The following is a 125,312-nucleotide window of genomic DNA, read 5'->3' on the forward strand; positions in this document are numbered from 1 at the left end:
GGAGGCACTGAGAAGATGGGTTGCAGAAAGCATTTAATTTCTGCTCTTGCCTATCTCCTGCTTTTCCTTTGGACAACCATCCTCTGCTTCCTCAGCACAGAAATCAGTACTCACACAGCCCAAGCCAGATGCCTAACGTTGACAAGGTAATAGCAGGCTACTGTGGAGCAGTACAGGGATATACCTAATAAGCATAGAGATGGATGAAAAATTAAGAAGCAATAATGTCTAGAACCCAATACCATTTATGTAAATTAAAAATTCATGAAAATAGCCCATGTGAGGCAAAAAAAAATGATCAGAGATTTTAGCTGCCACCCACTGAAAGGAGACTGAGTTTTGAATTTGAGTCCAGTCAGGTTAATTGAGAACTAAACCAACGAAAAAAACCCAAGATACTTTGGAGAATTTCACAATCCAGAGTCTCTATAACTGATCATACACAATGCATAGGACAAAATCCAAAGTTACGAGACATAGGAAGAAACAGGAAATGTAACGCACACTTGATCAATGGAGACCACTCCAGGATGACCCAGATGTTGGATTTAGCATATAAGAATTTTAAAGCAGCTCTCTTAACTATTTTCAAGAATGTACAATAAAATAAACCCATAATGAATGATTAAATAGCAATTCTCAGGGGAAAAAAAAGCATTTAAAAATTGAAATTCTAGAATTAAAAGTGACAATACATGAATTTTTTCAAAAATCAGTAGATGGACTGAAAAGGAGATTGGAAATGACAGAAGAAAAATTCAGTGTACTTAAAGATATAGCAGTAGAAATGACCCAATCTAAAGAATAAAGAGAAAATTAAAAAAAAAAAAAATGAATGGAGCCTCAGGGACCTCAGGAAAGATATCAGAAACTCTAACATACATGTACTTGGAGTCTCAAAAAGAGAGGAGGGAGCAAAGTGGGACAGAAAAATATTTGGATAAATAACAGCTGAGAATTTTCCAAATTTGGAAAAAAAATTCCAAATTTATAGATTCACAAACCCTACAGAAGATGAAAACAAAGAAAAGCACACCTAAGCATTGTAAGGCCAACTGGCCCAAGGCAGGGGAACACAATCTGATTCACAGGTTGCATCAGAACGAAATTCTCCGGACCACCCAGTTCCAGAAACTGCCCTGGAGACATTCCGGACCACCCAGTTCCAGGAACTGACCTGGGGATTTTGAAACCAGCCCAGCCTTCCCGCCTTTGGAGGGGCGGGACTAACGGTCCCCCAGGATACCCGAAAAGACCACCAAATAAGGAATACCCTGCGCCCTCCCAGATTCACCACACCCCTTTCCCTTCTTCCCCTATAAAATCTTGCCCACTCGCCCGGGCGCGACTTCTCTGGCCCCCTTTCTCTCGGACCAGTGAACCTCGCCCGGGAGCGCTCCCTAATAAAGCTCACCTGAAGCTTTCCTCTGTTTCGTGGTGCCGTTTGTTAAGATCCGACCTTACAAGCATGTCAGAGTTAACCGCAGAAAAAAATTTTAAGAAAAAAATTTTGAAATCAACCAGAAGAAAAGTAACACAACACTTAAGGGGGAACAATGATACAATGACAAGACTTAGCATCAGAAACAATGCAAGCCAAATGACATGAATAACATCCATAAAACACTGAAGGCAAAAAAAAATCTCCAATCTGAAATTCATTACAGCAAAAATATTCTGGATTGAAGGCAAAATAAAGACGTTTCAATAAACAAAAAATAAATAAAATTCTTCAGGATAACAGGAAATAACATCAAATTAAAACCTGGATCTTCAGGAAGAAGAAAGGGCAGAGGAAATGGTAAATATATGGGTTCCTACCATCTACTGACCCCAACTAGTATAAGCTAGAAGGGAAGGGAGTTGATTGATATGATCTATATACAAGTTGACCTTATACATTGCAGAGCACACAGGCAACACCTTAAGTCTTCCTGAGACTTTGACTTGAGACACAATGATGGGCCTGGGGGGCATAAAATTTAACATGACAAAAAGCGTGAAGATCCTTGTCCTTTGACTCAGATGCATTTGGATTCCCCGCCACCACCACCACCACCACCCCCCACCCCATCCCCCCCACATCCCCCCCACCCCCGGTTCCCAGCTGCATAGACAAATATTACGGAGGAAAGAGAGAGAGGATAGCCACATGCCTCCAGTCAACTACAGTGGATTGGTAACCATTAGAACTATATTGCAGGTCATAACTACATTATTATTGAGATTTTTCTTGACCTATTTTCTTAAAGGTGTTAAATTGATTGCAAAAATAGCCCCAATTAATGGCTTTCTGGCATCCATACTTTTTGCAATACTACTTCACAAGAGGTGGAGTCTATTTTTCCCCAACCCTTGAATTCGAATTAGCTTTGTGACTTGCTTTTGCCAACAGGGTGTGGCAGAATTGTATGTATGCGTTATGGGTTGAATTGTATCCCCCCCAAAGAGATATGTTGATGTTCCCAGTACTTCAGAATGTGGTCTTACTTGTGAATAAGGTCTTTACAGAGGTCATCAAGCTAAAATGAGATCATTAGGGTGGGCCCTAATGCAATCTGATCAGTGTCCTTTTAAAAAGAGGAAATTTGAAAACAGAGACATGCACCAAGAAGATGGTCTACAAGCCAAAGAACACCTCAGGCTACCAGAAGCTGCGAGAGAGGGCTGGAACAGCTGCTTCCCTAGTGTCTTCAGAGAGAGTATGACCCTACCAACACCTCGGTTTCAGTCTTCTGGCCTCCATATCTGTGAAACAATGTATTTCCCATTGTTCTAAGCCACCATTTTGTGGCAGCCCTAGGAAACCTATCATACAGATGGCGTGATAGTTCTGAGCCTAAGCCTAAAAATGCCTTCACTACTCTCTCTCTGTCTCTCTCTGACTACTCTCCCTCACCATAAGAATATGCCTCGCGGAGTCTGAGAACAAGTCCAGACTAGCTTGCTAGATGAGAGATGAGCCTATGCCAGCTGACCACAGATATAGGAGTAAACCCAGCGAAGACCAGAAGAACTGCTCTGCCAACTACAGACACATGAACAATTAGACACTCTTACGGTTTTAAGTGACCCTAATTTTGAGATGCTACGTTGAGATACTATTATTGTGATAAATAAATGATACAGAAAAATCATGTAAAACGAAACAATATCATGCAAGAAACACATAATATTAGAATGTTACCTATGGGGGCTTCCCTGGTGGCGCAGTGGTTGAGAGTCCGCCTGCCGATGCAGGGGACGCGGTTCGTGCCCTGGTCCGGGAGGATCCCATGTGCCGCGGAGCGGCTGGGCCCGTGAGCCATAGCCGCTGAGCCTGCGCGTCCGGAGCCTGTGCTCCGCAACGGGAGAGGTCACAGCAGTGAGAGGCCTGCGTACCGCAAAAAAGAAAAAAGAATTACCTGTGGAGGAAGGTGAATGGGAAATAGAGAAAAAAATGAAATAGATGAACAAAAGGGGCTTTTTGCAGAATAATGAGGGTAGTATGCAATGACTAATTAATTCAACCCTATGCAACAACTGTAATATATTTAAAAAATTAAGAATGAGGTCTAAAAGCAACTACATATTGGGAAGGTATGGGGGTGGGACAAGAGCTGTGTTATGGGCTGAATTATGTACCCCTCAAATTCGTATGTTGAAATCCTAAGCCCCAGTACCTCAGAATGTAATGGTATTTGGAAATGGGGTCACATGGTAGATGTAATTAGTTAAGATGAGGTCATTATGGTGAGTCCTAACCTAATATGACTGGTATTCTTATAAAAAGGGGAAATTTGAACATAGAGACATTAACCCAGGAAGACAACCATGTGAAGATGAACGCAGATTGTGGGGGTAGGGTGAGGGGGGCGAGGGTGGAGGGGATGCTTCTACAAGCCAAAGAAGCCCAAAGATTTCCAGAAAACTACCAGAAGCTAGGAACAGATTCTTCTTTACAGCTTTCCAAAGGAACCAACCCTAGAGACACCTTGATTTCAGACTTCCAGCCTCCAAACTGTAGGACAATACGTTTCAATTGTTATTGTTTAAGCTACCAAGTTTGTGGTGCTATTTTGTTACAGCAGCCCTAGTAACCATGTCAAGGTGTGCTGAGGAGGAAATTACTCTTTTCTGACCCATAACTGGATTATGAATTCCCAGGATTTGGACTGAATGTGAGTTGGTAGTTACCTTCCCCTTCTGTACTCAGAACTTGGTGATGTTTATTTTCCCAGAAAATATCTCTCCAAATTAAGCATTTCTCACATTTTGAATTTTCATTGAGAAATATTCAAGACTTCCTCATCAAAATGGCAATATTTGGACTGGATCAAGACAAGCTTTATTTTGGGATTTTATCCATTTATCACAAATTCCTCTCCTGTGCCCACTTCAATAGTCAGGTTCATAACCCCCATATTCCATTGGTCACAAAGGAGCTAAAATGATTAAAAAGGCTTAATCTGAGGAACAGAAGGTAACAGCTAAAATTAGTGGTTATATGTATGATGGAGGTGACTGCAGAAACCTTTAAGTTGATAGTCAATATTTACTTTAGCTTATACTGTCCGCTGTTCCTAGGTCCTGGGTTTTCCTCCCCGTCAACACTCACCTCTGAGGAAATTCCAAGTTAGAGAGGTCCAAGAAATTTTTGTGTAGCTGCTTTTCTGCTGCCATCTGGTGCCTTTCCTCAGCCCCTCTCCCCATTATGTCATGGCAACCTGAAAATAAGTTGTTGCCTAAGTAACTATACACACATCATTCCCATACCTTCCATACTTTTCTCCTCTTCCTCCTCCAATGACATGCCAGTTTCTGAATCCTCATAATTCTGTTCTTCATCAGAGAACTCCATGGTTTCAGAATACAAAGAGTCCTCTTTGCTGTCATAGATAATGCACTCTGGGTCATCATAAGCATCCTCTTCCGGGGGTGTCTGCATCTTCAGAGTACCCAACAGATTCTAGATATTCCTCTTTTCCTAAGCGTAAAGAATCATCTGGCTCCTCATATCTCTGTTCATCCTGTAAATACTCAATAGTTGCTGGAAATTCACATTCAACATTCTCAACCAATCGCAGAGATGTGAATTTTGGTGTGTCGTATTCCTTCTCATTTTCCCTTGAGGACCAAGCAGTTTCCCGATAACCAGCCTTCTTGTCCGTGAAAGACTCAGAGGTTTCCAAATCCAAGTGTTCTTTCTCTTTGAAGGACATGGTGATCTCAGGATTCTCAGGCTCTTTCTCTCCAAGAATAAAAAATACCTTCCCTGCTTACCCCCACAGGTTGTGGTGGCTCTATATACTCATGTTTTAAAAGTTCTGGAAAGAATAGGAAAGGTTGGGGGATTTTTATTTTCTTTTTTTGAAATTAACAGATGTTATATAATAACTTGACTTTCCATGACCTCAAAGCATCATCTCCTTTATTTCACTGTATAACAGGAATACCTACCACCTCCTACATAAACGGCAACGACTCAACTGTCAGAACTTCCTCCCACTGAAAAATATCAGATCACACTCCTGCCTTGCTCAAAAGTTCGAGTCTTTCACAGCAAACTCAAAGGGTAAATAAGTGAAATAGAAAACTTGAATCCTGTGTTTACTTGTGGATTTACTGTGACCCCAAACCAGCTCAGACTACATAAGGCCATTGCTAATGAAATCTGATCCTAATAATTTCTAATCAAGAAGCAAATAGCTCTGATTTGGAATAAGTCCTGGAAATAACAAGACCTATTTCTCTAAGCATACGGGTCCTGTACTACATTAGAGACCATTAACATTAATCTTTTTATCTGAGCCTCTGCCTCTCTAACATCTCTTAAAATAATCTTCACTATTTTTTAGAAAAGGAGCTACACCTGTCTCTGGTAGTAATTTACAAAACCGCTAAACAATTCATTCTGGAAGAAGTGCGCCCTCATTTGCCACTAATTATCTTTGAACGTTGAAAAATTAGAATTTGATTTGCTCCAGAAAACTTAAGTTCTGCTGGCATTCTTCTCACAGAGAAAACGAAGTTGTGGACTTTCCTGGTGGTGCAGTGGTTAAGAATCCGCCTGCTAATACAGGGGACACAGGTTTGATCCCTGGTCCGGGAAGATCCCACATGCCGCAGAGCAACTAAGTCCGTGCGCCACAACTACTGAGCCTGCGCTCTAGAGCCTGCGAGCCACAACTACTGAAGCCCGCACGTATAGAGCCTGTGCTCCTCAACAAGAGAAGCCACTGCAGTGAGAAGCCCATGCACCGCAATGAAGAATAACCCCGCTCGACGCAACTAGAGAAAACCCATGCGCAGCAACGAAGACCCAACACAGCCAAAAATAAATTAAAAAAAAAAAAAATGAAGTTGCTAATCTACTACATATGTGTGTTAAAAATTATTTTTCCTATATTTTCAAAATGGCTATACTAAGTGAAAGATGCAGCTTTTGGTCTTGAGGTTGTTAATACCCATGAATTCACTTACTTCATAAGGAAATCCTGATGTGTCACTAACAGTAGTCTCTTTCCAACTATGAGCATTTCAGAATGTCACTGCCAGAATAATAAGTTTATACTACCACTAAAACAAGTGCAGGTTTTGGGGACATTCCCTGGTGGTGCAGCATGTAAGACTCCATGCTCCCAATGCAGGGGGCCCAGATTTGATCCCTGGTCAGGGAACTAGATCCCACATTCATGCTGCACCTAAGAGTTAGCATGCCACAACTAAGGAGCCCACCTGCCACAACTAAGACCCAGTACAACCAAATAAAATAAATAAATATTTAAAAAAAACACAAAAACAATTGCAGCTTTTGGATTGAGTTTGAACAAAAAATTATAAATCCCCTAAAACAATAAGATACATCATTCCCTGCATTTTAAATCTTGGACACTTTTCCCTTTTATCATATTTCAGTGAAAATTATCTCCAGGAGAATGACAAATGAAAATAAAAGGTAAAATTTTTCTTTTTTTCAGGAAATCTGCCTCCTCCCTCTCAGCCCAAAAAAGTGTAGAAATTTAACTTACCGTGATTTAAGCCCCAAATGGTAGCTGACTCTGAAAAAGTACTAAGTAGGGCTTCCCTGGTGGTGCAGTGGTTGAGAATCTGCCTGCCAATGCAGGGGACACCGGTTCGAGCCCTGGTCTGGGAAGAGCCCGTGAGCCACAACTACTGAGCCTGCGCATCTGGAGCCTGTGCTCCGCAACAAGAGAGGCCACGATAGTGAGAGGCCCGCACACCGCAATGAAGAGTGGCCTCCACTTGCCGCAACTAGAGAAAGCCCTCACACAGAAACGAAGACCCAACACAGCCAAAAATAAATAAATATTAAAAAAAAAAAAAAGTACTAAGTAAACAGTTGACAAAAAGCTGACCGCTCGCTTCTCCCTTTTTCTGTACCAAAATTAATAGCTTCCAACTTTTCTTCATGGGATCTGTAATATTCTCCAGAATCTCATACTCTTCCTCAGAAATTAGTCTCTGAGAGGTTAATGTATCTAAGATACAATCAGGATCTTGCTGGAGGAGTTCAAGTAACTTTTTTCATTCTTTTTCTATGATTTCTGAGGGAACACTCCCAGTAGCCAAAGTTCCTGTTCTCTGCAGAGTAGGAAATGAACTATGAAATAGTTCCAATGCATAAATACAAGTTTGGGGGGAGTTTTTTTGTTTTCGTTTTGTTTTGTTTTAAGGCAAAGAGTAATTCTATTTGGCAAAGATTAATTATGTCAATGATGCCTAGTGTTGGAGAGGGTGGATAGAAACAAGCCAAAGCAGAGGGGGAACCCAGCCCTCAGCCCCCACGGACCCTGGCTCCCTGTAGGTTATTTACCGTTTTTTGACGACTTGACTCAGTTTCATATGACTTAGCCCCTGAGAACTCCTCTGAGAAGCCTCTCTTGAACTTCAGATTGGACTAGGTATTCTCTACTCTGGGCTCTATCTGAGATAATAAGAATGTGAATTGATTAACCGTTTTGGAGAGAAATCTGTCAATATGCAGCAATAAATAAATAAATGTGACAGATAAAAATCAAAATTCATACCATTCAGTGCAGCAATCCCACTGCACTGAATAGGAAATTATCTTATGGAAATAATCAGATAAATGCCCAAAGATGTATGTGCAAGAATCTGCATTACAACATTTTTATAACAGCAGAAAATTGAAAATAACTCAAATATCCACAAATTGGGGGTTTATGGAACAAATGTTGATACATCAACAATGGTGTTACCTAATCAGGTCTGGCTGTTCACCACTCAAAAAATCAATACTTGAGGGACTTCCCTGGCTGCACAGTGGTTAAGAATCTGCCTGCCAATGCAGGAGACACAGGTTCGATCCCTGGTCTGGGAAGATACCACATGCCCGTGCGCCACAACTACTGAGCCTGCGCTCTAGAGCCCATGAACCACAACTACTGAGCCCACGTGCCACAACTGCTGAAGCCTGTGCGCCTAGATCCCATGCTCCACAACAAGAGAAGCCACTGCAATGAGAAGCCCGTGCACTGCAACGAAAAGTAGCCCCTGCTCACTGCAACTAGAGAAAGCCCGTGCGCAGCAATGAAGACCCAACACAGCCATAAATAAATAAATAAATAAAGGTTAAAAAAATATATATGCGAGAGAGAGAGAGAGAGAGAGAGAGAGAGAGAGAGAGAGAGAGACAGATGTTGTTAGGAAAGTTGCTTTTAATCAGAATGCTGGCAATCTGGGGAGATGGTGGACTCAGTGTCCCCAAAATCCACCTCTGAAACTTATGCTTGGCCATGAAAGTTTTTATAGGGAAAAAGGGAAGTAATCTCAATCATTGAGATAGGGGGTGGGAGTCGCCATCCCCCACTGTGTGCAGACTTGTATGCAGGCTTGTCAACTTCCTGTGATTTTTCTTTAGATGCTATCTTGTTCACACAGTTTGTTTGCAAGATTACTGAAGGGGAAGCTAGGGAAGAGATCTGGTCATCTGTTAATTACTTATTCTTCATTTCAGTTTCTTTGATCTATAGAAAGAACCAACAGATTAGGCAACGTATTGTATGATCAAGATTTGAAAGCATGCTAGGGCTGGAGATGAGTAGAGCATGGGGGTGCCTGGTTTCAGGTTAGTGACAAGGCAAAAGGGGCCTCCTGCAGAGAGGTCTTTCCTGCAAAAAGCTTTCTCCTGCCAAAAGCTGCTTACAAATCCCCACTTGTCAGAACATCATTCCATTTCTACGAGATCATGGGCGAAGGTCTGTCTTCTGTAACTTCTTCATTCTGACAAAGGGCACCATATTCTTAGAGTAGAAGATGTCAGCACGGGTTTGCAGCATCTCTTTGCTGACAATTTTAGTTGCCCACTTACATATGCAGGCAGAACAAGCTACAATTATTTTGATGCCCACCAATATATAGATTATTATGAGCAATAGTGTTAATCCCATTCTCTTAAGGCCAGTTCTTGGAATTGTACTAGCCATAGATTCAGTACTGCTCAAGTTAGAGCAGCTTATGTCATGGCTACAATCTAGTCATCATGCAATTAGCTTTTCCCCTCTGGTGGCAGTTATAGTATCTGTAAAACAACTCAGCAATGTGCATCAGACACGGAGTCTGTGACTCTATTGTCCTAATCATTAATGGCTTAAGCTTGCTGTTTTGCGACTCAGGGAGGCCTGGGAGACTTCAGCTTTTCTATAAACAAGAGGTAGGAGACATGAAGGAGCCTTTGTGCTTGGGGTGGGGTGGGAGTGGGGTGCAGAGTTCTGCTCAGTTCCAATGCAATACCAAAATGAAGTTAAAAGTGATGAAGTAGGGACTTCCCTCGCAGTCCAGTGGTTAAGACTTTGCCTTCCGATGCAGGGGGTGCGAGTTCGATCCCTGGTCAGGGAGCTAAGACCCCACATGACTCACGGCCAAAAAACCAAAACATAAAAGAGAAGCAGTATTGTAACAAATTCAATAAAGCCTTTAAATAGATAAATAAATAAAAGTACAAAAGCTACATAACCGTCTGCCCTCAAAAAAAAGAAAAAAAAGGATGACATAAATCTACACATATTGACAAGTAGTGATACCCATGATATATTATGGAAAATGGCAAGTTATAGATCCCATTTTTATTTAAAAAGTTAATATGTGTATAGTGTATGTATACAATATGTGTATATACATATACATTATATTTAAAAGAAGACAGCCAGGAAAGAGATACTCCAATTGTAACACTGGTATCTCTGGTGATATGATTACAGTGGTATTCGTAACTTCTACTTTAAATATTTCTATTTATTTTAATAGTTTACATTTTTTGTCTTGTTAGCTGACTTTAATTTTTTTAAAACTATCTAGTTGGGGGCTTCCCTGGTGGCGCAGTGGTTGAGAGTCCGCCTGCCGATGCAGGGGACACGGGTTCGTGCCCCGGTCCGGGAGGATCCCACATGCTGCGGAGCGGCTGGGCCCGTGAGCCATGGCCGCTGAGCCTGCGCGTCCGGAGCCTGTGCTCCGCAACGGGAGAGGCCACAGCAGTGAGAGGCCCGCGTACCGCAAAACAAAAAAAAAACAAAAAAAAAAACTATCTAGTTGGTTTTTATTTTCAGTTATAGTTCACAAGAACCTGAAAACAATCTAAATAACTATCAACAGGACTGGATGAGTAAACTGTGGTATCTCATATAATGTAATATACAGCATTGAAAAAGAATGAACTTCAGTGACCCACAGTATACATAAATAAATCATAACAATATTAAGGGGAAATTTTAAGTCCCCAAATATTATATGTTGCATGACACCCTTTTCGAAAAGCTCAAAATAATGTAAATACAGACACATACACACACATTTTAGGAATACACATGGAATCGGTATAATTATATAAAATGAGAAGTACGGAAATGGGCTTCAGAAGGATGGCTACCTTGGTTAGGGGAGGCTAGGGATGGGATGGGATTGGAGGACAGGGAAATCATGGAGTTAGACATAGGATATCATCTGGGAATGAGTTTATAGGTGTTTATTAAATTATTAAAGGTAAATAGTTAAATGTGTAAGTGAAAGCAGGCCATGCGTGGACCAATGCTGAGCATAACAAAGGAAAATGATTTATTAAATTCTGGCGTCCCTAAGGTTGAAAAAGAATATGAGAATCCATATATGACATTAAAAATTAACTTTAGGTTGAGAGTTTTAAAATGTGTCACAAAGGTATGGGTTTCAAGAGATGTATCCCACCTAATACTAACAGTCTGATTGGCAATGTTAGTAGGTTTGCCAATCTTTTTTTTTAATTCAACTTGGTTGGTAAGGTATTCTAATAACCAGCTTCTCAAACCCCATCTCCTCCCCACTGCTCCCCATAAATACCCTCCTCTCCCACAAGAACCTGCTCCAGGAGATCTCAAAGCTGATGGGAAGAAAAGTGTTTATTTGAAGTTGCATATTTCACAGTAAAATGTAAATTTAGGGGAGGAAGTTTAAATTCAGTTCCTTGGTAACAGGAAATCTGCATCGCACACACTTTGAATGCAAATGGAAGTGAACAGGAAGGGGGCAGGGCAAAACCTTTAAAAGAATAACATAGCCCGAGGTCCAAGATGGTAGACTAGTCTAATTCCACTAGACCTTGAGTCTCAGTATATGCTCATTGTAACACATCTGCAAGCTAAATGACACACCCATAGGCGCCATGACAGTTCCAAGGCCAACCATAAAGGTCAAAAAGTAGGCCTGGGCTTCCCTGGTGGCACAGTGGTTAAGAATCTGCCTGCCAATGCAGAAGACACAGGTCTGAGTCCTGGTCCGGGAAGATTCACATGCCGCGGAGCAACTAACCCCGTGAGCCACAACTACTGAGCGCGTGTGCTGCAACTACTGAAGCCCGCGCACCTAGAGCCTGTGCTCCACAAGAGAAGCCACCGCAGTGAGAAGCCCGCGCACCGCAACGAAGAGTAGCCCCCGCTCGCCGCAACTAGAGAAAGCCCGCACACGGCAACGACCAAAGCAGCCAAAAATAAATACATATTTATTTTAAAAAAAGTAGGCCCAATTCCTAGAAATCCCCACCCCTTCCCCCAAATAGCTGGAATACTCCTCCAACTCATTAGCCTATGAAACTACCCACCCCTAAAAAACCTGACAACCCCATACCCTGGTGCCTTTCTCGCCTTCTGATATGGCTCACACTCTGGAGTGTGTTTCTCTCTAAATATATCAACTTCTTACCTACCACTTTGTCGCTCACTGGATTCTTTCTGTGATGAGACATCAAGAAAAGACCGTGGGTCTAAATCCTGAGACCAGGTGTGTGATCTCAGTTAAAACACCGCGGGTTCAAGTCCCAATCTGGGTTTTGGCTGGGTTCGAGTCCCAATCTGAGTTACACGGTTTCAGAAGTGAGCTGGGGGAAGGGTGGCCAGGAGATGAAGATTTGAAAATACATCCCTCTGGGCTTCCCTGGTGGCGCAGTGGTTGAGAGTCTGCCTGCCGATGCAGGGGACACGGGTTCGTGCACCGGTCTGGGAAGATCCCACATGCCGCGGAGCGGCTGGGCCCGTGAGCCATGGCCGCTGAGCCTGCGCGTCTGGAGCCTGTGCTCCGCAACGGGAGAGGCCACAACAGTGCGAGGCCCGCATACCGCAAAAAATAAAAAATAAAAATAAAAAACAAAAAAAGAAAATATATCCCTCACATCAAATACAGTGAAACAGGTGTAAAAATTTTGTTTGCAGCTAGGAGTTTAAATTATGTGATTTTTTCTTAAAGAGAAAAGTCAGCACTAATTTCACCTATTGTAGGAAAAGAAGGCAGGTCAAGTCAAGAGACCTGAGCTATATCAGAATAACAGATGCAAGATTTATAAAGTCTCTATCACTCTCTGTCAAAAGGCAAAACACCGTAAGTAACAGCAGAGATTGCAACAGGGAAGACCCAATTTTGACTCCATGTTGGATCTGTTTCTTTGACTTTAGCATTTACTTTTCGTAGCTTTTGTTATTATAATCATACATAATGGACTGCCTCAGGGAACACTACCCACCTGTGAATGGCTGCAAGAAAGAAGAAATTAACCATCCCCTCCCGGAGGGTGGTCATTCCAGAAGATGTTCATCCTTTTTACTTTACTTCCTCCCCGCATCTTCCTCTCTATTCTGCCTTTTTACTTTACTTCCCTCTCTAATTCTATGAAAGAAACTGGCATCCAGACCCCGCTAAGTTGGTTTTTTGGGGACCCTAGTCCGCCATCTTTTCAGTCCGCCAGCTTTCCAAATAAAGTCGTATTCTTGGCCTCAACACCTCGTCTCCCAGTTTATTGGCCTGTCGTGCGGCGAGCAGAGTGAGCTTGGACTCTGTAACAAAAGCATCTGTTTCAGAAGTCATTCCTGCCGACCTAAACCTGGCATTTGGATAGAAATGATCTCGGCTTGTGGGATCCTCCTGGACCGGGGCACGAACCCGTGTTCCCTGCACCGGCAGGCGGACTCTCAACCACTGCGCCACCAGGGAAGCCCAACACTACAGTGTTTTGAATGAAGTACAGATGTCCAAGCCCCATCCAAAGATGCTGAACCAGATTTCCTCACGGTAGAGTTTAGGAAACTTTAACAAGTTCCACGTCTGATTCCTTGGCATAACAAGATTGGGGATCAAATCCTTTGCCTCTAAAGTACTATAGTTAGAAAAAACATTATTTGCCTTTCTCTTCATATCCTGAGCCCAGCTCCGTCGTCCTAGCAACCTCTCAGCGATGATCAGCGTCAGCCGAAAGCTTCCGGCGGGACTGCGGAAGAACCTGGCGAAGAACCCCAGTCCTAATTCGAACCCTTCACAGACGCCCACCCAGGACCCAGAAAACTGTGAGCCCCGCCCCTCTGAACCTTCTATTGGCCCCGCTTGGCTCGGGATCCTCCTCTCGACTCCACCCACGCTGCAGCGACGGACGCTTGAGAGCGGTGCACCGCGTCCCACCGGAAGTACTTTCCTGGGCGGAAGCTTCTGAGCGCGATATAGCGGAAGTGCCTTCGAATTTGCTCTCTTTGGCCTCGGCGGCAGAAGCGAGATGGTGAGTAGTTGGCAAGGGCTGTCGGAATCGGCTTCCATCCTAGCGCCCTGCGCCGCGTTCCTTGCTATCCGTGGGGGCCCGGCAAGGTTTCCGATAAGGGGAGCCGGTGGGCAGGAAAGGGACTTGCGGTGGCCCTCGAGAGGCAGAAGAATGGCCCCTATCTGTCTGGGAGTGCTGGGCCTGCAGTCGTGGAGCTGCAGCTGCTCTAGGCACCTTGCTTCTGTCTGAACTTTGGGGAGCCTGCACAGCCCTGTCTGCCTATGGGAAAGGACAGAAGAAGCATAGTTTGAGAGTGGCTCTGTACGCCAAGGAATCGTTGGCGGTGGTCTCTGGGCGGGAGCTCTTAGATTTTGGAGTAGGAGTGGTAGGAAAACCACGTTATCTCGTCTTTTGCATTATATCTTTTTTTTTTTTAATAATGTAGCGGATTTCAAAACACAGCAGCTCTTGCAGGGGGCATTAGATGACGTGAAATTCCGATAGAGGTCTCTGATTTAGCATTTAAAGAAAGTCAGACTCTGCTATGTTTATAGCATTTGAATTGTTAATACATTGCAGTCGACTTGAAAACATGTAAATAAAATAAATACACCACATTTTAAACAAAAAGAAAAGTCAGACTCCCACAGTTTGAGACCTTGTGGTTGTCATGAAATCTTATCAATAGTTTCTTTAACTGAAAACGTAAGAACGTGTGTAGAAATTGCTAGATTGAAGAATCGTCTGTTCCCTTAACTTGTAGACGAAGGGAACGTCCTCGTTTGGAAAGCGTCGGAATAAGACGCACACGTTGTGCCGCCGCTGTGGCTCTAAGGCCTACCACCTTCAGAAGTCGACCTGTGGTAAATGTGGCTACCCTGCCAAGAGGAAGAGGAAGTGTAAGTGCATGTTTACTAAACTCTGATAGAGTGTATCATGGCGTTGAGAATTCTCCCGTGTTTGTTTTGTACCTCAGTGGGGCATGACTGAGCATTTGGTGGCCCTTAGCAGAATGGGGCATCTGTATAGCGATGAAGTGGGGTTAAAACCCAAGGCGGGCATTTTTAAGTATATTGACCGACAGAGCTTACAAGGTGTGTGGGGAAAACCGTTTACAACCTTCACCTGAATGTGTGTTTCAGATAACTGGAGTGCTAAAGCTAAAAGACGAAATACCACCGGGACTGGTCGAATGAGGCACCTAAAAATTGTATACCGCAGATTCAGGTACAGTTTTTATGTTTCAGTTGTAGTTGGTTCTGTGAGCTTGCATAATTATCCTCTCAAATGCCCTGGTTGGTGGGATGAGGTGTTAGCAAGGGACTTTTTTCTTCTGCCACCATAAGCTTCAGATCAGTTAGTTTAGATCTTGTGAATCTTTCAGTAAACAGTAGTATGAACTATACATGCTGGGGCTCAGTTGGAGCTAGACTCCAGAAAATGTGATGACATTTGTTAGCATACCTACATTTCACTTTCCTACCAAAATTTGTCAAGATAATCGTGCATAAAGGAGACTTTGGGGTTTTGTGGCTTTGGGCAAATGTGCTATAGAAAACTGTCAGTTGCTATTGCGTTTGTGTAGAAAGAAATTTTATAGTCTTGTATTACTTAAAGACAGGCCTTAGAGTTTTAATTTCAGCCCCCATCTAGACTAAACAGAAACTGCATTTTAGTGGTAGCTTTTGAGGGGTTAACCCACGTAAGGTCTCAGCTGAGGTGATATCTTTGTTGGGGAGGGCGGTTGTCCTGTGCAGTGTAGGATATTTAGCAGAATTTCTGACCTACTGCTGAATTCCAGGTTTTCAAATTTTAAAAAACCTGAAGACAGTTTGGGGGTTTGTAAACACAACACCCTTAGATGTGCTTGTGTTCATTTGCTAAAGTGACCTTTCTGTGCGCTTTGCGCTTCATAATGTGTAAGACTATTATACAGTAGTACAGGCTTAGGATTCAGTGGTCTGCTAGTTCAGTGTAAGAGTTAAGAGCATGAAGTGAAGCCAACTTTAACCTGTCTGTCCCTCAAAAGAGGGATAACGGTACACTTCAAGTAGGTGTTAATATTAAATGAGTTACCTTATAGAGTAGTTAAGCAGTTGAGAAAATGTCTACCATTAAACACATTGTTTTTCCTTGGCTAAAGGAAAGTAGGATCTCTGGCTCGTAATTTAAGAACTCGTTTTCACAAATGCCTTAGGAATCTTAAGTGGTGGGGAAATACTGGCCCAGTGATCAGTACAACCAAATATGTTGCCCTTTTTTCTTTTTTCCAATTAAAGTTATCTGTGTTCCTGAAATGGCTACCTTGAAGCAGAAGGAAGTAAATACTGCAGCTTATCAGTGATGTTGTAAAAATAAATGTCTGAACATATGAATTCAATATTGATTTCAGATTTAACTGAGATAAGCTCATAAAAATCTGTTATAGCAAAAATTAAAATGTATGCATTGGCATTGCTGAAGTAACTGTTCTTGTTTTTAACGGTGCAGGCATGGATTCCGTGAAGGAACAACACCCAAACCCAAGAGGGCAGCTGTTGCAGCATCCAGTTCATCTTAAGGATTTCAATTATTAGTCACGCAATAAATGTTCTGGCTTTGAAAAACTGTCTGGTGTGCTAAGGTATTTTTAATAGGCTTGTATCAATGATTTGTATAGGTTTGCGAATGGGACAGCTTAAAATCAGATTTACTTGTTAAGTGGCTGTTTTGGAACAGTAACTTTTGAACTGGGTTGTGATACTGCTTAAGAGGACAAGGAACAAGCAGAATTCCAGGATTCCTTCAAACAGACAACACTGGCATATGATGTGAAGAATATAGTGAATTTACATAGTACAATTCTTAGTACAACACATGGATATTTAAAATGTTAGAGTGAGTGAAAGAGCATAACTTAATTTCTTTTAGGAACATCTATGGTCTTTGGGGAGTGGTTATCAATCGTTACGATAGGCTTTGGAGTACCGGTGAGAACGTGAAGGTTAGGAGTTAAATGAACTCTATTTTAGAAAGGTGATTTTTTTCTTTTTTCTTAAAATGTTTATTGGAGTATAGTTGGTTTACAATATTGCGTTTCCGGTGTATAGCAAAGTGATGCAGCTATACATATACTTTTTCAGATTTTTGGAAAGGTGATCTTAACTGTTGCTTGGCACCTAGGTTATAGGCTGTGCATGCCGTTTAAGGTGGTCAGCTAAGTGAAAAACTAAAGCAACCTGCTTAGTGTGAGTCAACAACAAAATATGGAAGAAAGTTTGTAGGGCCACGGGCAAATACAGTGGATTGAGTAGAATGTAAAGGAAGGCCAAGTATAAACTTATATTTGTAGGCTAAAGGCAATGATAAATAGATCCCTGGAATTATTTTAACCCTTAGCTGGGTGATCATTGATTTTTGGTGCTCTGAATTTTTTTGCCTTGCTTTCCCAGTTCTAGTGTTACTGCCATTTGAAGTGAAGACAAGGCTGACTTTGTTGGACTGCTGAATGAGAGAATAGAACATTAATTAAACAGCATAAGTGTTGGAACAACTGGCATAAAATAGCCGTGTGGCCAAGCTGTGCTCTCCTAGCTTTTAACTTCCCATTGTATTAAGTATAACGTCCTTAACCTGACCTTGAAGGGGTCTTCATGATCATCACTGCCTCACCATCTTACCTTTAGAATGCATTCCCAAAATTGTAGCTAATTCCTTTCCTCCCGCTTTTTTCCTAACTCATCCTTCAGGTCTTAGCTTACATTTAACTTCTACAGAAGCCACTGCTGATCTAAATCTACATTGGGCTTCCTCCCAATATGTGAGACTCAACATAATGACTCGGAACTCTGTACTTTAGGGATGCATAATTGAGAGCATGGTTCCTGGATCCAGCTGACATGTGATTTTACTGCTGTGCCTGTGCCGCAGTTGTGAGCTGGAGGTCTTAACATTATGGGCTTCCGAGTTCAGTGAGTGAAGGTGCTTCTACAGTGGCTGCGGCCTAAAGTTGGTATAGTAGGTTCAAGTTTATGAAATTGCTTTTGACCTACAAAAATAGTGGTTTTAATATATTTTGGCTTCAGAGTACTGAAATAATCTAACTTGGTGTTAAGATCTTTCTGAAATCTTCCAGTGTTACTAATGGTTGATTCCTGAGTGATGGAGAGGCCCATTAAGATAGGTAATGCCCAGGATGGAATAAATATTAGGCCTTGAGGTGAATGGGCACTGACCTGAAGACGTGGAATTTCTAAATCCTGGGCCAGAAAACAATTGGCACAAAGGGGTTGTGAGAGAGGTGGGCAGTGATGCATTAAGAAAGGCCTGTGTATTTGAGTGTAAGGGGAGCTTATCTCTTGTTTGCCAGTGCCTATGACCGTTGACAGGTTGGGTTTCAGTGGGAAATTGTCTGATGCAATGGTAAGTATCTCCATAGATCATAGGTGGCTCACAGACCAATTGAGGCTGCTCCAATCACAGGTAAAATTAATTTTAAGACTCAGGGAGCAGCAGTGCGAGAGAGATGGAGCTGGGTTAACACATTCCGTATAGAATGCAATCAGGTGGATTCAGTTCATTGAATACTAGTTTGCAGGAAGTTCACATCTGACGTATCTCATGTCCTGAGGGTCAAAGTTGGTTTGGATAGTGGGCCTCAATCTGACAAAAGATGCCTAGGGCCAATGCCACAACTAAGGAATTTGTGTTTCTTGGGCAGAGGATACTCAGGACCAGATGGGTGTCACCAAAGGGTATCTGAAGTGAGACCCAGGAACATGTCTTAACGTTTTGTGTGTTTACTTGGCCTTTCAATCACAGATACTGTGGTTTGTCAGGTCTAGAGAAGGTGAGGGGGTTGGTAAGAATCTAGAGGGGTGAGGATCAGATGTGGAAGGTCTTGAGTATTATACTAAGGAGTTTGGACTTTAGCTTGAAGCAATGATAAATCATTGGAAGGTTTTAAGCACACACAATGGCATGATTAGTTATCATTAGCAAGATTAATATGGTGATGGGAGGTGATGGTATGGATGTGATACGTTTTGAAGCTGGAAAACCAGGCAACAGGTTCTTAAACAGTCTGAAAATCGTGAGGTTGTGGACTAAGGTAGCAGTGGGGCTGGCTGTAGGGGGGATGTCTCTACTGAGAACATGTAAAACTTGAATCAAAGGGAGTAGCTTCCAAGCCTCCTCTTCTGTATCAGGCTGTGTGAGGCTTCCATGAGATCACATGTATAAAAATATAGCGGGACTTCCCTGGTGGTCGAGTCGTTAAGACTCCATGCTCTCAATTCAGGGGGACTGGGTTCAATCCCTGGTCAGGGAACTAAGATCCCACATACTGCAACTAAGCCCGCGAGCCGCACCGGAGACCCAGAGCAGTCAAAAATGAATAAAAAAATAATAATAACTTAAAAAACAGCATTGTGTCTAGTGCGGTAGGCCTCAGAAATATTGGAGGTAGGAGTCTTGGATGTTTTGGACTAGGGGGCAAGGGGGTGGTGCATTCACTGGGAGGGAATATAGGGTGGAGGCAACAAGGGGGAAAATTAGAGTTAGGTTTTGTTGCCTGTGCGATACCAAGAGGAAGTACATTGGAAGACGTGAGTAAGCCTGGTGGCCGTTGAAGTGTAAATTTAGCCTGGGCTAGAGGTCTGCGTTTGGAAGTAATGAACAGAGAGTTGTGAAAGGGAACTGATTTTAGGGGTTAAAATGGTGAAGATAATTTAAATGGAGGTATGAGGTGATGGTGAGACCTGGTAGGCATTTAGAAATGATGAGAAAAAAAGGACTTCCTTTTTTCTTTTTCTCTCTTTTTTTTAAGGACTCAGTTTCTTGACTGATGAACTTCAGTAAACCATCCTTGACTCAGTAATGGTTGAAACCATTTGAAAATACAGATACTTAGAAAGAAAAGACAATTCGGAGAGGCTCAAGGAAAGATTTGGGGAGATGTCCATAGGAGACACGAGGAGAGAGAGTGGTTCATTAATTTGTTCAACATAATACATATGATGATGCTACGATGTGCTAGGCAATGTTAGAGATACAGTGGGAGCAACAACCGACATGGTTGAAGTTGACAGTTGACTCTAGTGGTTGCAGAAATAGCCCAGGAAGTAGGATAGGGTTGAAACCAAGTATTGTATGTGGCTGAAGCCAAGGAGAAAAAGATTTTAAAATTAAAAAAAAAAACCTTCCAGGATTTGCAAAATTTAGGTTAGTGTTTACTTCCATAAACCTTGTTTCAATAGAGCAGCAAGAACAAAGCCAACTTGCTAGAGGTTCAGGGGAGATTGGGCAATGAGAAACTAAGAGTTTAAAATTAAATATACTTCTGGAAGAACCTAGATGTTCTATGATTCCCTTTCATTTCTGTTGATACAGTGCCACTTATGAACTAGATCTAGTGACCTCTATGTGCCAGAAGCAGTTCTAGGCCAAGGAGATACAAGTGGAAAACAAGGCAGACAAGGGTCCTTGTCTGACAAAGATTTCAATAGCATGTGTGTGTGTGTTGGGGGTTGACAGACCTAGAACAGGTAAGCAATTTCGGGTAGTGATAAGTGCTGTGAAGACAAAGATATAAAGAGTGTGATAGAGTGGGAGTGGAGGAACCTTTAGAAAGGTGGTTAAGAAAGTTAAATTATGGGAATTCTGTGGCGGTCCAGTGGTTAGGACTCTTCACTGCTGAGGGCCCGGCTTCAATCCTTGGTCAGGGAACTAAGATCCCAACCCTAACTTTTACCAAGTTAAATGATAAGGAGCTTTCTCTTTCTCATTCGTACTACATATGGATTGTATTTCATTCTTTGTTGCTGTTTTTTTTCCTCAAAACAAAAGGTAGTTCAGATCATAATCTAAGAGAAGCACAGGGCAGAGGCTATCAACCTCAGGAACCAAGAATGGAATCTGAAGCAAAAGCTTCCTTGTATGGTAAGGTAGAGGGATGTCTTGTTCAAAGAAAATACCAGTGAAAAAAAAAATGGTTCTCATGTATGCAGGTGGCTTGTAGATTACCACAGGCATGGTATGTTGATTGAGGTAAAAACACAGTTCTTATTTTTGTGTCCTCATCTTTATACAGTGGAAATATGGTCCTGTGCCCCAGGATGAAGACTTGGTCTGACCCTTGTTTTTTTGGGTTATTCACAGATAACAAAAAATATCCTCCAGTCATGATTAGTTGTAAAAAGTTTTATTTCAGTAAGTTATTTTTTTATTTCAAATAAAATTTCCAGTCCTTTGTTATAGTCAAACTTCAAAATTGACTTAACCTTATCTCACATCTTCCAGCTTGGGCCTTCACTGGGTTGGAGCCAGCAGTGGAGAAGGGGGCATGGACCCTCTGATCTCAGCCGTCTCCCTGTATACATTCTCTGGGGCTTGTGAGCTGCAGTTGCACTCCTCAGTGGGGTTAAAGAGTAGACAGGAGGAGGAAGGAGAGGTGGGGGGATGGGGGCTGGTTCTTCCTTGGGTGGGTGGGTAAACAATGTCTGGACCCTGCAGATGATTAAACTTTTCCTCTCTTGGGCATTTGTATGACCTCTCCTGTAGTTCCCATCTTACTTCAGAATAGTCTTTTGTGATTCCTTCCTAGCCCCTAGGATCCAACCTCTTTCTCCTGAGGTTTTCTCTACCTCTGAGGGCCCTACGGACAGGATTCAAAATTATCCCATGCTGTCCCTCTCTCCTGAGTGGCCCACATCTTGTCCACAGGAAACATTCCCACCTCCCTGGCCTGAACAAGTTCTTAAGTGCAGGGAGATCTCAGGCAGCAGCACTTTCCTGGCCCCCCACCAAAACAGTTGCAGGAAGCAAATTTTAAAGCTCTCTGAGTGGTTCCTTTGAAGTTTCCTTCCCTAGGTTTAGAGCTACAAGGTAGTAACCCCCTTTTCCAAGAAGGTTGAGTTGAGTACTTAAAACTCTTCAAAGAAATTTCTTTACCAGTCTTTCCCTTGGACCCCTCTATATCCTTGATCTTGCTGAGGATTCTAAAGGCTGTGACCAGATGTAAACTATTGTAGAATGGATGAACAACAAGGTCCTACTGTATAGCACAGGGAACTATATTCAATATCCTCTGATAAACCATAATGGAAAAGAATATTAAAGAATGCATACATATGTATAACTGAACCACTTTGCTGTACAGCAAAAATTAGCTCAACATTGTAAACAACTATACTTTAATTAAAAAAAATGTTTCTTGTATACATTTCCAGTGTGTGTGTGTGTGTGTGTGTCTATCTGTCTGTCTAATTTGGTACTTTGGGCCCACTGCAGTGAAAGCGCCAAGTCCTAACCACTGGACCACCAGGGAATTCAGAGCCCTAATCTAATAGTGTTAAATTTATATAGCTCTGCAAATAAACATCTAACACATGTAAAAAGTGTGTGATTTGCCCTCAAAAATGTTTAAAGTGATTTGGACTCTAGAGTTATGTGGAGGAAATTAAGGCCTTTAGGGGAAAGGTCTTTTGTAAAAAAGACAGCTGATAAAACAGGGTATTGGAGAAAGGTCCAACTTCCTTAAGTTACGGCAAGTGGTAGAGGTGGCTGAGGAAGACGCAAATGGGATTAATACCAGGTGGCCAATAGTTCTGTTTCAGAAACACGACCATCTTGGGCAAATGGGAGGAAGGATGGCTTGTCAGTAAATGGCTCAGTCACCTCAAGATTGGAGAGGGCATAGTCTGAGCAGAAACTTTATGGTCCCTGTTTTGCAGGGGAGCAGCCCTCAGGAGAAGCAGCTCCCCAAGGCAGGAGAGAGACAGGAAGACTCAGAGAGAAGTACTGTTCAATTAGAATGACTGGAGAGAGAAACCTCTGGGAACATAGATCTCTGAGGTAGCACAGCATGGCGCAGTGCTTTTAAATTTGCAAGAGACTTGAGATGATGTAATAAAACTTTATTTTGGAGAGGAACAAACTAAGGCACAGAGAGATGGTGAAAGGTATATATTTTCTTTTTCTGGTAATAAGGATTCTGACAATAGTGAGTGTCATTGGAATGCATTTAATTAATACAGACATTGTACAATGTAAGATTCCTTTTGTAGAAAATGTCTTTATTAAATAGAATACTTACTCATCTATGGCCTAGGTGTGGAACCACAGTGCTAGTCATACATCATATAGTACAGACATTAACATATGTAATTTTAGCACTGGATTAACTCATTAAAGGTAATAGCAAGCTATTCTACGGTCATAGGGATCAGAGCAAATCTGCCCTTTCCTGATTCCTGCCCTCCCCCCCAAAAAAAAGTCCTATGAGAATATACTACAGAGTTTTAAATTTTTGAACAGCTCTAAATTTTGAATAAATTTCACATTCATCAGAGACAACTGTTCGAATCTAAGTAGATGAACTATAGGCAGATTTAAAGACTGTCACATGGGACTTCCCTAGTGGCGCAGTGGATAAGAATTCCAGTGCAGGGGATACGGGTTCAATCCCTGGTCTGGGAAGATCCCACATGCCGCGGAGCAACTAAGCCCGTGTGCCACAGCTACTGAGCCCTCGCGCCTAGAGCCCATTCTCTGCAACAAGAGACGCCACTGCAATGTGAAGCCCGCACACCACAACGAAGAGTATCCCCCGCTCTGCACAACTAGAGAAAGCCCACGCAGAGCAACGAATACCCAACACAGCCAAAAAGTAAAAATAAAGTATCACATGATGCCTTTTGGTATTTTTCAATTACTTGAATTTAGACCAATGCTAAAATCTGCAGATGCAAGCACAGAAAGTCATTTAGTATTTGCAAACTAAGAAAACTTCAGGGCTTCCCTGGTGGCGCAGTGGTTGAGAGTCCGCCTGCCGATGCAGGGGACACGGGTTCGTACCCCGGGAAGATCCCACATGCCGCAGAGCGGCTGGGCCCGTGAGCCATGGCCGCTGAGCCTGCGCGTCCGGAGCCTGTGCTCCGCAACTGGAGAGGCCACAACAGTGAGAGGCCCGCGAAACGCAAAAAAAAAAAAGAAAAAAGAAAACTTCAGTTATTGCTCAAAACATGGTAATTATATACATATATAAACAAATAACATGTAGAGTATAAAAATACAAACATCCAATTAAAATAGCTGGTATACCAGTGAGGGTTCAATGAGGAGACAGAAGTCACATAGTAACTTGAACAGGAAAAGATTAAGGGATTAGGGTAATAAGGGATTGGCTAGGAAAAACTGAAATGAACTCTTCAGGAAGAGCAGAAATAAGAAGCAGCCACTACTAGAGCAGAGATAGAGCACCCAGGAAGGAGGCCTCCCCACCCCTGGAGTTGAGATCCAGATGTCTGAGAAGATGCAGCATAGCTCACTGGATGTTGAAGTGTTTTGTTTCTGGGACTTGCTGGGAAGCCACCAGAAGGGTGATGGTGGGGAAGCCATTCATGGGGAGGTGCCTTGTCCAACAACGTTCTGTTCTGAAGCTGCCTGAAGGGGCTCCAGGGAAAGCTTCTGGTCATTAGGGGCACCTAGCCGGTGCACAGGGCAGGAACCTGGCACTGGAGAAGCCACCAACACTGCAGGGGCCTGACATTGGGAAAGCCCCCATACTGTGGGAGCTTGGTCCTGGAGAAACCATAGGCCTCTTTCTGAATCACCAAGAATCATTTTGATACAGCTTAGAGCTCTTTGTCAGATTCAATCTGAGTAAAATCTGTGCTGAATTGGCCAATATAAATGTCTATAAAATGTGCTAGACAAGCATCTAGTAGAAATATAACACGAGCCACAAATGCAAACCACATATGTAGTTGTAAATTTTCTAACAGCCTCATTTAAAAATGTAAAAAAGGTAAAGCTAATTTTAATAGTATTATTTTATTTAAAGTTTTGCCCAGCATAGTATTATTTATCTTGTAATCTTGTATCTTATTGTAATCTTGTATCTTATCTTGTAATCAGTATAAAAATTGAGATATATATATTTTTTCATACTGTCTTCAAAATATAATGTATATTTATACTTTCAACACATCTCAGTTCGGACTAGTTGCATTTCAAATATTCAACAGCTACGTGTGGCTGGTGGCTATCCTACTGGGTAGCCCAAACCTAAACAATAACAAGTTTAGTGTTTTGGGGTTGAGTCATCATTTGGTAAAGTTGTCTTCATCTAAAATAATGCTGGGACTTCCCTGGCGGTGCAGTGGTTAAGACTCCACGCTCACAATGCAGGGGACTCTGGGTTCGATCCCTGGTCAGGGAACTAGATCCCACATGCATGCTGCAACTAAGAGTTCACATACCACAACTAAAGGAGCCCACAGGCCGCAACTAAGGAGCCAGTGCAACAAATAATAAAAAAATAAATATTTTTTAAAAAGTAAAATAATGCTGCATTCACCATGTAAGTATATAGGTAAAATCAAAACAGTTGCTAGCTTTTAGGTCAGTTAATTAACTTAAGCCAAGATTTTTACCTGTAAAATGGTACAAAAGTTGTGAAACGGAGCAGGACCCTATGGTCCTTGCCCCCCATGTCCTCAGCCTGCCTTTTGTCTGTGAAAAACTTTAGCCAAAGAATAAGTTTCATCAGAGAAGTGAGAAAATGCAGAAACAAAGACAGTCCAACAAGACTAAATAATAATAGTTGAGTCATTAAGCAAAGTCAAGGACCTTTAGTTCCCCCTCAAGGGCTATAGATAATATTCTGAGCCATGTCCTGTGAGCTGTCTTATAGATACGGAAACCCTCACCAGGTGCAAGAAGTTAACTACATGATGGCCAGAGTGTAGCCATGACATAAGTTGCCACAATTCCGAGAATTGGCCTCAAGGAAATGGGAACAAACCAACCCTGGAACTGAAGATTAATCGTACTTAAAACAGTCAAGATGACGCTGGTCAGACCACCGATGACCAATTTCAAGATGACTGTCAGAGCTGACTGTATTGTTTCTGCATGTAGCCCCTCCCTCAGCCTATAAAAGCTCTTGCCCCCTGATTGTCAGCTGGGGGGGGAGTCGGCCTTTGGACAGGTATCCGCACCCCCCCACACCTGGGTTGCCGGCGTCCAAAATAAAGCAAAGTTTCCTTTCCACCAACCTTACCTCTTTATTGCTTTGAGTGGCGAGCAGCTGGACCCCACTTTCAGTTACAGTTGTACCTACTTCATAATGTTTGTTGTGAAGTGTTGCTATGAGAATAAAATGGGATGGTGCATATAAAGTGTTCGGGATGGTGCATATAAAGTGTTCAGCATGGTGCCTGGCACAGGGTAAGAGTCTGATAAATGTTAGTGATCATAATTATTACTATATAGGTAATATTCCTGGATAATGGGTGTCACTGATAATAGCAGGAAGACAAAACCCTATAAGACAACATGTATCTTGGTGAATTCACCGTGGTCAGTAGTGTCTGCTATATGCTAGAGACTCTACAGCACTGTAGGCTCAGAAATTTGATTTGATCAGAACAAAGAGGGTGGCTTATCTCTCAGGGGAAGCTCTTGTTAACCAAATCAAGATAAATGTATATTCAATAAACTAAATTTTAACAATATTCTATCTACAGATGTAAACTGTACACTGTCTATGTGCTAGCCACTGATCTAGGCATTGGGAATATATCAGTGAACCAAGAAGGGTAGGAAGAGGGGAAAGTGGTCATGCATAAGCCCAAGTCATGTTTAAAACAAAATTACAGTCAACTCATTATTCAGGTAGGGTGGGTTAACCACTGGGGGATTATCTTTGATTGAGGTTCAGAAGTTACTTGTTATGGATTAGGTTAAAAGGCAGAGGGAGCAGAGAAAGCATGGTCCTGAGATGCCTACCACTTGAGCTCAGTTTCAACCTCAAGGCCTTAATTTCTCCATCTACTCAACTTCTCCACCACACCATGCACTTCACCCGCCTCTATGGTTAATCAGCAAACTGATTAATCCAATCCCAGATTAAATTAATAATTGTTTGAAAATAGGCTTGCCAATTGATCAAAAGTATAACTGTCAAACAGGCAGAATGCCCCTGATGTTCTGACAAACACTAACTCTGACAGCACTCTTATTTTTGTGTTCTCGAGGAAGCATCTTTCTATAGCTCGCATGAACTGACCAAAGAGGAAAGCAGGAAATCTTTGCTTTAACACATAGGCTACAATGCATTGCTCAAGATCCGTATCTTAGAACACAGTGTCAGACAGTGTCTTAGAACACAGCCAAGCACAGTCTAGTTACTTACACTATAAGTCTTACCCAAATGGATCTATACCTGAAACTAGACCCAATTACTAGGGGAAAATGTGGGGAACACTGATCCAGCATTCCCAATTCTAAACATGTACCCTACACAAGCACTATCAGAAGGGTACAAAGTTATATGCCCATGGGCATTTGTTGCATTATCTGTAATATAAAAAATAGAAACAACTTAACCCCCTAAGTAGAGGCTGAGTTAAGCAAATTACTGTACCTCTTTACAATGGAATAGCAATACAACTGCTTAAAAACAGAACAAACCAAAAAAAAAAGGCTTTACTATAAAGCTGCAGTAGTCAAGATAGTGTAGTATTGGGACTTCCCTGGTGGCACAGTGGTTAAGAATTTGCCTGCCAATGCAGGGGACATGGGTTCGAGCCTTGGTCCGAGAAGATCCCACATGCCACAGAGCAACTAAGCCTGTGTGCCACAACTACTGAGCCCGCATGTCACAACTGCTGAAGCCCATGTGCCTGGAGCCCATGCTCTGCAACAAGAGAAGCCACCGCAATGAGAAGCCCGCGCACCACAAGGAAGAGTAGCCCCCACTCGCTGCAACTGGAGAAAGCCCATGCGTAGCAACAAAGACCCAATGTATTCAAAAATAAATAAATTTATTTTAAAAAAATAAAAACAAGACACAGTCTTGGAGAAAATATATGCAAAACATATATGATAAATGACTTGTATTCAGAACTTAATAATTAAAAAATAAATTGCCCAATTTTTAAAATGGGCAGAAGATTTGAATAGGTAGTTCACCAAAGAACAACTATGCATGGCAAATAAACACAGGAAAAGATGTTCAACATTAATATCAGGGAAATGGGGGCTTCCCTGGTGGCGCAGTGGTTGAGAGTCCACCTGCCAATGCAGGGGACACGGGTTCGTGCCCCGGTCAGGGAGGATCCCACATGCCGCGGAGCGGCTGGCCTGTGAGCCATGGCTGCTGAGCCTGCGCATCCAGAGCCTGTGCTCCACAACGGGAGAGGCCACAACAGTGAGAGGCCCGCGTACCGCAAAAAAAGAAAAAAAAAAAAAATCAGGGAAATGCAAATTAAAACCACAATGACATAGTACTACACATCTACTAGAATGGCTAAAATAAAACAAATAAATAGATAAAACTGATAATACCAAGTGCTAACGAGGAACAACTGGAATGCTCATTCTTTACTGGTGGAAATGCAAAATGGTACAGCCACTTTAAAACAAGTTGGCTGTTTCTTAAGGTTAAATATATACCTACTATAACCCCAGCACTCCTACTCTTGAGTATTTATTCAAAAGAAATGAAAATGCAAAGACTTGTATGTGAATGTTCATAACAGCTATTCCTGCTCCAAGAATTAGAAACAATAAAACATCGAAACTAGAGAATGGATAAATATATATATATATATATATATATATATATATATATATATATATATATATATATATATATATATATTTTTTTTTTTGCCCGAGCCACATGGTTTGTCAGGCCACAGCAGTGAAAGCACTGAGTCCTAACCTCTGGACCGCCAGGGAACTCCCCAAGAATGGATAAATAAATTTTGGTATATCCACACAATGGAATACTATTCAGCAATAAAAAGCAATAAGCTACTGACACATGCAACAACATGGATGAGTCTCAAAATGTTATGCTAAGTGAAAGAAGCTGGATGCAAAACACTGTATATTGTATAATTTCTTTATATGACATTCTGAAAAAGGTAAAATTATAGTTACAGAAATTAAAAGGTCACAAGGGAATTTTGGCAGGTGATGCAATTATTCTAAATCTTGATAGTGGTGATGCTTACACAATAGTATACACTTTTTCAAAACATTGAAATCTACACCTAAAAAGAGTGAGTTTTATTTTATGTCAATTATACTTCAAAAAACTTGTCTAAGAAAAAGATGGGAAGTTAGAAGATAATGGAGCAATGACTTCAAAACCCTCAAGGAAATTCTTTACAACTTAAAACCCTATGTCCGGGCTTCCCTGGTGGCGCAGTGTTTGGGAGTCTGCCTGCCGATGAGGGGGACGCGGGTTCGGGACCTGGTCTGGGAAGATCCCACATGCCACGGGGCAACTGGGCCCGTGAGCCACAACTACTGAGCCTGCGCGTCTGGAGCCTGTGCTCCCCAACAAGAGAGGCCGCGACAGTGAGAGCCCCACGCACCGCGATGAAGAGTGGCCCCTGCTCACCACAACTAGAGAAAGCCCTCGCACAGAAAGGAAGACCCAACACAGCCAAAAATAAATAAATAAAAATAAATAAATTTATAAAAAAAAAAAAAAACCCTATGTCCAACCAAACTATAAGGTGTAAGGGTAGAATAAAGACATTTTCAAACACATAAGCTCTCAGAAAATTTTACTTCCCTGAGGCTTTCTCATAAAACTACTGGTGAGATTGTTCCACCAAAACCAGGGAGAAAGGACAAAAACAAAAACAAACAAACAACAAAAACGGAAACCACGGCATTAGGAAACAATAAACCCAACATAGGAGAAAGGGAAGGGACTCTCCAGGACAATATTTAAGGGGATTCTGAGATGAGAACTCTGACACAGGTATAGAAGGCAAACAACTGAAGCAGCTACGAAAGCTCTAGGAGAGTTCAAGAACCTCAGACTGATAATACACATCACATGTTCCATGTCTTTGAGAGATTTTAGACAACTGGTGCAAGTTCGGGTTGAATCAATAAGTACTTAGAAATCTAAGCAAGTAAAAACCATGACAAAGTATTAATTCCAGGCGAAACAAAAAGCCTTTTATAAAGGTCAATTATAATGTACATAATCCAGTAAGGCGCCTAGAACATTCTCCATGTTAAAATTTCAGAGTCAAGCAATCTAGAAGCATTTCAGTAAAAATAAAATATACTAGACTTAGAAAAAATTCCTAATATATAAAAAACTCCTGAATTCCCGTATAAAACCAACTTAATTTTTGAAATTAAACACTCTACACATGTTATAATGTACTTTAATTGTGCTTTATGTAAGAGAAATAATAGATATAGAGAATATGAGAATTACATTAGTAATTTCACATGATGGTCACACAGGTAAGGAATAATATTCTTTACTAAAAAAAAATCAGGTCTTTAACTCTCTTTTCTTTCTTATATAATTTATTGGTTTTAAGGAATCCACCAGGGGCTTCCCTGGTGGTGCAGTGGTTAAGACTCCATGCTTCCGATGCAGGGGGCCTGGGTTTGATCCCAGATCAGGCAACTAGATCCCACATGCATGCCGCAACTAAGAGTTCACATGCCACAACTAAGGAGTCCATGTGCCACAACTAAGGAGCCCACCTGCCACAACTAAGAAGCCCACATGCTGCAACTAAGGAGCCAGTGAGCCACAACCAAGATCTGGCGCAACCAAATAAATAAATAAATATTTTTAAAAAAATCCACCAAAGCTATATTACAGCTCAGTTCTTCAGAGTATATCCTCAACACATTTAACAACTATTTTTCTTTTTTTTTTTATTTTGGCTGTGCTGCATGGCATGTGGGATCTTAGTTTCCTGACCAGGGATCAAACCACTGCCCCCTGCAGTGGAAGCGGTAAGTCCCTTACATAACTTTTAATAAATCTCTATCATAGTAAGATTCTTTTAGAAAGTATAAAATATTTCAAAATATTTGAAGAAAATATTTTAGAATGGAGACCAATCTTTTTAAACATTTTTAAATAGTTTACATTTTCCTTGTTTCAAAAGCCTTTAAGTGTGACAGAAAAGGTATAGATGAACCTTAAGGGAAATTGCTAAGGGAAAGAAGCCAGTCTGAAAATACTACATGCTGTATGATTCCAATTATATGATATTCTGAAAAAGACAAAATTATAGAGACAGGAAAAAGAGGAGAATGGTTGAATGTGTGAAGCAACAGGAGATTTTTTAGGGTAGTGACACTATTCTGTATGATACCATAATAGTGGATACAAAAAAAAAATAGTGGATACATGACATTGTTGAAACCCACAAAAATTTACAGCAGAGTAAAGCTTAATGTATGCAAATTTAAAAAAATCTTATGGAAAGTCGTAGTATAAGGCCTAATATAAAGTCTCAATATTATGTGTTGCCTTAACAGTCAGGTTTATTACCTGGGAAAAATGGGAGGGCCTACAATGGCCTATCTGTATGTCCCTGTTCCCACTATTGCCATAGATAAGTTCCTCTAGCTAAACCTCTAACTCTCCATACTGAAGGGACCAGGCACACTCAGTGCTGATCCCTGAGTAGTTAGTTTCAGTTCCCTGCCAGCTTGTAGAATTATTCAAACAACTAATCAAATTCTTCACAGGAACCAGAGGGCACCTCATCCTCTTGATACTACAAAACTCTCTCCCACAGCCTCTGGTTGTTCCTTCTGTTCCTGAGTGCGACTTCCGTGTGGCAGTGCCTTCTCTATGTGGTACCCTCCTGCCCGAGAGACTGTGAGTATATGTGCCCAACAGACTGCTGTTGATGTCATCTGTCCTGTGTCGGGTGTTGTGTGTTTGGCTATTCCCAAAACCCTAGGGAGGAAACTCTTCCCTCACCAGCAGGGTGACTAGGAGGCAATTAAAACAGAGGTTGGGGGACCCGAGGATGGAATGCAGATTGTGACAACATAATCTGTCTGTATTGAACATATATGAAATGACCTCACTAAAGAGGGTGGAGGAAATAGGTGATTACCTAAGGAAATGGTGGCATTCAAAATTACCACTTGGAAGTGAGTGAAGTCGGTAAAACTAAAGACAAAAGCAACTGCACAAAAGCACTGGACTCAAGTTGATAAAACTGTTATCCACAGGAGTAGGGTTAATAATTCTGATACTTCCATAAATGTACACTCATATTGAGCAATTAGGTAAATAGAAGTTAAATGATGGAAGCTAGGTTTCTCACTGTTGGAGCAGGAATTTACAGATAAGCAATGGGAATGGCTAGAATAATCTATGTGGCAATGAATTAGAGTTGGTTGTATGGATCAGTATGAAGTCATGCTTAGCTTAATATAGACAGGGGTGGTTCCACATAGAGAAATAGAGATATGGGTATATTTATTAGTTAGCATACACACATATATTTCCTTGCTCTGTCAGCTGAGAGGGTCTAGAAGCAAGTACACTCCAAATACCAAATCTTGGGTTCTAATACCACTCTCCAATAAAAGTAACAAGGACATCTTTGAGAAATGGCTGATCCTAGGACCAGGACAGGAAATATACAAGTTCAGCATCTTGTAGTGTCAGTAAGTAAGTGACAGACAAACAAAAAACAAAAACAACATTGATGGGCTTCCCTGGTGGCGCAGTGGTTGAGAGTCCGCCTGCCGATGCAGGGGACATGGGTTCGTGCCCCGGTCCGGGAAGATCCCATCATGCCACGGAGCGGCTGGGCCCGTGAGCCATGGCCACTGAGCCTGCGCATCCGGAGCCTGTGCTCCACAGTGGGAGAGGTCACAGCAGTGAGAGGCCCGCGTACTGAAAAACAAAACCAAACCAAAAACAAACAACATTGATGGAGGCATGTCAAAGGGATACAAGAGCCAACTGAAAGAGCACCCAATGACCAAAGGTGGAACAATCTGAGCAATACAATGAAGGAGTATTGGATTATAACTCAGTGTATAAAGTAAATACTCACGAGTCTATACTGCTATAAAGAAATGATCAAATAAATAAATGGGAGAGAAGAGAGAAATCTCCTGTGAAGGATTCCAAATAATTTAAATAAATATCCCACCTTAAAGGAGACAGAGCATAACTCCCCAATCCTTAAGTGTGGGCTATGCTTAGTGATTTCCTTTCAAAGAGTACAGTATGGAAAGGAGGAAAAAACAAGTGACATTACTATAGAGAAACCCAAATAGACCTTTGATGTGGTTTGATTAAGATAGACCATCGTTTGTGTTCTTCCTCCCCAAACCCCGTAACGCCAATCTAGCCATGAGAAAAACACCCAATTCCAATAGAGGGGCATTCCAGCAAATATCTGACTAATACACCTCAATACTGTCAAAGTCATAAAAAACAAAAACCAAGATAGCTGAGAAATTGTCACAGCCAAGAGGAGCCTAAGGAGACATGACAATTAAATGTAATGTGGTATCCTGAATGGGATCCTGGAACAGAAAAAGCACATTAGGTAAAAACTAAAGAAATTGGAATAAAGTATGGACTTTAGTTAATAATAATATAATATCAACACTGGTTTATTTTTCTCATTAATTGTAACAAATGTACCATATAATGTAAGGTGTTAGTAATAGGGGAAGCTGGGCATGAGTATATGAGAACTCTGTAGTATCTTTACATTTTTCTGTAAATCTAAAGCTGTTCTAAAAATAAAGTCTACTTTTAAAAAAGCACCTGGGAAGCCTAGAGAGTGCTAATATCCAGCAAAGTAAATAATAAATAAATAAGGAACTGAGGGGAAGGAAAATACGTTAATCCAGGGATGAGGTTAGAATACTAACATGCATGCCTTTAGCAACCACGTTCTTGGTTAGAGGTAGGCTGCACATTTGGGTCCGCAGAAGTAAGGAAGCTTTGCATGTCTGTTTCTCATAGCAGCCCTCAGCACCCTCCTGCACTGAGGACAGAGACAGCAGCAGAAGAGCAGACAGACCTGAGCTGGGCTGCTGCCCGGAAGCCAGTCTATAAAGGACACTGCACATCTCGGGGGCTCCAAAGCGTCACTCTAATCTTTACTTACCTGAGTTCTTCTTGGAAGGATGCGGCTAAAAAGAACTACTTTGGTAAGTCACTTGGGGTGGGATAAAACCTCCTCACCCCACAAAATGCATGCTTAGATGGCCTGTGGACTGCTGCCTAAGAAGTTAGTGTCTGGGAACAGCAGGGTCTTTGTTTCCTGGGACACCGCTCCAGACATCCTTTATCTCTGCCTTTCCACTTAAATAAACGTTGAATAAATTTTTCAAGAATACTGTTTTGAAGGGAACCAAATTACTAGTTGGAACAGAGAGCCCAATTATTAGCCTATTAAAGGCGTCCACATGTTATCAGCCCCTTGTATTACCAAGTTGAGTAAAAACGAATCTAACAGTAACCAGAGCCAGACAGTCCAACAACCTCTCTCTGATAGTCTCAGATGGTCCAAGGGCGCAATTTAGACGATCAGCCTACCCTTCAGGCAACCATCCAAGGACATTATTTCCCTTAACTGATAAGAATAGGGCAGCAAAGAGTTTGGAGTTACATTTTTTTGGTGAATGACTATTCTTCGTGCTGCTGATCACGGACAGATTCACGTGCCTGACACTTAGTAAATCAACTGAGAGGTGGGCAGGGTTGACATTTTCTTATTAAAAGCAAGGAACCCAACCAGGACTAACCAACCACATTTACCTAGAGATGGACCGAGGGAGTCCTTGTGAACAGTGCTAAGATTTTCCCTAGAAAACAGCTCTGGGCCTATTTTTACAAGGGTATTTGAAGCTTAAAATTCATCATCATGAGGGGGTTGCAAAAGTGTTAACCTAAAAATATTTCAAACCAGGAGTTGGGAATCATCAACCCTACATAAATAGGGGAAAACTATCCGCAAACTAATTTTAATCACTGTAACTTCCTAGAGAATATCTAACATAAATTGGATTTTTTTCCTGTTTCTTTCATAGGCTCACATTGCTTCTGGATCTTCTTAATTATCCATATTCTCTAAGTGAGCGTTCCGTCCTTGGGTCCCTTAACGCTACAACCTGGGGAGATCTCACCCAAATTCACTGCCCTACTCTGCCACTTGTTTGGTGAGGACACCCAATCTGTATCTCTACACTGACCTTTTCTTGGGCTAATAGACCTGTATTACCCGTACATTCCTGGATATCTTTCCTGAAGGTCTCTCAGATGCCTTAATGTCACAGATAGAATTCATTATTTCTGCTGAACCTCCATTCCCCATCCTCCTGACAATCTCTCCAGAAACCTGGGAGGTAATTAGGATTCCTTCCTTTCCCGCTCTGTCCACACCAATCTCTGTACCTCACTAATTTCATATCTAAATAGGTCTTGAGTTTTTTCCTTTTGGTTCGCGGGCCTCTCACTGTTGTGGCCTCTCCCGTTGCGGAGCACAGGCTCCGGACGCGTAGGCTCAGCGGCCATGGCTCACGGCCCAGCCGCTCTGCGGCATGTGGGATCTTCCCGGGGCACGAACCCGTGTCCCCTGCATCGGCAGGCGGACATTCAACCACTGCGCCACCAGGGAAGCCCAGTTTTTTCCTTTTTATACATGGTACCTGCCTTATCATTTCTTCACTAGGCGATTGCAAGTCTCTTGTCACACACATTGGTCTTGCTCTTCTCCAAACTATCCTCCACACTAAAGTCAGAGTTAAAAAATTTTTTTTTCTAACAGTTAATTTTTTCAACTCTGTAATATATGCATAAAGTTTAAAACCAAAACGTTACAAAAGAGTACATAGGGAAAAGTCTGCACTTTGCACTTGACTCACAGTCACCCAGTTTGCCTTCCCAAAGGCACCCATAGCTATCAATTCCCTTGGTAAAGATTGTATTTCTAAAAGGCATCTACTTCACATCTTCCCATGGCTCACCACTGTCTATAAGAAAATGGTGAAACTGAGAAGCCCGTATGAGGCCTCTCAGGGTTTTGTCCTGTTTCTCTCATTTCTTCTAGTCAGTCCCTCTATCCATCCAGATTTTGTCTGCTGTAAGCATTTTGCTCTTCCCTAAAAAGTCTAAGGCTTCCTTCCCTCTGTGATTCTGTATATGCTGTTTCTCTCACCTGGGATGCCTTCCCCAAGTTCCTTCATCCCCCATGCCACCCTTTTCTTTGAGTACAAAGTACTCTTAATACTCCTCTAAATATGTTCAATTTTAAAAGACTTTGTGGACCTCTGCAGATAAAGGTTATGCCCTTGTCTCATGAAGCCCTTTTAGGACCATATGTATATATATTTTTATTATAGCACCTATCACATTGCTTGGCCATGTCAAAGGCAGTACTATGTTCCTTTGTTCTTTGAGTCCTCAGAGTTTAGCAGTCTGCCTAATACCTACTTGTTGTTGAATAAATATTGAATATTAGTTACAATGTAACTACTACTAAGGATATATTAGGCTGCATTAATAGCAACACAGTACTTAAAATTTTTAGTTCTGGCCACCACATATACAGATAGATGTTGAGGAAGTATAGCATCTCCCTGACAATGTATGGTTTACTAACACTGTGATGACCTTAACAAGAAAGGACTAACAGGGTGCACAGCTCCCTCAGAATCTCTGAAGGGCTAAAGAGGAAGCAGCTGACAACAAACTAGTGAGTTTCCCCATGAGACCAGAGGTTCTCCACCACAGTGTTCGGTCATCTTGGTTTGTCTTCATAAGTGCTGAAAGGTATTGTAACTTATTTGTGCTAATAGAAGTTTAAGTACTGAAATTTGAAAACAATTTACTTTTCTCCCCTCCTAAACTAGACTGGATTCGAGGTTACTTCTACAAAGTCACTCCTGCCCACTTCTATTCCAATATACTTTGTTGAGATAGGGGTACAACTGATGGGTCCGGAAACTGGGCATAAGTCACAGTTTACCTTATCTTTACTTCCCCCCCGGAAGAATGCTAAACATGTGAATATTATCTATTGTGGGGTTGGGGGGATACAGAGAACTGCCCTCCTAGATTATGAGCTTCTCCAGGGTAGGGACCATGACTTTTCATTTTGTGTCTACCCATAGTGTCTGGGTGGAAGAAAATGTGACAAAAACTTTTAAAAAGGACTGAAGGAAAGAGAAAAAGCAAAGGAATAAAGGAGGTTTATCATTTACTTTCTTAGAAACTGTTAATTGAATTCCATTTTTAACTCAGCATAAGAAACAAACAAAAAAAAAAACAGCAGTAAAAGCTGCTTAGGGACTTCCCTGGTGGCGCAGTGGTTAAGAATCTGCCTGCCAATGCAGGCCACACGGGTTCGAGCCCTGATCCAGGAAGATCCCACATGCTGCAAAGCAACAAAGCCCGTCCGCCACAGCTACTGAGCCTGCGCTCTAGAGCCCGCGAGCCACAACTACTGAGCCCTCCTGCCACTACTGCTGAAGCCTGTGCGCCCAGAGCCCGTGCTCCACAGCAGGAGAAGCCACCAAAATGAGAAGCACGTGCGCCGCAGCGGGGAGTGCCCCCCCCACCCCCGCTCGCCGCAGCTGGAGAGAGCCTGCGCGCAGCAAGGAAGACCCAACACAGCCCCCAAATAAATAAATTAAAAAAAAAAAAGCTGCCGAAACTCACATTACAAACAGTAAAGGTGAAGAAACAACAGAGCAAAAATTACAACAGTAACCACTGCCTACCCCCCAAATATCTCAGTAATCAAAGATTTCTTAACTTTTTGGCTCTTCAAAATATGTGCAGTCCATAATACAGTAGGAAGTGATTATCTATCCAAGCCTAGTTGTAAATGTCCTCTGATTATCTGATGTAATTCTAAGCTCAAAGGCTTTTGCCTCTCCTGCAGTACCTTGCTTGGAACAAAGCTGTGCTGAATGCATATTACTTTTATTTCATAAATATAAAGTACATAAAAACCAGAAGAGTTGAGTAACTTTCACTGGGAAGGAAAAAGGTAACATTTTTCGTCTTTTTCTTTTTTATATTATTTTCATGAAGAGTCTAACTCTGCCCATTGACACCTGTCCAAATGCTATGACACTGCAAAACTGAGATCACATAAACTTTTTTTGGACACTTGATTTTGCCCACGTTAAAGGAATATAATTGAGTAACACACTCACTTAAAATTCTATTACAAATAAGCATACTTTCTCTACTCCCCCTGTGATATGCCATGATCCCATCTGTATAGACTTTTACTCACTGAAAGTACAATAAATATTTGTCGATTGATTTGGTTGATGCAACTGTAAGCCTTGTTTTCAGTTCAAAGTCTACATTTTACTGGTAATCTAAAAATATTAATTCCTATACATCCAAATGTCTGGGTAGCATCCTGCTTCCCGAACACACACACATTCACCCTTAACCCCAACCTGCTCCTTCCTCAGAGCTTGTTGTGGGGAGAACATTTCAGGAGGGCATCCAGCAGGAGGAAAGACCAACACCTCTCGCTTCTTGAGCTGCCGAGGTGCCCAATAGCAACGTAGTGGCTCAAAGTAAAAAAGAGCAGCGCGGGTGGCAGGTGGGGTGGAGGAAAAGGAAACTTCATCAAAGATGCAAGTGACAACTCCCAGGAGGTTATAGATTCCATCCGAACAGGAAAAATGAAAAGGTTAGAAAACAGTGGCAGGGTGGTGTCTCCAGCCATGTTTCAATTCACGCTGCACTGATAACAAGCCACATATCTGCCTTACCCAAGCAACTTCCCCAGTGCCCATCTCCCCACCTTGGAATAGGAAGGGGAGCGGGTCCCCACGACTCCGGAGTAATAATTAGGGGAGACCACTGCCTGTAGAGACTCCGCCAGAGGAAAGGAGCCGAGGGGCTGCGGCCCTTCTCTGCAATCCAGGAAGCCCCCTCCCGCGCGCAGGTGGGCGGGCGCCCCATGCCGCAAGGATGCAGGGCACGGAGCGAGGTACCGGGGCCCCTCCCAGAGACCCCCGCCAGCCCCGCCAGGGGGAGCGTCTGCGCCCGACGGCTGGCTGCGGGGACACGGCGGACGGCGCAGGGCGGTGGCTCGGCTACGCAGCTCCCCTCCCGCGTCCCCACCCTCTCCCCGCCCGCCCCCGGCGCGGCCCTGCCCGCCCCCTCCGCCCCCTCCCGCGGCGCCATGCGCAGACTCAGTTCCTGGAGAAAGATGGCGACAGCCGAGAAGCAGAAACACGACGGGCGGGTGAAGATCGGCCACTACATCCTGGGAGACACGCTGGGGGTCGGGACGTTCGGCAAAGTGAAGGGTGAGGACCTCCGGGGCAAAGCTCGGCCCCAGCCCGGGATCCGAGTGACTTCCGCCTTTCGCATCTCTTCATCCTCCCCCGCCCCTTGCGTTCCTCGTCCCCCGGGCTCGGCAGTCCCTGTCCAGGCTCCGGCCGGAGTAGAGCCGGAGGCCACGGCGGGACTGCGGAGCGGCGCCCCCTGGGAGGGCGGGGGTGGGGTGGGGACTGGTCGCCATGGCGACGGTGCGACGGCCGGAGGGGCTCGTCCGTGCGAGGGGCGGGGATGCAGAGGTGCGAACTTTCCCAGGCCTGACGGTCGGGGGCTGCACTACTCGCTCCCTTAGCTGGGTGGGGGCGCCGGGGTCTTGGCCGGGAACCCTGGAGAGGCGGCCCGCCGTTCGTCCCAGCTGTGATCCCTCGGCTCAGGGCCAGCCCATCGGTTCCCTGGCCGTCCTCGGCATTGTCCATATTTCCGTCCTCTTCAGAAGGCTGTTGACTTACCTGCCCTGGCTGATTCTCAAGTGTGAAATGTGTTCCCCCGAAGTAAGGTTGCTTTGGGGAGTAGTTTACAGAGTTAAAAAAAAAAAAAAAAAGGCCATTTTGCCGGAAAGGATCACTAATTTTTTTCGGAGCAGTTAATGAATATAAACTGGTCCTACATGTATTTGCGATCCTTGGTTTATGGTCTGAAAGCAGACGCCGTGCCTTCAGTGTTTCTGAATTACCAAACCTGGTAGGCAGTGCAGATTTTGCTTCCAGATAGTGTTTATTAATTCACTGATGCAGTTAGTTTCCGTTTATTTTCACAGGATATTTATATTTTAATTAATAGTTTTATGTACATTACTTGAAAAAAATTTTTCTTTAAAAAGTGGAATCGCTTACCCTTGTGTTTCAATACAGTATTCCGGAAATAACAAACTTGCTCTCCAGTCCACCAATGCTGGAACAAAAAGTTTAATTGCAAATTTTGTGAGGCATAAATATTTTTTCCTTCAACATATTTGACTTTATTATTAGGGATGTAGAGGAAGGAAGTATGGAACTGATAAAAATAATTCATGCATTGGCTTTGGATAAATAGCCTGTGACTTGCATATACTAAGCTCTTGGTAAATATTTGACTTGAAAGAGGAAAAAGTTTGTGAAAGTCTGTACAGTGAATTAACTAACTGAGCCTTGCTCTATCGGAGCTAAATAAACATTTTCTGATTTTATCTAGGGATGGAAGAGGAGAGCCCTTCCTTCTCTTGCTCTTTCTGAGTCATAGAACTGGAAAATTGCTGTATAGCCCACAGGGAAGCAACTGCCTAAACCTTCTTAAGAAAATCAGCAAGGCCAACAATGTAAGAAAGTAAGAAGCAAATGCCAGAATAGGGTAATAACAGCCATTAGGGTGGGTCTGTATTAGGCCAGTAAGATGTTTCTGTGCTTCTGAAGTTATTTATTTTTGGTGATGTTGTCTCTTTACTTGTTAGCAATTACAAACTTTCAGTTTATAAGTATTTGTAAGAAATACTCATTAATGCCACCCAAATAGTAATAACAGTTTTGATGCCTTCACCCCTCCCAGAGTTCTGTTTGGATTAGGATACTCATTGTTTTCCTAATATAGACCTGAGCAGAGTCAGGTCTCACTTTCTTATTGGCTAGGTGGCTTTTGGCATGGCAGATAGGAAAGCAAGAGGATATTTCTCATTTCCTGGGTTTGATCTGTGATGTGGCTGTGCCTTGAATCCCTCCAGTGACTGCTATTCCTTAACCTTCGCTCCTCCACATGTGCTTCTCTTGAAATACCACACACTGTCAAAGTCAACAATCTTTCCAAATATAGAAAGGCCAGTATTAGTCAAAGGATCATAGGTTTTATAGATATGGTTCATTTGTTCATAAATACATTAATTGATGGTGGTCAAAATCTTCAACCAGTGCATTTTTTAAAGTTGTTAAACAGTTGGGATGCTTTCTGTCCCAAATAAGAAAATCTAACTCAGCCTAGCCAAGAACATCTCTTTCTGTGGTTCTCTGTCCAGACCAAGGAAGCCCCAGCATAGCCCTCATGAGTCTCATTGGCTCAATCATTCCCTCTGGCCAGGGATACCATGTGCTAACTGGCTTAGGCTTGTGTTGCTATAAGTAGGCACTAGCAGGAGAGATGGTATTACCCTTAGAGGAATATGGCCCACTCCTGGACGTGTGTGTGTGTGGGGGGGCATCTTCTTCTGAAGTACTTGAATAGTATGGGGGGACAGAGTAGATACCTACACAGAAATGGATTTTTTTTAGAAGAGAGGAAGGGGGACATAGCTGCCCAGTGAGCAAGCAAAAATAGCCACTGTAGTGGTGACGATGGTAACTTACAGTAGCCAAGAATTTGACAAGAATTCTTATAAATTATATGATTAGCCACATATTTCAATGGAGACAATTTGGATTAGCTAGAGGTTTTAAAATTAGTCATACACATTGCTAAATTTAACATAGAAAAGGAGTCTAATAGAGGATGTTATACAGATATGCAGAAAAATTCCCGATATGGTATTCCATCTTATAGGAAACTTATGGGGGGGGTGCAGAGAGGACTTTAAATTCATATGAATTATTTTGTTTCTTGTTACAGGTTTAAAAAAGATCCTTTGGTAATTTAATGGTAACATTTTGAGGGGAAACTTTAAATAGACAGCTAGGGTTAGTTTGGGATTATGCTTGAATTATCTTATTTCCAAGATACTTTTTTCTCCCCCCCCCCCCCCCCCCCCGCTCCCCGGTTGTCAAGGTGTTAGTCTCCACTCCCTTGTGGGGTCTAGTCCCCTTTCCTCCCAGAACAATTATAAAAGCATGGATGAACAGAGTCATGTTACTACTGCAGTAAATTTAAATGACAGTTTTTGTTAGTTTTCCAAAAGAAGATGCCTCTTTAGTAGGGTGGGTAGTCTTTGGCAAATGAGTTGTTTATACATACAATCTATTTATTAATTTGGTGAGTATTTCTATATAAAACTGTAATTTAAGATAAATAGGTGACTCTTTGAATGAATCAAAGAAGTTACTTAAAAGCTTCTTGAAGTAAAAAATCGATATGTGAATTAGAGCTATATATATCGGCATGGGTGAATTTCAAGTATATAAGGTTAGGCCACAAAAACAAGAAGTTGAAGAATATATATAGTCATGTTATTCATATAAAATTTAAAAACATGCAAAAACACTCATGCATTACTGGTAGGAGTACAAATTTGTACCACCTCTATAGAGTATGACAGTATTTATTAAAGTTAACCCAGCAATTCAACTTCTAGGAATTTATCCTATAGGTGTATGAAATAATGAGTTATTCATTATCATATTGTTTATAAATACAAAAGATTGGAAGTAACCTTTCTAGTAGGACAATAGTTAAATTATGGTTTATCCATAGTGGTATACCTTGCAGATATTAGGAAAAAAGGAAAAAAAAGCAAGCGACTTCATATAATACAGGGAACAGTTTCCAATGTGGTTTTTTTTGTTTTTTGTTTTGCTGTACGCGGGCCTCTCACTGTTGTGGCCTCTCCCATTGCGGAGCACAGGCTCCGGACGCGCAGGCTCAGCGGCCATGACTCACGGGCCCAGCTGCTCCGCGGCATGTGGGATCTTCCCAGACCGGGGCACGAACCCGTGTCCCCTGCATCGGCAGGCGGACTCTCAACCACTGCACCACCAGGGACGCCCTCCAATGTGTATTTTTAAGAGGAAGAAATAAGGGGATAGTAGAACAAAATATATAGTATTCCTACCATTTGTGTATAAAGAGCAGGGACAAATTAAAGTAAGTGTAACTACTTGCATATGTATAGAGTGTCTCTTTAAAGATACACACGAAACTGTTACATTAGTTGTTCAGGGGAGGGGAACTAGGTAGCAGAGGGACATGTCACTGTATATCTTTTTATAGTTTTGAATTGTGTAGTGCAGGTATTATGTATTCAAAAGAATATATAAAATTAAATTTGTAAAATAACCATATGAAAAACATTGTTACTGTATCATTTATGGATTCATACCTGTGGGAAAGACAAACACCACATTCAAGATAGTGGTAACCTCTAGGGAGAGAGAAAGGAGAAAGGAATCTGGGAGGAGTCAGACTGGGCTTCAGTTGCATCTGTTAATGTTTTACTGCTTAAGCTACTGTTGGGTGGAACATGGGTATTTGGCTTGCCTTTTGGGATGCCTGAAATGTTTGGTTAAGGAAAGGTACCTTTCTCACATTTCCACCTATAGCTTTTAAAACTCATCTCTCTCTAGGATTAAGTTATTTCCCTGATACTTTTAGCAGTGAGATTTTTTTTTTCAATTTTAGAGTGAGAATGAAATAGTTGGGTGATTAGAATATCTTTATAAATATTTCCATCTTTGTGGCGTCTCTTTATCAGTATTTAAAATTCTCTCTTTCAAAGTATGATCTTGTTTTACTTCAGGATTACATAGCTGATTAGAAGAGCATCTGTTACACTGTTCTACAGTTAGACAAAGTTCCCTTTAGAAAGCAATAACAGGTTGTTAGCTAATATTTAGTTGACTCATCTGTTGCTTTTGTTGTGCGGGAGACATTGTGAATTCTGGTAACCTTTGCTGTGAATGACTCAAGTCTTTCATGGCAGAAATACCTGTCTTCCATTTCACTTAAAAGCAACATCTTAGCATTACTGTAAAACAGTGACAGTCTGAAGAGTAACGTTTTGAGCTTTGGAAAAGGGGAGAAATATCTTAGTAATGCATATTCCTGACAAAGTCCATTTACCGCACTGATTGACTTATGGAGCAGCAGTTAATTTGGCTGTAACTGAGTTAAGTCGCTGGAGAATCTTTAGCCTAGTTTTGAGAAAAAGTTCAGGTTTTGATATTGTGCCAAGGCTTTTTTTCCCTTCCCACTGCACTTTGATGGTGGGGTAGAGTGGAGAGGTCCAAGACTTGGAATATTTCTAATTAGAAGACCGGTTCCAACTTGATCAGTTAATAGCTTTACTTCAACAAATTAATCTCCCAGAGCCTATGTTACCTGTATCATAGGTTTATTGTGAGGATCGAATGTGATAATGTGTTTCCTAAGCTATAATAAGGTGACTATATTTTCAAAAGTATTACGCTACTGAAATTCTAATGCTGAAGTACGTTGGCAGTTGGGTTCAAGGCAGATATCTGTGTTCTTACAAGTAAGGAAAACATGACATATTATATTATGGCCTTAAATTAGTAAGATTTTGCTGGGAGGAAAAAGGGAGAAAAATAATAGGAGATACTGCCTACTCTGAAAGAGAAGATATTTAGAGAATCAATGTTGGGACATATTTTAAAACTTTTTTTTTTTTGCGGTACGCGGGCCTCTCACTGTTGTGGCCTCTCCCGTTGCGGAGCACAGGCTCTGGACGCGCAGAGCTCAGCTGCCATGGCTCACGGGCCCAGCCGCTCCGCAGCATGTGGGATCTTCCCGGATCGGGGCATGAACCCATGACCCCTGCATCGGCAGGCGGACTCTCAACCACTGCGCCACCAGGGAAGCCCAACATATTTTAAAACTTCTGAGGGAAAAACCTGTATCCAATTAAGACTGGGAAATACCAGGTTAAACGTTTGATAGGCTTCTTTATGGCAGGGCTCTTTAGAGCCATTACTATATTAATATGTATAATGAGTTTCCAAAAGGGAGAGCAGACATCCTTTCCCAGACTCCTTGATTATGAAATCTTTTTCTGTGGAGAGTCTCCAGTCCTAGTGTTTTGTAGAGCATACTTTAGAAAGTCTATTCTAATAATTTTAGTTTTATGATTTTTTCTAGCCCATAGAAACTTAGAATCCTGAAATTAGAACATTGGAGAGGAGGCTGTGAGTTGACTCCTGATAGTCTTTGAAGGATGAGACACAACTTGAAAAAGCAGAGAACCCTAGGAGCTGGAACATAATAGTCTGGGAGCAAGAAGTAACTGCCATGGATGTCACTGTGTGCGGGCATAGGGAGTAACTGATGCTCATACAAGGTGAACATTTGCTTGGTTCCCCATCATCACTGTGTTCCATTTAAGAATTCTTGGATGGGACTTCCCTGGTGGCATAGTGGTTAAGAATCCGCCTGCCGAGCAACTAAGCCCACGCTCCACAACTACTGAGCCTGTGCTCTAGAGCCCGCGAGCCACAACTACTGAGCCTATATGCTGCAACTACTGAAGCCCATGCGCCTAGATCCCGTGCTCCACGACACGTGCACCGCAATGAGAAGCTCGCTCACTGCAATGAAGAGTAGCCCCTGCTCGCCGCAACTAGAGAAAGCCCATGTGCAGCAACGAAGACCCAACACAGCCAAAAATAAATAAATAAAATAAATAAATTTATATATAAAAAAAAGAATCCACCTGCCAATGCAGGAGACATGGGTTCAATCCCTGGTCTAGGAAGATCCCACATGCTGTGGAGCAACTAAGCCCGTGCGCCACAACTACTGAGCCTGTGCTCTAGAGTCAGTGAGCCACAACTACTGAAGCCCACATGCCTAGAGCCCATACTCTGCAACAAGAGAAGCCACCACAATGAGAAGCCCACGCACTGCAACGAAGAGTAGCCCCCGCTCGCCGCAACTAGAGAAAGCCTGCGCGCAGCAATGAAGACCCAATGTAGCCAAAAATAAATAAATTTATTTTAAAAAAAAAGAATTCTTTGACATGTGTAGTTCAGTTTAGAAAACCTGTTTTCAAAAAAGATTACTTTTGTTAACTTGTTGATTTTAATGGTGAATATCATAAACTTATCAGTTTCCTAGGGCTGCAGTAACAAAGTACCACAAACTGGGTGGCTTAAAACAACAGAAATTGTTTTGGAGTTCTGGAGGCCATAAGTCCGAAATCAAGGGTTTAGTAGGGTTACACTCCCTCTGAAGGCTTTAGGGGAGAATCTATTTCTTGCCTCTTCCAGCTTCTGGTGGCTCCTGGTGTTCCTTGGCTTGTGGTAGCAAAGCTCCATTCTCTGCTTGTCTTCACATGGCCCCATTTGTGTGTGTGTGCCTGTGTTCTCTCCTTTTCTTATAAGGACACCAGTCATTAGACATAGAGCCCACCCTACATCTAGGATGATTTCATCCTGAGATCCTTAACTAAGTACACCCCCAAAGACCCTATTTCCAAATAAGATCCCATTCTGTGGATATAGTAGACGTGAGTTTGTGGGGAGGGGGACACTTTTCAACCCACTGCACTTGCCATTACAGTTTATGTGCTTTTATTTGTTTATTTATTTGGCCGTGGTGCACAGCTTGCGTGATCTTAGTTCCCTGACCAGGGCTTGAACCCAGAGCCTGAACCCAGGGCCTGGCAGTGAAAGCCCTGAGTCCTAACCACTGGACCGCCAGGGAAATCCCTATGTACTTTTAGTTTTATGTTCTTAATTTCTCCCTTATGATGCAGTCATCCCTCAGTATCAGTGAGGGATTGGTTCCAGGAGTCCCTGAGGATACCAGCGTCTGTGGATGCTCAAGTCCCTTATATTAAGTGACATAGTACAGTCGGCTCTCCATACCCTCAGGTTCTGCATATGGGGATAGGGAGGCTGAATGTTTATTTACTGAAAAAAAGTCCTAGTATAAATGGACTGTTGCAGTTCAAACCCGTGTTGTTCAAGGATCAATTGTACTTTTTGAGTAACTTTTTAAAATTTAAAAAAAAATTTTTTGTGGTAAGCGGGCCTCTCACCGTTGTGGCCTCTCCTGTTGCGGAGCACAGGCTCTGGACGCGCAGGCTCAGCGGCCATGGCTCACGGGCCCAGCCGCTCTGTGGCATGTGGGATCTTCCCGGACCGGGGCACGAACCCGTGTCCCCTTCATCGGCAGGCGGACTCTCAACCACTGTGCCACCAGGGAAGCCCTTGAGTAACTTTTAAACTGGTTTAATAAAATGAATAAAATGTCTTCTTTGGTATCTTGTAATAAAACATTGAAATCAATAGGAAGCAGGTTTTTATTAGACTGGATTTATTTTTCATATACAAGAGAAAGGTCATAGTAGCAGTGTCTGGCACATAGTAGGTGCAGGTGCTCAATAACTATTTCTTAAATATATGAATGAATTTTTAGAATAAGTCTTATTAGTATGGGGAATTCAGTCTATTATTCTTTTCAAAACTACAAGACTGTAAATTAAGGGTTCTGCTTATATGTTCAACTTCTACTATTTATGTTTTATTAAAAGGATATTTAGTATTATTATACTACGTAATATTCTTTTGAGGATTATCTTTTTAAAAATATCACATTTCACTTACCCTTTTTGGAAAAAGCACAAGTTTTTGAGACAGATCTGGCTTTGTATTTTTGCTTTGTCAGTCACTAGCTGTGTAACTTTGGGCAAGTTATTTCATCTTCCTGTGCCTCAGTTACTTGTAAAGTGTTGCTAATAATACTAGTCTTCCAGGGTTGGTGAGAGTTGGAGTCAGTAAGTTTGGGTACAAAGTGGGTATGTCATGAATATTAACTAGTGAGTTGTACACCTTAATTGTGTATTATAAATCAACTAGATTTATATGTTAAAAAGTAGTAGTCATTTAAAAAAATCTGATTTCAACTTAAGTCAAATGAACCTGTTTTCACCTCTGTGCTCTTCTATGACAGAATAAGTGTTTCTATAGTTTTTGGGTAGTCGGTGAAATCCCTGTCAAGGACTTGGCACTATGTATATATATGTCTAGCAATATTATGTTGAAAATTAACCAAAGTTAGGAAATGGGTTGAACTTTGGAAGCTAGAAATCTCTGGTATTGATGGGATAGAGGAGGATGGAGCAGGTTAGTGAGATTGAAGCTTATGGGGATGGAAACTAGATGCATAGAAATTACAGCTATTATTTATTTAGTACTTATTATGTACCTGGATCTAAGTGGATAAAAGGGACAAATCAAAGAGCTGAGATAAGATTGGCTATATAGGATTAAATCAGAAAATTTAGGACTGATTAGCTAGGAATGGGGGACAGGTTTGGAAGCAATGGAGAATATATAACCCTGAATAGCAATAGCCATCCTTTCTTTATTGAGCACTTAACTGTGCCGGTCACTATGGAAAGTGCTTTACAAAGCCTACTTCATGTCACCCTCATGGAGTACGTGGTATTCTGATTTTGAATAGAAGGTTGAAGTAATTTAACTTGTTCAAGTCAAACATTTAGTAAATACCTTCATGCAGGACCAAAGTCCAGATCTTTGTGACTGCAAAGCCCATGCTCTGTACACAGATTGCCTTCTCATGTGGAAGTGGAATTGGGTGCTTAGCCCTACTCCTGAAAAAGATGAATCTGTTAATACCTATCATTGTTTTTTCCTTCTCTTTGAAATTTTTCTTAATTGAATAGAATATTAAAAAGTAAGTAAAATTTGAAAAAAAGACCAGAGTAGAATAACTTTTAATTATGGCACATTATCATTTTTATGTAAATATTTTTGTATAGCTGGAAAATGTAGAATACATATACAATTTTTGTTTGTTCTTTTCATGTTTATGAGAGCATTTCATGTAGTTTTTCTATGAGAGTCTGTTATGTTGGAATGACAATATGTTAAACTGTTCTCTGAAATTGGTCATTTAGGTTAATTGCAGTATTTGTTCTTACATAAGACACTGTAATAAACATATTTATGCACATTTTTTCATTTACTTAATTCTAAGTTAAATTACAAGTCCAGGAACAACAAATTAAAACAAAAATGAAATAGCACCTTTAATGCTATTCTAGGACATTAATTGCCTTTTTATTGCCCTAAAATGTACTGTTGGTTTACATAGCCATGAAAAAGGAATTATTATACTAATATTCCATTAAAAGAACCGAACTGTTGGGACTTCCCTGGTGGTGCAGTGGTTAAGACTCCACACTCCCAACGCAGGGGGCCTGGGTTCTATCCCTGGTCAGGGAACTAGATCCCACATGCATGCAGCAACTGGGAGTTCGCATGCCACAACTAAGGAGCCTGCCTGCCACAACTAAGACCCAGTGTAACCAAATAAATAGATAAATATTAAAACAAAAACAAAAAAACGCAAACTGATCATGTACTCTGCCTGTTGACTTAGTTTGGAATGTCTGTGTATGTGTGAAAATTTGAATGATCTCTTTACAGTTGTTGTCATGACACCTTCCCCCTCCCTGACATTGTCTTAATTTTTGTTTGAATATTTATGCAATCACACTTTTGTGATTTCTTCCACTGTTTCAAAAGTGAAGAAGTTATGCCTCTGTACTTCTAATTAATTTATAATTTGATGAAATGCTCAAGTTTTAGAAAAAAGTTTAGCTATACCTTGATTGTCTGGTGATTGATTTCATTCTGTTTATTCTGCCTTCTTTATTTTTTTGGGGGGGCATCTATTATTTATAGGTGGAACGATATTCTACTCCTTATTACTCATGAGTTGAATTTTACTTGATTCCCTATGCCTTGTCTATCACCTTCCCTCCTGCTCTTGCTAATTTCTTCCTAACTTTTTGGTATGTGCTCCATAAAATTTTCTGTCACATATCTGCTGCAACTTACTGCTTTCTAAATGATTTTAGTTGTTCTGTTGTAAAGTTTGTCTTGCACTCTCTTATTTCATAACTTCTTTATTTTCTTATCATCATGAAATAGTTAATAATTTTCCTAGAACATTCACATATTTCTCAAGTGAGCGTTATTAATGTCCATTCTTTTTGTTTGCTTGTTTAATTCTTTGGGACTCGTTTTGGTGTTTCTTACCTTACAGTTACTTTGGTCCTCTTCAGAGGCCAGGAACGTCCCAGGGACCCAGGCTGCTTTCCATTGGTACTTTCCCTGGCAGCGTTAACTGGCGTATAGCAGATGCTCCATACATAAGGCCAAATGAATGAATTTGAGAGAATGCTTTGCATTTCCTACTCCAGGCCCTTATTTCATGACAGAATGTACATCAAGAGTTTCAGTAAGCCCTAATTGTTTCTTAAAGTTAGTTGGGGTTGAAAATAAGCAGAGTATGGTATAAGAGGAGACTGGTCAATGAATTGGAGTTTCATCAACCAGTTGATGAATTGGGTGATGAATTGGAGTTTAGACCCAAATGGATTCTGCCAATATTAACTGGTATTGTTGCTGTTTCCCAGTTCTGTTTCAGTTGTGCAGTTAAAGGGAAAAGGTTCCTACTAAGCCATGCTTGGAGTTTTTGTGGGTAGTTGGGACAGATGAGATTAGTACTTACTCAGTATCAATAAATTAGGTCTCAGAAAGAAGATACTTCCTGAATTAGGGTTTAACAGTCAAGTTGACTCCTCTTAATCACATCTGATTGGTACTGGAGACTGTAGAAAACCTTATCAGAAATTAGAATGTGCTTGATTTCTACAGTTCATTTCAGCTGTGACTATAGGTTTTTCTTCCTCACTGGTTTCATATATATTTTAATGATGTTTTGATGGCAATATATCCAGTGCATTATGTTACCGTGCCATCTTTCAGAAAGCTTCTATAATTTCTTAGCTATGAATGGTTCTTTTTTTCTTAATTGAGGTATAGTTGATTTACAGTATTATATTCATTTCAGGTATACAACATAGTGATTCAAAATTTTTATAGATTTATACTCCATTTAAAGTTATTATAAAATGTTAGCTATATTCCCTGTGCTGTACAATATATCCTTGTAGATTATTTATTTCATATTGATACACAGTTTGTACCTCTTCCTCCCCTACCTCTGTCTCGCCCCTCCCCATTTCCCTCTCCCCACTGGTAACCACTAGTTTGTTCTCTATATCTGTGAGTCTGTTTCGGTTTTGTTATATTCACCAGTTTGTTTTATTTTTTAGATTCCATGTATAAGTGATGATATACAGTATTTGTCTTTCTGTCTGACTTATTTCATAAAATAATACCCTCCAGGTGCATCCATGTTGTTGTAAATGGCAAAATATCATTCCTTTTTATGGCTGAGTAATAGTCCATTGTTATATATGGATATATATATATATATATATACCACATCTTATTTATTCATTCATCTGTTGACGGACACTTAGGTTGCTTCCATGTGTTGGCTATTGTAAATAGTGCTGCTATGAACATTGGGGTGCATGTATCTTTTTGAATTAGTGTTTTTGTTTTCTTCAGATATATACCCCAGGAGTGGGATTGCTGGATCATATGGTAGTTCTACTTTTAGTTTTCTGAGGAACCTCCATACTATTTTCCATAGTGGCTGCGCCAATTTGCATTCCCACCAGCAGTGTACAAGGGTTCCCATTTCTCCACATCCTTGCCAACATTTGTTATTTGTAGACTTTTTTTTTTTTTTTTTTTTTGCAGTACGCGGGCCTTTCACTGTTGTGGCCTCTCCCGTTGGGGAGCACAGGCTCCGGACATGCAAGCTCAGCGGCCATGGCTCACGGGCCCAGCCGCTCCGCGGCACGTGGGATCTTCCCGGACTGGGGCACGAACCCGTGTGCCCTGCATCGGCAGGCGGACTGTCAACCGCTGCGCCACCAGGGAAGCCCATATTTGTAGACTTTTTGATGATAGCCATTCTGACAGGTGTGATGTGATATCTCATTGTGGTTTTGATTTGTATTTCTCTGATGATTAGCAATGTTGAGCATCTTTTCATGTGCCTATTGGCCAGCCATGGATGGTTTTGAGATTAGATGAACTATATAAATGGTACTTACAAGAAAAGTTAGAGATTCCCTTTACATTGTAGTAGTTTAAAAATGGCACTTGTTGGAGAGTAATCCTTTGTCAGTTGCTTCGTCTGCAAATATTTTCTCCCATTCTAAGGGTTGTCTTTTTGTCTTGTTTCTGGTTTCCTTTGCTGTGCAAAAGCTTTCAAGTTTCATTAGGTCCCATTTGTTTATTTTTATTTCCCTTTCTCTAGGAGGTGGGTCAAAAAGGATCTTGCTGTGATTTATGTCATAGAGTGTTCTGCTTGTGTTTTCCTCTAAGAGTTTTATAGTGTCTGGCCTTATATTTAGGATTTTTCTTTTCTTTTTTTTTTTTTTTTTAATATTTAGGTCTTTAATCCATTTTGAGTTGATTTTTGTGTATGGTGTTAGGGAGTGTTCTAATTTCATTCTTTTACATGTAGCTGTCCAGTTTTCCCAGCACCACTTATTGAAGAGGCTGTCTTTTCTCCATTTTATATTCTTTCCTCCTTTATCAAAGATAAGGTGACCATATGTGCATGGGTTTATATCTGGGCTTTCTATCCTGTTCCATTGATCTATATTTGTGTTTTTGTGCCAGTACCATACTGTCTTGATTACTGTAGCTTTGTAGTATAGTCTGAAGTCAGGGAGCATGATTCCTCCAGCTTCGTTTTTCTTTCTCAAGATTGCTTGGGCTATTTGGGGTCTTTTGTGTTTCACAGATTGCCAACAAACACATGAAAGCATGCTCAACGTCACTAATCATTAGGGAAATGCCAATCAAAACTGTATCACCTCACACCAGTCAGAATGGCCATCATGAGAAAATCTACAAACAGTAAATGCTGGAGAGGGTGTGGAGAAAAGGGAACCCTCTTGCACTGTTGTTGGGAGTGTAAATTGATACAACCCCTATGGAGAACAATATGGAGATTCCTTTAAAAACTAAAAATAGAACTACCCTACCACCCTGCAATCCCACTACTGGGCATATACCCTGCGAAAACCATAATTCAAAAAGAGTCATGTACCACAATGTTCATTGTAGCACTATTTGCAGTAGCCAGGATATGGAAGCAACCTAAGTGTCCATAAACAGATGAATGGATAAAGAAGAAGTAGCATATATATATAATGGAATATTACTCAGCCATAAAAAGAAACGAAACTGAGTTATTTGTAGTGAGGTGGGTGGACCTAGAGTCTATCATACAGAGTGAATTAAATCAGAAAGAGAAAAACAAATACTGTATGCTAACACATGTACATGGAATATAAGAAAAAAAATGGTTCTGAAGAACATAGGGGCAGGACAGGAATAAAGACGCAGTCGTAGAGAATGGACTTGAGGACACGGGAAGGGGGGAGGGTAAGCTGGGACGAAGTGAGAGAGTGGTATGGACATATATACACTACCAAATGTAAAACAGATAGATAGTGGGAAGCAGCTGCATAGCACAGGGAGATCAGCTTGGTGCTTTGTGACCACCTGGAGGGGTGGAATAGGGAGGGTGGGAGGGAGACGCAAGAGGGAGGGGATATGGAGATATATATATATATATACATATAGCTGATTCACTTTGTTATACAGCAGAAGCTAACACACCATTGTAAAGCATTATACTCCAATAAAGATGTTTTAAAAAAATATGGCACTTTTACTTTATGATTCCCTGATAATCCTTTGGGTTAGGCTGTGTTGCGGTTGAACATTTGCTCATGTGCTGGGAAGATTTGTATTGTGGGAGTATTGTGAAAGTTAAGAAAGGATCTGGGCGGGTCCCAGCATCAGCTTCGCGAAGGTTCTCGGCCTCGGCCTCTCGGCCTCTCGGTGTACCGCGGCCCGCAGGTACCCGGCACATGCCCGCCCCTCCGCCACAATGCCCAAGAGGCAGGTCAGCTCAGCCGAGGAGGAGCCCGAGAGGAGATCGGTGCGGTTGTCAGTTAAACCGGCTCCCGCAAAAGTGTAAACGAAGCCAAAAAAGGCAGCAGGAAAGGATAAATTTTCAGCCAAAAAAGTGCAGACAAAAGGGAAAAGAGGAGCAAAGGGAAAACAGGCTGAAGTGACTAACCAAGAGACTAAAGAAGACTTACCTGCAGAAAACAGAAACTAAAAATGAGAAGAGCCCAGACTCTGATGAAGCAGGAGAGAAAGAAGCAACTCTGATTCATATCACACATCCGGTCCTATCAGTGGTCCCTGTCTCCCTGCTTGTACAATCCAGAGGAATATTCTTATCCACTGTTTTGTAAATGCAAGTGTTTTAGTAGCTCTAGAAACAGTTTTAAAAAGGAGGGAATCCCACCTTATCCCATTTTTTAAGTGTAAATGCTTTTTTTTTAAGAGGTGAAATCATTTGCTGGTTGTTTTTTGGTACAACCAGAAAATAGTGGGATATTGAATATGGAAGGCTTTGATTATCTTGGGTGTCAACTTAACATTCCACAGATGAGGGGTAGCTTTTATATCCTATAATACAAAGCATACTAAATGGCAGTTTGGAGTCAGTTGTGCATTTAATGTCTTAAACACTTGAAATTACTTCTTTTCCCATGTTGTTTTTGGTTGAATTGTTTCCTAAAGCAAACCACTCACTCCCTGATCTTGGCTCTCCTGGTCAGAATTTTGTGTACTCTGTAACATCTTTGGTTGTGGTAGTCCAGTTTTTCTCGTAACTTTGTTAATGTGCTCTGAACGATTGACAATTTGAGTATGTAGTGTATATGACATTAAATTGTGAATTAGTGGGACTTACGATGTAACAGCGTATCAGTATTTGAAGATATTGGTACTTGATACCCTGTCAAGGAAAATTTGCCTCCAAATTTTAAGCTGGAAAGTCACTGGAATAACTGTTCAGAAAAGAATCACAACTACATGATTTTTTAGATTTTTGGTACGTATGTTAAGAAATGTATACAATTTAGGAACTTCCCTGGTGGCACAGTGGTTAAGAATCTGCCTGCCAATGCAGGGGACACGGGTTCAAGCCCTGGTCCGGGAAGATCCCATGTGCCTCGGAGCGACTAATCCTGTGCACCACAACTACTGAGCCTGCGCTCTAGAGCCCATGCGCCACAACTGCTGAGTCCGTGTGCCACAACTACTGAAGCCCACGTGCCTGGACCCCATGCTCTGCAACAAGAGAAGCCACCGCAGTGAGAAGCCTGCGCACAGCAAAGAAGAGTAGCCCCCGCTCGCCGCAACTAGAGAAAGCCTGTGCCCAGCAGCAAAGATCCAACACAGCCAAGAAAAAAAAGAATTGTGTACAATTTAAATGTCTGTGCTGATCCTCAAAACAACCAGTAAAATCTCAATTATGAAAAAAAAAAAGGAAAGGATCTGGACAAAATGGAAGGTGAACTTAGGTGGTAAGTGACATTCTTGAAAGGGACTGAGTTAGGACTCTGATTTAAACACTTTTCTTTGAGTCTTATTTAACAAAGACTTTTTCTTCCATTGTGAAATATCTGTATAACCTAACTTTAAATTTAATATTGTTAACTAAAATATTTAAGCAAAGTAGCAAATGCTTAAAAAATTCAAAATAATGAGGAACCACCCCATCCCCTGTCCACCCCTCTCAGCTGCAGGGGGTTTCATGGGGCAGAAGATCCCTTCACTCATTGTCTTGGTTAGCTTGGTGGGGAAAAAATGGTTAAATTGTTGAAAACCATTGGACCCGATGATCTGTAAGGTTCTCTTTAGTTCTAAAATTCTAAACTTCTTATTGTTAAATCGTCAAGAGCACATATTAAGTGAGGAGCAAACAATGTGTCTTTTTTTTTCTTTTAGAAAAAATAATTATCTCATTCCTCCCGTGATTAAAAACCTGCAGTGGTTCCTAGTCCTTGGGGGTTTTTAAAGGATGGTCAGGCTCGGCTCCTTCCTAAGTCCCAGATCAAGCAGGAAAGTCTATTGAGATTGGAATAATGAGAATAATTCTTTGTTTAAAATAATGTTTTAAATACAAGGAGTTTAAAATATCAATGCTGAGTTTTCAATTTGGAAATAGTAAAAAATATTATATTAGTCTGCCAGCACTGCCATAACAAAAATATTGCAGACTGAATGGCTTTGACAACAGAAATTTATTTTCTCACAGTCTAGAGGCTAAAAGTCTGAGATTAAGGTTTGGTTTCTTCTGAGGCCTCTCTCCTTAGCATGCAGATGGCTGCCTTCTCTCACTGTCCTCACATGGTTTCCTGTGTGTACCTCTGCTGTTTCTCTGTGTATCATTATTTCCTCCTAAAGGCACACTTGTCAGGTTGGATCAGGACCTACCCCAACTGTTTCATTTTAACTTAGTCATCTCTTTAAAGGCCTTATTTCCAAATACTATCACATTCTGAGGTACTAGGGATTAGGACTTCAACATATGAATTTGGGGAGAGACACAATTCAGCTCATGAAGGATTTCTTGTTATCATTACCCTTGATTTTCAGCTGGTAATTATGAAGATTGCCAGGGAAAGCTCTTTGATATTGGTCTTACAAACTATGTTCTAATTTAGAAGAGAACATTTTCTTCCTGAAAAACTAAAACTCTAAATCACTTATTTAAAATTGAAAAAAAATTTTTTTTTGAAAAGTAATACATGTATACGTTAAAATGTCAAATAGTGCTAAGAGGTCTATTTATAAAACAATTTCCTACCCCCACTTTCAACTCTTAGCTGTTTCTTCTTGTATTTATCTTTTTAAAAAAATTTTTAATTTTTTATTTATTTTATTTTATTTTAATTTATTTAATTTATTTTATTTTTGGCTGCATTGGGTCTCCATTGCTGTGCACGGGCTTTCTCTAGTTGAGGTGAGCAGGGCCTACTCTTCATTGCAGTGTGGTGGCTTCTCTTGTTGCAGAGCACGGGCTCTAGGCACGCAGGCTTCAGTAGTTGTAGCACGTGGGCTCAGTAGTTGTGGCTCACGGGCGGTAGAGCACAGGCTTAGTAGTTGTGGTGCACAGGCTTTGTTGCTCCACGGCATGTGGGATCTTCCTGGATGAGGTCTCGAACCCGTGTCCCCTGCATTGGCAGGTGGATTCTTAACCACTGTTCCACCAGGGAAGCCCTGTTTTTTAAAACTTCCACATTTCTAATTGATAATGCATGCATAAAAGTTATCTTAATTCTTGTTGACAGACTTTTTGTTAAATTCTTATTATGGTTGATGAGGATTTTAGTTCGTTCTTAAGTTATTTTATTTTTGTATTGAGGTATAGTTGATTTACAGTATTATATTAGTTTCCAGTGTACAACATAGTGATTCAAAATTTTTATAGACTATACTTCATTTATAGTTATTATAAAATATTGGTCATATTCTCTGTGCTGTGTAACATATCCTTGTAGCTTATTTATTTTATGCATAGTAGTTTGTACCTCTTTATCCCCTATCCCTATCTTGCCCTTACCCAATTCCCTCTCCTCACTGGTAACCACTGGTTTGTTCTCTTTATCTGTGAGTTTGTTTCTTTTTTGTTATATTCACTAGTTTTATTTTATTAAAATTTTTTAAAAAAATTTTATTGAAGTATACTTGATTTACAATACTGTGTTAGTTTTAGGCATATAGCAAAGTGTTGTGGATATATATATATACATATATTCTTTTTCAGATTCTTTTCCATTGTAAGTTATTATAAGATATTGAGTATAGTTCCCTGTGCTGTACAGTAAATCCTTGTTGTTTATCTATTTTATATATAGTGGTATCTGTTAATCCCATACTCCTAATTTATCCCTTCCCATCCTTTCCCCTTGGGTAACCATAAGTTTGTTTTCTATGTCTGTGAATCTGTTTCTGTTTTTTTAAAAAGTTCATTTTTATTATTTTTCGATTCCACATACAAGTGATATCGTATAATATTTGTCTTTCTCTGTCTGACTTCATTCAATATGATAATCTCTAAGTCCATCCATGTTGCTGCAAATGGCATTATTTTATTCTTTTTTATGGCTGAGTAATGTTCCTCTGTGTGTGTGTGTGAGTGTGTGTGTGTGTGTGAGTGTGTGTGTGTGTGTGTGTGTGTGTGTCACATCTTCTTTATCCATTCATCTGTTGATGGACGCTTAGCTTGCTTCCATGTCTTGGCTATTGTAAATAGTGCTGCTATGAACGTTGGGGTGCATGTATCTTTTCTTCTTCTTTTTTAAAATTTTTTCTGGCCTTTTGGGAACAGTGTCATCTTAGGAGGAACTTGCCTTTCTCCTCTTATGCTTTTTTTTTTTAGAAAAAATTTTATTTATTTATTTTTGGCTGCGTTGGGTCTTTGTTGCTGTGTGTGGGCTTTCTCTAGTTGCAGTGAGCGGGGGCTACTCTTCATTGCGGTGCGCAGGCTTCTCATTGCGGTGGCTTCTGTTGTTGCCGAGCATGGGCTCTAGGCGTGTGGGCTTCAGTAGTTGTGGCGCACGGGCTTAGCTGCTCTGCGGCACGTGGGATCTTCCTGGACCAAGGCTCGAACCTGTGTCTCCTACATTGGCAGGCAGATTCTTAACCACTGTGCCACCAGGGAAGTCTGCATGTATCTTTTTGAATTAGAGTTTTCATCTTTTCTGGATATATGCCTAGGAGTGGGATTGCTGGATCATATGGTAGTTCAATTTTTAGTTGTTTTAGGACCCTCCTACTGTTTTCCATGGTGGCTGCACTGATCTACAGTCCCACTAGCAGTGTAAGAGGGTTCCCTTTTCTCCACACCCTCTCCTGCATTTATTATTTGTAGATGTTTTGATGATGGCCATTCTGACCGGTGTGAGGTGATACCTCATTGCAGTTTTGAATTGCATTTCTCTAATAATTAGAGATGTTGAACATCTTTTCATGTGCCTATTGGCCATCTGTGTCTTCTTTGGAGAAATTTCTATTTAGGTCTTCTGCCATTGTTTGATTGGCTTGTGTGTGTGTGTATATATATATATATATAGGCTTGTTTATATTTTTGATTTTGAGAGAGCTGTTTGTATAGTTTGGAAATTAAGCCCTTATTGGTCTTATCATTTGAAGATATTTTCTCCCAGTGCTTAGGTTGTCTTTTCATTTCCTTTGCTGTTCAAAAGTGTATACGTTTGATTAGGTCCCATTTGTTTATTTTTGCTTTTATTTCTTTTGCCTTGGGCTGATCTAAGAAAATATTGCCATGATTTATGTCAAAGAATATTTTGCCTATGTTCTCTGCTAGGGAGTTTTATGGTATTATGTCTTGTATTTAAGTCTTTAAGCCATTTAGAGTTTACTTTTGTGTATGGTGTGAGGGAGTGTTTGAACTTCATTGATTTACATGAAGCTGTCTGGCTTTCCCAACACCACTTGCTGAGGAGACTGTCTGTCTGACTTACTTCACTAAGCATAATAACCTCCAGGTCAAAGATTTTAGTTCTTTTGTACCTTTTCCTCTACACCCTCATTCTCCTAATATAATTATGTCACACTTTAAAAAAATCCATATTTGGTGTTTTCATAATTGTGACTGTGTAAAAACTATCTGCTAAGCCAATACTATGACTATATTTACTTACAGAACTTTTCATTATTCCTGGAGTTATTAATTTACCTCACTTTTTCATTTGCTTAGTTTTCTTCTAACCTAAGGCTAAATTCTCCACATCTTCAAATGCTTCTGTAAGATCTTTCTCAATGTAACATTACGTACTTTCAAACCTGTCAGATAATTTATCTGTCTATTCTTTTTTCTCCCTAGAAATAACCGTCCTGGATCCTCTGCAACTTTTCTGTCTGGATTTGTTGCCTTCCAGCCTTCTACACAGCTGTTCCCTATGACTTTGCTTCATTACCTTATTGGGGATTCTCTTCTTTTTCTCCTATATTTTATCCCTTCTTACTGAATACCATCTTGGTTTCTTTTTACTTATTTATTATTTAAAGAAAAATTTTTTTATTTTTAATTTTCTTTTTGAATTTTTATTTTATTTTTTATACAGCAGGTTCTTATTAGTTATCCATTTTATACATATTAGTGTGTACATGTCAATCTCAATCTCGCAATTCATCACACCACCCCCTCCCCCCTACCTTCCCCCCTTGGTAGCCATAAGTTTGTTCTCTACATCTGTGTCTCAATTTCTGCCCTGCAAAACAGTTCATCTGTACCATTTTTCTAGGTTCCACATATATGCGTTAATATATGATATTTGTTTTTCTCTTTCTGACTTACTTCACTGTGTAAGACAGTCTCTAGATCCATCCACGTCTCTACAAATGACCCAATTTCGTTCCTCTTTATGGCTGAGTAATATTCCATTGTGTATATGTACTACATCTTCTTTATCCATTCATCTGTCGATGGACATTTAGGTTGCTTCCATGACCTGGCTGTTGTAAATAGTGCTGCAATGAACATTGGGGTGCATGTGTCTTTTTGAATTATGGTTTTCTCTGGGTATATGCCCAGTAGTCGGATTGCCTGGGTCATATGGTAATTCTATTTTTAGTTTTTTAAGGAACCTCCATACTGTTCTCCATAGTGGCTGTATCAATTTACATTCCCACCAACAGTGCAAGAGGGTTTCCTTTTCTCCACACCCTCTCCAGCATTTGTTGTTCATAGATATTCTGATGATGCCCATTCTAAATGGTGTGAGGTGATACCTCATTGTAGTTTTGATTTGCATTTCTCTAATCATTAGTGATGTTGAGCAGCTTTTCATGTGCTGCTTGGCCATCTGTATGTCTTCTTTGGAGAAATGTCTATTTAGGTCTTCTGCCTATTTATTTATTTATTTATGGCTGTGTTGGGTCTTTGTTGCTGCGTGCGAGCTTTCTCTAACTGTGTTGAGTGGGGTCTACTCTTCACTGCAGTGTGCGGGCTTCTTATTATGGTGGCTTCCCTTGTTGGGGAGCATGGGCTCTAGGCACGCGGGCTTCAGTAGTTGTGGCACGTGGGCTCAGTAGTTATGGCACGTGGGCTCAGTAGTTGTGGCATGCGGGCTTTGGTATTTGTGGCTTGCAGGCTCTAGAGTGCAGGCTCAGTAGTTGTGGCGCACAGGCTTAGTTGCTCCGTGGCATGTGGGATCCTCCTGGACCAGGGCTCGAACCTGTGTCCCCTGCATTGACAGGTGGATTCTTAACCCCTGTGCCACCAGGGAAGTCCCTTCTGCCCATTTTTTGATTGGGTTATTTGTTTTTTTAATATTGAGCTGCATGAGCTGTTTATATATTTTGGAGATTAATCCTTTGTTCGTTGATTCGTTTGCAACTATTTTCTCCTATTCTGAGGGTTGTCTCTTCGTCGTCTGTAGTTTCCTTTGCTTTGCAAAAGCTTTTAAGTTTCATTAGGTCCCATTTGTTTATTTTTGTTTTTATTTCCATTACTCTAGGAGGTGGATCAAAGAAGATCTTGCTGTGATTTATGGCAAAGTGTTTTTCCTATGTTGTCCTCCAGTAGTTTTATAGTGTCCGGTCTTACATTTAGGTCGCTAATCCATTTTGAGTTTATTTTTGTGTATGGTGTTAGGGAGTGTTCTAATTTCATTCTTTTACATGTAGCTGTCCAGTTTTCCCAGCACCACTTATTGAAGAGACTATCTTTTCCCCATTGTATATCCTTGCCTCCTTTGTCATAGATTAGTTGACCATAGGTGCATGGGTTTATCTCTGGGTTTTCTATCCTGTTCCATTGATCTATATTTCTGTTTTTGTGCCAGTACCATATTGTCTTGATTACTGTAGCTTTGTAGTATAGTCTGAAGTCAGGGAGTCTGATTGCTCCAGCTCCATTTTTCTTTCTCAAGCTTGCTTTGGCTATTTGGGGTCTTTTGTGTCTCCATACAAATTTTAAGATTTCTTGTTCTAGTTCTGTGAAAAATGCCACTGGTAATTTGATAGGATTGCATTGAATCTGTAGACTGCTTTGGTAGTATAGTCATTTTCACAATATTGATTCTTTCAGTCCAAGAACATGGTATATCTCTCCATCTGATTGTGTTGTCCTTGATTTCTTTCATCAGTGTCTTATAGTTTTCTGAGTACACGTCTTTTACCTCCTGAGGTAGGTTTATTCCTAGGTATTTTATTCTTTTTGTTGAAATGGTGAATGGGAGTGTTTCCTTAATTTCTCTTTCTGATCTTTCATTGTTAGTGTATAGGAATGTAAGAGATTTCTGTGCATTAATTTTGTATCCTGCTACTTTACCAAATTCATATATTAGCTCTAGTAGTTTTCTGGTAGAGCCTTTAGGATTCTTTATGCATAGTATCATGTCATCTGCAAACAGTGACAGTTTTACTTCTTCTTTTCCAATTTGTATTCCTTTTATTTCTTTTTCTTCTCTGATTGCCATGGCTAGGACTTCCAAAACTATGTTGAATAATAGTGGTGAGAGTGGACATACTTGTCTTGTTCCTGATCTTAGAGGGAATGCTTTCAGTTTTTCACCATTGAGAATATGTTTGCTGTGGGTTTGTTGTATATGGCCTTTATTATGTTGAGGTAGGTTCCCTGTATGCCCACTTTCTGGAGAGTTTTTATCCTAAATGGTATTGAATTTTGTCAAAATCTTTTTCTGCATCTATTGAGATGATCATATGGTTTTTCTCCTTCAATTTGTTAATATGGTGTATCACTTTGATTGATTTGCATATATTGAAAAATCTTTGCATCCCTGGGATAAATCCCACTTGATCATGGTGTATGATCCTTTTAATGTACTGTTGGATTCTGTTTGCTAGTATTTTTTTGAAGATTTTTGCATCTATGTTCATCAGTGATATTGGTCTGTAATTTTCTCTTTTTGTAGTATCTTTGTCTGCTTTTGGTATCATGGTGATGGTGGCCTCATAGAAGGACTTTGGGAGTGTTCCTTCCTCTGCAAATTTTTGGAAGAGATTGAGAAGGATGGGTGTTAGCTCTTCCTTTTCTAAATGTTTGATAGAATTCACCTGTGAAGCCATCTGGTCCTGGACTTTTGTTTGTTGGAATATTTTTAACCACAGCTTCAGTTTCATTACTTGTGATTGGTCTGTTTGTATTTTCTATTTCTCCCTGGTTCAGTATTGGAAGGTTATACCTTTCTAAGAATTTGTCCATTTCATCCAGGTTTTCTATTTTTATTGGCACAGAGTTGCTTGTAGTAGTCTCTTGTGATGCTTTGTATTTCTGCAGTGTCTGTTGTAACTTCTCCTTTTTCATTTCTAATTTTATTGATTTGAGTCCTCTCCCTCATTTTCTTGATGAGTCTGGGTAAAGGTTTATCAATTTTGTTTATCTTCTCAAAGAACCAGCTTTTAATTTTATTGATTGCTATTGTTTTCCTTGTTTCTGTTTCACTTATTTCTGCTCTGATCTTTTTGATTTTTTCCCTTCTACTAACTTTGGGTTTTGTTTGTTCTTCTTTCTTTAGTTCCTTAAGGTGTAAGGTTAGATGGTTTCTTTGAGATTTTTCTAGTTTCTTGAGGTAGGCTTGTATTGGTATAAACTTCCCTCTTAGAACTGCTTTTGCTGCATCCCATAGGTTTTGGATCATCGTGTTTTCGTTGCAATTTGTCTCTAGGTATTTTCTGATTTCCTCTTTGATTTCTTCAGTGATTTCTTGGTTATTTGGTAACGTATTGTTTAGCCTCCATGTGTTTGTGTTTTTTACGTTTTTTCCCTGTAATTGATTTATAATCTCATAGTGTTGTGGTCAGAAAAGAAGCTTGATATGATTTCAATTTTCTTAAATTTACCAAGGCTTGATTTCTGACCCAAGATGTGATCTATCCTGGAGAATGTTCTGTGTGCACTTGAGAAGAAAGTGTAATCTGCTGTTTTTCGATGGAATGTCCTATAAATATCAATTAAATCTATCTGGTCTGTTGTGTCATTTAAAGCTTGTGTTTCCTTATTAATTTACTGTCTGGATGATCTGTCCATTGGTGTAAGTGAGGTGTTCAAATCCCCTACTATTACTGTGTTACTGTCAATTTCCTGTTTTATAGCTGTTAGCAGTTGCTTCATGTATTGAGATATTCCTATGTTGGGTGCCTATATATGTATAATTGTTATATCTTCTTCTTGGATTGATCCCTTGATCATTATGTAGTGTCGTTCCTTGTCTCTTGTAACATTCTTTTTTTTTTTTAACATTCTTTATTTTAAAGTCTATTTTATCTCATGTGAGTATTGCTACTCCAGCTTTCTTTTGATTTTCATTTGCATGGAGTATGTTTTTCCATCCCCTCACTTTCAGTCTCTATGTGTCCCTAGGTTTGAAGTGGGTCTCTTGTAGACAGCATATATATGGGTCTTGTTTTTTTTGTTTTTAAAATTTATTTATTTTATTTATTTATTTTTGGCTGCACTGGGTCTTTGTTGCCGCGCGCAGGCTTTCTCTAGTTGTGGCGCACAGGGGCTACTCTTCTTTGCTGTGCATAGTTTTCTCATTGCGGTAGCTTCTCTTGTTGCAGAGCACGGGCTCTAGGCACACGGGCTTCCGTAGTTGTGACACTCGGGCTCTAGAGCGCAGGCTCAGTAGTTGTGGTGCATGGGCTTAATTGCTGTGTGGCATGTGGGATCTTCCTGGACTAGGGCTCGAACCCGTGTCCCCTGTATTGCCAGGCGGATTCTTAACCACTGCGTCACCAGGGAAGCCATGGGTTTTATTTTTGTATCCATTCAGTGAGCCTGTGTCTTTTGGTTGGAGCATTTATTCCGTTCACGTTTAAGGTAATTATCGATATGTATGCTCTCATTACCATTTTCTTAATTGTTATGGGTTTGTTTTTGTAGGTCCTTTTCTTCTCTTATGTTTCTCACTTAGAGAAGTTCCTTTAGCATATGTTGTAGAGCTGGTTTGGTGGTGCTAAATTCTCTTAGCTTTTGCTTGTCTGTAAAGCTTTTGATTTCTGTCGAATCTGAATGAGATCCTTGCGGGGTAGAATAATGTTGCTTGTAGGTTCTTCCCTTTCATCAGTTTAAATATATCATGCTACTCGCTTCTGGCTTGTAGAGTTTCTGCTGAGAAATCAACTGTTGACCTTATGCGAGTTCCCTTGTATGTTATTTGTCATTTTTCCCTTGTTGCTTTCAGTAATTTTTCTTTGTCTTTATTTTTTGTCAATTTGATTACTGTTTGTCTCGGTGTGTTTCTCCTTCAGTTTATCCTACCTGGGACTCTCTGTGCTTCCTGGACTTGGGTGGCTATTTCCTTTTCTATCTTAGGGAAGTTTTCGACTGTAATTTCTTCAAATACTTTCTCGGGTCCTTTCTCTGTTTCTTCTCCTTCTGGGACCCCTATAATGTGAATGTTGTTGTATTTAATGTTGTCCCAGAGGTCTTTTAGGCTGTCTTCATTTCTTTTCATTCTTTTTTCTGTATTCTGTTCCTCGGCAGTGAATTCCACCATTCTGTCCTCCAGGTCATTTATCAGTTCTTCTGCCTCAGTTATTCTGCTATTGATTCCTTCTAGTGTATTTTTCATTTCAGTTATTGTATTGTTCATCTCTTTTTGTTTGTTCTTTAATTCTTCTAGGTGTTTGTTCTTTAATTCTTCTACGTCTTTGTTAAACATTTCTTGCATCTTCTCGATCTTTGCCTCCATTCTTTTTCCGAGGTCCTGGATCATCTTCACTATCATTATTCTGAATTCTTTTTCTGGAAAGTTGTCTATCTCCACTTTATTGTTTTTCTGGGGTTTTATCTTGTTCTTTCATCTTGTACAAAGCCCTCTGCCTTTTCATTTTGTCTGTCTTTCTGTGAATGTGGTTTTCCTTCCATAGGCTGGAGAATTGTGGTTCTTGCTTCTGCTGTCTGCCCTCTTACCATCTTGGTTTCTTTCCTGATTTTGATGGAATATTAATTCTTCACTAGGTCCTTAAGAAAGCATGTTTAGAAGCTAAATTTTTGGAGACTTTGTCTCTGTTAAAAAATGTCTAAATTCTATTATAACCATTTATTATCTGGGTATAGCATTCAAAATTGAAAGGTAATCACTTAAAATTTTTTTCTTATTTTTCAAAACAGAAATTACATGCTCATGAACCTAAATTTTAAAGGTTCAAGAGATTATAGAGAAAGTGTGTCTAACATGAGGGTGGTTTTTGGTATGATGCAACTGTTCTGTATCTGATTATAATGGTGATTACACCAATTTCTACATGCCTTAAAATCCATAGAACTGCACAACAAAAGAAACAAGTTCAATTTGTATGTATGATAGTTTAAAAAATGAAAAGTAAATTAAGAGAATTTAAAAGTACAAAAAGGTGGAGAGGGCTTCCCGTGTGGTGCAGTGGTTAAGAACCTGCCTGCCAACGCAGGGGACACGGGTTCGAGCCCTGGTCCGGGAAGATCCCACATGCTGCAGAGCAACTAAGCCCATGTGCCCCAGCTACTGAGCCTGCGCTCTAGAGCCCATGAGCCACAACTACTGAAGCCCGCGTGCCTAGAGCCCGTGCTCCGCAACAAGAGAAGCCACGGCAATGAGAAGCCCGCACACCGCAAAGCTGCAACTGGAGAAAAGTCCACACGCAGCTACAAAGACCCTGCACAGCCAAAAATAAATAAATAAATAAATAAATAAATAAATAAATAAATAAAAAGGTAGAGAGCAAAAAGAAGTTTCTTTCTTTCTCCCTTAGCCTTCCAGCTTTAAACATCTAAACGTTCAGGGGTAAATCAGGCAGAATTGAAAGGAACTTGACATATATTCACTACTATGTATAAAATAGATAACTGATGAGAACCTACTGTATAGCACAGGGAATAGTACTCAATGTTCTGTGGTAACCTAAATGGGAAGGAAATGCAAAAACAGGGGATATATGTATACCTATAGCTGATTCACTTTAATGTACAGCAGAAACTAGCACAAGATTGTAAAGCAGGTATACACCAGTTAAAAATTAAAAAAGAAAAAAAGAACTTGGAACTGCGCAAGTACATTTGGAGAATGCTAAGATTACTACTCTTAGAATAGTTCTAAATATGTTATTAATCAAACCTGGCGCTAATTTATTAAAATTATTTCTCCTACAGTTGGCAAACATGAATTGACTGGGCATAAAGTTGCTGTGAAGATACTCAATCGACAGAAGATTCGAAGCCTTGATGTAGTAGGAAAAATCCGCAGAGAAATTCAGAACCTCAAGCTTTTCAGGCATCCTCATATAATTAAACTGTAAGATCTGATTGTATTAAATATGGTCATATCATTTTTTCATCATTTTTGTTAACCTTCTTAATCTGACAAGTGAGAAAGATGAGTGACATTGCTTTGGTCTGTTCCTGAGGGTTTTCAGATTTCTTCCTGTTCATGTATTTATCTAACCCCATTCATGGTCCCTTAAGCCTAAGTTCACATTTTGCCCTTGTGATGATCAGATGTTATCTTTCTCATTTTCGGGACTGATGCCGTTCTGATAGATAACTTTCAGTGCCCATATTGCTGTAGAACCCACAATGATTTGCTAGTAAAAACTCCTGCCCTCCAAATTTCCACATGATATCAGCTCGCCTCACTAGAGACCATAAAGTAGGGTCTCCACTCCCCCACGCTGCTTATATCTGATAAAACAAGTAACAAATCATAGATCTTCAGGAATCCAAATCCAAATAATAGAATTTCAGGAATCCGAATTTCAAAAGGCAGTAATATTACCATTGTTTTACAGCTGACAATTGTAGGATCTACAGTTAAGTTATTTACTACTCAGCTTTATTATGCAGGCTATAAATTAAAACCATTTAGGCTTTTGTATTGAACTGGTGACTCAAAATTTGTTTCACTCTCACCTCTTCTCATGTGTTGAGGTGCCATGGTTTTAAATACCATCCTTATGCTGACAGCCCTTAATATACATCTCCTGCTTTGAAACCTGTTTCCTGAATATGCACACTGCCTATTTTACATCTCCATTTGGGTGACCATGAGGCATGTGAAACTCGATCTGGCCCAAACTGAACCCTTTATTACCCTCCGGTGCCTGGTCTTCCTGGTCTTTTCACCATCTCAGTTAATATCAGTTCCTCAGGGCAGAAACTTAGGAACTATCCTTAACTTTCCTATTTCTCTCACTTCCCAACCTCCATTCCATCCCTTCCTTCAAAAACTAAGATCTCATTCTAGTTCCTTCATTATCATCAACCCAGTGTGGGCCCCCTTCACCTTTCTCATGGACTACTGCAGTAGCCACCTGCTTCCACCCTACTGCCCAGTCAGTTCTTCACATTGCTGCCATCAATTAAAGTTACCCTTTTACTTGGCCAGATCATGTGACTGCTTTGCTTAAAACCTTCAATAGCTTTCTTTCTCCTATAGAGTAAAAGCCAAAGCCTCATCATGACTTTTAAGGTTCTGTGTCCTCTGCTGTCCAGTTACCTCTTTGACCCCACATCCTGTTTCTCTCTCCCAGCTCACTCTGCTCTAGCCTTCCTACCATTGCTCAAATGCGCCAGGCAGGTTTCCCCCGGGGGCCTTTGCACTTGCTGTTCCTCTGCCTGGTTCACCTTCTTCCTAGATAATGGCATAGTTTGTTCCCTGATTTCCATTAGGCTCTGCTTAAATGTTACTTTATCAGAGAGGCCTTCCTTGAATACCCTGTATGAAAGATTTCCCTTAGTTTTGCTTTGATTCTCTTCATAGCATGTTCCACCACCTGAGATACTGTTTTTTATTCAGTGTCTGTTTCTTGGCTTCTGGAAAATAAACTCCACGAGAGCAGAGAATTTGTTTTGTTCCCTACAGTTTTCCCAGCGTCTAGCACAGTGCCTGGTGTATTATAGGTGCTTAGTAAACACTTATTGAATGAATGAATATACATGTTTTAATACTGGTAGATAATATTTTCTCTTACCAGGTACCAGGTCATCAGTACACCATCTGATATTTTCATGGTGATGGAATATGTCTCAGGAGGAGAGCTATTTGATTATATCTGTAAAAACGGAAGGGTAAGCAGTTCTGATTTAATCCTGTGTATATTTTGTAATTCCCCTGATCCCTTACTAGCATCAGAATATCAGAAAGCAATTCTGTTAAGAGGTCTGTTTAATAACCAGCTCCCTTAGTCATGTATTTGCCTAGAATCATAGACTATTTAGAGCTAAGAAGCATCTTAAAGATTATCTCCTTAGCCTACTTACACAGATATGGAAACTAAGAGTCACAGTTTATTTATTTATTTTTTAAAAAATTAAATTAATTTATTTATTTACTTTTGGCTGCATTGGGTCTTCATTGCTGCGCGTGGGCTTTCTCTAGTTGCAGCGAACGGGGGCTACCCTTCGTTGTGGTGCGTGGGCTTCTCATTGCGGTGGCTCCTCTTGTTGCAGAGCATGGGTTCTAGGTGCGTGGGGCTTCTGTAGTTGTGACATGTGGGCTCAGTAGTTGTGGCTCGTGGGCTCTAGAGCACAGGCTCAGTAGTTGTGGTGCATGGGCTTAGTTGCCCCGTGGCATGTGGGATCTTCCTGGACCAGGGATTGGACCCGTGTACCCTGCATTGGCAGGTGGATTCTTAACCACTGCTCCACCAGGGAAGGCCGTCATAGTTTATTTATTTTTATTTATTTACTTTTTATATTTTGGTCATACTCTGTGGCACGTGGGATCTTAGTTCCCTGACCAGGGATTGAACCTGTGCCTGCTGCATTGGAAGCGCAGAGTCTTAACCACTGGACCACCAGGGAAGTCTGAGACTCACAGTTTATATATATGCTCAAGGTCACATAATTTACTAATGACAGAATTGGATTGAGACTCCAGAACTCACGATCTTCAGACTTTGCTTCTCGGGCATACAAATACTTTTAATATACATCTTAAATTATGTATGTAATCCTTAAAAAATATATTATTAAATACTTAAAGATCTAGGCCTTGCTAGTCAACCCTAGTCACATTTAAATTGCATTCATTTTTTGGTTTCAGAAATCTGATGTATCTGGAATAGTAAGAACAGGCTCCATGAAGGAGGTGGGAATTAGACTGAAAGAATTTAGAGTTGGAAGGAACTTTAGAAGACATTTTGAACAGTGTCTTAAGTTACAGATACAAAAACTGAACATTGCCCCCTGCGCATACTTTTTCTTACACCCAGGGTATGTGGTATACAAAAACCTCTTTGTGGAAGAGCCACGTCAAGCACTGAGAAGCCAATTTTTTTCCCTCCCAATCTGACATTCTTTATATCATTCACTCATTTGTTCTATGTAGCATATCCTTACTTTCATCAAAATCATTAACCAAATTAAGTTTGATTTTACCATTTCTTAACATGGTTCATTTCAATTTCAGGTATTCCACTTGTCTTTTCACTCCCCACTCCCTGCCCCCGCAATCCCGCACAAATATTCTGCCTAGAAAAATGGAAACAGACACAAGTTGAATTGGCATCTTGCTTTCTTATCTTTTGTTTTTCATGTCTTAATCATTTTGCTTTACATTGTGGGGATTTTCCTCAATTTTATCTGTTGCATATTAAAATTCCAGCTGTTTTTTTTTGTGGTACGCGGGCCTCTCACTGTTGTGGCCTCTCCCGTTGCGGAGCACTGGCTCCGGACGCGCAGGCTCAGCGGCCATGGCTCACGGGCCCAGCCGCTCCGCGGCATGTGGGATCTTCCCGGACCGGGGCACGAACCCGTGTCCCCTGCATTGGCAGGCGGACTCTCAACCACTGCACCACCAGGGAAGCCAGTTGTCTTTCTTTAAATAGCCTATTTTTGTTGTTGTTGTTCCACTGAGATAATAAATGTATCTGTCTGAGGATGACAGTTAGTTTAAAATTTTTTTCTTCTTCTCTTCCCTGGATTGCTTCTGTACCTTCTCTGCTCCCTGCTCCCTGTTTTTTTTCTATTCATTTTATTGGTCTTTGTCTTTTGTGCATGACCCTTGCTCAGATACCTGGTGATTCTGGGTTGTCCACTCATATTTGAGAGTGAGATTCTAAATGCCAAGCTCATGAGGATGGAACTTATTAATTGGTGGGCCTTCCCATAGGTTGAATAGGTACGGACCTGTTTGTTTTACTAGGAAACACCAAATGTTAACAATTACAAATATTTTTCCTTGGATCAGAAAGTTGCTCCAGAAGAAACCTTCCAGTTTCCTTGAGCGTGTTAGCTTAGCTGCCAGTGCTCTGCGAGCTAAATGGGGAAAGGCCCGCAAGCCTTACTGGTTAGTATGTTGACTTTCATTTTATCCCCATGTTTTCCTTCTGGTGCCTCATTCCTACTCTGGTGTCCTTGAGAACAGAGCTGGTTCAGCCTTACTAAAGAGTAAATCGTGGGTCTTATTCCCCAGTAAGGGTGAGCTTAAAACTTCTTTATTCCATCAGTTGTCCTGTTTTCAGTCCACTTCTCACTTCTACCTTCAGAAATTCCCCACACTTCCGATATCTAAGCCCTTCCAGGAGTCTGCGTGCAGATGAGTTTATCATTGATTTCCACCCCTAAAGGCTTATTAGATTTCAGCTTTCTGTGGTTGGCCAAGTCTTCATCACTGTTCATCTACTCTCTAGCTTAGTGACTCCTTGATTACTGCTGTCTGTTCTCTTGCTCTTTTGTCTTTATATGCTGTCATCTTAGTGATGTTTCAAGGAGTGGAGACAGAAGGTTCCATCTGCCATGCTTAAATGGAAATATGCTTTGATTTTTCTAATCTTTCTTTGTAGACTTCCCCTCCTTGATCCTTTGTACTCTATTTATTATTAATAGAGTATAATTTCCATTTTTGTAGCCTATCTAGTTATTTTACCTCTTATATTTTGCTTAATCAATTAAATTTTCTTCTCTTTCACATTTAGAACACATTCTTTTTTTCATTTAGTGTATTTGATATGAAGTCGTATTAAAAAATGAACCTATATTCTAGAAATAAAGGTATTAGATTGCTAATGCATTATTACTTTCTCTAGAGGAAGGGTATCTGAGTGCTTTGATAGTTTTAGTTTTGCTTTCAAAAGAAATTACTGGTTCATATTCCAGATTATCCATACCATTAAAGGTGTAGGAACCTGGTTTTAGAATGCTAATTTGTGACGTGTGGTAGAGAATTGCATATTAGAGTCCTTTGCATAGAGAATTAATAGCTTATTTATTAAATATGACTTCTTGGGAGCAGGCATACCCAAGTAATGGCTTTCACTTATGGAAAAAACATCATAAAATAATAAAATATAGATAAATGGACAGAGAAGTTTTTAAAGAATATTTTTTAAAATGTAATTACAGCATAAGATGTAATTTTTCAGTAAGCATAGTAAAGGTAAATGCTGTTATATTTTATAAAACAAATGAATTAAGGTTTTTCTTTTGTTAAAATTAAAACATCTTTTATTTCAGGAGATATGATAACATGGTTGCTTGCTAATTCATTAACACTGCTTAAATGTTGCTTTCTCATATAGTCCACAACAGTATTCCCCACCCCAGCATAACTCTTTGTGCCCTTATCCTCCTTTGTTTTTCTTCAAAACACTCTTACTCCTTATATTGATATTTATATGTCTATTGTCTATTTTCGTTAACTAGATTAGGGCCGTTTTTTAATTCATTGCTGTATCTTGAGTGTCTAAAATCGTGCATGGCACATTGAAGGTATTCAATAAATATTTGTTAAAGGAATCAAGGATTAAATATTTGTAATTTACAGGAGAAAACATGCCTACTTTCAGTTAGAAATTGAAATTATTTGAAATAGTGCATGAGATTAGGTGAAACAAGTTATTAGGGTATAGTCAAGAGAGTGATAATATTAGGAAGTTGAGTTACTGATTTGGGTTCTAAGACCCTCCTAGCATTTCCGTTTTATGCTGCCTATATCTCCTCCCCGTTTCAAAAGTATCTCATGAGTGAGGTTCATTTGGAAGGTTCCTTGCATCTTCACAGTTTTATAGGTTGGAAAATTATAGGTAGAATAATTTCTTTTGAAAGACACACGTTTAAGTTGCCTCTCTACTTTTCTTAGCTGGATGAAAAAGAAAGTCGGCGTCTGTTCCAACAAATCCTTTCTGGTGTGGATTATTGTCACAGGCATATGGTGGTCCACAGAGATTTGAAACCTGAAAATGTCCTGCTTGATGCACACATGAATGCAAAGATTGCTGATTTTGGTAAGGATATTTTTATAGTTTCATATATTCATTATGTTTAACAAACATCAGTAGGATTCTTCAGATAACTTTTGCTTTTATATAATAGACTGAGTATCCCAAAGTAGCATATCCTCACCATTTGTCTATGAGCTACAAAAAGAAGTAAAAATAAGGAATTCTCTTAGCTTTATGTCTTTAAAATTGACTTTTATGACATAGGCAAACAATTTAAATTGGCAGCATTAGCGACATCACTTGAAAAGAGACCATTATTTGTGAAGGACCATTTTTTAACTATTTGCTAAATAGTGTTATCAATAGAACACACTGTTTTCAGTGTGTGCTTCTGATCAAGTATGGAGCAAGAGGAAAGAGACTGGGCTGGAGTTATTCAGACTTTGAAAGCCAGAAGGCAAACCATATGAACAAAATTATTTTTAAAAAAAGAAAGTAAAATATTTTAAATAGAAAAACATAGTTTCAGCTTGAGGAAAATTTAATGAATTTATTTTTCCTTTATTTCTTATATAAATTGCCATTGACATTATTAAACCTGAGATAAAAATGAATATCTACAAGTCTCTTTTTTTAGTTTCATTTCAAATCAGAGGAGATACTTATATTTTCTTAAGTTTTGTATATGTTTATATATTTTAATCTATAGAGATTCACTAAATAGTGCCCAACAGCTCTGAGCTGCTGAGTTTTTTTGTAACTGACTAAATTATTACACTTTCTTATTCTATAGTTGTCATTATTTTTTATACATTGTATTTTTGAGGAGGCAGAGTTTTCTTTTTTTCTTTTTTTTTGGCCACACTGCGCAGCTTGCGGGATCTTAGTTCCCCCGCCAGGGATTGAACCCGGGCGACAGCAGTGAAAGCACCGAGTCCTAACAACTGGACCACCGGGGAGTTCCCGAGTTTTCTTTTTGTAGTAGAACTATGAAGGAACTTTGATATTAAAAATTATTATTATTTATTTTATTTTTATTTATATATATTCTTTTGCGGTACGCGGGCCTCTCACTGTTGTGGCCTCTCCCGTTGCGGAGCACAGGCTCCGGACGCGCAGGCTCAGCGGCCATGCTCACGGGCCTAGCCACTCCGCGGCATGTGGGATCTTCCCAGACCGGGGCACGAACCCGTGTCCCCTGCATCGGCAGGCGGACTCTCAACCACTGCGCCACCAGGGAGGCCCTATAATTTTTTTTTTAAAGAATCAGAATGGAGGTTAATAGAAACTTTTAATTCGGTTCTACATTTTTTTCTAGTAATTTCTATATTAATAAAACTTAAACATGCCCAGTTTATTCTATTAAACAAAATAACCAATAACTTAATATGTACTCATGAAACTCCAACAATGCACTAACTTTATATGTTGAAACAGATTGCAGATTTTATGGCATAAAGGCAAAATATTTGGGAACAGTAAAGACTACAGGATTCTGTTGAAGCAAAGAACAAAATGATGATTTATCACTTTAATGCAAACTCAATTTTATTGTTTAATGGAATTTTGTTTTTATTTTTGTTCTTGGGAAATCTTGAGCAGTGGATTTTGTGCATTTTCAGGTCTTTCAAACATGATGTCAGATGGTGAATTTTTAAGAACAAGTTGTGGCTCACCCAACTATGCTGCACCAGAAGTAATTTCAGGAAGGTAGTGTTTGCCACCTCCTCCCCGCCCAATATATTTGTAATTGTCTTCTTTTCCTAGACTTTGTTAGTCTATAGTGTAATATTCAATTCTATTGAAAGGAATTTAAAGCTTATTTTTTTCTTATCCAGAAGGTATTCTATTTTAAGAATAAAACATTATAAGTGAATAAGGATTAAGGACTCCATTTATTGAGGAGGATGTTGGTTTGCAAGTCAAAATTATATTAGTTAGATGAGAGTACTCGTTTTTTCCCCTGGTGGAAGAAACTGAAGGTTTAAAACTAGCAAGTTTTAAAGGTGAGACATTAAAAACTTGAATAATACAGAAATATCTAGTAGTAAGAAATAGTGTACTATTTGCTTAGATGAAGAATTAAAAGTGTAATGGGTAGCTTTAATTTTTCAAATTAGCTTTAGCTTTTATGATAACGTGCCTTGGGGAATTGGACTGAAGTATTGATAAAGTCCTCAGATTTTATTTAATTTTCATTCTTTAAATCTTCTAGAGACTGAAATATTTTAAGAATTCTAATCTCTCAATTTACTAACCACCAGCATTGAGAACATGAGGATCTTAGTATAGGGCAGCTGTTCGGATAGTTTAGATGACAGGAAAATTTAATTTTTTGAAGAGTAACTGTTCTTCACTATACTACTGAAAGTGAAAACAAAGAAGCTAAAGTTTGTTTACTAGTTTTTATAATTAACTTTTAATAACTTTTCATTCAAACCATGTTTCTTTGTTTGAATGTCTTACATCCTGATTAATTTAGAATGCAGAAATAGAGTAGTATTTTCTTTCTATTTTCATAAGCTTGCTTGCCTAGACTGCTCAGAGAAATTATATTTGTGTTAAGGCATGGTTATGAGTAAGGCAGAAATATCTAATTTTAGATTTATCAAGGTTCATCATTACCTTTTTATACTAACTTAATGTTTAAATTATTATTTCATGGGGGTTGTCTATTTGGGGAAGAAAACAATTTAGGATCTGGATACTGGGGGCAGTGTTAATTAAATAAACAAAAAGAAATGTAATTGTGCATATATGTAATGGGCCATTACTGAAGTCTAATTTTCCCAGTTTGGATAAGGTCCTTCTGTGAGGTCTAGATGTATGGAAACTTTTACTTTCAAAATAGTATATATTGATCAGTTCAATAATTTATTTGACCAATTTAAAGAAATCCTTCCCTGAAGCCAGACTTTGAATGGGTTATCTAATTAGTCAGTAGCTAGTTAAGTCAGTGGGTTACAGTGTATTGCAAATAAGAGTTTCAAATCTTCTGCGAATTAGTTAGCTGGGCTTCATTCTACAGCCTCAGGCCCCTTTTACCTTGGTATGAGGTATGAGGGTTATTTCAGAGAGTGGCTTTAGAGTCAGAACATTCTCACTTGATGAAAGATCACTTAATCTCTCCTCTGTAACCAAAAAACAATGGTTTTAAATTCAGTAATGATATGTTTGTTCAAAGTTTGGCCCTATTGATTGGATATCATGAGGACCCTTGTGAGGTAGTATGGACAGAATTTTAGCTATAGTTTGTAACTTAAAAAAATTCTTAATTTTTGTTTTCAAAGATAATACTGATAGAATTAGTATAGAATCTGTATGTGTAGTACACAGCAGTGACTTATAGAAACCATATTCTGACTAATAATTCTTTATGAAGTATCTATATTTAAAATGATTAATTGATTTACTCTTTAAGTTACTAATGATTGTTTAATCCAATTGATATTTCCTGTTACAGATTGTATGCTGGTCCAGAGGTAGATATATGGAGCAGTGGGGTTATTCTCTATGCTTTATTATGTGGAACACTTCCATTCGATGATGATCACGTGCCAACTCTTTTTAAGAAGATATGTGATGGGATCTTTTATACCCCTCAGTATTTAAACCCTTCTGTGATTAGCCTTTTGAAACATATGCTGCAGGTGGATCCCATGAAGAGAGCCACAATCAAAGATATCAGGTGATAAAGCAACTTGATTATCAGATCTAATAGTATCAGTGATATAAGTGAAAGAAAATTTTGCAGAACAGTATGTACAATGTAATCCTGTTTTTATGTTAAAAATAGTGTATAGACTCATTTATTTTATTTTGATATTTAAGAACACATACTAACCCGGCTGCTTTAGGGAAGTAAGATTGGTAGGAGGAAGGGCTTTCACTTTTTTGCTTTTGTTTCTTTATTTGTTTTGAAATTGTAGCAGTGAACATTATATTACTTTTTTTTTTATTCCATACATCTACAAAGTTGCTTTAATGAAATTCTGAATACAATATTTTTTATTAAAGTAAATGTGTATACTGTAACTAAAATAGAGGGGAATTCACTCTTAGCTAAGTATTATAATAATATACTTGGGGTTCAGTAAGGAAAATATAATCTCTTCTAGGCATTTCAAACAGGATAATATCTGATCAGAAAAATAGGTGCTTACAAAATAAGGTGGAGGAGTTAAAGTCAGAAGTGGGGGAAGGGTGCTTTGATCTGTCAGTTTTGTCACTCCTCACTAGTTCTTAGGACACCAGTAAGTTACTTTTTTTTTTAACTTTTTTTTAAATTCAAACAGAAAGTCACAAAAATTATAATCATCCTCATCAGTTCACTCAGTCCCATGTAATTATTATTTTTTTATCTTGATCTTTTGTTAGCACTTTTATGAATTCATCAGTTTTCCATTAGAGTTCTGAAAATGCTTATTCATTCAGTTCAGCAGTATAGTCAGTTACCAGAAACCTGAACTTGTCAGTGTATTACTTTTTTTTTTTTTGCGGTACGCGGGCCTCTCACTGTTGTGGCCTCTCCCGTTGCGGAGCACAGGCTCTGGACGCGCAGGCTCAGCGGCCATGGCTCACGGGCCCAGCCGCTCCGCGGCACGTGGGATCTTCCAGGACCGGGGCATGAACCCGTGTCCCCTGCATCGGCAGGTGGACTCTCAACCACTGCACCACCTGCGAAGCCCAGTGTATTACTTTTTAATTTAAAAAAAGAGCTAATAAAAAGGACCCTGGTTGGGTATTAGATTTGGTAGTGATTCTTTAAGATTTTCTATAGTATGCTTCACGTTTGACTTTTACATATTCTCATGGGGACTAATATTTTTTCATAGTAAATTTCTGTGTTGCTATTTGAGTTCTGATCTTATAAATTATCATATTTTTCCCTTTTGTTCATCTCAGGGAATGAGAAAATTTTGATTCAATCAATGACATGTTTGTTTTTGTAGTAGTATACATTGAATTACATATGAAATTACTGTTTTGTAGGTAAAAAAGTCCATCAATTTTACCAGTTGCATATGGTTCCACGGAATAGTTTAAATAAGGCAAAAGTGATGATGACAAATCTCCTTCTCAAATTTGGGCAGGTCATTTCTGATGAAGATTTTTTAAAAAACTGCAAACTTTGTTTCTTCTACCATCATTTTTCTTTCCTTTTTTTCCCTTATGGAAATTTCTCTTTTGGTCTTCTAACTGCTAGACAGCACACTTCTCTGAGATGGAGGGCGAAGGAAGAAAGAAATCAGACGTATATCTGGGAATAGTAAAGAAGAAAGCATTAGGATAATGAAGAAGAAAGAAAGATCATATGTAGAACTTAAAGCTTGATTCCTAAAATAGATAATTAATAAGGACCTACTGTATAGCACAGGGAACTCTACTCAATACTATGTAATGACTTATATGGGAAAAGAATCTAAAAAAGTGGATATATGTATATGTATAACTGGATTCACTGTGCTGTACGGCAGAAAGTAACACAACATTGTAAATCAACTATATTCCAATTAAAAAAAGAAGAAAAGAAAAAAGCTTCATTCCTTTCCATTTACTCCATATGCTGCAGACTAGCTAAAAAACAGACTGTGAGTGGCGGGGCATGACTTTACCACTAGAGGAGAAGGACTAGTCATTCTGTAAAATTTATATTTCAGACTATCTTAGTGATAGCTTTTTCTTGTGTTTTACATGTTTTTTCCAATTTAAATGAAATATGTGACAATTGGAAAAGACTTAGAAAACACGAAAAAAATTAGAGAAGAGAATTAAACTGATTTTTAATTCCATTACCCAGAATATAATCATTGTTCTTTTGGGTGTTTTCCTCTCTTAATGTTTTTAGTTTTAGCATATTTTTTTTACATAGTTCAAGTCAAAAATATCCTTTTATATATGAAGTTAGGAAATCCTCAGTTCCTTCATTAAAATAAGGGGATATTATCTTCACAGAGTTGTTTGAAAATGAGGTGAGATAATATATATGAAGTGTTTAGCCCAAAATCTACCACATAGTAAGCACTCAATGAATAACAGTTGTCTATTTTTGTTGTTGTTATATATTTTGTCACTTAACATTATATCCAAAGAGTATTATAATGAATCCACAGACTAATTTTGTTCTCTTTCTGAGCTGGAAATAACATGGTCTTTGCCATTGCCATTTGTTCCAAAACTTTGAAGTGTAGACACTTTGTTTCTGGTTGCTCCAGCAGTGTTTTCTCCCTCTTAAAATCAGAGGAAGGCTGGAGAATTTCCCTTAACATATACAATGAAATGTGAGCCAGAAGAGGAAAATCTCAGTTTTAAAAAAATGATAGGGCTTCCCTGGTGGCGCAGTGGTTGAGAGTCCGCCTGCCGATGCAGGGGACACGGGTTCGTGCCCCGGTCCGGGAAGATCCCACATGCCGCGGGGCGGCTGGGCCCGTGAGCTATGGCCGCTGAGCCTGCGTGTTCGGAGCCTGTGCTCTGCAACGGGAGAGGCCACAACAGTGAGAGGCCCGCGTACCGCAAAAAAAAAAAAAAAAAATAATAATAATAATACAGTATGAGTATAAATATAAATGAATTCATATCCTAAATTCCCCCAAACTGTTACTTTCAGTCTCATCTCTCCTAGAAGTCCTTCTGACCCCTGCCATTTTCTCTCAGGGAACATGAATGGTTTAAACAGGACCTTCCAAAATATCTCTTTCCTGAGGATCCATCATATAGTTCAACCATGATTGATGATGAAGCCTTAAAAGAAGTATGTGAAAAATTTGAATGCTCAGAAGAGGAGGTTCTCAGCTGCCTTTATAACAGAAATCACCAGGACCCTTTGGCAGTTGCCTACCACCTCATAATAGACAACAGGAGAATAATGAATGAGGCCAAAGATTTTTACTTGGCAACAAGCCCACCAGATTCTTTTCTCGATGATCACCACTTGACCCGGCCCCATCCTGAAAGAGTACCATTCTTGGTTGCTGAAACACCAAGGGCACGCCATACCCTCGATGAATTAAATCCACAGAAATCCAAACACCAAGGTGTAAGGAAAGCAAAATGGCATTTGGGAATTAGAAGTCAAAGTCGCCCAAATGATATCATGGCAGAAGTTTGTAGAGCAATTAAACAACTGGATTATGAATGGAAGGTAAGAAAGAAAGAGCATTCTGATTATTAGCACATTTGACAAACCTGTAGTCTATATAATGTTTTCTAGAAGAATTCCTTTTGACTTTGTTTTTCTCCATACCATATGCTAGGTTGTAAACCCATATTACTTGCGTGTTCGAAGAAAGAATCCTGTGACAAGTACATTCTCCAAAATGAGTCTACAGTTATACCAAGTGGACAGTAGAACATACTTATTGGATTTCCGTAGTATTGATGGTATGTACGTCACACAGAACAACATAGATGACATATTAGACCTTTTTACCTAATTTGGCATTTTAGTAAATCTTTGATTCTTTTGAAGCTTCTTGAATTGTTCCTAGTAATTCAATAGCAAAAGAACATAGAATATAAGATTTTGTGCCTTTGTTGACGTGAACATTTGTGTATCTTGTGAATAGTTTATTGTCCTTTTAAGATTATCTTCTAAAATCCTTAAAGCCTGATACAGCCTGATCCTAAAGTGACAGTTCCTTCTACATTTCTGTTTTTTGTAGTTCATTTTGGTAAGATAAAATATTTTATTTAGAATAAATGTTGACTTCTAGTAAATGGTGCAAAATCATACCATGGTTTGAAATGTACATTAATTCAGGTCTCCCATACATATACACTCTTTTTTTTTTTTTTTTTTTTTTTTGCGGTATGCGGGCCTCTCACTTCTGTGGCCTCTCCCGTCGCGGAGCACAGGCTCCAGACGCGCAGGCTCAGCGGCCATGGCCCATGGACCTAGCCACTCCGTGGCACGTGGGATTTTCCCGGACAGGGGTACGAACCCGTGTCCCCTGCATCGGCAGGCAGACCCTCAACCACTGCGCCACCAGGGAAGCCCTGACTCTTAAAACTAATTTACCTTATCTACTAAAAAGCCTGATGGAACACATTTGACTCATAATTCAAATAAATATCAATAATAATTCTACCCCAGCATTATGAAAGGCTATAGCTGTGTGTGTGTGTGTATATATATACATATATATATACGTATATATATATGTATATATAAATGTTCTCTCACAAACAGAATCTTTTTTAAAAAATAATTAATTATTTTTGGCTGTGTTGGGTCTTCGTTGCTGCGCGTGGGCTTTCTCTAGCTGCAGCAAGCAGGGGCTACTCTTCATTGTGGTGCGCGGGATTCTCACTGCAGTGGCTTCTCTTGTTGCGGAGTGCGGGCTCTAGGAGTGCCAGCTTCAGTAGTTGTGGCACATGGGCTCAGTAGCTGTGGCTCGCGGGCTCTAGAGCACAGGCTCAGTAGTTTTGGCACACGGGCTCAATAGTTGTGGCTCGTGGGCTCTAGACAGCAGGCTCAGTAGTTGTGGCGCACGGGCTTAGTTGCTCCGCAGCATGTGGGATCTTCCAGACCAGGGCCTGAACCTCTGTCCCCTGCATTGGCAGGTGGGTTCTCAACCACTGCGCCACCAGGAAAGCCCCCCAGAACCTTTAATTAAGTAGAAGTTTATGGCAATTCTTCATTGGTCAAATCAATTGAATTAAGATATGTTGCCACTTTTGTTCATTTAAGATTATATGGAATTATTAGACGAGATTTACCTGTGAATTTTTTGTCTTCTTTGTAAACTCCAAGATAGTACCTACATAGTATCAGAAAGACACAGTTTTGAGCTATGATATGTTGGCTAAACCTGTTTGTCTATGTCTAGATGGTATTTTTCTTCTAACACTTACTAACGCAGTCTGAGATACAGAATGGGTTTTATTTTTTTCCGTTGTATTTGGATTGAATTCATGAACCTTGGGGCTTCCCTGGTGGCGCAGCGGTTCAGAGTCCGCCTGCCGATGCAGGGGACAGGGGTTCGTGCTCTGGTCCGGGAGGATCCCACATGCCACGGAGCGGCTGGGCCGGTGAGCCATGGCCGCTGAGCCTGTGCGTCCGGAGCCTGTGCTCTGCAACGGGAGAGGCCACAACAGTGAAAGGCCAGCGTACTGCAAAAAAAAAAAATCATGAATCTTAGGTTTATTAGTACCTGGGTTTACCAATTGAATGGACATTTACTGTTTTTATATTGTGTTCCCAACTTAGGTTTTCCTTGATTTTTGTTCATTGGAATTGTTCTTTTATAAGATCTTAAATCAAATATGAAGACAAAGTGGGAGAATGAAGAGCACCAAGATGAGAGTAGGAGACTTGGGTTCTAGATTTACCTCTCTGTTCATTTGTCACTTAACTCTTAAGGGGTTTATGTTTTCTTATCAATAAAATGAGGAGTTAAATGAGATGATTTCCAGGGTTGAAATTTTAAGTGCATTTATTCTATGATTTTAATATAGAAAGATTGACTTTTATTGCTAGGGAATGATGTTTATTAAGCCTCATTATTAGTTTATTGGGCTCTCTTAATCCTGGATTGCAAGACTGATGAGTAGCCAAATATGTACCCAATCTTAATAAGTCATTAGGGGAATACATTGCTGTGTGTAAAAAAGGCAAGTGGCATAATACAGATTCATTGCTTCTATTTTAGGAGGTATTCAAAGTAAACATGCTCTTGATAGCTGGTCAGTGATCTCACTAAAAGAAGCAAATTAAATACTATTAAAATTTTCAGGAGGGTGTCATGGATTATAATAAATTGAATTTTCTTTTTACCCAGATGAAATTACTGAAGCCAAATCAGGGACTGCTACTCCACAGAGATCGGGCTCAGTTAGCAACTATCGAGCTTGCCAAAGGAATGATTCAGATGCTGAGGCTCAGGGAAAATCCTCAGAAGCTTCTCTTACCTCATCTGTAACGTCACTTGACTCTTCTCCTGTTGACTTAACTCCAAGACCTGGAAGTCACACAATAGAATTTTTTGAGATGTGTGCAAATCTAATTAAAATTCTTGCACAGTAAACCTAAAACTTTGCTTATTTCTTTGATAGCAATAAGCATGCATAATAAATCATAGCCAAATGCTTCCATTTATAATCAAGTTATACATAATTATAACTGAGGGTTGGCCTTTCGGAATGCAGTTTGCACAGGGACTGGAACATGATTAATAGTTAAAAGCATAATGTGCAGAAATGAATTACGATAATTTTGTTCATTGTTCAGTAGGCATATAGAATAATATAATATACACAATGAATTATAGATCTCTCAGGCTCACTTGATTTTTGGCTATTTTATATTTAGTGTATACAGGGCTTTGTCAAATATTAATTTACCATAAAGGCCTTCATATATTAATTACGTGTTGATGTGTTATATATTTGCTTCATAAATTCATTCAATAAATATTTGCCTAGAATCCCCAGGGAACTTTATAGGTGATTTTGTTTTCTGGGCTCCTTAAATAGCAAGTATCTTCAACAGTAGGGACAGCCTGGATGATTCTTCCATATCCCCTCCTTAATATTCTTCTTATTCTGTAGTATATGGTAAGTCACCTTAAAGATATTGGACACATTTAAATTTTTTTCTTTCATTTGTTAAGTCCAAAAACACACAGAACTTATATATTCAGATACTCTAGGCACTAAGTTTAATTTTACAATTTGTCCCACTATATTCTGTACATAAATTGCTCTTTTTGTCACAAGAGCTGTGTTGCATATACTGTAAATAAATCATGCTGGTTTTGCCAATATCACAAAGTCCTCTGCTCATCATGTCAGTCAGTATTAAATGTATGCAAAAATTTCTAGTCATTCAATCATGTATCTTTTAAATTGATTCAGTGCATAGAACATGTCTTGCAAACTATTTAAATGCTCAGATATGACTTTTTTTCCTAGACTTCATTATGGACATTTTTTAAAAGAGAAGTTGAAAGGCTGTAAGGTGATCACATGTGTATCTACCACTTAGATTCAACATTTGTTAACATTTTGCCATATATGCTTTATCTATATCTGTATATAGATACAGTTATATATATGTGTGTGTGTGTGTGTGTGTGTGTGTGTGTGTGTGTGTGCGCTTTTTCCCCTGAACCATTTGGATTTTGCAGATATAGTCATCATCCCTCAACACTTAAAGCATCTCCTAAAAAAATGATGACATTCTCCTAAAAAAACCCATAATACCATTAAAAATTAATAATTCTCTAATGCCATCTAATCATGCATATTTAGATTTCCCCTGTTGTACTACAAATTTATTTCAAACCAGGCTCCAATTAATGTTTATACATTGCATTTGGTGTCTCCTTCATCAGCTATTACTTTATTATTGTTTTGATAAAATATGGAACAGATCAGTTAGTTCTTCTAAATAGTAACATTTGCTTTGGATTTTAATTACTTTTTAAAATGTAGCATTATGGAAACTGCCTAAAGTTGCTTAATCTTCCTAAGAACTCTGATTTATACTTTCTTTCTCTTGCTCTTAGTATAATGCATTACATAATAGGTGTAAGAAAAAAATTGTCACCTCAGATAAAATTCGTATCATGTGTATGGTAATAAAAAATTACTGTGTCACCCATAATTGCCTTATACTATATTTTAACTTCAAGAAGAAGTTTTTGGTGTTATTTTTCCATTGCAATGGAACTATCTTTTTTTCTCTTTTAGGACTCTTTGTATTGTAGTATTGTTTTTGGCACCTCTGTAACCAGATGATAATGTACTCAAATGTCATGATAGCTCGCATAGTTACTGTAGTTGTAGATTTGGCTCCAGTACCCCTAGAAACATGCACTGAATTCAAAAGAAAAACCTTGCTTCCTTTTGTCCAGGGCTTATTCTATTCAACTTAGAATCTGAAAGCTGTATACAATTATAGGAGTTCCATTTAAATATAAGTTCAAACTGTATTTATAACTTGTATGTGGCCCTCTGTTTTGAGGATATTGACTTCATGTAGGCTCTAAATGCAGCATTATGTTCCTAATGTTAAGAACAGAAGACTGTATTTTTAAAGCTACAGATTTGTATATAGAACTAAGACATCGTTGTAATGTCTCTATAACCTGTTGTGGGGAGCAGGGAAAAAAAGAGGAACCAATGAAATAGGACCTTCTAAAAACTGTTAATTTTGTAAACTGCTTCTTTTAAGTTATTGTGGTTCCTTTTAGTTACTGAGTTTTATTTTGAAGATATTTAAATATTGCACTTGTACAAATAGTATAATAAATGCACAGACTATTGCAGTAAATTCTTTTTTTAAGCTGGGATATTTGAAATGACAACTTTTGGTTGAGTATGTCAAGGTTGCATCAGAATTTTCAGAAATTTACTGTGGTTTGCAAATTCTTACTAACTGAAGATGTAAGGGAGTCAATGCAAATGATTAAATGATTTTTAATCTTTTTTTATTATCTTTTCAGCAATTTATATTTTTTGTGATTTTATGCAACCATATTTTTACTTTGTCTTGACAACTGAAAGATGTATAAGGTTTTTGCCAGAAATGTACTGTATACATAGTTTTAAATATAACAGATTTTACTGATATGTAAAATTTTTGCCATTAAAATAAATGATTTCTCACTGAGAGGAACTTTTCTACCAGGTTGGGGGATATGGGAGCTTAATATATCATATCTAATTTAAAATAATTTCACTGAAATAAACTCCATTGCTTTTACTTTGATTATATTTTTTCTTTGGATGGTTCTGTAGTTTTTCAGAGTTTTAAATGATTTTGTACAAAAAGTCCTGCCCTCTCACCCTGCCCCCCCCGCTACTTTTTGACCTTGTAGTGATACCATTCACACTGAATTAATGACCGGTGGACTATGGGTGGATGTAGAACTCCATGAACCTTTGGAATGAAAGAAAAAAAATGTATTTAAATCTTTTCCCTTTAACTCTTTCCATCTCCCCCATCCACAACAGAAATCATATTTTCTTCGTGAGTTCTCTTCACGAGATGAATGAAAGTCCACATAAAACATAACTATAAATTGGTAGTATGGTAGAAATCAATCTTTGTGGTACAATATTTCTGAGACTTGTTCATGTATGTCTTGACCAGAGTATATTTAAGGATACAATTTCAAATACTTTGATTTGGAAAACGGATAATAAAGAAAAACATCATTTTTCATCGGCTTACAATGTGCTTAACTTTTTTAACTTCTGGGAAAACTACATGGAAAAAAAAAAAGGCACTTGTTATGGCTGACCATCTGTGCACTTTTTAAACAATGTGCCTAAAGTATAGTGCTTGAACAGATTTCAGCACTTAAACGTGGTGATTTTTGTCTCATCTAAATTAGTGAGTTTTTGTTTCATCTAAAAATTAACCACCTGAACAAAATATTAAGTTATATACAATAAAAATCAGAGCAATTATCTTTGGCTGCTAACATTAGATTTGGTTAGTATTCCACTCCTGTTAGAATTCAATCAGTATGAAATCTTATACGGCGTTGTTGGCAGGGCTTGTGTTAGATTGCTGACATTCTGAATCCTTAAAATAGCTTGATAATTTTAACAGAACACAGTACTAGACTGTTATGAACAGCACATAGATTGTTCTTTTAGGGAACTTAATTACTCTTAAGTAACCTGACTGAACAAAATTGTACAAGAAATTCTCTTGTCTGAAAAATAGTTATTGAACTGTTCTATTTATTGTAAACAAATGGGCTGTTCTATTTATTGTGGATGACAATAAACGTTAACTATGACAAATGTAGAGGATTTCTAGCAACTTGGAAGATGATCATGTTGTCTATACAGACAGCATAGGAAATTATTAAATATATAAATAGATGCATTATGATCACAGACCAAAGTAAGTAGGAAAGTGGTGGGTGAAGTGTGAAAACTTAGTGTTGGAGGTCGCCTTTACTAGGGTAGAGTGGATCAAGATTAAGTTATTTGAGAGATTTAGGAAAGACTCCTTTTAGAAAGGGGTACAGCTTCGAGCACCGTTTAATTATTTTACTCTGCAAACTATATCCCCTCATAAGGCAACTATGAACCAAGCACTATGAATGTGACCATAAGGCATAAATCCTGCTCTGAATGCCTTGTTAGGGAGATATATATTTTTTAAAGAGTTTTATAGAGGTATAACATATACAGAAAAGTGCACAAATCATAAAATATTTGGCTTGATGTATTTTCAGTGTTTTAGGTTTGCAATGAACATGGCCATGTAAACCTCTAACCCAGATGAAGTAACATTGCCATCACCTTAGTAGTGTCTTTTTTATTAATATCAGAAGTGATATAATATCAGAAGTGGTATACTATCACTTCTGCCCTATCCTACAGGCCACACAGAACAATCCTGGTATGATGTAGGAAGGAACTACACAAGAGTATGAATGCCAGGATTAGAGATCATAGGTGGCTATCTTGGAGGTTGGCTACCATAATTGCATATTGCTCATTTTGAAAAAACTGGTTCACTTCCACAGTTCTTACCAATGTTGAAACATTTAATCCAACAATATAAATAAAAATCGCATCTGATACCACCACTGATCTCACTGGAAAAATCTGAAAGTACTGGGAAGCTGGCAAGCTCACTGTGGCAAATACATGTTTTCCAGAATGATGATTTTTGCTTAAATTCTTGAATTTTATTGGTAACTGTCGATTGTTTTCCTTGATGCAACAGGCTCCCTTTGTTCATTTTCACGAAAAGGCCTGTCAGACCCAAGCCTGAAAACCAGCAGGGGTGTCAGCCCTTCTAAGTAAAAATTGTATTCCACAAAAAAAGCATCTACTTCAGTTTATAAAGCAATTTCACGAGTGCTTTTATCTTGAGACATCATACTTCAATATACAGCAAAAGTACTTTGTACCTCCCATTTTTGTCACACAATATTAAAAAAAAATGTGTGTACTCAAGGGTCATTTTAATAAAATAATTTTTACTGCTTCTTCAAGGACATTGAGGGACTGCCTCTTCTTTTTCTTACAATGAGTGTGTACAGTGGTGGAGAATACAATGACTACTAGTACAGCTTGGTAGCATTGCCCTGATTCGGGCTGAGGTGCCAGTGGTTTTAGCCACCATTGCTTTTGCACTCTAAGCGCAAATGTCAACATTGTGAAAAAGGTAAATGATGTCTTCATGTTAGTATGAAAATAGGGATAGTTTTGACTTTAAAAGGATCTTGACGACCCTCAGGTCTGAGGATCACCTTTGGAGAATCCTTGCTTCCTATCAGTGGTTCTCAATGGGGTAGGGCTGAGGGGGTCCATCTTTTTCCCAGGGACATTTTCTCATGTCTGGAGACATTTTTGCTTGTCACAGCTGGTGGGGTGGGAGTGGATGCTAATGGCATCCAGTGGGTAGAGCCCAGGGATGCCGCTAAACACTCTGCCCTGCACAGGAGAGGCCCCCTTCTCCCAACAAAGAATCATCCCGTTGGAAAAGCTACAGCCTTGAGGTTGAGAAAACTGGTCTACAAAAATGATCCACAGCGACATTAAGAAATCAAAACGATCTTAATTTTTCAATTTCCTAAACACTTCCCCGTATTACATGTCCCCACTTTTTTAAAATTTTCAAGACAGCTACTTTCGGGCCATAATTTTTTCTTCTTTAGAGAAATTGAGTCCAACTTTTTGCGGGTTTTTTTCCCCAACGGTTGCGCCACGGTCGTACCCTTTTTCAGTTGGGTTTGCCTCTGTCTTCAGAGTCTGGACGACCTCATCAACTAGGTTGTAAAGTCCTTTAGGGAGGGTCGTGAGTCAATGCTCTGGATTCCCCCCAAATCGTTTTCCCGGGCCTCTTCTCCTTTACCTGCTGACTGGATGGACCTCGTGGTACCGCCAGGGCTGTCCTCTCCGCGCGCACTCAGCCGGCGCAGCCATAGCTTCCCGCGCTTCCGAGTTGTGGAAGCCCACGCGCCGACGCTCTCGTCTGCCGCTAGACGGCGCTCCTTGCCCGGGCGGCCCGGACTACCAGCCTCGGAGGGTAATAATGGGGTGGGGGCGGCCGCAGTGACTTCTGGGATTTGTGGTCCCGGGGAAAGGATTGCGGAAGAGAAAAGCGCTGAGTCGCTTCTTCCCTGCCAGCTTCTCCGGACTGTTCGCACGCCCCATATCGGGCAACCCCCTATCTTGGAACACCCTGCACCTACGGCAAGCAGGCAGGAGGTCAGGCGCGGTAATTTCCGTTTCCGGTGGGCAAAGGGCAAGCGGAATGTAAACACGGGACCCGGGGAGTGGTCATCAGGTAACAGGGGTTACGGGTCTGTGGTGGAAGCGGGAGGAAGTTGAGGAGAGCGAGGCTGGTGGGTCTTGGGGTAACGGGAGAAAGGAGCTTCAGAAGTCGGAGTTGAGGCCCACCGCGGGTGTGGCAGAGCCTGGACGCTACGGTTGGTCACTAGGGACCAGCAAGTCTGGGGATCGGGCCCTCCCTGGCACCCGCGCCCGGGGCGGCTTCCGAGGCGGGCGGTGCGGCTTTGACCCGTCCTGAGCGGCGGGAGGAGCGGAAGCGAGCTGGCTTTGCCCCCAGAGTGGCAGGGGCCCGCGGCCGCGGGCGGGGCTGTGAACTCGCGGGTGACGTCCTGAGCAGTCTTTATGAACTTCGGTCTTCTTTACTGTTGTGCAAAATGAGGGGAAATCGCTAATGCTGTTTTCTCCTGTGCGGTAACATTTTCGGGTAAATCGGTTCTTGAATTCCTCACCTCTGACTACATCCCTATACCCGGAAGGATGCTGTTTTCATTACCTGTTTGTGTTCATCAGGTTTCTCGTCTTGGGTGCTGCATTTTACGTCTCAGTGAAGAGAAGCATTCTCTAGCTTGTGGCAGGGTATAATGTCTGTATTATTAGTTCCCACACTTCTTGGTCCCTCACATTGCCAACTTGGAAACTTGAAGCCAGAAAACGTAATCATCCTCATCCTTGTCTCCTTTACGGACAGTCATAAATACAAGACTTCTTTCTTATCTTGACTTATTTTGTTATCTCGTGAGACCTTCCTAACGATTCATTCTCTCATGTTGTTCTCTTTCTGGGCCTCCGGACTTGTGTTCCTTAGTAACAACACTTACATTTTCAGCCATTTCTTGGTTCTTTCCCTAAGTTACTTGCAGTCATCTTTAAACAGAGGAAACTCATTCTTCTCTATTTTAATGGGTCTGGGGAGAGAGTTTGGCGTTGTCCTGATTCCCTAGTATAGCTTATAATCCATTACTCCTACAGGCTTTTCTAGAAATCTCTGCTCCTGTGGAAAGCATGTGGTTACCCGTATCAACCTGTACATTTCTTGATTGCTGTAATTTTTTGGCACTTTGTCATATTCATTAAGAACTTAGGTACATGACCCACAATTTTCTTACCCCTCCAAAATCTGCCATTATCTTGGGCCTTTCCACGTTAGTGACCTCATAGCCAACCTCAGTTTTTTTGTCTCCTTCATTCTAGTGGTTACTTACACTTTACTGCAGCATGTGTATCAGTGATAAAGATCTTGGTATCTGCTAGAACTCACTTGCTATTTCATTTCTCTCCCTCCCTTACTCCCACAATGCCCATTCTTTGATAGTTTTATGGAGACCTCTGGTTCATTGCTTTTCCTTATCTCTATAGTTGATCAGTCAGTTGATCATAATCTTCTTGGGGTCATAGGCTCCTTTAAGAATGGAATGAAAGCTTAGAGACTCTTGTGCAGGTTGCACACAAGCATATAAAAATGTATATAGAATTCCAAGGGTTTCTCAGTATCTTTAAACCCATCCATGTAACTAGCAAGAGCTCTCGATCCCTCAGCGAATCCCTTCTCTAAATAAATATTTGTTCAATTCTTCCAGGGTTTCCTTTAACTTTGTTCCATTAGTTATGCTGTCTCGCTTAGCCCTTACCTTTGTATATTATTGCAGATTTACAAAATAGTTTAACATTTCTTATCATTCTGATTAACCCTATAGTTCTGTGAATTAAGTCATTTCCTAAGTTTGAATCTTTCAGAAACTTTTTATGGAAAATTTCAAACATATATGAAAGGAGAGAGGAAAGTACAGAGAATCCTGTGTACTCACCACCTAATTTCATCGCTTATCAACTCAAAGCAATCTTTTTATCTATATCTCTCTTCTATTACACTCCCCACTCCTGCTGATTACTTTGAAGCAATTCCTAGATATCGTGTAATTTCATGTAAAATATTTTAATATGTATTCCTAAAAGATAAGCACTCTTTTTGTCAACATAATCGCAATACTGTTATACCAAAAAAAAAGGAGGAACTTCTTAATATTATCAAATATGAAATCATTGTTCTGATTTCCCCTATTATGTCGTAAAGGTTTCCTCCCCATTGGCTTGTTTGAACCTGTAGCTAAGCAAGCTCCACACATTATATTTGATTTGTGTGTTTCTTAACTCTCACTTTTCTTTCTTTCTTGAAGAAACCTGGCAGTTATTTCTTGAAGAAGCCAGTTTTTTCTTTAGTTTCTGTTTCTTGCTGTCTGCATCTCTGACATCTTATTTAGCATGCTCATCTGTATCCCATATTGCTTGTAAACTGGTAGAGGTTTGATCTGATTGAGCTTTAACTTTTGGCAGAAGTACTTCATGGATGCTGCGTCACTTCCATCAGGAGATACAATTGTGGACTTGTCTTTATGATGTTAGCAGCCTTCAGTGATTATTGCCTAGATCCACTATTTTAATTAGGGGTCAAAAAAAGATGACAGTCTAATCCTATTATCCTTTCTTTACCTATTTGTTGGAATATTTCTATAAAAGGCCAAGTTTGAAATTTCAAGCTCTTTCCTTGTCATTTTTCCAGAATGGCTTCCTTTGGATGGAAAAGGAAGATTGGTGAGAAGGTCTCAAAGGTCACTTCCCAGCAGTTTGAAGCTGAAGCTGCTGATGAGAAGGATGCAGTTGAGAATGATGAAGGGAACTGGCTTCATGCCGTTAAACGGAGGAAAGAAATTCTCCTTGAAGGCTGTGCTGAGAAGAGTAAACAGCTGAAGGACGAAGGAGCCACTTTGGCTGAAAATAAAAGGTATGTTTTTAGAGTTTTCTTTTCGAGAACAGTTTTGGCCTTTGGTAGGACAGAATACTCCTCAGATCATCCAGAGAGCTACAGTCAGGCCTTTGTGCCTTTGACTGGTATCTCCCTTGTGGTGCCGAAGAGTTTGAGAAATTAAAAGTAGTGCTGAACAAGAAGCACTTTTTAAAAATTATTTTCTTTGTTCTTTATCTTCCTTTTTCTTTCTTTTTTTTTTCTGTTGGTAAGGATGGTTATAAGATTCCTGTTTATCATTTTTGTCATAATTGAGTCAAAGTTGAGGAACCAGCATTTTTGTTTCTAGGCATGTTATTATTTTTGATTCTGGGAGTAATCTTATTAACTCATTGTAATATAAAACATAAAATAATGCTTAAGCCATAATATATTAGCACCTCAAATTGGGAGTGAATGGTAGACAATAAATCAAGGACAACTAACAGCTTAATGGCCTAATGTTAGATTGTGAATTCTCATTTGCAGTGTTTTAGGCAAAGATTTTTCTCTTGTAGAACTTTGCAAGATTGGCCGTTCTGTCTTAGTCAGAAGAAAACCAACTATAAATTTTCCACGTTTATGAAATCATTTTCAGAACATCCATAAAACATCTTTAGAAATTCCTGTAAATGCCTGTTAAAAGTTCATTAACTTTGTTGTTTTTATCTTTTTCTCTAGACCACACTAGTGTGTAGAAGGGAAAAGCTATTCAGTTATTGCCATGGGATTCCCTATGAATTTCCTGTGGTAGATGAGAGATACCAACTTTGTGTATAAACAAAATAACTCATTTTTTTTTCCTGCATGTCAAAACACTGAGTCATTTCACTGAAATCAGCTGGATTGGATGCTTTATTTTGAATGGAGAACACTGTGAGATGATTAAGTTTTTTAGCTATTTAGCACTTGTTTTGGAGTAATGTATACACAGCTTTAAAAGATAACAGAATTAAAGGAATCTGGTAGAAATGAGTCGTTCGGCTACTCTAAGCCAAAAATAAATAGAAATAATGGTTTAAAAATATCTAAGAGAATATTCGATTGATTGAAAGTAATATAAGGAATAGGAAATAATATAAGGAAGAACAGTGAAGTTAAATTAAGAAAAATAAAACTCAGTCCCTGTCTTCCAAATCAACTTTATCTTAAACCACCATCATTTTCTCTACATTTTTAGCCACATTGGTCTTCCCTGTGTTTTTGAACACAGTTCTTAATACAACTTTGTCTTATGACTCCATCTGAAAAGCTCTTATTTCCTGTGTTCTGATGTCTGTCGTCTTGTCCTTCAGATCTCTGCTCACATGTCCTCTTCTCAGCAAACCTCTCCCTGACTACCCAGCAACCCCGTACTCCCTCTTCCTCCATTACATCAGCCTTTTTTTATTGTTTCTTAAATATTTATTTATTTATTTGACTGCATTGGGTCTTAGTTGCGGCTCGTGGGCTTCTCTAGTTGTGTCGCGTGGGCTTCTCTCTAGTTGTGGCGTGTGGGCTTAGTTGACCCGCAGCATGTGGGATCTTAGTTCCCTGACCAGAGATCGAACATGCGTCCCTTGCATTGGAAGGCCTATTCTTAACCACTGGACCACCAGGGAAGTCATGTTTTTGTTGTTGTTGTTGTTTTTTAAAATTTTTAAACTTCTAGGACTTCCCTGGTGGTCCAGTGGTTAAGCCTCTGCTCTTCCACTGCAGGGGGTACTGGTTCGATCCCTGGTCAGGGAACTAAGCTCGCACATGCCGTATGGTGTGGCCAAGAAAAAAAAAGAAAGAATTTTGAACTTCTATTTTGTGATTAGGTGAAAGGAATACTAGTCAAATAAACCTTACAAATGAATGAAAAATAAAATTCTTTACTCATGTGTATGTTTCTGAATCTGTGTTTCAAAGGATATCATTAAGTTGATCTCAACTATGGTGACAGATCAGGAAGTAAATTAGTCGCTAGGGTGGCAGTTATTGGTTCAGGAACAGTATTAGACATTTATTGATGTACCAATATGTATTAAATGAGTCAACTTTTAAGAAATGTGTAATGTCATCATTAAAATATAACATCAAATAACCATTCATCCATCCATCCTTCTTTAAAAATAACATTCAAAGAGAGGTAAGATATATTATCAGACTTTAAGGAGCTCAGCCTTTGGTAAGATGCACAGAATACAGATAATTATCAATACATTGCAGAGTAGTGTATGCAGTAAGACAGGTTAGTTCATACAGAATATTTCAGAATCACAGGGAATGGAGCCACCAGTTCTGTCTGGTATATCAAGGAAGTTCTGACAGATAAGTTCAATCTTCAGCTGGGTTTCAAAGAAGGAGTAGTACTTTGCCAAACCAATAGTGGTGGGAAGCATTTCAAGAAAGTGGGAACAGAATATGGAAATGCAAAGAATTTTCCTAAACATGCAAAAGAAATTGTTTTACATGTTTAGGAAGATTCTACCAACTTCATGTTTCTGGAGCAAAGAAATACAAATAAGTTTGCAGCAAATACTGCTGAAGAAAAAAAACTAGACTGTGATCTCTTTATATGCAACAGTAAGACCCTTTTCATTATATTCTATTGGCAATGGTGAAAAGTAATTTTATGACTTTAACAAAGTAATGAAAAACCACAGTCACATCAGCATATTAAATTTTCTTATAGTAGTTCTCCCTTTTTGAAGTTACCTTATATGCTTATTTAGTTGTTTATATTTAGTTGTCTTTCTTCTGTAGAAATGTAAGCTCCAGGAATGTAGGGACTTTGTCTAGACAGACTTTTGTCCTGTGCCTTCAGCTCTTAGACCAATTTGTGGCACTTCCCAGGCCCTCAGTAAATATTTATTGAATATTTATAAGGCTGCTCTGTTTTGTTATATTATGGCTAAATAGGTTTTTGTGGATTAACTACCATATATTGCATTGCACTATAGGAATATATATTTCAAACTCCAGATTAGAACACAGTATTCTGAGAACATATTTTATTTCATATCCCAACCACAAAGGACCTTTGGGAATAGAATTTTCCTATCTGTATGAGAATATGACACTTGAAAATTATTGTTCTTTTCTGAGTCTTATTCCTTTCCCTATAACCTATGATGGTAAGGATTAAGTAATAAAATACGGAACAGCTTTGAACTTGGAATGAGTAATAATCCTTAGAATGGTAGAGAAGTAGGGATGCTCCTGGAGGAATCGCTAAAGAAGGAGAGAGGGAGGAGGGAGCACCTTCTACTTCCTGGGATGCATTCTTTTGCCTCCTTGTGATTTTCTTCATTTTTGCCCTCAAGATTCTCTTATTTAGTTTTATTTAGCACCGAGAGAGTTTTCTGAACACATTGACTATGCATGATCCAAGTGTGTTAATGTCAGCCTTCCTCCAAAGGAGGCATAGTTCTTGAGCATCAGAGTCTCCTGTTGTCCATTTTATTTCGTTAGTAAGAAACTATAACTACTCTTAGAAAAATTTGGTTTGCAGTGGAATGGTTTTTAAATTCTGAAGTTCTGCCTTGTAGTATTCATGATTCTTTGTAACAGAAGACTAGTTTACTTTTCTACGCAAGCCCTAAGTAATGTTGGTGCCTTATAGAGACAGTATAGTAAGTCTAGTGGTTACGAGTGGGGATTTTGAAGTTATTTTAACTCCGTTCAGATCCTAGTTTTATCATTTATATCTGTATAAACTTGGGGCACATTCTTAACCTTTCAAGGGTCAATTTCTAGTTTCCTTATATTAAAATGGTGACACTTACCTCATAGACTATTGGGGTATTAAAGAGCAAGTCCATGTAAAAGAGCTTATTAGCATGCACTCAGTAAATATACTTTAGGTAATTTATTTTAAGATTTTATATGTGATTGGTAGATTTCATGCAGTATTAAAGGTTTTTTTTTATAAGTTATTTTGTTCAAACAGCTTTTTCTTGAATTAATTCTAACTAGGATATATCTTCTCAAGAATCACAATGTGGGTCCCAGCTTTGATATGTTGGCTTTTAAGGTTTCAACCACTAGATGGTGATATTTGATTGTGTAGCTAAGTGGTTTCATTTTTTTCTTGTGAGTATTAGTGTGTATGTGTGTGAAGCTAGAATATAATTAGAATTTACCATGAATTTTGTTCCTTGTCTAGAAAAGCATACTTACCAAAGTGAACCTGAGGTGACCTGGCTGTGTGAAACACATTCTGTTGAGTGCCAACCTGAATATATTTAATGACTGTGATCTTGCCTCTTATTCTTTGGAAGAGAATAGATGCAGTGAGTGTAGAATGCCTTTATTTTCTCACCACCACATCTCCTAATCTGAGTGCATCTGCATCCAAGCCATCTGCGTTCACTGTGTTGTAATGAAGTGCCCCTTCTTTTTTCAAAGGCCCACCCCTCCACTTGTGCACTAGACTTCATCTCTCTTGCCCTTTCAGGAATATTGTTCCTAAAACCCCCTTTCATTTTGATGTCATCTGTTGTCTTCTCTCTCCCTCTCTCTTTTTTTACTGAATTATAATTGATGTACAATATTATATAAGTTACAGGTGTACAGTATAGTGATTCACAAGTTTTGAAGGTTATACTCCATTTGTTATTATAAAATAATGGCTGTAGTCCCTGTGTTGTATACATAATAGTTTGTACCTTCTATTCCCCTACCCCTTATTGCCCGCCCCGCCCCCCCGGCTCCCTCTCACTGGTACACAAACATACCCTGATACCATCCATTTGAAAACATTCCCTTGACTCCACACACCCTACCATTTCTTTGCTCCCCCTTCACAACAAACTCCATTTCTTTTTCTTTTTTTTTTTTTTGCGGTACACGGGCCTCTCACTGCTGTGGCCTCTCCCGTTGCGGAGCACAGGCTCCGGAAACGCAGGCTCAGCGGCCATGGCCCATGGGCCCAGCTGCTCCGCGGCATGTGGGATCCTCCCGGACCAGGGCACGAACCCGTGTCCCCCGCATCGGCAGGCGGACTCCCAACTGCCGCGCCACCAGGGAAGCCCCCAAACTCCATTTCTTGATGAATCATCCTCTCAGTCCATTCCAGTCAAGTTGCTGTCCCCACTAATCCACTTCTAAAGGTTGTTGATGACCTCCATGTTGTCAAATCCCGTCTTCATGTCTTGGTTCTCATTTAGTGTGCCTCTTGGTATTCAGCACAGCTGAGCACTCCCTTCTTAACTATATTGCCCTGTAATCTGCAACACCACACTCTCATGAGTTTCCTTTTGTCTCAGTGTCCACTGCTTGTTAATCTTCTTTGCTTGCTGTTTTCTTTTGCTCATTTTCATTTTCTTTGCTCATTTTCATTTCATTTTCTAAATATTAGTGAGCCACTTTTAACATCAAAAGCCAGGAGTCATCTCTGCTGGTTTATGTGCCATTCCAGAGCTAATCAGCCCCACTCACCTCCAAAACCCTGCCCTTGAGACAGCTCATGGTATTCTTTTTTTTAATGTGTTTTTAAAATTGAAGTGTAGTTGATTTACAATGTTGTGTTAGTTTCAGGAATACAGCAAAGTTATTCAGTTTATATATATATATATTTTTTCAGATTATTTTTCATTATAGGTTCTTACAAATATTCTTATTACCATAAAGTCCTGGCAGCTGCTGCTGTCAGCACAGACCAGAGAGCCCCTATGTACGGTGCTAACTGATAATGAAAGACCATCACACCTTGACACTGGCCAGGTTGGACCTATAGGTGCTTTAGAGGCACTGGGTCACACACCCAGAAGTGTGAGTGGGTTAAAGCCTTGTGGGGCTGACTTTGATCTAGGGGAGACAGGATATGGGAGGGAGGCTGCAGATAAATTCTTTTTCCTCCTTTCCCCACTGGACTGTTTCCAATACAAAGAGGTTTCATACTGTCTCTGAAGAAGTTCTACAATATTAACAATCATCTGTGTTTGTTTTGAAGCTGTTGTCAGCTTAACATATGCCTTATATTTATTCTCGCTCCTTCCTGCCTCACTTTTCTTTCTTTTTTTTTCTCCCTTGGATCCTATGCCCCACACAGCGGTAGCCTATAAGCTTAGGCCTCAGGCTTTATTTCCCAGGTAACCCAAGCTAAGATTTCATCCTGGATTCCTTTCTTTTTTTCACTCCTCATATCCAATCCAAGTTGAGATGATTTTACTTTTTAATATATTCCAAATCACTTTTATCCTCCCTTCTGTTTTCATGGCTGTCATCCTAGTCTAATCTACCAGCAGCTCTTACCTAGATTTCTCTGGTAGTCTCCTAACTAACAGGCCTCCCTGTGCTCATTCTTATACCCCTACAGTTCATTCTCCTCCCCCGGGCCTGACTGATCTTTTCAAAATGTAAAGCAACTCATGTCTCTGTGTTGCATGGAAACTTTATGGATTCATCACTCATACAGTGAAATCCACACTCACAACTACGGGCTACTAGTTTCACGATCATGGCTTTGGACTACCTCTCTGGCCTCGCAATCCCCTTCCTCCTTCTTTTATAGCCATGCTCGTTTTCTTTTCTTGCCTCAAAAAATGGGGTGTTTGATCCTGCCTTGGGCTCTTCCTTTGTCTGGAATGAACTTCTCCAGGTTTTCCATTGGCTGGCTGCTTTTTGTCATTCAGCTCTCAGCTCAGATGCCTTCCCAGAGAGACCTTTTCTGACCATGCATTCGCCCCATCACATCCGTCCATGTGTTTTTCATCATGGCACTTAACCACGTTTTAACTTATGTTTGTTGCCTTTCTGTGCCTTCTTCACACACATATACAGTCTAGAATGTAAGCTCTAGAAGAGTAGTAGGGTCCTTTTATATCTTATTGAATGCTGCATCCTCAGTACCTAGAATACTACCTAACCCAGAGTAGTATTCTGCTCTGGTGCTCAATAAACGTTTATTAAGTGAATAAGCTGGTAACTGTATAGCTCATTAAACTTGATGCTACAGTAAATTACAAACATAATTGGGAGCAAAGTAGCTAAACACCTTGATATTTCTATCTGGTAGTAAGCGTGCTGACTTATTTGGCTTAATCACCAGCTGTTCTTTCTTTTTTTTTTTTAATTTATTAAAAAATTTTTTTAACATCTTTATTGGGGTATAATTGCTTTACAATGGTGTGTTAGTTTCTGCTTTATAACAAAGCGAATCAGCAGCTATACATATACATATATCCCCATATCTCCTCCCTCTTGCATCTCCCTCCCACCCTCCCTATTCCACCCCTCTAGGTGGTCACAAAGTCAGCTCAGTGCTTTGTGACCAGCTGTTCTTTACCTCAATGTAGGGTATTATCTCACCCCACCCTTGGGCAGTCCCTGGAACTATTCACTCTGCTTCCTTCTTTGGGCTAGTTTGGTTGCATACTGTTAAGGTTGTCTTTAAATTGGCTGAATCAGACTTTGGTCACTTATTAACCACAGTGACTTTAAACCAAGTTTTTATCTTTTAATGTTTCCTATCCAGCAGCTGCAGTAGGGCTATGCCTGTTCGGTCTGTTCCAAACCAAATTTGAATTAAGAGATATGCTGTGGAGCTTACGAGAGACCATTGATTTATTAGGTGCCAAGTTTACTGTGATCCAAAAGTGGAGGAACTAGATGGTGCTACCTTTTATTTGTAGGCCAGGAGAAGTAAATCAAAGAGGAAATGAGAAATGAGGGAGGGGAGGGAATTCACCAAGCCGACAGTAGTGAAGTAAATGCCCACCAGTTCTTGCTTCTCTTTAGCCAGTGGAAAGCAGCTCACTTGTTCCTTTAAACCTTTGTATGCCTTGGTGAACAAAGCACGTTTCATTTGGCAGTGTCTCTGCTAACAGCAGTGGCTATGTTTTCAAAACCAAAACAGTGCAACAGGAAGAGGACATTTTTCTTTTTGCCTCAGATCTGTGTATTTGCACAGGTTTGCACATGTGTGTTTGTACGTGTGGGCATGTTTGCATGCCTGCCTAATGAAAAGAGAAAACAGAACTAGGGATGGTCAGTGTCATCTTGAACTTCTTGGTTTATTTTGTACTTTGGGACAACTTAAACTTAGGTGCATAAGCAGCTTTGTGGCAGTGGGTGGATGAGCCGGCCTGATTCTCAGGAATAATGCTCTTGGCATCTTGGGCAGGACAGTGCCTTGTGCAGGATTGCCTTTTGCCTTGCAGGATGTTAACATCCCTGACCCCCTGCCGCTAGTGCCTCCAAGTCTTTGACAACTGAAAAGTCCTCTATAAATTGCCATACATGCCCTCCATGGGGTGATAACTGCCCCTGGTTGAGTTAGGCAGAAAATAGGACTGAAAGAAAAAAGGGCATTTGACAAATGTGGCAGTTTAACAGTGGTTGGCCCAAGTAGAGTAGGTGTTGGCAAACCTTAGTCTATTTTTATAAATAAAGTTTTACTGGGACACAAACATGGCCTTTTGTTTGCGGCTGATTTTGTGCTACAACAGAATTGAGTAGTTGTGTCAGAGACAATATGGCCCACAAAGCCTAAAATATTCACTGTATGGACTATTACTATGCTGACCTTGGCTTTAGGCCCTTCCTCAAAAGCCACAACGATGCCTGAAACCTTAGACACCCCAGGGTCTTAAGGTACCTATAATTCTAATCTCTTGATTCTTTCTACCCACGTTGCTATTCCCCTGGTCTTGGGAATTTCTTGTAATATCTGTACGTGGAATGGTGAGATGAAACAAAGTAAGAATTAAGGTGTTTGCTACTTTTGTCTTAGGGTATAATTTGTTTTTACGTCTTTCCATCTTTTTTTTTTTTTTATGTATTGTAAGCATGCTAGCTTCTGTCCTCTTTTCATGTCTTCCATGCTTCTCTCTGCTGCTTTCCAAGACTTCTCTTGGAGAAGGTAGGACAAATGAGATAGGTAGAATCTGTGATATTAGCACCTTCTATGTGCCCGGTCATGTTCTGGGTATTGTAGAGAATACAAGCAAATCCACCCTTTGGTCCCTGAACTCATTAGTAAAGAGAAGATAGAAATACATGGAAGAATTAGAGAAAAATTAAACGAAAACAATATTGGGGTAGTTAGAGAAAGCATTGGTCAGGTAGTTATAAGAGCTAGCTTCAAATCCTGGTTTGTGTAGGCTTAGTACCATGTGCCTTTGGACTAGTCCTGTAGTTGCTCTCTACTTTTGTTTCTTCCATCAGTAAAATGAAAACAAGTAATGCCAATCTTATAGGACTTTTTGTGAGCACTAAGTGAATTAACTTTTTACGAAAATAATTATATGTTAAGTAATTGTATGGAAAGTGCTTTGTAAAACATAGATTACTTTAGAAATATAAGTGTGACTGTGTGGTCAGTTAAGTGGTACTCATGGTCTTCATGGGAAAAGGGGATTTTCACTTGGTCTTAGAGGAGAGAGAGCCTTTGACTAGGTGAGAAGCGGGGGAACAGGAACCTAAATGTGCACATGTTTGTTCACTGAGGAACCCACACGAACAAAGGAGTGATGTGTAGGTAGAGACGGGGCAAAGATGCAGCTAAGTGAAGCAAAGGAGTGGTGAGGAGAAGAAAGACTGGACAGATAGGCTAAGACTGGGAGACATAGACTTGCTACTGTTGAATCCTGTGGAATTTACTACTATGCTATTAATTAGAAAATTATGAGTATAAAGATTATTATGAAGCAACAATTGAATTTTCCAGAGAAAGAAGGTAGAACATAACATACTTCCAAAGTTTTTCATGTTGTGTCTATAATAACATTTGGAAATATTATTTAGAGACCAGCTTATAATCACCTGTAATATGCCTAAGAAGTACAAACACGTTTTTTTAGGTGACACAGTTAATGCTTTTAGAGGTAATACCATTAATACTTAGTGGATAATAGCACCAGGGAACTAAATTTCTTTAATATTGTATATACATTTTGTTAAAAACATTATAGATGATAGCTATAAATAATCAAAATTGGGTATTAAATTATAGTAAGCATTGTTGAGTGTCATATACTTTTTTTTCTCCATTATCTATTACGTATGAAACCTTTTCTAATGTTTTTCTGAGGCGTACCCTACATGGTCATGTAGATTTTGTACTTTAGCAAGTTGCTGGATTTAATTGCTAATCCTTTATTTAGGATTTTTACATTTATCTTATGGACTAAAAATTCTTCAGTGATCACTAGGATTAATTCTCATTTCTCAAATAATGTATCTTTCTTAGGACGAAAGTGTGCTTTATTTTTATTGCTAGATTCTCCACATATGCTGCAATGCATTAGGACTCTTAAGACTACACTTCTAATTGTGGAATTTCAAATTTTGGATTAGGCAGTGGCGGCTATTTTCCAGTCAGGGCCCCTCCCATACTGTCCCAGTTCGTCCTGTGTTAGCTGATACAGCTGCATATACTTTGGGGAGCAAAGTACCTATTGCACTGTCTACATAGAGCTTTTAGTTTAAATAAGCACAGAGATAAATATAAAGTTTCAAACAGTTTTACAAAGATAAGTAACCGGGTACCATGAGCCAGAGTGATTTAGATAAGGGGTCACAGAAGGCTTCTCCAAGGAAGCAAGAAGACAAATGATTGAGTTCATCCAGACGAAGGGAGTTCTACTTATTGTTTTGCCTTTATTGTGATTTTATATTTATCATTAAAATAAGGGAACTACTGATTTATTTGTAAATGTTTTTATTTAATCCAAATTATACTAGAATTAATTTCTGGTGAATTTTATTTTGTGACATGTATGTGTATGCTAAACGAATAAGTAATATAGGTGGTAAAATATTTCAGATGATTTTTGTATCTAAAGTAAAAATTGGGATATTAAAATGATGACTTTTTAGAAATTTTTCAGAAAATTCTCATTGCCTAGTGTAGCAAGGAGTAGAACAGGGTAATTGCTTTCAATACAGTAACAACTAAGAAACGTTCTGTACTAGTTAGACGTTGGCATTGTTGTTTCAATTTGCTTTGGAAAATGACCTTTATTCAGTGTGTGTGCACTTCCATGTAATTTCAGAGGACCTTCCTACTGTTTCCAGAGTGAATTGATCTGCCTTAAATTGTTTGTTCTTGTCTATAATAAATTAGAAACTTTTAAAAACATGTTTGTTCTTTTGTGTAAGTAAATTGTTTAAATTATTACTGAAAGTAGACTTTATGACTTAACCTAATCCTGCGTCCACATAATTTCAATAAGTGATAGTGACTAAAATTCAGAGCAGTTTAGTATAAAATAAAGTATATTTATATCGTGTCTCTTGCTATTGCCTAGTAAAAACATACTGGGACTCCAGTCTGAGCATCATTTCAATACTTCTTCCCGTTTCACATCCCCTTTCCTTCAATATGACTGTCTTGAGAGAGTATGCAATTAGGTAGTATATTTTTTCTTTCATTGTTTTTGCTTCTTTTTTCTTCCTTTCTGAGCCTAACTGAAGTTGCGAGAAGTTAAGTTCCTTATGATGAATGATCATTATATGGTACTGCACATTATTTTCTCCTTGCTTTCTTCAGAATGTTATTCTAAATTCTAGACAGAAAAACTCAAAGTAATTTATGGAGGATTTTTTTTTTTTTGGTTTAATTCAGGGAATTGACCGTTGTCTAAAACTTGGAACCTGATCTACCTACATTGGAAATCGCATGATTTTCAGTCAAATCTCAACAGATTTCAACATCATTATAATTTCTCTATGAAAGCTCCCACAAAATCAAGGAACCAAACTAAACTTTAATTTCAAATATTATATACTGAACTTACAATAACAAAATCTAAACTAAGCCAGAAAAGTTATTTCTGTCGTTAAACATTTTGGGGAAACAATGATTATAAATATTAGAAAACACAATATAAAATAAGGTGAAAACTTTAATGTTCTTTTTTAAAATTCTTAAAAAGATTTATTTATTTATTTATTTATTTATTTTTATTTATTTATTTTTGGCTGCGTCAGGTCTTAGTTGCAGCATGCGGGATCTTCGTTGAGGCATGCAGCATCTTTCGTTGCGGTGTGGGGGCTTTTCATTGTGGTGCTTCTCTGTAGTTGTGGTGTGTGGGCTCCAGGGTGCCTGGGCTCTGTAATTGTGACATGCAGGTTCCAGGGCGTGTGGGCTCTGTAGTTTGCGGCACGTGGGCTCTAATTGAGGGGTGCAAGCTCAGTAGTTGTGGCATGTGGGCTTAGTTGCCCTGCAGCATGTGGAATCCTAGTTCCCTGACCAGGGATCGAACCTGCGTCCCCTGCATTGTAAGGCGGATTCTTTAACACTGGACCACTAGGGAAGTCCCCTTTAATGTTCCTGACGATATAGTTTTTAGTAAGGAAATAAAATGATGAATCATATATTAGCTGCTGATTTACTGAAATGTAGCTGTATAGGAATAGCTTTTAAATTTGTTTTGGTATTCCCACATGAGCACATAAAATTGTATGATAGAAGTCTATCATGATATTAGTGGAAAGTGGTGATCAATATGTTTAGTTACAATTTATTTGACATTGACAAAAATGCTCTAACATTTGTTCTTAAATACAGTCAGTCCTCATTCATGGATTTTGGATTTGTGAGTTCACTTACTCAGTACAATGTATTTGCAACACCAAAATCAGTACTCATGATGCTTTCCCATCTGAGTTCCCAGCTGAGTCAAACAAGGCAATGCTCCCTCTGCCTTTGTGTTTTACCTCTCATACTGAAAGCAAGCGTACTGTCTGTGGTCTAGTTAGTGTTATGTTTTCCCCTTTTTTTTTGCCTTTTCTTGATGATTTTGCTGTTTAAAAAGGCCCCCAAGTTGGGGGGGGGCTTTTTAAACAGCAAAAAAAGTAGTGCAGAAGTACTGTCTAGTGTTGTTAAGCCCAAGAAGGCTGTGATGTGCCATATGGAGAAAATACGTGTGTTAGGTAAGCTTCATCCAGGCCTGAGTTACAGCTCCGCTGGCCACGAGTTTAGTGTTAGTGAATCAGCAATGTACATTAAAGATGTCTTTAAACAGAAATGGACATAAAACGGGGTTATATGTTAATCAGTTGATAAAAATGTGACGAGAGGCTTGCTGGAACTTAACCTTAGAACCAATGATTCAGTATTCATTAATTCAATCTTTATGGTGACTTTATAGAACAAAACTACTGGGAATGGGAATCAGTTATATCTAGAATAAAGATTTTGAGTTTAGCAGTGTTTTCATGTATGCAACTTTTCTTTTGTCAAGAATTTAAATAATCAGGACAAGTAATTAAAATTTACTTTAAAGCTGCATAAAATCTAGCAGTGTGATTCGGCAGAGATAAAATTATGTTCAACATCATTTGTCATTTGTTGTTTCATACTCTTCTCCCCTCACTCAGATTAACTTAGTATATTAATGTCTTGTATCTATTTTTACTCACTGAACATTTATTTAGTGCTTTTGTTAGGCATTGATGCCACAAAGAAAATATTAGATAAACATCTTTTGGGGGACAACACAAAGAGGGAAGCTGTTTTGATATGGAGTAAAGAGTACAGTTTTAGAGAGTTCCTTGGATGATATAAAAGGAGGGCGTTTAACTAAATGGGGGAATGAAAGAATTAAAGCGTGTTTTACAAGATTTTTTGGAGGAGATAGCATCAGAACAGTCATAAAAGGTAAATGGAAATTAGCTGAAGAAGGGGCAGAACAATGTTCCAGTCGTAGGAATCTGCATGTGCAAAGCCAAGAAGAGGCCAGAGAAAATCTCTCCCTTTGGAGTATCAAAAATAGTTCAGGGGCTTCCCTGGTGGCGCAGTGGTTGAGAGTCCGCCTGCCGATGCAGGGGACACGGGTTCGTGCCCCGGTCCGGGAAGATCCCACGTGCCGCGGAGCGGCTGGCCCCGTGAGCCATGGCCGCTGAGTCTGCACGTCCGGGGCCTGTGCTCCGCAACGGGAGAGGCCACAGCAGTGAGAGGCCCGCATACCGCAAAACAAAAAAACCCCAAAAAAACAGTAGAACTGGAAGAAGCATAATGCACAACGTCAGTGAAAGGAGCGTCTAGAGGAGAAAGGGGATTTGGAGCCGAGACATGTCTATTGGATGTCTAGTGAAATTTAAGAGGCCTGAACTTGAGTGTGTTGAAGGTAACCGGAGCTATTGAAATATTTTTATCAGTAGGTGAACTCATCAAAACTATGTTTTAGAAATATTTTTCTGAGATAGAGTAGAAAATGGATTGGAGTCAGGCAAGACTGATCTCAGGAAGACTGGTTTATTGAATTTTTGACCATCCTGGAAGGCTGAGGACCTACACTAGTAGCAGTGACAGTGGATTAAAGGAATTGAATTAGAGAATTGAAGACTAATGTGACCTAGAGCAGGGAAAAGTATAGTCAAGAATGAATGGCTTCAGGATTTTCTTAATGCCTCGGTGGTGCAGTTCTTTAAGTCAGGGATATACGGGTAGAGTAAATTTGGAGTAGGAGATGATGGTGAGTTCAGTTTAAACACATTGTGTCTGAGATATGTCAATCACCTCTTTATTTTTTTTTAATAAATTTATTTATTTTTGGCTGTGTTGGGTCTTCGTCTCTGCGTGCGGGCTTTCTCTAGTTGTGGCGAGCGGGGGCTGCTCTTCGTTGTGGCTCAGGCTTCTCATTGCGGTGGCTTCTCTTGTTGCAGAGCACTGGCTCTAGGTGCACAGGTTTCAGTAGTTGTGGCACGTGGGCTCAGTAGTTGTGGCTCACGGGCTTTAGAGCACAGGCTCAGTAGTTGTGGCGCACGGGCTTAGTTGCTCCGTGGCATGTGGGATCTTCCCGGACCAGGGCTCGAACCCAGGTCCCCTGCATTGGCAGGTGGATTCTTAACCGCTGTTCCACCAGGGAAGTCCCTGTAAATCACCTCGTGATCTTATATTCTTATATGCGTAATCTTCTCATTTCTCTATTTGCTATTCACAGAAAAACCTCCCAAGTGAGTCATTCATTGTCCCTACTTTTTTACTTCCACTTCACTATTCAGTCTGGCTTCCATTCCAACAATACTGTTTTGGTCAGTGTCACCAATGACCTGCATGACATTAGAGCTTTCTGAAGTATTCAGTACAACTCGTCACTCTCTCCATGACAGCCTTCTCTCTTGGTTTCTATAAAATCACACACACTCCTGAATTTTCTCCTTCCATTCTTTCTCTGCTTCTCAGTCATCTTTGCTGGTCCTTCCTTCTTTGCTTGATCTCCACATTTTGAAGACTTCAGCCCTGGTATCTTTTCTCTTTCTTATCTACTCTCTTCTTAAGTGATCTTTCCCAGATCCATGGTTTGTTTAATTTATTCTTAAAATTTTTACTGAAAAGAAAAATGCAATGAAATATACTCATGATTTTTAAAAAGCAAACGCAGTAATAACAAAGGATACACAGTGAAGAGTCTTACCCTTACTCCTGTCCCCTAGCCTATTATTTCACTTTCCCAGAGGCAGCCACAGTTACCAGTTTCTTGATATCCTGCCAAGATAATCTTTATATTTATAAGCATGTATGTCTATAGATCTTTTAAAACATCATTAATGGTAGCATTCTAAATATAATATATATATATACCATTCTCTCCCTTGTCTTTTTAACTTAATACATCTTAGAGATCTTTTTTTTTTTTTTTTTTTTTTGGTGGCTGTGTTGGGTCTTCGTTGCTGCACATGGGCTTTCTCTAGCTGTGGCGAGCGGGGGCTACTCTTTGTTGCCGTGCGCGGGCTTCTCATTGCGGTGGCTTCTCTTGTTGCAGAGCACGGGCTCTAGGCACGCAGGCTTCAGTAGTTGCAGCACGCAGGTTCAGTAGTTGTGGCACATGGGCCCTGGAGTGCGTGGGCTCAGTAGTTGGGGCACGCGGGCTCTAGGGTGCGTGGGCTTCAGTAGTTGTGGCGCACGGGCTGTAGAGTGCAGGGTCAGTAGTTGTGGTGCACGGGCTTAGTTGCTCCGCGGCACGTGGGATCTTCCCGGACCAGGGATCAAACCTGTGTCCCCTGCATTGGCAGGCAGATTCTCAACCACTGTGCCATAGGGAAAGTCCTTTTTTTTTTTTTTTTTAATGGCTGTGTCGTAGGTCTCTTACTATCCAGACTCTTAACTATCTGAAATCAGGAACCAGAAAGATTTGGATATGAAGGGATACTTGTATTTCATTATATGATGTTCTAAAATATATTTAACCTTACCTGTTTTGAAAAAGAACGTTTTCATCTTTAATTTTTACAAATGATATAGTGGGTATCCTTTCAAAGATATAAGTGTGCACACATACAGTTTAGTCCAAGAAAGATTTATAGAAATGGAATTGCTAGATCAAACTGGATGTGCATTTAAAAAAACATAGTTTACTTTTTTTCCCTTTTTGTTTTTGAGTATATTGTTATCAAGCAGCAAACTTGGCTTTTAGTGATTGTGTGCATGTGTGTATGTAGAAAGATAGGGGACATGCTTATAACTTTCCATTAAAAACTGTTTTCTAACTTTTTATTGTGAAAATTTTGAAACATACAAAAGAGTTGAAAATTACAGTGAGCATCTGTTTACCCACCACCTAGATTCAGCATTGTTATCTTGCCATATTTGCTTTCTCTGTATATGTTTTATGAACCATTTGATACTAAGTTGCAGACATCATGAAAGCTTATCCCTGAAAACTTCTATATGAATTTTCTATCAATAAGGACATTTCCAAAATAACCATAATATAACTAGCATGTAAGACAACAATAATTTCCTAATATTTGTTAGTATCTCATACGTATTTAGTTTTGCAGTTGTCCATAAAATGTTTTTTATAGCTGATTTTTTGGCTGAAGATCCAATCAAGACTCATACGTCGTTACTGGTTGTTAGGTGTTTTTAGTCTCTTTCAATTTAGAGCTGGGTCTGAGACTATATACAGTTAGTGGATCGAACTTTGTATGCCATCTGTTTTTCTAAATAAAGTTTTGTTGGCACACAGCACCACTCATTTGTGTTGTCTGTGGTTGCTTTCACACTAGAGCAGCAGAGTCAGGTAGTTGGAACAGAGACTGTCTTGTCTCCAAAGCCTAAAGTATTTACGATTTGGCCCTTTACAGAAAAAAGTTTGTGGACCCTTATTTAGAACATTAGAACAATTCTCTCACCTTTAAAAGTTTTTCCCATGGCATTGACTTTTTGAATTAACTAGGCAAATTGCTTAGTAGACTGGCTCACACTCTGGATTTGCCTGATTTTTTCCCTCTGGATCATTTAATTTTTTTTCTCTCCATCTCTTGTATTTTATGTAAACTGGAAGTTAAGTCAGGCAGCTTCAATTGAAGTTCAATTTTTTTTTTGCTAGAATATTCATGGTGTTGTTTACTTTCTGTTGCATCACATCATGATATATATAATATCTGGGTGTCCCTTTAGTGATGCTAAGGTCAGTTACAGCATTCAGGGGAATATCAGCCTTATCTTCCATTGTACAGTTCTGCATCAATCTTTTCCCTAATGGTTTTAGCATCCACTGATGGTCATCATTTAGATCCATCTAGATCCATTATTTCATAAGTGATGATTTTTAAAATTCTAATATTTCTTCTGCATTTATTAGCTGTTTTCTTCCCCTGTTAAGAACTTTCCTTCATCAGCATTTGTTTAGAGGTTTATTTTTATGTTTAAGTTGTTGAAGGAAAAAAGTTTTTTGTCCCTTACAAAGGTTTTGAAAGTAGGGTTCCTGTACATGTCCTCTTATTGTTTACAGTAGTTTAAAAGTAGTTGTTCACGTCCGGAGCCTGTGCTCCGCAACGGGAGAGGCCACAGCAGTGAGAGGCCCGCGTACGGCAAAAAAAAAAAAAAAAAAGTAGTTGTTCATTTGAAGCAGAGCTTTTAAGTGTATGTTTGTGTGTGCGTGCATGCACCTGCGTACTAGATTGAGGAGAGAACATATGAGAGGCTGCTGCTGTATTTGTTTTTCACTATAAGGATTTCCCCTTTTTTCTATAAGGCCAAAATTTTAAAATTATAATTCTAATTGTTAAACACCTAGACTAGTTTCAGAGGATTAAACAACCTGAATATGATTTGTATTTTAGATATAATCTTCTTATACTTAAAAAGTACTAGTGTCATTTGAATTCTTGATTAGTTTAGAGATTGCTAATTCTGATAACTAAACTAACCTGGAACTGTCCCTTGTACGTCTGGCATATTAATAGAAAATCTGAAGGGGAGTTGTATAGACGAGTAAATATAATACTTAGTTTTCCCTCAGTGGCTTTTTTTCTTAATTAAAAGAAATCAATGTGAGTGATATCTTGAGTTATACAACCTTCCTTCTAAGGTGACCTCATTTCCAGTCAGTTTTACATCAAATATAATACGTGTATTCTGTTTGACCTCCAAAATACATTTTTTCTTCTTTAATAATTATTATTCGTGGCACACTTTCTTCCAAAAGAGAATTGTAATGGCCAAAGTGTAACTTTTTTCCAGATTTATTGAGATATAATTGATATATAACACTGTGTAAGTTTAAGGTTTACAAGGTGATGATTTGAACATGTATATATTTCAGAATGATTCCCACAATAAGGTTAGTTAACACATCCATCACCTCATAAAATTACTTTGTTTGTATTTGGTGAGAACACTTAAGATCTACTCTCTTAGCAACTTCCAAGTATGTGATACAGTACTGTTAACTAGAGTCACCACACCATGCTGTGCATTGTGTCTCTAGAACTTATTCATCTTATAACTGGAAGTTTGTACCAAAGTGTTACTTTTAATATCTAACAAGGGAGGATCCATTTGGAACGGTAGTAATCAGTCTTTAAGTATTATGCTGTAGAGGGAAGAATTTGATGATTTCAGGACTTGAGAAGACGTTTTGTATGTGTGTTATATACGTTATATTAAAATATACTGGAAGGGTATACAATAAAATGTTAAGTATATTAACTATGGTTATGATCTTTGGGTGGTGAAATTGTGTCTTTAATTTCTGTATGTGTGTGTATGTGTGTGTGCGCGTGCACACACGTGCGCACATACCCACGCCCACTTTCCTCTGTTTTCTGGTTCTTCTCTATTTGTATACCCAGGGAAAAATTTTTTATATCAAAACAGGTATCATTTACTCAGGTAAAGAATATAAGGAAGACCTGATTTAAGAATATTTTTTGTTCAAAAAAATACTGAATACCAATATAAGCCACCAGTGCAATTTATAGTTGCCAGCACAGATATGCTGTCTTAGCTGCCTTAAAAGATGTACATGTGCAGATCAAGGAAGGAAGAGGTCCATTGGAATCTGCAGGCCCTGTCTTCCTCCTCCTTCCCTTTTCCTCCTCTCTGCAAGCTGTGGTTTTTATCCCTGTTTAAGAGTCTGCCAGTAAAGTTCAGACTTTCTCTTTCCTTCTCTGTGTGTTTTGTTTTTTGCTAAGTGCAATACCAGGTGAAGTCCTTGTATCTTTTCTCTCCATCCTTTTTTAGAGGGACTTTTGGCTTAAAGGAAGCTGCTCTATCTAAAGGGGCTGGGAAAGGAAAGACTAAGAATGGGCTCCTTTAGGCATTAGTATATGAATCCAAGCAGCGTGACCTGATAGGTGGTGATGCTACAGAAGGAGCTAGTTAATTAATTCTGTACAGTTGATGGTATTTTAATAGAATAATTGGAATTCATAAATAAAGAATTTTAATGGTACCTGAAAAGATACTTAAATGTCTTACTTTGAAGTGCATTTGGTGGGTCTAAGCTAACACTGACATGACAATTATTTAAAAATAATTGTGAGCCTCAGGTTCCCATTCAGGGTAACTAGAAAGTAACAGTGGGACACAGTGGTTTAGCCAGCGTGTGTATACCACGTGCTAAGCACAGTTTGTGTGGAGAATTGTGTGCCAGCCACTCAGGCCTGTGCAGGCCAGGCTAGTGGGTATAGCCTGACTCTGCACAGAAGTGCCAGGGCCCGTGGAAAGCAGAGCAATGCATGGAGCACTGCAAAGGGATCTCTGAGTGAGACGGAAGGAGGAGCATTGAAGGACAGCGGCCAGTGAGACGGCATGTCTCCACTATTACTTCCCACTTGGGGGACCCTGGCTCTACACAGGTGCTTGAGTTTGGCAAAATCCTTGATAGAGAAGTAATTTTCACTTGGTGAAGCTCTTAAAGATTTGATTTGTGTCCTAAGAATAGGTCTGTTGCAGGCAGAGACGGGAAAACACACAGCATCATGGTAGCACATCATAAAAATGAGGTGAATAATGGTCTCTCTGTCTTCAGATCATTGGTAGTTCCTAAAATTCGAGTAGTCTTTCACCCAGAGTTAAACAGTCTTCAAGCAAATACCTCCTCGGGGCTCAGCGGGGACCCCTGTTAGGGAAGAAGATATTAACAGTGGTTCTGATAATCATTTCTGTGTATTCAGATGTGGTTTGTCTAGAAACAAAGACTGCCAGCCATTGTGGGGTGAATCTTCAGCTTACTGTTATATTGATACCTTAGCCTGCTGCTACAGAATAACAGTAGCCATTGCTACAACCCATGTGGCAGTTAAGGCAGGCTTTCTGTAACAGTGCACTTGTGTGCTGTCCACCTTCACCCCTGCTGCTAGCCATGGAGTTGGCAGTGTGGCAAAATTATTCTAAGATAGCTGCCGCCCTTTTGCCGTGTGCCATGGTGGCACAGGACCCTGGAAATGGTATTGCCATTTGTATTATTTACTAGTAAAGGAGTGCTGTAGCAAGGTGGAAGCAGAGATAGAGAATGTACTTTTTTATGGTTTTCAGCTTTGTATTTTCTACCAGATTCTGCCTTTATTTCTTTAGTTTTCTGCTCCCTGCTTAAATAATAATCAGTGCAGGTGAGCCCACATTTTGGTTGTTATGTTTGGTTTGGATCTTCACATAGAAGGTAGGAAATTATACACTAGAATACATAGAGGAAAGGAAGGGTAGCAAGAAGAGATTTAAGAGAAGACAGTACATGGTAGGGCTTAATATCCCAATAGAGATCTTATCAGTGGTTCTGAACTCTGGTTTTTATTACCATAACTTGGGGAACTTTAAAAAAATACAGATGCCTGGGCCCTACTCCAAGAATTTGTTTTCATTGATCTGAGACAGGGACCAGCATATATGTGTGTGTGTATGCGTGTGTGTGTGTGCACGCACGTGTATTTTTTTCCCCACACAAACCTCCCTAGATCATCTCTATGTAGCCAGGAATGAAAACTGGTGGATTATATATTTTCTGTTTAGCTCTAGAAAAGAGAATGAGTAGCATTGAGGGGAAGGTACAGGATAGAAAGTTTCAGCTCATTATAATGAAGAATATTCTAGTAATTTGAACTTTGTCCTCCTAGAAATAATCAGGTATACATGAGTTAACTGCTTGGGAAGGATGCTGTGAAGGTGACTGCTTTGGATGATATGCAGGACTTAGTCATTCCTTAATTTTATTAAAAAAAAAAAGTGCTACTGAGCTTCTGCAGATTTGGCATGGAGTATGCTAAGATCAGTTTGGGGCGTATTCAGTTTGAGGTGTCTATAGGGAATCTAGGTAGAGATGTTAGCTCAGAAGAGAGTTGTGACTGGGAGAACATCAGTGAAAAGATGATAGTGGAAATCACTGTCTTCATACTGTTTTTCGTTCATGTGACCCATATCTTATAAGCTTACCATTTATTGATAGTGATAACTAAGACATGGTCCCTGTGTTCTTGGAGCTTATAGACAAAAAATCTTAAAACTGAAGAATCTTTACAGAATGACCTGGCAACATCTTAAATTGTCATCTCTGTCAGCTAGATTGCTGCAGTAGAGCCAAGGGTTGTAATTAAATTATAAGTTCTTGAGAGAAATCCTTTGTAATACATCTGAAATGAATGACAGCACATGCAGACATTGAGGTTGGTGAAAAAAAGAAATTCTGGTGGTGATTTCTTAGGCCAGAAAATAAAACCTTGAAAAATTTCAGAAATCTTTTTTATTTAGGTTTTGCTTTTTTCTCTTTTGCTGTCCTTTCCCTTCATGTCTTAAATTTTCCTGCTTTTGTAACATCACCATTATCAGTTCTTGAATAGAGATATTTCTTGGTAAACAATTATTCCTTATTTTCTGATTTTTAAATTTGGTCATGTACTCTCAAAGACATACTGAAAATATAATATTAATGTAACTTTAACAACCATAGATACCGAGAGGCGATTCAGAAGTGGGATGAAGCACTACAGTTAACCCCAAATGATGCTACCCTGTATGAGATGAAATCACAGGTAATAATTATGAAGAATTTCCCTTTCATTGTGAAATTGCACTCACTATGTCTGGTGAGCGGTGATGAACCAAAAGAGCATTTCCTCCCATTTTCTTTCTTTTTTTTTGTAAATTTATTTATTTAATTTATTTACTTTTGGCTGCATTGGGTCTTCATTGCTTTGCACGGGCTTCCTCTAGTTGCGGCGAGCGGGGCTACTCTTCGTTGCAGTGCATAGGCTTCTCATTGCAGTGGCTTTTCTTGTAGCGGAGCACAGGCTCTAGGTGTGCGGGCTTCAGTAGTTGTGGCTCTCGGGTTCTAGAGCGCAGGCTCAGTAGTTGCGGCAAAAAACTAAGTTGGGCTTAGTTGCTCAGCGGCATGTGGGATCTTCCCGGACCAGGGCTCAAATCCATGTCCCCTGCGCAGGCGGATTCTTAACTACTGCGCCACCAGGGAAGCCCCATTTTCTTTTTTTTAAAATATAGTTTATTTGGGAAAAACATATGTCACCATATTATTTATGGCTCTTCCTCATGCATCAAATTAGAAGTTTGTTTAAAACACTTCACAATGAAGCTAACTTTCATTTCAACCTAACTGCTTAAGATATGAGCAGATGGATGTCTTTTAAAAAGTCACTGGTGATCTCTTAAACGAATGAAATGTGTTAGCTTTCCTTGGAAATTAATTGTAGTGGACTTAGCAATAACTCAGTCTCTTCAGAATGAGGATGGATTGGATTCTAGATGATGCTATTTCTCTAATAATGGCCTAGTCCATAGCAAAAGGTCAGAATAGACTCAATTTATTAATATTATAAAAATAACATTTGTACTTAAAAATACAGTTTTAATACTTTGTGAGAAATTTCATAAAGAAAACGTCTGAGCACTTGTATTAGATTATCCAAAAGATGTTTAAAATCTCAAACAGAGAATTAACCATACTTCTGGCAGGGAGTGGTTGCAGTTCAGCCTTGATCCACACACCTAGCATATCTTGCAGATGATGATCCCAAACATAGGGCACATCCTTTTTCAGCTTTGATGGTAGTTTATCCAGGAAAAACCCAAATAAATTATTTCCACTGAATGGAGTGCTGTGAAGACCTTCATTTGGATAAGTCTTTAATTTTTAATCTTAAATATGTATGTATTAAAGATAGGATTTGTGGCAAGCTATATGAAATGAGTTGTTTTATTTGGAACCTGATAATGATGGTGTCACAAATCTTGTGAAATGCAGATGGGCAAAATATTATAGATAAAAGCCAGCCCTTTCCCATAAATTGAGGTAGAGGGTTCTGGAACTCCCTGATTTTTCTGATGTGTGTGATTTGAAGAACCCAGTTGTGGGGAGGCTGGTGGAGTGTTTAAATGATTTTTATAGCAGAAAGATGTTCACTAGGGATAGGATGGGTAGTTGAACAAATTTAAATTTACCTTGTTTGACGGCAGGACCTGGAGTTCCCTAAAAAAAACACATTGTAAGTAGAATAAATAGAAGGGGAATTGGGGTTCAAATAGCTGTGAGCCACCATGGCCAGAATATGACCACCTGGTTTTGATCAGATGGACAGTAGGTTTCATCAGTTGAAAAGGGAATGCTTTATATTTTTCATAGTTATTTCAGGAGTAGGAAGAATATAATTTCTAACCCTGAAGAGCAGAGAAGGGGGTCAAACCCACTAAAATGTTACATTTTCCAGACTAAAAATATATTTTTAAAAATGAAAAGAGTTGTTTACATACAATTATCCATTTTTTCTTTTTGGCTAGTATTTAGTTTGCTAATTTATGAATATTACTGATGGGTTTTGTTTCTTCTTTTTTGGCTATAGGTCCTAATGTCTCTTCATGAAACGTTCCCAGCAGTTCATGCTGCAGAAATGGCTGTCCAGAGAAATCCACATTCATGGGAATCTTGGCAAACTTTGGGACGTGCTCAGCTTGGATTAGGAGAGATAGTCTTGGTAAGTAAGTCAGATTATTACAGTGATCACATTTTATTTTGACATGCTTTTCATCAGCTGAACCAAAAAGTAAATAGTCATTTATCATGTGTACACAAAAAGTAAATAGCAAATAACCTTTTAAAGGTATTAACCCATAAACACAGATGAGTTATTACCAAACATCTTTTTCCATTACAGATATCAATTATATCAGGATCAGAATATTTTTCAGGTATTTGACATCCTGGGAATTAAAAAAATATTAACATGAAATGTAGGCATTTGGTAAACCTTATTTAAATATAAAACAACTTCTAGGTTAGTTGCTTGCATCATTAAATTTACCACATTATAAAGTGGTATTAGTATCACCATGGAGACAAAAACCACTAAAAGATTATGTTGAGGAAGGAAGAAAGTGAAATACGGGAGAGTAATGGTGATAAATATTCAGACTGAAAAATTGCTAAGCTTAGTGAGGGGAGAAATGGGGAAGGGTAGAAGCTTATGAAAATGAAATACTCATTGTGTAAAGTTTACTCTAAACTGGTACTTGGTGCATTTCTCACCTTGTCTGGACTATACCTTGTAGGTAGGCTTGGTAGGTCAGAGTTGGCTGTGAGCATTGTCCTGTTTTTGTTTTTCTTTTGACTGAACTATATATACCTGACAGCTAATTTCCTAAAAGACTTCTGTAAATCTAATATAGTGGTGCCACATTTGCTCTTTGTCATCAAAAATTAAGATTTTTCATGCTTTTATTAGCTTTTTACAGTTAAAAACAAAACAAGCAAAAAAATACCAAAGAAGTTTCTTTAAAGGCTAAAATTATTGGTAAATCCTGAATTTAACATTACTAATAATGGTTTTAGTCAGTTGTAGATAACTTAGATTTTTCTGGTACTCTTGTAAATATATCATTATTTCTAATTAAGAAGATATTTGTCAAATTCTCAAAAATCATAAGGAATTTTGATGAGAAAAGGATTGCTTAAAGTAAAATAACTTAAAACTGATAATCTGAAATAAAATTCACAGTGATGGAAACAAGTTAAACCAAAGGTTGTTTTCTTTCCTTGCCATTTAACATAGTCATCTTTCCTCTTTTTTATCTGAAGACTTAAATCATATCAGAGTTGCAAAAAGAAACTCAAGGAATTTAGTTTTCTAACAGGTTAACAGCAAAACAAAAGTCTATTCTATGATACTTTTTACCCATTTCTCCTTTATTAAAAACTTACAGATCATTATCTGTTTTGCTTATAAGTACCTATGGTAATGGGAAAAACCTCTAGGACATAATGTTTAGCAAAGATTGTCCTATAAAGAAAGAAAATAAACTGCAGGTGAGACAACAGAGATACTTTGAATAAACCAATAAAAGTAAAATTATTCAATTTTTTAAAATTGTTATTTTTTCTGCTTGATACATTTCTTTCCATTTATGTTGTGAAATTCTTGGAATTAAAAGTGTTTTCCCCCATTTAATACAGTTTTAGGGTTCTACTTGAAAAAAATCTAAATTTGTAATTTTTATGTAAACTTAAGCTGTTCTTTTGAAATACTAGAATGGTTAAAAAAATAACTTTACTCATTGTCATAATGAAGGGAATACTGTAAAAAATATATTGAAAACAAGCTAAAATTTCTAACATCTCACAGTTCTTTCTACATATACATATGGACAAAAACATAAGAAAATACATAGGTAAATAGAACAGGCAGTAAATTAAAAGTCAATAGTTGTATATACATCTATGAGTATTTAGATTTTTATGCGGAGCTGGGTGTGTATGTTGGAAAATGTTCATAGGCTTAGTTTGTTTTTCATTTTCTAATTCTTCGAGGTATAAAGTTAGGTTTTTTTCCTTGAGATCTTTTCTTTTTTTAACATAGGCATTTATCATTATAAACTTCCACTTAGTTTTGCTTTTGCTGTATCCTATAGTATCAGGATGTTACATTTTAATTTTCGTCTCAAGATATGTTTTAATTTCTCTTTTGATTTCTTCTTTGACTCACTGGTTGTTCAAGAGTGTGCTGTTTTATTTCCATGTATCTGTAAGTTTTTCCAGTTTCCTTCTGCTGTTGATTTCTAGTTTTATTCCATTGTAGTCAGAAAAGATACTTGGTATGTCTTCTTAAATTTAAGACTTGTTTTGTGACCTAAGATGTGATCTATCCTGGAAATGTTCTGTGTGTTCTTGAGAATAATGTGTATTTTGCTGCTGTTGTATGAATCATTCTATATATATCTGTTAGGTCCCTTTGGTCTATAGTGTTGTTCAAATCTTCTGTTTCCTTATTGATCTTCTGTCTGAATGTTCTATCCATTATTGAAAGTGGGGTGTTGAATCCACTACTAATACTTTATTGCTGTCTATTTCTCCCTTCAGTTCTGTCAGTGTTTATATACTTAAATGTTCTGATGTTGGGTGCATATATATTTATAATCATTATATTTTTCTGGTGAATTGACACTTTTATCATTATATAACGTCCTTCTTTGTCTCCTGTGACACTCAAGATGTGTTATCATTATTATGATCTAAACTCTTGGCTTCAAAGATATGCATTCCTGGTACCTTTCTGATCATGGGTTAGCCCAGGAAATCGCCAGATTTATATATTTGCTGATCTGCAGAAGCTGAACAATGCATTTACCTTGTTTTGAGCCATAATATCAGTACCTCTGTTTTAATAGACTTTTAGTCCTCATCAACAATTTGTCAGCCACTTTCTTTTACACTCTTTGACTCTTTTTTTTTTTTTTTTTTTTTTTTTACTGTAACCATCATCTAGTGGGTAGAGAACAGCTCTAACTTCCATCTTTACATTCTAATACATTGAGGAAAAAGAGAGAGAGAGATATGGATATTGTGGATTATATTAAATACACTCCTTTTTTAAAACTAAGCAAACAAAAAAAGTTTGACCTTTTCTCCTCCCTAGGCAATTCGAAGTTTTCAAGTAGCCCTTCACATCTATCCAATGAACCCTGAAATATGGAAAGAAGACCTTTCTTGGGCAAGAACGCTCCAGGAGCAGCAGAAGGTAGCACAGAGGATTAAAAAAAGTGAAGCACCAGCAGAGGTAACACATTTCTCACCAAAGTCAATTCCTGAGTATGACTTTGAAAGTGAGGAGATTGTAGCTGTTTGTGCAGCTATTGCTGAAAAACAGAAGACAGTTGCAGCAGATAAAACAATGGTTATTGTGTCGGCTTCTGGGACTGTAGAGACTGTGACTGAGAAGGAAGACGGTGCTGCTCCACCAGATGGCTCTGTTTTTATCAAAGCCCGATAAAGCTTAGCAGGAATCATTTGAATCTATCTTTGCCACCTAAATTTTAGCCGTTGGGGCATTTAGAGAAACAGGGCAAAACTCCTGTTTGTAAAATAAGTTTTTCAGATGAGGCATATGAAAACTAAATGGAAGAATTATTGTGTAGTGTTTGGACTCTGCTTTGATAAGCTATGATTTCAGCTTCTTAAGATTAAAATTCTGAGTACAGTGGTTTTTTGATTAATAAGCTTAATTTAATCCAAATATATAAGTGAATGCATTTTAAAGATACAACTTGAAAAGTAAATTCTCAAATAGTGAATAACTTGATGGCCAGTGTTATTAAAATATTGACTTGTTGGCTTTTATGATAAAGGAAGTAGGCTTCTTGCCCTGCTAGAAATACCCTGCTGTTACTGTTCACTCTTCTTTTTCTCTTCTTTCATTAGAGTAAGTCTGTTACAAAGCTTGAATGTTTTTGACATTCATTTTGATTCAAAGTTGTCATTTGGTTATGTGTGGGATCCTTGAAAGTTTGACTGAAAATGCATGCAAATGTGTACATTCTGAATATTTTCTGAAGTTTCTCTTAATTCTGATTTGTGCTTTTGTTTTGACTTTATAATTATTTATAACAATGGTAGTTGCTAGTTTCAGTATTTGTTAGATGTGTGAAATACTGATAAATGTCAGAATCATGGTTTTATTTTTTAAATTATTAAAGTAGATAGAGTAGTCCTTAGTACCAAGTGAGTCATTTTTAAGATGTGCATTTTTTAAAACGAATGGCTCTTATAGATATATCATAACAAATTGCACTGCTGTTGTCCCAGTCAAAAGCAGTTATTTTCTTTTCCTTATTTTTACAAGATTAAAACCCTTGAAAATAACTTATCTCTTGATATAACTTTCCAGCTGATGGTTTGGAATTCCTTTTCTAGTTAACTCTTCTGGAACTACTCAGTGAAATGAGAAACAATCACAGTTTTAAATAGCTAAATTATACCTTTCTAAAAATTGGAGAAAAAAAAAGTAGAGATTTATTGAAGTGCCAATGAATGAATACCTTAGGCACAACATACATAGAAAATGAAATGTGATTTATGGTTCAGTCCCATGAGTAGAAAGGATATATTGCAGAATATATTTCATTGAAAGGCCACAGTCACATCCACAAGTCAATACTGTCATTGCTAATATTAATTGTTATTTTTATGCCACATATATGTTAGTACAGTAGAACTGCTGTGTACTGTTACTTCTGAAACTCAGGAAGCTATTATTGGTTTAAAATTAATTTTATCCTTGTTAGAGAGGAAGTAAGTTATTTTAAAGAATCTCACCTTACCCTCTGAGGGCATGTACATGTAATACTGTACATTTTTCTGAGATAATTTAAAAACATTTCTTTTAGTCGAATGCTTACCTCTTTTTTTCAGAGTTGGAGAAGCCAGCACTTACCTTGGAAAGTATTATATTTTTTCCCTAAGGTTGTATCAGAAAGTTAGCTCTGGTTAAAGAAGTTAGTTTTAGAAAGACCCAAAAAACAAATATTAATTATATTTTATTTTGTTTAATAAGGTATATTCTCAAAGGGCAGATAGTTGGGTATCTAGAGAAGTGAGCACTTACTATTTTGTATGTTGTTTTGAGTAATGGATGTGTATTGTATAATTTGTGAATAAATAGGTTTTTTCTGCATTTAAAGGTTTGCCTATTATTTTGTGTTGTTAGCTTTTGAAAAATTAGATTGATTTATTTAATTCATTTCTTATGTGAAAATAAAATATGTAAGGCACCTTGTATGGTGTCTTGTGTATGAAGTACTCAGTAAATGCTAGCTATTTCTATGAAGAACTTGCATTGGTTTTATTTAACCTCACTTTCTTCTGATTTTAAGAAAGGAGGAGAACTTCTTTGTAATCTTTTCCTTTCGTGAAAGTGAGAAGTCACTACTTCTGATACTGTAGAACAGATGGCTTTCAGTTGAGGACTCTTCTTGGTGTAAGGTCTATATCTCAACCCAAAAGAAGCAAGACCCAGGATGGAGTGCACGTAGCCACTAAATTCTGTTTATGAACCTAGCGTTTCCTCTGTATTGACAGTAGGCCAGGTTTGTCTCTTCCTTACACAGAGATAAGACATAAGATGGTTTAGATGCAAGACGGAGGAGAGAAAGAAATAGTGAATTATACAGAAGGAAGGCAGCTCATTTCTTCAGGCCCCAAAAGATGCTTAGCTAACACTCTTCTGTGTGTGAAGAGAAGAATGCATACATTATTTTATAAGGATGTGAATACCGATAGATCTTTACCAAGCTTGGTAACTATAATAGCAAATTCTTTTGAATCTGAGAGAAAAACAATTGATGTTCATGATAAAGATATAATCAAATATATTTAATATACTTTCTGAAACAGCACTAAACACTAACGTTATATTGAACATAGTTTGTAGTATTCTTGTTTGAAAATTGTATGGCATAGACACTCATTAGTCAGAACACTACACATCCAGACCATGCCTGATGATTTGAGAATCATATATTATTCTCTAGACAACGGGTTCTTTTTGTTGTTGTTGTTTGGCCGCACCAGTGGCACGCGGGATTTTAGTTCCCCGACGAGGAGTCGAACCCGCACCCCCTGCAGTGGGAGCACGGAGTCTTAACCACTGGACTGCCAGGGAAGTCCCGACAACAGGTTCTTAGATTATAGAGTATTTATCTTAAATGTGCTAAACATTGAAAAGTCATGCAAGGTATAAATCACAGAACCTGGATCTACTTTTTTTTTTTTAATTTAATTTTATTTATTTTTTTATACAGCAGGTCCTTATTAGTCATCCATTTTATACACATCAGTGTATACATGTCAATCCCAATCGCCCAATTCATCACACCACCACCACCACCACCACCCGCCATTTTCCCCCCTTGGTGTCTATACGTTTGTTCTCTACATCTGTGTCTCAATTTCTGCCCTGCAAACCGTTTCATCTGTACCATTTTTCTAGGTTCCACATATATGCACTAATATACGATATTTGTTTTTCTCTTTCTGACTTACTTCACTCTGTATGACAGTCTCTAGATCCATCCATGTCTCTACAAATGACCCAATTTCATTCCTTTTTATGGCTGAGTAATATTCCATTGTGTATATGTACCACATCTTCTTTATCCATTCGTCTGTCGATGGGCATTTAGGTTGCTTCCATGACCTGGCTATTGTAAATAGTGCTGCAATGAAGATTGGGGTGCATGTGTCTTTTTGAATTATGGTTTTCTCTGGGTATATGCCCAGTAGTGGGATTGCTGGATCATATGGTAATTCAATTTTTAGTTTTTTAAGGAACCTCCATACTGTTCTTCATAGTGGCTGTATCAATTACATTCCCACCAACAGTGCAAGAGGGTTCCCTTTTCTCCACACCCTCTCCAGCATTTATTGTTTGTAGATTTTCTGATGAAGCCCATTCTAACTGGTGTGAGGTGATACCTCATTGTAGTTTTGATTTGCATTTCTCTAATAATTAGTTGGATCTACTTTAATTGGAGCCTATGTACAAAATTTTATGGTACTCACGTACGAAATCAGCTTTTAAATTGATGTTGTATGTCAAAACTATAATGAAGACTTTAAATTAAAAAGAGGTTTGTTTCAGAAAACTATAGAGTTTCCAGGATTATAACTAACATTACATTATATACTTTATGTAATGATGTCAAAAGCTTGTTTCCCTTCCTTTCCCAGCAGTAGGAAATTGTCAGTCATTTCTTTAATTTCAGGTTTCATGAGTCAGAAGCCTTCTAAATTGACTCTGGACTTTGATTTCATGACATACATGTATCTAAATGAGCTGTGAGTTGACACAAAAACCATAGTTCTATAATTATCTTCAAATCATTAGGTATATTAAGTGTGTTTTTCCTCAGAGGTTATTATGAAACTGATAGTGTATTTTGTAATTGATGACATTTTAGGATTGAGAAAGTAAGATTTTTCTTTTTTTAACCAATAATAAAATACACATGTTTATAAATGATTTACTCATTACCAAAGTAAAATGAAATGTGTCACTTCTGCCACAGTTAAGTATGCAGTTAAGTATGTCCACTTGAATGGAAGAGAAGGGATGGCCCTATAGCCAGTGTACCATGAATTGTGCCTTAATGTGTGTTGTGTGTGAACCTCACTTGCTGTGTGTGCAGGGTGGAAGAAAGGATGAGAAATGCTGGTCTACACTTTGTTGGGAAGGCAGAGGGTGGGGATGGTGCTGCTTTGGACAGCCATTAACCAAGAAATTGCAATCTCTTCCTTCCCTCCCCTCTCCCACCTCACCAGTAAAGGGAGTTTAAGATAAAGAACTGGACATACAGCCCCTTTCTGCCTTTTTTTTTTTTTTTTTGGATGTATCATGCCTGCAGAGAGCCTGTGTTGTGGTCTCTTGCCAGAAATGTTGTAGGTTTTGCAGTGAAGACTCTCTGTCCCTGTGAGGGGAGACCTGTGGTTGTGCAGGACTGCCCATGCCTTGGTGAGCAGGTCTGTCTAATTCTGGGTTTGATATTGGGTGGCCATTGTTGTCACAAACCTAAATCACATCCTCTGACCTAGACTTTTTCAGCAGTAAATCTGACATATTAAATCTCTACATGACTTTTTGTCTCTCAAGCGGCTCAAAAAGTCAGGAGGAGAAAAGGGTGTTATTTTATGACTCCCTCAAACCCTAACAAAGATTAATGCAGATTATATTTCAATGTAAGCATGAGACAAAAACCAAATTTTTTTCTAATTTTAGCTTTTTTTTTAAACCATGGAAGTTCTATTGAAAATGGGTAATGTTAATTACAAGGCAACATGTAAACATTTGTTCAGGGTATCTAAAAGGTCTGCTGACTTAGCATTGTGCTAGACCACAATATCGACTCTAGATTTAATTTGAAGGGAAGAATATGAAACAATATCTCTGCCCACCCTGTCAACTTTAAGAGTGTAATTTACGTGTAATAACATGCATTCACTGTAAGAGCTTTGACACCATTACCATCAAGGTGTAGAGTATTTCCATTACCCAGAAAGTTCTCTAATGCCCATTTATAGCCAGTTCCCCTCCACCCCAGCAGCCAGCACTAGTCAACTGCTAATTTTCTTTCTGTGACTATAAGTTGATTTGACTTTTCTAGAATTTCAAAAAAATATATCATACAATATATACTCTTTCTGACCTTTTTCGCTTAGCATAATACTTTTGAAATCCATCCATGTTGAGATCCATCCACGCTATTGTGTATATCAGTAATGTGTTCCTTCTAATGCTCTTACTCTGTTGTATGGATATCATGATTTGCACTTATTCATATCTGTGGATGGACATCTAAGTTGTTGATGAACATCTAAGTTTTGGTCTATTATGAATAAAGCTGCTATATACATATGTCACAAGTTTGTGTGTGGATATACGTTTAAGTACCTGGGGGTGGAGTTACTGAGTTTTATGATAAGTATATGTGGAGCTTTAGAGGAAACTGAATCTTCCGAAGTATCTGTACCATCATGCATTCTGACCAGCAATGGATTAAAAAAGTTTCAATTGTGCCGTATCCTTGTCAATGCTTGGTACTGCTGTTGGTTTTCATTTTAGTGACTTCCGTGGATATGTAATGATATCTCATTGTGGTTTTAATATGCATTTCCCCGATGATGTTGAGCATCTTTTATATGCTTATTTGACGTTTGTATATCTTCTTTTGGGAAGTACCTTTTTAAACATTTTGCCCATTTTTTAGTTTGGGTTATCTTATTATTGAGTCGTAAAAGTTTTTTCTATATTCTGGATAAAAATCCTGAGATATATGTATTGTGAATATTTTGTCCCCATCTGTGGCTTGCTTTTTTGTTTTCTTAATGATACCTTTTGAAGAGCAGAAGTTTCTAATTTTGATGAAGTCCAGTATATTTCTTTTATGGTTGTATTTTTTTGTGTGCTGAGAAATCTGTGCTTACTCCAAGATCAGAAAGATTTTATGTTTTCTACTAGAAGTTTTAGCTTTTATGTCTAGGTCTGATTCATTTCACGGTAATTTTTATGTAATATATGAGGTGAAGGGCTAGGTTCATTTTTTGATTTTCAGTTATTCAAGTACTATGT

General features: G+C 39.1%; 4 protein-coding genes, 1 long non-coding RNA gene and 1 other non-coding gene across 10 annotated transcripts in view; 4 read left to right on the forward strand and 2 right to left on the reverse strand.

Moving 5' to 3' along the window:
- CARD6 (caspase recruitment domain family member 6) overlaps positions 1 to 5,330 on the reverse strand; it is an 8,073-nt gene extending 2,743 nt beyond the window's left edge. Inside the window, 3 exon segments of the mRNA XM_069540530.1 lie at positions 2,865 to 2,869; positions 4,756 to 4,913; positions 4,915 to 5,330. Of these exon segments, the coding sequence (XP_069396631.1) occupies positions 2,865 to 2,869; positions 4,756 to 4,913; positions 4,915 to 5,201 (450 nt within the window). The 5' untranslated portion in view covers positions 5,202 to 5,330.
- An 8,559-nt stretch (positions 5,331 to 13,889) lies between these two features.
- RPL37 (ribosomal protein L37) lies at positions 13,890 to 16,617 on the forward strand. Its single transcript, XM_060007064.1, has 4 exons — positions 13,890 to 14,029; positions 14,772 to 14,907; positions 15,151 to 15,235; positions 16,499 to 16,617. Exons 1-4 carry the CDS (start codon positions 14,027 to 14,029, stop codon positions 16,566 to 16,568), a joined length of 294 nt encoding a protein of 97 aa, XP_059863047.1. The 5' UTR covers positions 13,890 to 14,026; the 3' UTR covers positions 16,569 to 16,617.
- On the forward strand, positions 16,340 to 16,418 carry LOC132423781 (small nucleolar RNA SNORD72). Its single transcript, XR_009519089.1, has one exon. It is a non-coding gene; the product is annotated as a small nucleolar RNA SNORD72 (small nucleolar RNA).
- A 22,359-nt stretch (positions 16,618 to 38,976) lies between the features above and the next one.
- Positions 38,977 to 82,756, forward strand: PRKAA1 (protein kinase AMP-activated catalytic subunit alpha 1). 3 transcript variants are annotated; one of them, XM_060009548.1, is made up of 10 exons: positions 39,008 to 39,103; positions 40,305 to 40,436; positions 66,717 to 66,858; positions 68,537 to 68,630; positions 72,643 to 72,787; positions 74,347 to 74,434; positions 76,188 to 76,412; positions 79,379 to 79,865; positions 79,978 to 80,104; positions 82,504 to 82,756. In XM_060009548.1, exons 4-10 carry the CDS (start codon positions 68,571 to 68,573, stop codon positions 82,746 to 82,748), a joined length of 1,377 nt encoding a protein of 458 aa, XP_059865531.1. In that variant the 5' UTR covers positions 39,008 to 39,103; positions 40,305 to 40,436; positions 66,717 to 66,858; positions 68,537 to 68,570; the 3' UTR covers positions 82,749 to 82,756. The 3 variants fall into 3 exon arrangements, with proteins under 3 accessions (XP_059865530.1, XP_059865531.1, XP_059865532.1); XM_060009549.1 differs by having other exon boundaries at positions 40,305 to 40,428; XM_060009547.1 differs by lacking the exon at positions 40,305 to 40,436 and having other exon boundaries at positions 38,977 to 39,103.
- On the reverse strand, positions 76,628 to 88,690 carry LOC138414045 (uncharacterized). Of its 2 annotated transcripts, none has more exons than XR_011246429.1 (3): positions 88,554 to 88,690; positions 82,634 to 82,683; positions 76,628 to 77,984 (listed from the first exon to the last, which is right to left on the reverse strand). It is a non-coding gene; the product is annotated as an uncharacterized lncRNA (long non-coding RNA). The 2 variants fall into 2 exon arrangements; XR_011246430.1 differs by lacking the exon at positions 76,628 to 77,984 and adding an exon at positions 82,163 to 82,421.
- A 211-nt stretch (positions 88,691 to 88,901) lies between these two features.
- On the forward strand, positions 88,902 to 121,022 carry TTC33 (tetratricopeptide repeat domain 33). 2 transcript variants are annotated; one of them, XM_060009550.1, is made up of 5 exons: positions 88,902 to 88,988; positions 91,551 to 91,772; positions 113,861 to 113,942; positions 115,764 to 115,895; positions 118,830 to 121,022. In XM_060009550.1, the coding sequence occupies exons 2-5, from the start codon at positions 91,552 to 91,554 to the stop codon at positions 119,181 to 119,183; spliced, it is 789 nt and encodes a 262-aa protein (XP_059865533.1). In that variant the 5' UTR covers positions 88,902 to 88,988; position 91,551; the 3' UTR covers positions 119,184 to 121,022. The 2 variants fall into 2 exon arrangements, with proteins under 2 accessions (XP_059865533.1, XP_059865534.1); XM_060009551.1 differs by lacking the exon at positions 88,902 to 88,988 and adding an exon at positions 88,992 to 89,130.
- Positions 121,023 to 125,312: the final 4,290 nt, after the last annotated feature.

The sequence above is a fragment of the Delphinus delphis genome, chromosome 3, assembly GCF_949987515.2.
Source record: "Delphinus delphis chromosome 3, mDelDel1.2, whole genome shotgun sequence".
In the NCBI taxonomy this organism is placed as follows: domain Eukaryota; kingdom Metazoa; phylum Chordata; class Mammalia; order Artiodactyla; family Delphinidae; genus Delphinus; species Delphinus delphis.

Coding starts and splice junctions, on each gene's coding strand:
- RPL37 (XM_060007064.1), top strand. Junction 14,908..15,150: donor TGCCAAGAGGAAGAGGAAGT/GTAAGTGCATGT, acceptor TGTGTGTTTCAG/ATAACTGGAGTGCTAAAGCT. Junction 15,236..16,498: donor ATTGTATACCGCAGATTCAG/GTACAGTTTTTA, acceptor TTAACGGTGCAG/GCATGGATTCCGTGAAGGAA.
- PRKAA1 (XM_060009547.1), top strand. CDS start 38,977: ATGCGCAGACTCAGTTCCTGGAGAAAGATGGCGACAGCCGAGAAGCAG. Junction 72,788..74,346: donor TGCAAAGATTGCTGATTTTG/GTAAGGATATTT, acceptor GTGCATTTTCAG/GTCTTTCAAACATGATGTCA. Junction 80,105..82,503: donor GGATTTCCGTAGTATTGATG/GTATGTACGTCA, acceptor CTTTTTACCCAG/ATGAAATTACTGAAGCCAAA.
- TTC33 (XM_060009550.1), top strand. CDS start 91,552: ATGGCTTCCTTTGGATGGAAAAGGAAGATTGGTGAGAAGGTCTCAAAG. Junction 91,773..113,860: donor ACTTTGGCTGAAAATAAAAG/GTATGTTTTTAG, acceptor TAACAACCATAG/ATACCGAGAGGCGATTCAGA. Junction 115,896..118,829: donor GATTAGGAGAGATAGTCTTG/GTAAGTAAGTCA, acceptor TCTCCTCCCTAG/GCAATTCGAAGTTTTCAAGT.